The 115,070-nt window shown below is 39.0% G+C and overlaps 1 protein-coding gene across 5 annotated transcripts; it reads right to left on the bottom strand.

The window, feature by feature from the left end:
• Positions 1–793: 793 nt before the first annotated feature.
• On the bottom strand, positions 794–114,472 carry LOC124163273 (laccase-12-like). Of its 5 annotated transcripts, none has more exons than XM_046540063.1 (14): positions 114,111–114,468; positions 72,555–72,585; positions 21,026–21,198; positions 19,834–20,546; positions 17,039–17,249; positions 15,643–15,752; positions 14,668–14,913; positions 8,855–8,978; positions 6,679–6,842; positions 6,221–6,340; positions 5,933–6,134; positions 4,544–4,789; positions 3,162–3,386; positions 794–1,218 (listed from the first exon to the last, which is right to left on the bottom strand). In XM_046540063.1, the coding sequence occupies exons 1-14, from the start codon at positions 114,451–114,453 to the stop codon at positions 878–880; spliced, it is 3,249 nt and encodes a 1,082-aa protein (XP_046396019.1). In that variant the 5' UTR covers positions 114,454–114,468; the 3' UTR covers positions 794–877. The 5 variants fall into 5 exon arrangements, with proteins under 5 accessions (XP_046396019.1, XP_046396022.1, XP_046396021.1 ...); XM_046540066.1 differs by lacking the exon at positions 114,111–114,468 and adding an exon at positions 98,344–98,897; XM_046540065.1 differs by lacking the exon at positions 114,111–114,468 and adding an exon at positions 88,489–88,602.
• Positions 114,473–115,070: the final 598 nt, after the last annotated feature.

Below are 115,070 nucleotides of genomic sequence, written 5' to 3' on the forward strand. Positions count from 1 at the left end.
TAGGCATCACGACTCGAAAATTGTGCTGCTTTACTGAACTCAAAAGTTAATGACCAAGGTTTCCTATAATGCCGTGCTATGTTCCATGAAAAACGTTTGACTATCATCGGCTGAAAATGGATTACATCATAGTGAGCATTTGTCTGTTTAGGAGAGACGGGGAAAACTATTCTCTGGAGCTCACTGTACATATATGTACTTCACGGGATTGAAATGTTTTGGTCTTTAACTGTTTTTTTGACTCCGCTTGACCATTCAGTTGTAATCTCTATGGTCAATGGTCCCAAGTGAAGTGGTTTTTGGATTATTATTTGTACGTGGCATTACTTCTTGCTGTTATCTTCATATCGGGTGCCATAAGTTCCTATCAGAGGGCCGTATTTTTTTTATATTTTTTAATTGTTGTCAAGTTAAGTTGTCAAGGATAGGGCATTACCTAATTGATTTTCTTGAGTCACCTCTATTTTCCATAATTCACTACCTGAAAATTCTGTAAAATCTTAGAGTGAGTATTCTTTAGGCGGGGATACTTTCAGTAATATTTCCTGAAATGAATATTAGACCCTCTGGTCAATTTTATTTGCCGTGAATCAAATGTCTTGGTCATAGCTGATGTTCATTTGTGAAACTTGGTCACCAAAGAAATCAGTCTCTCCATTCACTGGTAGATCTTTAATGTAATTGATTCCCAGGAAATATGTATTGTTATGATTTGAAAATGAGTGCTTTGGTAATACCTCTTTGTTGGAAAAAGTTTTACCATAAATTTGTTACGTGAACAAAATAGTCTCACTTGTGAAAAAATGATTTAATGGCTGTGCAAAAAAATACAAATACATAATGGAAAGTAATTTTAAATATACACAAATAAGATCATTTAATGAGGTCGATGATTGGTGTTGAAAATATAAATTAGCAGGAGCAGGATGGGTGTCCAATGATGTGAAGACATTGTTGAGCTTGAGGAAGAAGTCGAACTCCTTTTTTCAGGCGTTAAATCAGGCTCTTCCACAAGATTTTTAAATTTGTTTGGAATTTTGGTGGTTTTTGGTGGCTCCTCATGAATGGGAAATTCATCTACATCTAAAGGTGCCCAATTGCCACATTTTGGGAAATTATGGGGGACAGGAGCAAACTCGCCGTGTTCACCAACTTTAAATATTAATGCCATACCCAGCTCTACATGGAAGCCAAGGTGACAGTGGAAAAGCCAGTAACCTGAAATCATTCCAAGTAAAATGAGTTGTTGAATTTTTGCTATTGTACATTTTCAGGATCGGCGAAAGAAATCTGTTCTTGTTAAAATTATGTTAGTAATGCACCCTAACTTCTAAGGTCATGATTATTTTAATAATTTGTATCTGAATTAAAAAATAATTCTTTTAGAGGATGCTGTCATTGTTAGTTGTAGGAAGCAGATTGTTCAAGTTTGTTTCTATATTTGTAATTAATTGATAATAATGCCAAGTTACATTCATTCAGACCATTCAAGACAAAATGAAAAAGTTAAAATAATTTATAACACCACTCTGTGTACTGTTTTGGCAGTGATTGCCAATCAACCATCCTTCGAAATAAGCACTTCACTTGAGAAGATAAAATCTGGCAGAGCAGTAAGTTATGTTCACAGATGAAATCGAGGTACAGATGGTTTGTTTTAAGAAAAGTTTTTAATTATTCAAAAGTTTTAATTTTATGTCATAGCTTAGCATGCTACTTTATGGTGTTATTTATTTGTAATCATTGAATTCCCTTTGTATCTACGTGTAGAAAAATTTATGGAATGCTGATTTTGACACAGTATGGGCCTATAGGTCTTGCAGTTTGGGCTTGCTGATGGCATGTTGCCTTTCCAAGTTTCACCTACTTAATTAATATTATCTAGATAAACCATAGGAAATCATTGCAAGTCTTAAGTTAAAGGCTGGCAGAGGAGTATAACCATAATCAAATTATATGGAAAAAAACTCTACACTCCATGATATATACCAAGTAACTGTGCTTTTAAAAGGAGGGTTTTTTATTCTCTGGAATTACATATGGCTATTTAGCAGCCATTTTTTTGGTTCTTGTTTCGTAATTGTTTACCAGCACTGTATATTCTAACATGTCAGACAACTTTTAACGCTGGGAAATCTTCTCAGACATCAGTGGTTATCTTTTATGTCGTGTCTGATTTCATAGCGCCGGTTTTCAGACTTTCCTACTGGACCGCTGAATCTATGGTCACCGCATTTGGTTGGAGAGCTCAATAACTGCCACAACTGGTTCTCTGCCAAATGCAGTGATTGTATGAAAGCAACAAGGGTAGTGGTGTTCAAAGTGATAGTAATTTAAAACTGGTATCTTAAGCATAGGCCTAAATCTTTATTAATTGGATAAATTGGGGGTTGTATTATAAGTCAGATGATATGGTAAATAAATTGACAACAGCATCAGTCAAGGAAAGTTGAAAAGCTGTTTATTTTTGTTCGTTTTTATGTACGATCATTAAGAATTTATTAGTTTTTATGCTCATTTTGGGCACTAAGATTTAAAACTTTAATTTTCTAGGTAATCAATCTACCCCAAACTGTGGGAAATTTGTACGTATACGACTTTTTGTGCATATTTCCTGATGGTTATACAGACCGCCAATCACATTAATATGTGCCGGTTGCATACTCTTAAAGGATATATATTTATATGTACATATATGAACGTACATACGTATATAGAACTGCGTGTCACTTCTAGTACCCCAAAATAATTAAATGTATGCATCATTTGAGGGCTTATTAGTTAATATGATCAGTTGATTTTGTTCTGCTGAAAATGGTCAATGGTTGATGTGAAGTTTTTATTTCAAGCTGTCGTATTAGCAATCTCTTATGATAAACTATACTTATGGCGGAATAAGTAGTACAAATCATGAAATGGAATGGAACGGTCTCTGTCTAATGTCATCTTTTTAACATTTAGGTTAACTAATGGTGATTTAAAAAATCAGTTTTATGTTTGAGTGGATGTATAAAAGTGTTATTGGAAAGCAATTCAAAAGTGAAGTTTGCTATAGGTCTTATAAAAAATATTAGTATTATGTTGTAGATTTGGCACATTCAAATTGTGGAGAGCTTTAAAGTTGAGATTTAGTATGAAATATGAAATCTCTAAATTCTGACCTGGGTTTGTAGCATGGAATCGCACAACAGTGTAGCCACCATCAGGAACTGTCACTGTGTCTTTCAAGGCTGGCTTGTAAGGCTTGGTGCGGCGATGAATGTAACCAAGAGAGTCCAAGGCCTTGATAGTTTCCACTGTTACGCTTTTGCCAACTCTTCCCATCCCTATCACTCGAAAAGCATGCCCATGTAGGTGGAAAGGGTGGTTGGCATCATATGCTACACCTAGAAATATAAAAATCAGAAGTATGAATTTATGAGAGCATGTAATTGATACAAATGATAGTGGAGATTTGCAAAACTATACATCAACGGTACTCAAACAATAAAAGCACTTGAAGATATAATTAAAATTACTGGCTACTTGCAAAATTGAATTACAAATTTTATCACTATTTTTAGTCCATCTACCGCTGAGTTATTATTATGGCCATGGGTACCAATCATAATGTAGCTGTAGGGACCTTTAGGTCATCATTTCATAGGTAAAGAAATCATTTGCGACTAATATTTATTAAAAAAAATGTAAGGGTGTGGACCATTAAGCTTTTATTTGAGAATTTTACTTTATTTCTCAATTTACATTATTTATGCTCAAATTAAACGGCCCTTATTCAATGCATGGATTATTTTATGAGTTTATACACTTTATACAGCCATTATTCACTGCCAAGAAAATTATCTAAATACCTAGGCATATATTTTCTGGAGTAAAGCAAGTTTCAAACATTCTGACTCAGGGAACCTACTCTGAATAGGACATTCTAGAGCATTCAATTGTTTGTAGTTTCCTATTTAATTGTCTTTTTGGGAATATTTTCCCCCAACTTTAAGCCATTACTTTTTAATGGAATGAAATACATATTCATTTTTATTTTTAATCATTTTATGCATTTGGGGTGAATGACATTGGGTTAGTAAGAAACTTTCTTTTCTATTCCTTGAATTTCTACTTCATCTCTGCCTTAAAATGTTAATCACAGAAATTCCCACAAACAGCTACTATGGTACCTCATTTTACTAGCTTGTTAAGGATTTTAGTTAACCATACATGTAGTAACTTCTATGTTAGTGGAGTAAGCCATCTGAAATTGGGAAGTTGATAAGTAGGAAACCAAAGGATACTTGAGCAGCAATGCTAGAAACGGAGACATGGAATTATGAATAGAAATGCTGGAATTCCAAGGAGAGACATCACTTGATCAATATCTTATGTAATTTTCTCATGGGCAGTTCTTGTAGAAAATTTGATATCTATGCCATCGTTTTTATGAAGCTGTTTGCCTACACAACGATGAATAACTGATTTATTGCTACAAATGGTCTGCAATATGTATCATTAAAAACAAAATTTTTATGTGATTATATGTGGCTAAAATTACCTTCATCGATGAGTATCAGCTCCACCACTGCTCCAGTTGGTACCCTGAGTAAGTGAGTGCAGTGGCAGAAGTCTTGTTTGGAACATTGTTTCCCTTCTGCAGCCATTGAGGTCGCATTGCAAAATTCAGGAGGATCGATGCTATCATCATCTAAGAGATTCCTTTGTGTCAGAAGTGGGAAATGGGGCATCTTCAATGAAATGTGGTTCAATTGGGGTGTCTGTAAGCGTTGTCGATCATCTAGAACTATGAGGAGGAAGAAGGAGAAGAGTATGCAACATCAGCTCTTGCCTTAATAAGTCCTCTGACTCACTTTAATGAAAATTAAACTGTTTATTTTAATTTTATTAGATCACTACTACGTTTTCAACGCTCCGTGTCATCAGGCAGGTCGAAACCATGGTAGTGATCCAATAAATATTTTATGCGGAAAAACAAAGTTAAATTTTCATTGAATATGAATAAATTCCATAAATTAATGTCTCAAACCTTCAACTCACCACAAATATTACCTTTTGAGGAGTGAATGAATGTAAAACAGGCAATAATATGCCATAATGGTATTCCATCAATACTCTCACGCACAATGGAAACTTTGGCAAAAAATATGATTCTAGTCTTAAAATTCTTAGATTTTTACAACTTTCTTTGGGCTCTTGAATTTACTAGTTCTCCTCTCAATCATGAATATTAGAACATAATTTTTTGCAAAGGCTTATTACCTTATAAGCACACAATAGGATGCTGATGCAGTAGTAAAATTACCAATGCCAGCAAAAATGGCAATTATAAGCTACAGGGAGAGAGTTCATTTGTTTAGAAATCACTCAGAAAGTCAGCTTATTCAGAAGCTAACGGAATGGATCCTCTTTATTCATACAACAAATACACCGTGCTTAGCACAGTGTATGAGGCAAATGTTTACTCCATTACCATGAGTTTATAGCTAATCACCTTTTCCATGTAAACATGTCATCTTTTAATTTTTCAATCACTCTAAAGTTTAACTAAATGATTGAAATAATAATTTTTTACTTCTCTACTTTAGTCTACAATAGGTTTTGGCCATTATCAATTAAGTGACTGATCAACAAGGCAGGAAACTGTTTGATTGCTCAAATATTACAAAGTTTATCTTCAATTGTAATTTTTTGATGACACAAACTAAACCTGTCCACCATTGAGTTCATTTTCTTTAAAAAAAAATCAGCTGTAATTTATGGAGCTTCTTTAAATGGTTAGTGGTAACATTACTGTCTTTGCGAAAGTAATGGGCCAGGGAAAAAAGACTGAAATTCTCAACTTGCAGAAGCCCTAAATGACGAAGAGTTCAATGAATCAATTACAAAAACAATGGAAATAAAGTATGAATTATCATGTATTAATTACCTTTGTGAAATCCGTATAGTTCTGGAATGTGGTAAATAGGATTGTCTTTTCCATAAAAATCATATCCAAGGTAGAAAGTGAAATCTGCTTTTGGCTTCAACAGAGGATCATCTGCCGTAGGTGTGGCCATCCCTATAGCTTCCAACTCCGCAGCACTGTGTGAGCCTTCTGCGCCAGCGCCAACATTAAGAGCATTTAAAGTCTGCGACCGTGAAACCAAAATTATTAATTTACTAATGGAACAACATATTTATTTTCAAAGTGAAGCAGTCGAAAGATTGTGCTTACCAGTCCTTTTCTATCTGCTGCTTCATAACTGACATCACCCAGAGGTTCAACATCTTTTAGCAATTTTACATCCACAGATTCACTAATCTCATGCTCATCTATGTATTCAATGATTGCCACCTGAAATAGAATAGTTATATCAGTAAAATTTTCTGACTTACAGAGTTTTTTATTGCTATCATTTAATGGGAAATAAAATGAAATTTGACTCTCCAAGACAAAATTTCATGTATTGAACCCCTATAAGATATTATTAAATTCCATTTTATAGCCAGTTAGGCAGATATTGTTGAAAAAATATTATTATAAAGCCAATATTAAAATCTCCAAAACCAGTTTTTCAGCTGTCATACTTGGAGACTTGTTTTTCCTAATTTCATTAGCTTTTGGATTGGATATAATAGTAGAGAATTAGCTTCTCACTTTAAATTATCTAATTATGGGACAGGGATTATTACCTGATGGGCCCTTGTGAATCGCTCATCGCAATCCATTAGGCCACGGAAACGTGCCCAGAACCTTTTGACTCCTATTTGTTCTTCATTTCCTCTCTGTTTGGTCTGCCATTCTGGTACTAGGATGAAATCAAACCTCTCTCCAGCGTATGATACAAGAGAATCAACTGCAATGAGAAGATGTTATCATTCAGGAGTGATTAAAAATGTAGTATGCTGGAATTAGTATTTTAGTATTCTCAAGATAAAAATAGTTGTACCTCTAAAAATCAAACTGAGTATGGTATAATTCATTACTTTTCTTCTCCTTCAAATATTACCCTGCGATCAAGAGCTATTTTTATCAATCATATGCATTTATTACCCTTTATCCTTTTGCATAGTGTTATTCCATTTCACAAATTTTATTGAAAACAAAATTTCACTATACCACAGTGTTATCACAAACCAGGTTTCAATGATGAATTGTAATCATCAGATGGTCAATCTGCATATCCTATCCTGAAAGCCTCCTTAAAAGTTGTGTGTTTGAATGTGTTAGGCCACAGGCCATTAATATGTATGAGAAACTAAAAAATTAAGATGAAAATTTAGAGAGATTTCACCAAGTACGAACTAAAATTTATTTAAGTCCTTTATTGGTCAAGGGAAAGACAATTCCTTACCTCTTCATTTTGCAAAATATCTCATACTTTATTTTTTCTGTGGAAAGAGGTGACATAGGTTGGTTCTATGATGATGCACGCTGTGTCACTCTGGAATATATCTTTTTGTAATTTTAAAAACAATCTAAGCCTAGCAGCTGCATAATTATAGGGGGATGGATCCCCCCCAAAAGCCTCAGAGAAGTAAAAAATTATTTGAAACCATGGTTTAGTTCTGACATGTAATAACTGCATCTGCTTAAAGTGAAAGATCATTTATTAATATTATGGCAGTGAGACGAGTCACTGAATATCTTCCTCAGAACCCCGTTGTTTGGGAGGGGGTCGGTCCCCAAATCTCCCCCATAGCATATTCCTATAGTTACGCCACTGATTATCCTTGCATATAACCTCTAAGTCTCTAGGGGCTTCCAACCTAATCCATGTAAAATTTGTGTAGTGATCTTTGTTCACTCCTGGCAGTTTTTTTTTTTGCAATTTACAATACTTTTGTGTGTATTAACTTCATTTCATGGCTTATACCTATTTTACTTTTTCATCAGAGGACTTTACTACAACAAGTTTGACAAATTCTAGATTCTTCGGGGCTCAGCCACAAATAAGAATTTCTTACATGTGTTCCCCATTATAAGTTTTAAGCTATCATAATTCCCAGCAATTAAACTTCATGTACTGAAAAAGGGCATATTCAGGCTGAAGTAGAGCATATGACCATGAATCTACAGTGATTTCAAATTTTATGCATGGAAATCAGTATCAGGTGCTAACTATGCATGCAATGTGCTTTGTTTGCATGTTATTCCTCATTGTCTCCAGCACTGCAATCAGGGAAAAGACAGTGCAGCAGAAAACACCAGGATACCACTTGTAGCTCTTTATACAGGAGATGTTCAATATACTCTCCAAGATAATTGATAAATGCATTAACGCTCTTTCATAGTGAATCTCGGATGCACTGATGTTTCCTAGGAACATCAAATATGGTTTTACCACCTTCTATTATACGGGCAAAGAGACTCTGAACATCTTGTATTGGGGTTTGATCATAAGACCTTTCAAATGTCCACCCAAATAAAAGAACAAATCGTTTAGGTCTAGAGAGCATAGAGGCCAAGCAATCGTTTCACCTATACCTATTCATCTATCAGTGTATCATTTAAATTGCTGTTCCATTATATCTCTCCGGAAAACGTTGACTTTTTCTTCAGTGAACTTCAGTGTATCTGCTATTGAGAAAGCTATCGAGATTAACACTAAAAGGCGGTGCTCCATCATGCATGATATATCAATGAGGTATAATTTGGAAACGAAGTGTTTCTGGACCCATCTTCATATGACATTGCATCTTCATCTTCCTATCATTAATGTCATTCAATTCGTGCCTCACATTTTTGTGACACTGTAGTTTGTGTCCCTTTCTAAAATCAGATATCTTCAATATTTGAAATATGAATTATTCATTTGTATGGGGCCAGTTTTGCCTTTTTTAATGATAGGAATATGTTGGTACTCACCCATGACTGGCTTCACATCTCCACCATCACTGCTCAGTACGAGTAGGGTATGATTATCAATGGAGAGCTGTATAGGGCAATTTAGGAATCCAGAATTGATTAATCTGAATCGATGCCTGATCCCCTGAAAAAGAGTTAATTATAAAAAGTTAAAAATTATTATTCCGTAAATGAAATAGGAAAATGTTTGTGTTTGATTAAATTTCCATTGAGAAAACATAGCATGTGAAGAAATTTTAGAATTAAAGTATATATGTACAGTTTTATTACTGAATCTTTCACAAAAAACATCACATACTTTGTGATACAGATCTCTTCTTTAGATCACATGCATGAATATACATATGTTCATGATCACATGAACAACAACTAAGACTCCCTCTCTTGGGAGGTTCATACATCAACCAAACAAAAGAACAATAATACAAAACAAGATAACACACTATACAACATCTTCCCCTTTAAAAAAGAAACTATTATATTACTACACACAACAATCAGCAGACAAAGTCTTTAAACTTACTTGGCCATTTGACTTGTCTGCCAGACCTCGTATTAACTACAGGATTACTCTCCTGAAGAGAGAATGGCTCTCCCCTTGCTGACACATTCAGATTACTCTTCTGAAGGGAGACTGGCTCTCCCCTTGCTGACACATTCACTTCATTTCTTTTGTACACTCCCCTTCCTTCCTCACCCTCAACCACATACGATCTGGGACTTTGACCCTTTTCCAAAATAGTTCCCGGTACCCAAATGGAGTTTGGTTTCTTTTGAAACATGACCTTTTGACCCACCCGGTACTGGGGATGGGATTTTGCAGACCGGTCATAATACTCCTTTGATTTATATTTATTCTCCTGAAGAATGGGACGATCTTTATCATATGTAATCTTTGGAATCAAAGCTTGGAAACTACACGGTATATTCGTGCGCAAATTTCTGCTCATTAGATTTGATGCAGGGGAGTGAACTTTGCCTCTAGGAGTGTTTCTGAAATTTAAAAGTGCTAAGTAGGGGTCTTCATTTGAATCCAATGCCTTCTTAAAAATCTTTTTAATAGACTTCACTCCGCTCTCAGCTAAACCGTTTGACTTTGGATAGTGGGGGCTGGAGAGAACATGAAGAAATTCCCACTCTTTAGCAAATTTCTTAAACATTTCAGAGTCAAAACATAATGCCCCATCTGTATACACAACCATGGGAATACCATGCCTAGCAAAGATCGATTTCATTTTCTCCACCACCGTAATAGTCCTTAAATTGTCCAAGGTAGTTACTTCAACAAAGTTAGACAGAGCATCAACCACTACCAAATAATATTTTTGATAGAGTTCAAATATATCACATCCTACTTCTGACCAAGGCAATTGGGGTAGTTTTTTGTACTTCAAAACATTTTTTGATTTGTTATCCTGAAATTTAAGACAAGTTGGACAAGACTTGACAAATTTCTTAATGTCTTGCCCACATCCTAACCAGAACATGGACATTTCAGCACGACTCATCATTCTGTTAATACCAGGGTGACCTGTATGTAATTTTTTCAGCATTTCAATTTTTAAAGAACAAGGAATTACAATTCTATCACCCCTAAAAACCATTCCTTTTACCAAAACCAGTTCATCCTTAAATTCAAAATAGGGCCTACAATCAGAATCAACATCTTTGAAGTACTGAGGCCATCCATTAGAAATGTAAGTCTTTAGTTTGCAATACACAGTATCATTGGAAGCATGCTTTGAGATCAGCTCCCAATTCTCCCTTGTCACCGGCAGATTTTCCAACAGCAGTGCTACCTGCATTTCCACATCATCATCAAATTGGGTATCAACATCACAACTTTCAGCACAAAAATCCCTTGACAAAGTATCAGCAATGAACAAGTATTTACCTGGAGTATGCACTACATTGAGACGGTATGGCTGCAGCTTTAGCATCATTCTTTGTAACCTTGATGGAATTCTGTGAAGTGGTTTGTTGAATAATCCAATTAATGGTTTATGATCAGTTTCCACCCTGACATAATCCTTTCCTAAAATATACTGATTGAATTTTTCTGCACCAAAGCAAATGGCTAATAATTCCTTCTCAATCTGGGAATATCTACTTTGAGTGTCAGTCAAAGCACGAGAAGCATAAGCTATAGGCCGACCCTCCTGAAGCAATGTTGCCCCAATCCCTATTGAACTTGCGTCAACACTCAATGTTAGGTCTAAATTAGGATCATAAAAACCCAATACTGGTGCCTTCGTTAATGCAGCCTTCAGATCACCAAATGCTTTATCCTGATGCTCACTCCAAACAAAATAAATATCATTTCTTAACAATTCCCTCAGCGGAGCACTCCTCACTGAAAAATTTGGTATAAATTTGGACACATAATTAAACATACCTAAAATTCTTTGCAATGACTTTTTATCAGTGGGAGGTTTCAAGGCATTAATTGCTTTTACTTTCTCTTTATCAATTGACATTCCCTGAGAATCAAATGTATGGCCTAAGAAAGTTATTTTTTCAGCCAAGAAAACACACTTTGTGCTATTGAATTTAATACCATTAGCCTTTGCTGCCTCCAGCACCTTAATTAAAACCTGCATAACTTCCTCTTTTGTATCTCCCCATATCAAAATATCATCCTGAAAAGAGACAACATGATCTATCTTATCAAAAGTTTGACAAATTATCCTATGAAAAATTTCAGGTGCACAGTTGAGACCAAATGGAAGTCTTTGAAAAGAATACCTTCCCCAGATGGTTTGAAATGTACACAATTTAGAGCTTTCCTCGTCTAGAGGAAGCATCCAGAATCCAGATTGAGCATCCAATTTACAGAAATATTTTGCCCCAGCCAGCCTTGTTGCTACCTCCTCAATCGTAGGAAATGGAAAATGAGCCCTCTTAATTGCCTTATTCAGTGGTCTAGGATCCAGACATATCCTTAACGACCCATCTTTCTTTTTAATTACTACCATTTGGCTGACCCAGTCTGTTGGTTCAACAATTGGTTTTATAATACCTGCTTTCTCCATGCGATCGAGCTCATTTTTAACTTTGGGCACTAATGAATAGGGTATCTTCCGTGCAGGGGAAACAACAGGTTTCACCTCAGAGTTAATGACAATTTTCACCTGTTGTGGGAGACAGCCCACTCGGCCATTGAACAATTCCTGATAATTAGCCAAAATAACCCCTTCAGGACTTAGTGATATTGTTTCGATTCTTGAAATTAATCCCAAAGCCTCTGAAGATTTTAACCCAAGAATATTGGCACACTTATGAGACACCACATAAAATTCTATTGGATAAAAAACCCCTTGAAATCTGCAGTGCAAAACACATTTACCAATAACCGGAAGTTTGTTGTTTGTGAACGAAGTAATTACCACTTTACATTTTTTTAATAAACCGGCATTCAATCCCAAAGCCGTGTACTGAAACAAACTAAGCACATTACACTGCGCACCGGTGTCCACCTTAACCTGAAACAGTTGCCGGTTCACTTCCAGACTAGCCGTGTACCAATCACCACCTTCCTGCATTTGTTGCTTCACTGAAGATACTACCACTGAAAGTTCGCTTATCTCTTGGTCACTATCACTTTCCTGAATGTCCGGGAGTCCATTGATAGAGTTTACTTGCTGCCTTCCGCCTGCGGCTCTACACATTCTAGCAAAATGATTATTTTTCTTACACCGAGAGCACTGTTTGCCGTATGCCGGACAACGGCCATACTCATGCACATACCCACAAAATTTGCATTTACTCTCAACACCCTTATGAGTATCCCGCAGTTCCTTTGGATGCTGCCTCTGCCGTGTTTTTTGTCGCGTTCCACCAACCCAGTTTCGATTAAGTACATCAACATTGGGCTCATCCTTAACTAACAGTTCTTTGTCCATGTCCTTTTCACTCTTAATATTATGTACCTGTTGAGATACTACTACGTGGGATCTACACAAAGCTAAAGCACCCTTAGCATCAATATTAGGAACGCTCAACAGCTTTTCTTGGAGTCTTTTGTCCTGTATCCCACTAATAAATATATCTTTTACTAAGCTATCTGTTAGTGCTCCAAATTCACACTGTAAACTCAGATTTTTTAGTGTCGACATAAAATGCTCAAACGATTCACCCATATCTTGGCGCCTGTTGAAAAATAAATACCTCTGGTAAGTCACGTTGGTGGCCGGAATATAGTGTTCGTCAAATTTCTGCAGTACGATATCTAGTTTTTTTTCATCTCCAGCATCCAGCTGGAAGGACTCGTATACTTCCTGAGCCTCTTCACCCGCTGAATGTAGCAATATCGCTACCTTCCTGGCCTCCGTTGCCTTGTCGTAATAGGCATCCACAAACGTAACGAATTGGCGCCGAAACTTCTTCCAATTCACTGCCATATCCCCAATAGTGCTTAACGCGGCCAACATTCCAACTGGCGAAGCCATCACCGCTGCCACCAAGTTTTATTACTGAATCTTTCACAAAAAACATCACATACTTTGTGATACAGATCTCTTCTTTAGATCACATGCATGAATATACATATGTTCATGATCACATGAACAACAACTAAGACTCCCTCTCTTGGGAGGTTCATACATCAACCAAACAAAAGAACAATAATACAAAACAAGATAACACACTATACAACATGTACTATTTGCTCAGACTCCTTTCCAACAATTATTTCTAAATATAGTAAACTCCCAATTTACGTTGGCAGATTATTTGCTGTGGTGAATTAGGTATTCACAATTATTATGGAATGGAACAAACTACTACTGCATTGGCTTTTTTTCAGGAAAAATGGGTTTGACTGTTTAAGACTGCAAACTGTTTCCGCTATTGATTCAATTAAGTCAAGTATTTGACCCACTGCTCACTAGTAACTTAAATTTATGTCTGAATGTAGGGAAAGTCAGACAGCCACACTGATCTAATGTCAAATGAATGTTTTGAGAGATTTGAGTTGTATTTATCATAGAGTGTATTACAGTAGATTCCGGTTCATTGGGACATATCGGGACTTGTGCACTTTGCCCCAATTAAGTGGCTGCCCCAATTAGGCGAACTATCCTGTATACGGGCATAAAAAAACTTTTAAACTGTAGAAAGAAGACTAAATAATGTTTATAATGCAACATAAGTTTATTAAACTATTAATTTGATTAATAAATAAGCTATACTAGTTATTTATTATCATTTTTATAAGAATTCAAGAATTATAACAATTTAGTTAAAATAATTTTTCACAGCCTCGGGCGACGCTGAACGAATGTCTTTTACTAAGCCCTATTAAAGAAAAGTCCTATCCTCTTGCGGATAGTATAACATCAAGATCTTTCAAAATGGGGCAAGAATAGGACTGGTTTCTGTTCTTCTCATTTGGGTTCTGTTCTCCAAGATCTGCCCCAATTAAGCGGCTGCCCCAAGTAACCGGTGGACCCATAAAACGGAATCTACTGTATTCCCTGCAAAAAATTTAACATGGGAGATCGTCCCTCTCTCCTAGTAAGATTTCCATACTCCCCTCACCTAGATCTCCCCCCCCCAAATTTGATGCTGGATCCACCCCTAAAACTTTTCCCTAGGTTTTTAGGAAAAACCCTCGAAACCCCCTAGGTTTCGAGGGTTTCCCCATTTCAAAAAAATGTTGACATGTGCCATTTGGTTGCAGTTTACTTACTGCCTACTCTGCTCTTCAGAACCCCAATTAGTTGGGAGTTCACGGTGGGGAAAAGAAACTTTTCATGTCACAAAATATAATTTTCATATTTATGATGGTTAAGGAAAAAATTGATGAGGCATACCCTTTGAACCTTGAAGACTGCGACTGGAGTGTAAGTGGTGTTAGGAACTTGATTTCTCACTCCTGCCTCTACAGGAAATGGTAGGAATGATGGCCCACTTCTTCTTCCAGTGGTGGCTGCAGATGATGGGAATGGCCGGAAACGTCCTTTCCCGTTAACTAGTATAGAAGGTGGCTTGTTATCTCCATCTCCATGGTGATGAGAAACAAATGTGACGACTCCTAAATGATGTGACCAGTCGGTTATCTGAAATTATGATTGATATCATTAAATTACTTCACTTTAAACTATGAGATGATGGATAATATGGAGAAATTGCATTGTTCTGTTTTGGGGCACTTATAAAAGATTCCTGTGGCAAAGATTTTGATATTATATATAGTAATATTTTCATTAGAAGACTTTGAAAATAGTTACATAAAATATTTTATTAAAATATCACTCACTCTACTCGCAGTAAAATTAGAGAAATTGAAATATCCCTCTCCATAAAAGTGGTTTACACAGTTAAATATTATATAAATATTTGAGTTTTATAGCAGAAGAAAATAATGAAATGGTAAATGAAGTTCGTGGTAATAAAATGCACGCCCGGAACTACAATGGGGCAGAGGGACAATGTGCCCTGGGCAGCAGATTTCAGGGAGTGGCAAGAAAAGTTTATAAAAAAGTCTTTTAATATTTCTAAATAAATTATTTTACAATAGTTATTAATTATTTAACAATTATTAAACCAGAGCTAAGTCTTTGCTGGTCTATGATCCGCTGGCATAACTATTGGGGCTCAACCAGTCCTGCCCCTCGTAATGTGATCTTCAATGTTGACCTTGAATTTAAAACATTAGCCTTGAGAATGGATAACAGGATGGAAGCAGAATAATTTCTCTGAACGGGCGCACAAACCCAAGAGGAATTCATTCATTTTGTTTACCAGGAAAGTGCTAAATGAAGTGTAAAAAAATTATGAATTAATACCTGCATAATATGATCCTCCAGGTCAGTGTCATAAAGGGCAGTATGAGGGTCTTGTTCCTTTGGAGTGCGAATGATTAGAGCTCCATAACTCCCATCTCCCCTCTGGAGCCCTGATAATAATAATTATGGAAATACATTTATTTATCACTTGTTTTAAAAGAGGAGAGACATAGGTGGTGAAATATACAACTGATCATTTCCTCACATCTTCTGCTTGAAAATCGAAAACTGTATAAAATTTAAAGTTTGTAAAAGCCTAATTAACGGTTTACACTGTTTAGAAGTTAAAATTTGTACATACATAGTTTTAAAATAATGGGTATCATTCACAATAATACTGTTAACACGTTGTGTACAGATGGCGAGAATTCTCGTCATTTTTTTCCCGAACGTTCCGGACGGATGACGAAGATTCTCGTCATTTAGGCGCATCAACCTAAACAATTTTAAAGGGTATCGCAAGCGAATACATTGTACGGGAAAAAATTATGAGAATTCTCGCCATCCGTACGCAACGTGTTAATATAAGATTTACCAAGTATAACATTGGGTCCATTATTCTCCAGTTTACTCTCCAAATCCAAATGCCCTGATTATTCCATTAGGTTTTTCTTTTCATTTCCAAATGTAAGTCATAGCACATTATGTCAACACCTTGAGATATTGGTTATAATTACTAACTATTAAAATTCAAGCCCAATTATTTCAAGGAATGAAACAGCTATAATACCTAAGTCTCCAAGTTCCACAAAAATATTATTGAAAAATATAACTCCTCAAAACCAGCTCTGTGGTAGGATGATCAGGATGATAAATCATATGAAATGTTACTGAAAAAATAATTTTAATTGAAGTGGAAATTGAAAAAAAATATCATTCACCACCACCAATTATCCACGTATAGTCAATATGGATTTAATGTTGGCTCAGCCCCTTAGCATCCACTACCAGGGGCGGATTCAGGATTTCTTTCTGGGTAGGGCACAAGCAAGACCATATCCAGGATTTTGTTCTGGGGGGCCTGGGGGTCCAGACCCCCCAAAATATCAAAACACAATTATTTTCCTTCATAAAAGAAAAACAAAATATTGAAAAATCATGAATTTACAGAATATTTCTTTAACAATTGAAGTTTTTTTGATTATGAAAAGTGTTAAAATTAGTTAATAACCCATTACTTATTGTTAGTACCCTGTCTTTCAAAAATTTTCGCCCCAGGTTTTGGACCCCCATGAACGAAAGTCCTGGCTACGTCACCGCACAACTGGCCTTCATATTGGCAACACCACAGAAGTCTTCACAGAAACTTGTAACACCAATAAAGCTTTCAATGCAAGTTGTGACACCACAATATGACTTAGAATTAGTTTTGAAATTTGGGATTGAGTAAACTTACCAGAATGAGAGTGCCAAAAGTGAGTTCCAGGCGAAGATGCATTGAAACGGTACACAAAAGAGGCACCAGGAGTGATTGGACACTGAGTCACAAATGGAACACCATCCATATGCGGGGAGCCTCGTTGATGTAAACCATGCCAATGGAGACTGGCGCCCTCTTCTGGCATGGCGTTCTCAAGGACCACCTCCACCTCATCACCCAAGCACACCTAAAGCAATAAAAAATCTAGTTAAACAGAGAGAAATGCGTACACTTTCTTTTCAACTCATCTACAGAAAAATATGTGGAATATATTTACTTATAGAATATTCTTCCATTTCTTAAGGAATAGTTAATCATGATTTTGCAAATAGTGGTACATGCAGCCCTCATGATGGCATTGGGATTTCCCTATCCTACTCTTTCCATTCCTATCTTTTCCCTGGAGTTGTTGCTGGGCTCTTGTCGCGGCGGCACCTTCTATCCTTTTCCCTTTCTCTGTCCTTCCCCTCCTTAGGTGGCAGGTGAAAAGTCTCAGACTTATAGACCTGGCCCTGGAGTGAAACTGTGAGCCCACCCTGGAAACTTGTTTCTGCTATTTTTTCTACTCGTCTACAGAAAAATGTGAAGAACATTCTTAGTAATAGAATATGTATACATATTCCATTTCTGTAGGAACAGGAAATCTGATTTTGCTAGAGGTACTCGTGTCGCCTTCATATGATGGCGTTGAGATTCTATCATCCCACACCTTTCCATCCTTACCCCTTCTAAAAGGGCGTCATTGGACTCTCATCATGGCGGCGCCTCCTATCCCTTTTTCCTTCCTCTCCTCCCCCTCGTGAAGTGACCAGGCAAATAAGTCATAACTTGGTCCCAGCCCTCAAGAGCGTATTCTCGTGAGGCCCACCCTGGGCACCCTAACCATTGTCTTTTCTATTATGGCTACTTTTATTTTCAACCTTATCAAATCTAACATCTTCATAAAGCTCATCAAACAGGGAGATATGCATAAATGAAGTAGTGACTATCCAAAGAGACCAGGGGCGCAGCTAGGAATTGAGGCTAAGGGGGGATTTATGCACAACTAATACCGGGATGTCTGGGGGTGTGGAATACCCACCAGGGTAAGCAGGAGGTGTGGGGGCACTCCTTCAGAAAATTTTCAAGATAAATGGTTCTAAATGGTGAGTTTTACGGCTTTCAGAGGGATATTTTAATAATATTTACACTATTCTGTAAGTAATATCAATCCAATTAAGTAAAATGGATTAGACTTTTAAAAATTTCTGAGCTCTTAGGGGGGTTTTATCCCCCAAAACCCCACCCTCGCTGCGCCACTGAAAGAGACGTTTGTGTGCTTCTCAGAAAGAATTTTACATTACTTATCACATCCAAAGCATGCGATATTATGGAAAAATGATTAGGAAATCAGAGTTACATCCTGAGAATTGAATCCAATACATATTTGGTTATTTATTGGAGAGAAAAGTTTAATTTTTGTGATGTATTAGATTAGAGAATCATAAGGTTCATTTATACAAACTTTAGCTAGAAGGTCTGGGCTAGAGTATGGAAATGGAATAGCAAGGCTTGGCTTCAGCTCATGTGGTCATAGGGAAATTCTCCAAATCTAATGAACTCAGGGGCAGATCCAAACTTCAGGTTTGAAGGAGAGAGGGCAGTCTCTGAGCCTTACCACCTTAACCCCTCACATGCAAGCATAATCTACTACTACATATGAATTAGTGAATACATTGCTCATTGGAAACAGGATATAAATAAATTGTAATGTCATTTTCTATTTATAGATCCAGTAAAAATATTTACTGCATAAAATATAGCATTTGAAAAGCTCTTTGTGGGAATCCAGTCCTATTTCCCTAGGATCTTTGTCTGTCCCCACCACACCCCCATGAAATTTCCACGACATGGAAGATGGAAAATAAAATCAGCTATTTCTGTCTGTCAATGGCATAATTTGATTGCAAGAATGACCTTTATTTCAAGAGGAAATTTGATTCCCTATTAAGAAGAGGCCAGTGTTCTAGAACTTGTTAGTAGTGGGTTTGTGTTTGTCTGCCAATGGGAGGATTTGATTTCCAGAATGGCCTTCCTTTTTTCAAGAGGAAATTTGATTCCGCAGGAAGAGGGAGAGGCCGATGTTCTAGATCTCATAAGTACAGGGGTTTTGCTTGTCTGTCAATGGCATAATTTAATTTCAAGAATGACTTCGTTTATTTCAAGAGGAAATTTGATTCCCCATGAAGAAGGAGAGGCCACTATTCTAGAAATCATTAGTATTGGGTTTGTGCTTGACTGTCAATTGCATAAGTTGGTTTTTAAGAATGGCTTTATTTATTTCAAGAGGAAATTTCATTCCGCATGAGAAAGGAGAGGTGCCTGCCCTGGAGTTCTAGAACTCAATACTGGGTCTGTGCTTGGACTAATATTTCCTTGAGCAAAGGATCAGAATGCATGAGGCAGTGGAGCAGCGAGGGGGGTTTTGGGGGATAAACCCCCCCCCCCCAGAGCTCAGAGAAATTTTCAAGTTTAATCCAATATATTTAATTTGATTGATATTACTAATAGAATAATGTGAGTATTAATAATATTTCCCTCAGAAATCCGTAAAAATCACCGTTTTGAACCATTTATCTTAAAATTCCGCAATTTTAAATCTCGCACCTGACGCTTATCCTGGTGGGTATTCCATACCCCCACACACCCCGGTATTAGTTGCACCTAAACCCCCCCTAGTCTTAATTCCTGGCTGCGCCCCTGGCATGAGGAACTAAACAGAGGCAACGCACCTGGATAGCGGGGCCGGGCATAGTCCTGTTGACCACCACAATCGTCCTCTGGACGCCATCGGCGGCGATACAGTGCTCGAGGTCGCAGTGAGACCGATCCAGTGGGCACGCGTAACACGCCTTGCTCATCGTCTCGTACCACTCCTGCACGAAAAAGTAGCGGCAAACCATCGGAGGTTCGCCGGCGATGCATTCGCGGTGGCAGGGGTGACGCCGCTCCTCTGACGGCCTCTCGGTCGTGACCCGCGGTGCGGTCGGCGGTGCCGCGGTACTACCGCCGGTCGCGTCTTTGGGAGGGTGATCGGTCGCCTTGACGGACACCTCGCCGTCGTTCTCCGTGTTGATGGAATTGTCCGGCTCCCGCGTCGGGTCGTGTATGGTCTGGTACACGGAGGAATTGGGATCCGGGACGTGCCCCAAGGTGAGGGAGAAGTTGAGGAAGAGGCCGGGGTCTAAAAGGTTCCCGTGACGGCGTTTCGATCTCGCCTCCTCCGTTTCTTTGCTCTCCTTGATGTCGGCGGAATGAGGCTGTTGGACGGTGTAGGGAAGCGATGAACTAGGTATTGCGGTGGGAGGAGTCGGCGGTATTGAAGGTGGTAGAGTGACCGGTGCTGTTTCCGAAGGCTTCATCGGGGGCGGAAGGGTAACTGCAGGCGAATCATCGGCGGAGGTTGGATAGATTTCTACCTCCAGAGGTGTCCCCTCTCGGCTATCTGCGTGATAAATTAAAATTATAATGATGATTATTTATTTATACAGGGGTTAACCCAATTTATAAAATTAGATTGAAATAAAATACAAGAAAATTACAGTTTCAAAAAAGTTACGAGACCGTATTACAATACAATTATATTAGAATTTACCTAAATTGGAAAATTATTTCTAATTATAATAATAAGGCAAATATTAATTATTGCAATCTGATAATTTTTGCTTTTATATACCTGTCAGAAAGCACATTTATTGGTTAGGTAAAATTTTGATATTATGTTGACCGCAAATATGTACATAATTATAATATCATATTACATCTAGTTTTTTTTTAACTAGGACATCGGCCTAACGGATTAGATTGAATATGACTTCGCACTGGGGCAAAGTCAGATTCGGTATAATGCAAAAATATTTTCCATGCATTCTCTTTACTTTTGAAAATATGATATAATTGCTTTATTTTGATCTGGGCCCTTACCATTCCACTCTGTACGATATTCCGCGGGGATAGGGTTTAGCCTCAGTTCCTCGTCTTGTGCTTTCAAGGTAACGGCACAGCAAAGCAGGACCACCAACGTAGTCCTCACCAGCAAGAAGAACACGCCATCTCCGCAGGCAATTCGCAAGTGGTGATGGACGGGTGCCATTGCACTGATGGAAAAAATTAAATTATTAATCGAGAGAAAACTTATCTATTAACAGATAAAATAAGTGCTTGCTTGAATTTTTGCACTGCGAATGGATAGGTTTTATTCTGCACTCAATAATTATAAATATTACTTGATCTTTTTAATTGGTTATGTATGCATCTTTGATGTGATTGGAATCAGGTCTCTAATGAAATATTTATCCACTTGCAAAGTTTCGCACATTATTTACGCATCGTAAGAAATTAAGACATTTTAAAAAATAAGACACAAACTAACACATTGAACACTTAATCGAAATTGAAATTGTAATAATGAAAGTACAAATTTCATTTACTACTTCTATAGAGTCTTTTGTTTTAACAGTTAACAATTATCAAGCACTAGAAATACATGTTAAAAATATAGGAAAAAGGATGATATTAGAGATTCAATTCCAATGACAACAGATTTTAACACATTAAATACATCATTCGGATACCTCCTCCAATATCTCCTACTATGGAGAAAGGTGTGAATTAGAAACTAAAATAGATAGTAGGCGGAATTAGCATGAAAATTCGTGGCAGCCATTTTAGCTGATTCGAGAGAGTTATTTCATTTTCCTATTAATAAAAATTTAGGGACTTAGAGTGGAAATCTTCCCCCAAATATGTATTTATTCATATTCAGATCACTGAACAAAGCTATTTTATCAATCGCCCCTGATATTTAAAATGTTTCACTCGCTCTATGTACTCTCTTGTCGTTTTAAAATTAACAATACTTTAGGGTATTATTTAAATATTTATCTATTAGCATTCATTCCATGTCCTATAAAAATTGTGCCAATAAATCACTGTATACATATTGTCAATTAATTGTTAATTGACAGTTTTTGTGCGGAGCATCGATTTCATTTTGATCAAATTTTTGATTCGGCCTTTTTCTAGAATCAGTTTCCTCGTAGGAATGCGACAGAGCACACTAAGATACTGCGCCATCGATTTTAGAATAAGGTGAGAGGGTGCAGAGACAGATGTCCCGAGGCAACAAATGTGAATAAGAAGGATTAGACTCTTTTCCGGTGAACGGTGACTCTGAATGTCTCTCGGGCTTCCCACCGGGTTAGGGACTCCATTTCTGCCGACGTTTCGACGATAGCTGCAAAGTGGGCTACTCAATCAGCAATGAGGACGATGATTAATTATTTCATCGAAACGTCGGCAGAAATGGAGTCCTAACGCGGTAAGAATCCCGTGAGATATGCAGAGGAAATAAATGTGAATTTTACCGCCTCTATTTTTATATTAAATACCCATTGTGCCAATAACAATTTCATGACATAATGTGTATAGAATATGTCTATAAAAATATTTTAATCACTAGTTTCTCATCACTTCAGTAAGCGATTCAGACACATGGTAATCAATCTCATATTCCGGCCAAAATCTATTTTGATTAAGGTGACCCAGCGTCGACGTTTCTAGTGGAAAACATATGGGCAGTTGCATTCCTATCCTCCTTTCACCGGTCACATGCACATGACGTGATATCCCTCACGTTCCGCGATGCTAGTCCGAGAAAGGCGCTATTAATTTTGATTGGCCGAGATGCAACGCTCATAGATCGAGGACTCGGAATAGAGCGGCGTAAAGTGTAATCTTCACCGCATCCACTTCCCCTATATTGCGGGAAATTACGCCACCTTACCGCAATAAATGTATATAGCCGATTTCCTTTCACTTTCCTCACCACTGGCCGAGCGTAAGAGATTCAGTACATTCCCTCACAGCATCCCTTCGCTTTGAACTGTGGACAGAAACAAGAATATTTCGTCTAAAATTAGCAATGTGACCAAGAGGTGGATTTAAGGGCACGTGCCTCCCCCTCAGACGCTTAAAAAATAGTCAAGATTTATAATACGGTTATTATTACGTTCGTTATGTGTACTACGGAGCCTCAAACATTTTAGCCTTGGGCCCAAGTCAAGAAGACAGATTTGCCAGTCATTGATCGTTCACTAATCAGCGCTCGAAAAAAAGCATCGCCCAAGTGGGGAATGGGCTCGAAAACCAATGTTATTATATACGTAACATATTAATATTTTCACATTAATAACTTTCATATTAAAACAAATAAAATATTTCGCACAATAATTGCCGTATGCTGTTTTTAATCTTAAATATGACGAGACCGTTTGCCTGTTAGACTCTTGTGCCCCCTGGAAAAAAATCCTGGATTCGCCCTTGATGCGACCGCATACATAGTGTACCACCAAGAAAAGATATGAGTTCATGAGCGAAACGAGCAACTTTGGAAGAACTATCTTCAAATCTAATTAACCTTGAATACATCATGTATTTCCCAGGTTATGGATGATACATTATGGAAATAATTCACGGTACGTGATACCATTCCATATGTAGCGGCAAAAAGTAGAAATTAATTTTCTACTTCCGATAATTCGCGAGCTCAATAAAGGTGGTTCCATTCTTTTAATATTACCTGTTTTTCGAAGTGTGAAGGCCTGTTTACACGGTAAATTAACTCGTACGTGTGAATGTCTTAATGTATGAACGCGTGAATGAACACGAAAATGCACCGTGTAACCACCCAACTTGCGCGAATGCATGTACAGAAAATAGACCCTGTTCTAATTGGGTTCATCCATTCGTGAATGTCCCATTACGGTCTACAAAAACCGCTCACGCAAACAGACTATAACTCGGACGTGTTAATTCATCGTGTAAACGGGCCTTAAGACAAATAATTGACAATCGCCTCATGGGCATAGGAAACCTTGAATAGATTTACGATATGAGTGATGATAATGGACCTTTTAAGGTGACCCGAAAGATGAGGTCATGCTGCATCATAAACTCCGATGATGGTGTTTATACAACATCGCAACAACCATTCTCGTGGCTGACTCTAGCCTTCTGATGTCCATAAAATATATGGCAGCAAATATCACCATGGTTCCCTACTTAGACGCACCTTCCTCTCATCATTACATACTGAGACTGATGCAAGCAGGGTTCATATTGTAAGCTAAAGAGTATTCATGCCCTTGAGCGGGATTCATACTGCTATATACATAGCAAGGACTAAAATCGACCGTCTTTTAAAATACGCTATAGTATATTTTACTATGCTATATCGTATTTTTATTTTGTCATTTTCTTCTTTTTGGCCGTTTATTAAGATGATTTATTTTTTTAAATAGTGATTAAATTAGAATAATTTTGTGGTGCAACAATTAGAATTAGAATTCACATGTTTTTATTTTTGTTCTAATTGTAATTACGAAACTTGGCAAATGAAATTTCCGTATTTTTATCAAACACTTGTCCTGCTGAATTGTTTAGTAGGTTTTTCTTAAAATAATTTCTGAATATCTAAAAGAACCGTGTCCACGCATATCGGACCCCAGATGCATTATCGCTGGGAGGTATTGCATGCAGCCAAGTCGCCGCGGAAGTTAATAAACGAACAATGACCTTTATCCGCCCCAGGCTGTTAAGGCGATACTTGTCTAAGCCTGAGAAAAATGTTGATTAAACCTAAATATATATCATTAAAAAACCTGATAAAACTATCGTTATAAAATAATGAACTTAGCAGAAATAAGATAGTAGAGATAAGTCACCCCCAACCGACTAGTTTTTGAGTGAACAGCGAATTGAAGCAGAATCACGTTAATCAAATGAAAATTTTAAATTGTCTTCAATTGATTGATGATCGAAAGATAGCTGGAATATCTCCAAAAAATCTCTATTCAAGCCGAGTTCGGGCTCTTGAGAAGGAAATTAACATGACCGAGATGCGAAGCAAGGTGCTTCCTACCGCTTGTCACGAGCATAATAAAACAATCTGGCACTTTTATTTTCAAGAGAAATGGAAGAAAGCAATTAATGTACGCGGAAATGGAAGTCGGGATTCAAACAGGCTAGTAGTCACTGCGGGGGTAATTATTAATTCCTTCCGCGAATTCATCATGTAAACTGATATTCCGAGACGTGGCCTGGTCAGTTTTTATTTTGAGCGCTCGTATGAGAGTTAAATTTAATACAAGTACATTCAATTTGTTTTATCACAGCGATCACAAAGTTGGTTAACCAAACATATATTTTCTGGTTTTAATGAACATTTTTTCTAATCTTAGATAAGTACCACCTTAACAGTCTGGAGTGGATAAGGTCATTGTTAGGGGGTGTTGGGAGTTCATTACTTTCCGCGGAGTTTCGGTTGCATGCCTTCCACCGATACTGAGTCTGAGGTCTGATATGCGTGGACAAGGTTCTTTTAGATATTTATCAAAACATTTAAACATAATTTGTCAACCTAGTGAAATAACCGGTTCAGTGATCTGTCAGTTAGATCCAAGGGTGAAACTGAAAGGTCACTGAACGGGTCGTCATGATAAACGGTCATACATTTAGGCTCCAACCGGTGGCTGATACATATGAGGGGCTGCTGGGGGCGCCCGTCCCCCTTGCGGGGCCACCCGAATTGTCGAACATTGCTATATCATAAAATGGCATTGTCTTGTGTAACTGTATAATCAGTTTAAATGAATCTTTCTTAAACTTTGCACGTGAGTTGATTATGTTTTTATTACGATAGAATTAAATGTAGGTAAAGATGTCTTTTGCACTCCCCCCCGAGAGGGTAGAGAATCAATGGGTTCAAATCAAACTCCCATTCCGCTGAAATGTTTGAGCGGCTCAGTCATATGTGAAACCTTCTCCGAAAATTATTTACTGGCTAAAGAATTTTGGACTCTATAACATATGCTAGTTACAAATAACATGTTTTTTCTTCAGAATCTAGGGGTGCAGTATGTACTTCTAATATTCTGTGTATGGCTTTAGTTCTACCTATCGGCTTTATTCAGTGCATAAACGTTTCTCCCTCGCCATACAACCAGGCATGAACCTTTCTGCAACCATGCGATAAGAAGGAATGAAAATATGTAGGACAAGCTTCCTTCCGGATGAGATAATTTGACCGTTCAAGATAACAGCCAGATTGTACGAGCAGGACATGAATTCATTTTCTTGTGACGATACCTCGAGATGAATTCGTTGACTCCATGCTTCACAATGTTAAGTTGTGAAAATAGATACTTTGAAGATTATGATTTTTTCATAATTATTTCTTTATGATCCAAAGCTATTGCCGTGATAAAACCTTTTTCTGACGATATAAGGATACACTGTGTGTTATAGAAACAAAGAATCTACTTAAATAATTTACTGGCCTTCGAACTAAAATTCAATTTATTGCGGTTATTAAGGGGAATAGGCCGAATCACATTTGTTGCCTATAGTAAATAAATAGATAAATATTTGGCCTATATTTTCTTGACTGAGGTGGGACAAAATTACTATAGCCGTCGACACAGCCATAACTTCCAATGCTATTGATACTAAAAGTAATATTTCGCAATTCCCAACGGTCCCAAGCGGTTGAAACCACACTTAATCCCTGATTCTACCATGACAGCCTGCTTACATCATCCATAATTACAGGAAAAAAAATCTTTTCAGATCCCTTTCTTCGGCGGTGAATATCTTCGCTACTACCTATATAGCGCAGGGGTGCAGCTAGGAATTAAAGCTGGGGGAGGTTTAGGTGCAACTAATACCGGGGTGTGTGGGGGTATGTAATACCGAGGAATACCAGCTCTGGTAATACCCACCAGGATAAGCGGTTGGTGCGAGATTAATAAATTGCGGAATTTTAAGATAAATGGTTCAAAATGGTGAGTTTTACGGCATTCTGAGGGATATTTTATTAATCCTTACACTATTCTATTAGGGATATTAATCCCATTAAGTAAAATGGATTAATGTTAAAAATTTCTCTGAGCTCTGGGGGGGGGGGGGGTTTATCCCCCAAACCCCCTCACACCCCAGTCACTGCTGCAGCGTAAATGTGAGCAAACATGTGCTTTCCTCTCGCCTCCGTAGTGAGATCACCCAGTTGGACTTCCCGGTAGGGAGGTAGGTAGTAAAACAATTGAGTCAACGCATTGACAAGCGATGCATATCGGCAGCCCCGAGGGGAAAACATTCTTATGGGTGCCCTGGAGCGACACAACACGTGCCCCCATCCACCGATCCAGGGAAGAAAGGGAAGGCGTGAGGTGAGGACAGGAGGATAAATAAGAGCGGAGAAGGCTCTGGCCTTGTTTCTTGGCACCTGGGGCGACCGCGTCGCCTCGCAATCACCGCCTGGAATGCGGATCACACGGAGCATTACGTGTTCGGGTGCGGAGGAGTAGGAGATGGTAACGCAATCTCTCAAGAAGGTGTAAAAAATGAGAGTGGTCGTGGATTGTTATACGAGTAGAACCTTGCTGATTCCGGAAAGAGAGAAAGAATTGTATTCTGCACTCCAAGGTTGACTCGAATCATGCATGGGAGCGGAACTAGGATTTTATGGAGGAGAGGGATGAGAACAGGAAACTGAAGTTACGAAGCAGGGTATCGAGCTGGTAACTGTGGAACCAAACAAAGGGGAGGCACCAGTCCGCCACGTTCAAGCTTGATTTTTGGTGCCACTTCGGGGAGGGGCGGTCTGGGGTTGATGGGGGCCCCTCGGCTGGGACTCACGATGGGGCCCTCCTTACAGGGGGATTCGGGGGTCTTCCCCCCCGAAAATTGTAAGAATTTGCACACCCGGAAATGGACTTTGCCGTAATTCCGGCTCTTTAAAACTGCATAAAAGTTAATAAAATTAACAATTTCGTAAGGAAAAATTACTATTAAAATTGATAATTTCACAGTTAATAAAATTAAAGAAATGTATTATGGTTCTTTTACCTATTTATTGAATTTGTCGCTTGAAACTGCACTGAAATCTATAAAAACCTCTAAAATAACCGTTTCTAATAACGCATTTGGTAAAAGTATCAGGTTCTCTTTTATTTTCTGACACTTCCATTTTTATTAGTTTTCATATTATCTTTTTACCCTGAGTATGTGGTAAATAAAGCAAATAATAACAACGTAGAACTCTATAATAGCAAAAACTTTGGTTCAGGTAATCCGAGTCTTTTTTTTATAACACCTTCCATTTACGCTTCACGATAAATACCCCCCCCCCCCTAATCTCGGGGCCCTCGGCGATCACCGACCAGCCAACGGTCAGACCGCCCCTGACTTGGGGCACATTTTAACCGATTACCGCCCACCGTAGCCTATGAAAAATAGACGAAACAAAACGAAAAATAGGCGCCCGAACGAATCATAAAGAACTTTCTCTAAACCGAAAAGAAATACTTTAAATTAAGTTTTCCTTTAATTTTCTTTAACTTTTTAAATACAAATAATGATGATAAACGTCTCGGAGTAAAGGTCTGAGAATGAAATGAAATAGTTTGCCATCTTATCGATATATTCCTTTAAGTAATAGCATAGAGTAAGTATATACTTACTCAATGGTAATAGTCTTCGGGGCTATGAATTATAATGGCAAACAATTTTGCTGAGGTCAAGAAAAATAAATCGATTTAATAAAAATAATGAAAATAGGGCAGGGGATTGAAATTTTGAAAAGCAATCACACAGTAAGAATGTCGCGATTTCATAACATTTAAAGAGATGTTGGTCTCTCAAAGTTAGACAAGCATAGACGCGTTGGGAGACGATGGAGCGTATACTCTCTCCTACGAGAAGAGTTTCCTCTCTCGAAACTCAGGTGACTGTACTCGACCTTGCTCTTCGTTCATAATTTTCATCGCCTCTGGTGACATCATCAGATATTTCCAAGGACTTTCTTTGATGCAAGCCAGCGAGGGAGCCTCACATAAGGTTTTGAATAGGTAATTGGAGATCCGCGATAAAGGCCATCACTGTGACAGCGATCTCCATAATATATGCAACTCTGATTGGTTTCCGAGGAAATTTCACGTGATTCCTCTCGACGAGGCAGTAGCTCAGAATTCCAGCCTACTTCCTGATGGATGGCATGCATGTGATATAGTAATATTATGAATCATAGAAGTGAGCTACGGTAAAAGACCATGCTTAATTTAAAAGGAAGTGGTTATCGAAATAATGAGTTGTTGATTGTGATTGATTCGGAGCAGAAAGCCATGTAACATTTAACAAGTATGAATCCTGTCTTTGGTAAGGGTATTGCGTTTAAAATATGAATGAATGTTTTTACTCAAATTGAGTATGTCTTAGCTTGGAAGTTTGTTTTAGCTGACATATAATCAAGCATATTCGTGGCATAAGAAGCTTTTCAATGATCTAGTTAATTGTGAAAGAGAAATACTGTATTTGCGAATTTATTTGCGTTAAAACTTCTCAATGAGACAATGTTTTTAGATTTTCGGCTCGAATAACTGCGAGGAAAATGGTGGCTTTCGTTTGAATTTTTTAAACTAATTTGAAACGTTGATACCTAATAGAATAATCGTTGTCTCCACTATGGTTCGATACTTTGCTTTCCTTAATTTAACCAGAAAAAATTATTAACAAATAAATAGCATTTTTGGGAAGGTGCATGGAATCGCAGTTGTGATATGATTTTCAAATAGATCTTAATGAACTGAAGTTAATAATTAAATTGACAATTAAAGTGATTGACTTTGGCATGAGCCGATATTCACTGCAAGTCGAATGTAATTTTATTTATAATTTGACCAATGATTCGTGCAACCCTTATTTATGCCTAAAAATGATCCGCCGTTATAATAAGAATTATTTGCGTCAAAAACAGCTATGATGCAAATTAAGTCATACGCATTTTAATTTTTCCGAAATCACTCAATTGAACGTAAAAAATTGATACCGAAACTGTTATTTATTCTAGATCGTGATTAAGTACAAGAATTTAGAAAAAGCTTAGATTATTTCTCCCAAAATTATTCCATAGAATCAGTTCTTTAGCTCTTAAGGCCGTTTTACACGGGGTACGTACTAGCAAAATCTGACGTGTGTACGAAGGCGCAGTCAAAATTGCATCGTTTAAACCGGTGAATTGCTAGAACACATGCGAGAATGCGTGGACGTGAGATGGCAAAATAGCCCCTGTTCTAATTTCGTTCATGCATTCGCGCAGTTCCACGCCATTTTAGAAATTAATACAGCTCTAACCTGCGCAATTCCGTGCCCCGTGTAAAACGACCTTTAGAAACTAAAAGCCGTTCTTCTACATCTGGATTCGTGCCTTTTCGCAACATATTTCATTGGATTTCCCCTTTGTTTAGGTCGTTGATGAAATAAATTCGGTTAATGCTGTAGTCAAAGCTAGGAATTGTTGTTGAATATCCAGTCTCAGGGATTTTGATTTTAGATGTGACGATTTCATCTTTTGACAAGCCCATAAACTCGAGCTATTTGAATTGAAAATGCTTCTGAATTTGAATCGAGTCACTTTAATGCAGTGCACGTGGGAAAATGTGAAAGTAGAAAATCCTACTTTGGCTCAGAATTTACGTCATACTTTCTCAGCTTCCAGAATTCTGTGGAATAGCCTTCTGTTCCAGGAATACTCCTTTCACGATGGTTGATCTCTCTCGCTTTCTCCATCCTGGTCATCAGACTAGTCTTCCGTAAACAAGGTGCAAGTTTTCGGACTGGTATGCCGGAACATAATTGCCTCCTCATACCTTATGCTGATGGCTATGAACCCGGATCCGATGTAAGAACGGAAAGAAGCAGTAAGGGGTTCATCGATCGGAAGGAATAGAGAAATTACCCCACGCATTTTATATGCTGGAATGTTTCCTTCACGCACATTTAAAATATGATGCACTTATTTCGATATTGTTTTATCTTATCACACTGGACCCATAACTGTTCAAAAGGGTATTGGGATTTTCATCAGATAGGTGCATATGAAATCACCGGATGTCAATTAATGCCGTGTGTTACGAAAACGGCAATTAAGAATCTATTTAATTTTCAAATGACAAAACAAAATCGAAATATGTATATCACATTTAAAATGAGCATGAACTCATTATCCGACTCCTTCCCTCTTTCAAAAATACTGCACGTGTTACTTAAAAAAACATAAATTGAAAATCCCAATTCTCATTCTGATATTCTGAGTAATTCAGCGAGGATTTATCCTCAAAAACGAATGATCAACGGCCTTAAGACATTATCAGGCTGCAGGGAATAGAATGGTTCCATGAAGCTAAATGCTGAGCTCTTGCGGTTCATGATGCACGTAAACTGGACTTCAAGGAAGACTAGTGAAATTCGACCCGTGAAGCTTATACATCGAGCTCATCGATACACGTAGTGCTTTACCATCGGTATACATTTATCACTACGAATCTATAAATCTGCAACAGCGAGAAGAACGCACAGAATTATGATCGTACCGCGGAAATAAGGCTTAATCTGTCTGATCACGTGCCTTTCAAAATGCATTTAACCAGTTAAAATCCTGAGGAGGTATAATCGATAACCGAAGTAGGTATCTCACAAAAAGCCTCATCATCGATAAGAGGATGATTTGGCTAGGAATGCATTTATGGGTGAAAAAGAGGGTGGTTATGAAGCCAAGGGACCCTTGCTATTAACCGAAGGAAGTGGAGAGATGGCGGAACTAGAGGTGGGCGACCTGTAAGGCTGAACCAAAGACAGAGCTACCAATTACGATCCCAGTCAACACAGCAATTATGGCCACAATGAGGCCGAATTGTGGTTTAACTGTGGCAACTATGGCTACGGCTAGCCACAGCTTGCCGAATTATGGCTCGACTGTGGTTGCCATGCGGCAAGCCATAGTTTGGCTCGCGAAACATGCGCAACTAAGGCCACACTGTGGATCGTCTGAGGAAAGCCACAGATTGGCAAACCAAATTGTAAATATAAGTATATTACGGTTGCAATTGATACAGGTTAGTTGGTAAGGTATTAAAATGGAAGGTGGTTGATTTAATTGATACAAAGAAAGTGTAATATCCATACTTAAGCCAAATTATCCACTTAAACCAAGTGGCGGGCCACAATATGGCCGGGGCTCAAAACAATTATGGGGCCATAATGGCAACTCACTATGACCACAGTGCGGCCACATTGTGGCCACAATTTTTGTGTTGACTGGGATTTTTATCAGGGAATGGGGCTCATTATGGTAAGTGCGTAGTAGGGCTCAGCAGGATGCCCATTTCTCCTGCACTGATGGTGCAGTACCATCTAAAAGCAACAATTAATTAACCCCTTCCCTTGCCGTTATCTACGGCTCATCCGTACTCCGCACATTTTACCTGCCTCGTTAGATTAGCCAGTTAGAACGTCACGTTACCAGGTTAGAACGTACGTTTTCCGCACAGTGCCTAATGCTGTCTTGTCCGTGAGTGTTCGTATTCCGCACATTACCCCTAACCCAACTTTCTTGACAGCGAGCGTCCAAACTTCGCATATCGCTGCTATGCCAACGGCAATAGGTCGTCTCTCGTACCTTCAGTAGGTATATCGTTGTACATCTCTGGTACCAAAAGGAAGGAAAGCCTTGATTTGTCGTGAAAAAATGATGATTGTTGTTCCAAGTATATAATAGATTAACAACCCAAATTAAAATTCCACTTTCAAGTTCCAGTGAAGTTTTAATCAGCAGAACATACAGGCCATGATGCTTAAGAGTTATGCATGCATAGAGGTTTTACAAGGTGAATTTTCATTCGAATGATCTTGGGAATGACCATCATTAACCGTGAAAAACGGAAATTTCCTTCATTCGAATGATCATTCGAATGCATTTTCAAACATGTTATACATGCTCTCCATGCACTACAAAATCATAACTTTACCATATGGCGTAAAACTAGCTTGCATTGCACCAAGCAGGAATATCCCACGTACATCCCCCAACCCGTTCGGAACAACCATCTATTGGTCATTTGCGTAATACCTACAGATAAACGGATTATTGGACCTTTTTCGACCCTTGTTGACGGTCATAAAATGTCCGGAATATGAATGCGACGGTATCAAGCCGCCCATTGAATCAGATCTAAGCAGTTTTCCACCGAACGTGAAGTTTTCCTTGAAGCACGGATAACCACCGCGGATCCGCTAATGGGTATTTTGCCCGAGGCCGTTCACTTGACGTGTCACCCGGGGTCGTCGAGGGGAGAGGGGGGCGTGGTGGTTGGTGTGAGGGAGGGGGAATCCCGACTCACGCGCCGCAGTAATTGGATTTGTGAGCAGCGAGCGAAACGTGCCGTGTCGCGTGCACCGGGCGATAGTGAGTGGGGAGGAGGGGGGACCACGGATATCCCTCGCGCGCCCCAAGTTCAAGTTCAAGGCGGGTCGGGAGGAAAGCGAAGGCGCGGAAAACAAAACACGCGCGAATGATAGTAGCTTTTAGTGCCGTTGGAATGGGCGTACCCAGCGAGGGGAAGAGGGGTAGAGGCAGTTGGCCCCCCGTAGAAGCAAAAATCGCAAAAGTCTTAAAGCAAAATCGGCACTGAATTGAAACGAAAGTGTTCAACTTTTCTTTAAAGCCACAAAAAAAATATGTATTAGTATAAGATATGTAACTAGAATAAAACTGTTTTTTCAAGGAAATAATCTAATAAACTAATAGAGCGCTGTTATAATTTTCTTAAAATGTTGGTTTCATTCCTCTTTTCCATGCTAAAATGTTACAACTTTGCTTGCTCCCCCCCCCCCCTAGACCATGGCATGCCCCTCCCTAGACCATGGCTTGCCCCCCTCCCCCCCCGATTATGATCCTAGGTACGCCCTTGGCCGTCGGGGGGTGATTTCGTTTCCTTTCAAGGTGTCTAAAGGCCGTTTTACACGGGACACGCACTTTCGCAGGTTAGAGCTACATTTCTTCCTCAATCTGGCTCGAGAGAAATTAGAACGGTCTATTTTGCCGCCTTGCATCCATGCATTGTCGCATGCGTTCTAGCAATTCGCCGCTTTACCAGACGAAATTTTGACTGCGCCTTCTTTCATGCGTCAGATAGTGCAATTACTCAATCTTTTAACCCTACTTCAATACCCGAAACATATTTCTTATGCGAAGGATGGTTCTGACAAATATCCAATCATCTTCACTCGAGTAATGCGTTAAATGGTCAATTTGATCGATTCATAATCTTGGTAATATCCCCGGTATAGTTTTTTGGTCAATACTGACTAAGTACCGTGCATCAAATGACGGTTTTCAAGAATAAAGTTTCGTTAAACTTAAAAAAGTGACCGCAGCTACCGAACTTCAGGACCCCGCGTGTGTAGCTCAGCCTTGACGCGCGATCGAAATATCGCTTTCATATCCTTGGTCGCAAACTCTTTCCAAGATTTCTTATTAACATACTTAAGAAATCTCTAACTTATACTGTTATGCAAATTTGCTCAGATGCATATTTCGTAAACGAAATTCTACTTTATGTCAGATTTCACGTGAAATACGGGTGCGCCATTTTGCGTTGCAAATCTTCATCAAGCCGTGGTCAAAATCTGCAAAAGCCATGGAAAGCATAAACAAAGGAAAAGGTCAAAGGAATATTGCGTATTTTATTCCATACAAATCATAAAAACGCATATAAATCTATAATGTGTAATCATTTATGAGTATTTACGCTAAGTTTAAGTCTCTATCTCAGAAAAAGCCATTTTGGACTTTTATCCTGCTTTTTCCAATTTCGGACCATTGTGCGCCGCCGTGTCTTCAATAAATTTGCGTTGTTTCAGAATTTTGAGAATATATTAATAAATGTTTCCTTGTTATTTCTCATGGAAGGGATAAACTCGAAACGTGCTCTTCAATAACGCGATTGATTAAATGATTAGCAATAAATTAATGAGACTTATTCAGTCAATATAAATTTAGCAGAAAATCGACTTTTCGCATTTAGTTTAAAAATAAAATTAATCATGCAAATTTAGTTTATCAATGAATATGATGAAAAGCAGCATTAGATGCGATGCGAAAAGTATTCATTGATATTTATGTCCAAAATACTAATTTTACCCTAAAATGAGCGCATTGTAAGGTTCAGTATATCGATAGCATCAGGGAAAGGCAGGATTAGTTTAAAGGAAAAACTCCATTACTCAAGCAGGTTTATTGGGCACATCCGCACTCTACAGCCGCCAAACACACTCTCCGCTCTTCGTGGACGCAACTCCGATGGCCGTTCTCATAGCACGCCTCTCCGCGTGATATCTCCTCTATCTTCTCACTCGTGGCCACCCAAGAGGCTGCCTTCTGCTGACGCTGCACGGTTCTCACGCATAAGGCGATGGGGAGTGGGGTACGTGACAGGAAGGGTGATAAGACGAGACGCAAACCGCCAATGCAGCGGCCCGTGGGCGGTGGGTGGCGAGAGGTGGAAATAGGAGGTCACGTCCCATCTTCGTGATGCTTACATCACCCTCCCTCCAAACAACATTTAAACCCCCGAATAAATGGGGATGGCCGGAAACTGAAAAAATGCTTAATAAGTGACAACATATACCAAAGAACCAAAAACATCCAAGCAATTGGGATTACCCACACGATACAAAAGAAAAAAAAAATTAACACTCAGTAATGGTAAATCATGTCCCCAAAATAAAAGAAAAAAAACATAGCATTCAAGGAATAATGTTTACACAAAAATAAATTCTGAGAGACAATAAAAAATAAACGTGATCAAAACCATCGTGGAATAATAATTACACTTCTACCATTACACAAATCAACAAATTCAGTACATCAACAATAAAAGCACAAACCAAACTATGAAAGTACACTACAAACGCCACCGTGAAAGAAAGAATTGGGAAGAAAACAAATCATTCAAATATTTCACGCGCCTTTCTCTCTCTCACTTCACTTCTCCTCACTTTCATTTACTCTACGCGATACACAATAAAAATTTCTTCACTTTTCTCAGGATCTCTGACAGCCACGAAAAAGCTCTTCGGGGCAAGGGGGTTGGGAAGGGCAAACAGTTTTATTTTAAATCAGTCACACACTCTGAACATTTCACGCTACAATCACTGGCCTTTGAATTACTTTTCTCGTCTCGGCCGTAAGTCGTAGACACGGGGACCACTCACACCCACTGGGACCTCGTCGGGGGGGGGCAGGGGAGGGTAAGGGCGTCTTCTCGTCAATGACGTCTTCTTCAGCTGGCGGCGAGACGTCCTGCCGTCGCGGTCGAGGGCGGAGATGATATGGGGGTCTCCGCGGAAGTGCCGGCGTGTCGACCTTCGCAGGAATGCAGCCTATCTCACGCTCACCGCCCAGATGATGCCGCACTGTTTGTTGACACTCTTCTTCGCCGGCCGCCGAGTTAACACTCGATTCTTCGTTACACTCCGTATTCAAGTCTGGGCTTGATGCTTCCTCTCGAGAGACAGTGGACTCAGGGGGGGAAACTTGAGGGATTTCACCAACACTAGGGGTGGGGGAGGGCTCACTTTGGGAAGGGGGGGCTTCAATTCGCGTATTCGGCGATTCTTGAGGAGGACATGTGGAATTAGTCATATAAGGTAAATTTTTCCTTGGTCTTCCCCTCCCCCTTCTAAACACCTCAGGGCGGAAAATACAGTCAGCTTCTCGCTTTTGTTTTTTGCACGCTCGATCAGCACACGCAAACGGAATTTCGCCAATGCATTCCTCCCATTCACTATCGGATACGGCCTTTCTCGGTCTGCCACGCCGTCTTTCTCCGTGGGGTGGGGGAGGAATCGAAAGATGACTAGGGTGGGGTTTCACTCGATCCTTATGTACGATCACAGTCCTATGCTGAAGCTGCAATTTTAAATTGGAGGGGGAAAGTACTTCTATCACCCTATACGGTCCTTTCCAGGGGCTGTGAAACTTTCGCACTTTGCCCGGTTTAAGAACTGGGTCCGTCAAGTACACATACTCACCCGCGACATAATTTATCCCCCTTTTAGTGTTTTTTAATCCTTTAGCTTGTTCCTCATGGGCTCTGCGATTATTCCGTTTACAATCTTTCCAAATCACTTGCAGTCTATTTTGTAGCTGGGACACAAAATCGTCCACGGAAACAGGGGCGTTTTTCACGCACTCAAAGGGGGTCTTTAGCCTTTCCCCGAATATCACTTCATGAGGGGAACGACGTACGCTTCTATGCCAGCTTGAATTGTATGCACAGACTGCATAACCTACCCATAAATCCCAGTCATTGTTTTTGCAATTAACATAGTGGGAGATGATCTGAGCTATTGTACGGTGTACTCTCTCGACCCTGCCGTTACATTGGGGGTGGAATGGGGAGGTTTGTAACTTCTCTATGCCCAACAACCGACACACATTCTGGAAGAGTTCCGAGGTAAAATTACTACCCTGATCGGAAAGTATTTTTTCCGGGACACCGAACTTAAGTATCCAATCGCGCACCAGAGTAACGGACACAGATTCCGCGGTTTGATCCCCCAAGGGCGCCATCACCAAATACCGTGAAAAATGATCTATGATGGATAATACGTAACGATTTCCGCGTTCCGTTTTTGGGAGCGGCCCCACGATGTCTAGTGCAATGAATTGGAATGGTCGGTCCGCCTCCGGCAGCGGCTGCAATGGCGCCTTTGTCTTCCCATATGGCGACCTACGTAGACATGACACGCACCCCCTGACGTAATCAGTACAGTCTTTCTTCCATCCCGGCCACCAATACTGACCGCCCACGCGATACTTCGTGGAATTTACACCCATGTGCCCAGCGAGCCTATGGTCATGACACTGCGTTAGTATTTGCCTCCTCAAACCAGCAGGAACAACTACTTTGTGCACCCCTTCCTCAATTCGACACAGCAAGCCATCCGCAAATTCAAACTTATTCTTCCCGATCCATCCGATGCACTCTGCGTCTGCTTCTTGCGCCTCCTTTAGATTCAGTTCCTCCTCTGCAGCGACTTTTCTTACCTTGCGGCTCAACCCATCGGCATTCCCATGCAATTTCCCCGGCTTATGACACACCTCGTAATCGTATTCCGACAATTTTAATGTCCAACGAATCAACCGGCTATTAGGATCCTTCAGACTAAATAACCATTTAAGAGCCGCATGATCAGTGATAATGTTAAATTTTCGCCCATATAAGTAACACCTGAAATACCCTACGGCCCAAACGACGGCGAGTAATTCTCGTTCAGTGGCAGAATAATTTTGCTCCGCTTGATTAAGCCTACGAGATGCAAAGGCGACGGGATGTTCTTCTCCACCAATCTCTTGTGATAACACGGCGCCGAGGGCGTGATTACTAGCATCGGTAGACAACATGAACGGTTTCCGAAAATCAGGATATGCCAGCACAGGGGTGGAAGTTAGAGAGTATTTCAATTGACTCAAAGCAGCCTCGCATTCAGCGTCCCACTCGAATGCCCTCCCCTTTTTAAGAAGATTTGTGAGCGGCTTTGCAATCGACGCGAATCCCTTTACAAATCGCCGATAGTAGTTAGCCAGGCCGAGAAATGACTGCAGCTCTCGGACGTTCGTAGGTGTTGGAAAATCTCGCACCGCTTGAATTTTTTCTGATTCCGGTCGCACCCCTTCACCACTTATCACATGACCCAAATACTTCACGCTGCTTTCCGCAAAATTGCATTTCTCCATTTTTAACGACAACCCAGCGTCACTTAGCCGCTGGAAAACAGAGCGTAACCGGACAACATGATCATCCACCGTGTCACTGAATACGATAATATCGTCTAAATAGACGAGACAACGTTCCGGCTTAAGGCCTCTAAGTACGCCGTCCATCATCCGCTGAAAACTTCCCGGCGCGTTCCTAAGGCCGAAGGGCATGCGTTTATACTCATACAGGCCACTATCGACAATAAACGCGGTTTTCTCCTGCGAGTCTTTAGCCATGGGTATCTGGTGATAACCACTCGTCATATCCAAAGTAGTGAAATAGCGACACCCCCCTAAATAATCCAAAGTTTCTACTATGTTAGGTAGCGGGTACACGTCAGGAATTGTGACAGCATTAAGTGCCCTAAAGTCTACACAAAAACGGTACGCCGGCTTTCCATCGGTAGACTTTTTTGGAACAATAACAATTGGGCTCGCCCAAGGACTGGAACTAGGGGATATTACCCCAGTTTTTAACTGCTCTTGGACGAATTGTTCAACCAAGGGCTTCTGGTGAAAAGGAATCCGATACGGACGTCGGTATATTGGACGAGCGTCACCAGTAGGAATATGATGTTCGACGAGATTAGTAACAGGGATGGATTCCTTTTCACTAAATAGTCCCCGAAAACTTTCTATTAGTTCCTGAAGAGGTTTCCTTTCCGACTCTGAAAGGTGTGCAAGTTTTTCCGTGAGATCCCACCCCGACTTGTCCTTCTCCGCGCGTCTAATTGCTCTTTCCGGAACTTCACTAATTTCCACACCGTTTGCCGCGGCAATCGTCGTACCTCGACGTATTCTAATTCCCTCGTCACTCCAATTAGACATCATTACTATTACCCGGTTTTCCTCATCCACCCTACTCAGGGTCCGGGCAACGGCGCACCCTTCCACTTCGATCAATCTGGGTTCTATCACAACCATTTCTGCGCCCCCTACCGCCGCGCGTGGTACAGTCACTAGAAACCTTTTTTCCGACCGCGGCGGTATGTACTCCTCATCTGAAAGAATTACCGCATGGTCCTTGTCCGTAGTGATCCGGAACGCACTAAATGTCTTTTCCGAACGATCATTCTCTACCCCATCAGCCCCGTGCAGCGGAATTACACGCCCGTCTAGTTTCATTGCCCTTTCTGGAAGGTTGATTACACATCCGTATTTACATAGAAAATCTAACCCCAAAATCCCTTCAAAACCGCCCAATGTTTCAACTACTTGCACATTGATTGGATAAACATAACCGCCTATTTCTAAAGACACCGGCTTCTCACCATAACTTTTCAGCACCCGCCCCGCGACGCCTCGGATGCGATATTGTGACGGCTTCATCCCGCTCCCTCTACACGATCCCCGCACTAATAATGACACTTGGGCCCCAGTGTCTAACAGAAACGAGCACATTTTCCCTTCAACCACCGCTCGCACGACTAAGTCCTTCACTCCCGCACTCACCTGGACGGCTGGAATCAGCACTTCCTTTACCAGGGGTCGGCGCCGGCGGGACGGTCGACCCCTTTGCCGTTTAAATTGGCCGCCCGGCTCGATGACCCCTTCCTGCACTCACGAGCAAAATGGCCCTCCACGCCGCAGCTGTAGCACTTCCCACGGCGTTGGCTGCGACACTCACGGGCGAAATGGCCAGTGCGCCCGCAATTGTAGCACTCACGAGCCGTCACCTGGAACGCTCGACGACTGGGCGATGGATTACGCGGCGTCCTCTCAGCCTCCCGGATTCTCACTGCCGTCGCGACGGCGGCGTCGAAACTCTCGGGCATAGCGAGTCGGCATAGCCTGCCCAATTCGCCCGAAAGGCCTCTCAAGAAGGCATCCAAGGCTCGCTGATCAGCCTCGTATCTCATTGCCTCCATCCGCTCCGGAGTTCCGCCGATTTCCGCCGTCCGCGCGTTGATCCGCCTGACTCGATCCGCGAACTCTTCGATGTCCTCCTTCGGCTCCATGTGAATGACTGCTAGGAGCTCTCGGTAGAAACGAGCGGTCTTTTTCGAGTGATAGCGGTCGAGAATGATGTTCTTCCATGCCGAGTAAGTGGCCGCCGTCTTACATTCTAGTCTCGTGCGCTCGTACACCGCGGCTTCCCCACCCAGACGTAGCCGCGCGGCGGCGAGCGTTTCCCCATCGCTCCATCCGCTCAGGGACGCCACCTGCTGGACTCGCTCGAGGTAGGCATCGACGTCATCGCCGGGGCGACCATGGAAGGGTTCTATGGAATTTAGGAGGGTGAATTTTGCACTCGCGGGTGAAGCGACCTCCTGCCCTTCTCCCCTGGCGACGACGGCTCTCAAACGCTCGTTCTCAGCACCCAGCTGCTCAAGTTTGTCTGAAAAGTCGTCGATCACCCGTTGGAGGTCCACCTCTTGCCCGCCAAAACTAACCCGACTCGCCATCTCGCCTTAGGTCGTCTCGTGTACTGCCCCTTGATACATATCGATCCCCACTTCGGACACCAGATGTAAGGTTCAGTATATCGATAGCATCAGGGAAAGGCAGGATTAGTTTAAAGGAAAAACTCCATTACTCAAGCAGGTTTATTGGGCACATCCGCACTCTACAGCCGCCAAACACACTCTCCGCTCTTCGTGGACGCAACTCCGATGGCCGTTCTCATAGCACGCCTCTCCGCGTGATATCTCCTCTATCTTCTCACTCGTGGCCACCCAAGAGGCTGCCTTCTGCTGACGCTGCACGGTTCTCACGCATAAGGCGATGGGGAGTGGGGTACGTGACAGGAAGGGTGATAAGACGAGACGCAAACCGCCAATGCAGCGGCCCGTGGGCGGTGGGTGGCGAGAGGTGGAAATAGGAGGTCACGTCCCATCTTCGTGATGCTTACAGCATCCATAATTAATTATACGCATTAATTAATTAAATTCAGTCCCAAAACAGCATGGGGCCAATTACGAAGGACAGAGAATAACAAGAGAATAATTTACTAATATTAAGCAAAACTTGAATTAATTTCTTTAAAATTTTATACTGAAATTAATTACACAAAATAAAAAAATTAATCAGAATAAGATTTACTCTAATAATTTAAGGAAGTTTAGAAGTGGAATATTTGGAGTATAGCATAAATAGAGGTACTATAGAATCATTGAATGAGGAAATAAATCATAATACAATAAACAAATCGCTTCTGTTCCGTATTTACGCGCATTTTACCGTTATCATTGGAGACGCCATGTGACTTCTGTGTAAGTGACCGATTCAGGCCGATTCTAGTCGCTTTATAGATCTGCAAGTATATTAATTTTACCTGCTCAGGATCACCTATGGATTGGTACAATACATACATGTCATAGGGATAATATTTTTTAATTTCAAAACCCTACATTTAATTGAATACCCGTTGAGCAGGATTCCTACGGAATGAATAAATCTGAGGTAGAACAAGAAATCCATTAATGCTCGTGACTTTATCGAAAACGCATGCTAGCTCTATTTACCAAGATCATTAATAGTGGCATTTCATGTAAAAAAAACTTCATCATTTTTTTGGGGATATTATAAGTGGCCAATAAAAACGCTTTTATTAGTAAGGTACAGGAACTTAAAACCATGTAGAATAGAGTACATATTGCTTGACGATTCTTAAATTTTGTTAATTCATTCCTCGTAGTACTTCACCAGAAAATTAACTTGAAATATTTTTTCAAAAATTAGAATACTCTCCGTTTCAAACAAATCTACCAGCAAACTATAAGTAAAAAATGCGGCAATGTTAACTCTTTTCAAGTTAGTATTTTTTCAGTGACTATTCTGTGCGATTATTCATCGGGTAATTTCAGTCATTTCTGTACAGTTCATGGTCAGAGGGGTGAGAGGATAAAAGCATTATCTATCACATCCTTGCTCTATTTGGAGTTATACCAGCATTTTTCACATTAAAAAAGGATTACTCTAACATAGCTAGCGTGCATTAAGTCGAAAGAATGGACCTTCAAGGATGAAAAAAAACGTACAAAATTGAGCACATCATTGTAATAGAACAGAATATACGCAATACAATTGTTTTCGTAACTTAATATGTATACTTCCGCGATGTTGTTGCGTACATGGGTGCCCATTTTCGATTAAACCGTGCTTCCGGTGGCACTTCCGTAAAAGATGCTTCTTTTTTCCCCTGTTATGATGCTGCCATTCAAGGCAAATGACCTTCATATTTTTCGGAAAGTCATCTTCCACGCCATGCCGGAAACTGAATGCGAAATGTCAAGGCCACTACTAGGCCCGTTGGATGCTCCTCCTTGGAATGCTTGCCGTTTCGCACCAAATCTTCAAGTGAATTACTAAAACTTTAAAGCGACACACGTATGCCATCTAGGGTCGGATTGTATGACCAGCTATGGGAATACCCTGCAACGCGGAGGGCATGAGTTCAAATTCCGAAATTGGCAGAAATGTTTCCGAAGCAATGCCATGTTTACTTCGGGGTTTTGTCTATATGCACATGACCACAGCATCTCCCTTTCCCATCACATCGTTATCGTAATGTCTTTTTCCAAATGCGGTATTTTGAGCAGGATAACGATGGTGTCTGGCTTATCACCGCTTCTTCCTCTTCCACTACTATCCTGATATCTTCCCGGGCTGAATCGCAGGTTTTTGCGGGACGGTTTTGAACTATATGATGATAATACAATTACAGGAGCTTTGGAAGTAACTAGAAAAATATTTTTTTATTTTGTAAAGTAAACCTTTCTTATGAAAACAACCCTCATTAATGGGAATTTTAGTGCAATTTCCGCAGAGAAAGTTTTTAGTTGAAAGTAGGAAAATATACACGCGACACCAAGTCCATTGCTGCTGAAATCGAACCCCAGTCAATAGCTAATTGTGGTCGAGCCAAATCTTTTTGCGTCTATCTATCATGGCATCAGCGTCATAGACATTGGCGCGGCTTCCCCCTACCCAATTCTACCCGATAGGACAGGTAATAACAGGCCTCATGTCGCTTAAAGCTCGGGGGATTTTTTTTCGGAACGCTTGATATTATTCTGAGCGAGAAAAACTCGATAATCGACTCAACTACTGTATGAAGTGCTTTAAAAAATCTCAATTTCCACTGTTTAGACCCCGTTGACTTAGATTTCTTTTTCTTTCTCGGATTTATCTCGAGAGAATCAAACACTACTCAAGTGGCATGGTACACTTGTCCTTTAAACATGACGTATAGCGGTCAGCGATAATCACATCAGACTGAAATTAGATTTTAATACAAGCTCATAAAATTTTATAAAACATTTGGAAGAAATATCACTTCCGTCGTCTGTTTTCCGAAACGGATGAATTTTAGCTGAATGGCCCTTAATATATTCCGTAATATTGCATTAATATTGGAAAATAAGGTCAAGGAATGAAAGTCATGTATACCTTATTGTTCAAGTTCCCCATTTAACTGAATTGAAAAATTAAATTTTAATCAATTCAAAAGTGAACTAAAATAGAAATTTTGGCTATTTTTTGCAATTATTTAATTTTTATTTTTATTTATTTCCATTTCTCCGAAAACGGCATACTTAGGACTTCACACTGGGGTTTTTGATAACATTTAACAATCACATCCATGCTCAGGATAAGGGTAAATTACCCAGGCGTGACTTGCCGCCACCAAGGCCGACATAAACGCCTAGACTTGTGTTGTCCTTTCGACATAATCGCCTCGGCGGTTGAGGAACTGGTCCTGCCTGTGGACAAAATTTACTATACCTTCTTCTTAGAATATGGCTGCCAATGACTTCCAATGAATGTTGCCTTTGTCCTGAAGCTAATCGCCCGTTTGAAAACGCTTGCCATCTAGCCACATCACATCTTCATTTCAGCGGGAGAATAAATTGAGGTAGTGTAGTTTATGGGATCGCTACTAACCTCAAATAACAACTTACGGTCAGAAATGACTTGAGCGTGTGGTGCGGAGGACGTGCAGTCGCCCTATCCGCGCAGTACCCGCCTGTCGTTTGCATGGTATATTTGCTGAGCGGTGGGAGGTTGAAAAAAACGGCCCTCGTATTTGTATTACATTTATTTTTACGAAATATTTTTATTTCAAAGAGGTGGTGAACATGAAGAGACTACATTATTACTGAGTTCACTCGCGTGGCTGTTGAAGATATGAATGTGTTCCTCTTTCTCTAGAAATGAGCTACGGCCTCTGAAGCTATCAGCACAGAACTACTCCGGATTAATTTATCTACTACGAGTAGCACTTCCGGCTCACTGTATTGCAGTAACAACAATCTGGCCTTCCAGTGCGCGGGATACTTAGTGGCTGAAGCATTTTCACCATTGGATTCTATTGAAATTTTATTGAAATCTATTGAAAGCGGTACATCAACCTTACCTGCATGCGCACTACTGCATCGGCTCAGCGATTATCGACCTATCTAAGTCAGTCTGAAGGTATGTTGGTTTATTAAAACTCCGGGATTTTTTAATTCCATATTTCAATCATATCAATTTTGTTATGGGTCCAATAGGGTGATTTCCTATGTTTTTAATTGCCTAAATCGAAAGATTATTTATTACTCCTGGAGTACGTATTTCACGCTTGATATCTATTTTTCGCGATTAAATGAAAATTGAAAATTTTCAAGCACGCGAAAACGCGACGGCTAAGTATGAATGCTGGGAAAAGCCCGTGCGAGGTCATTCTGGTTCCGGCTGCTGCCTTGTGAGGCCACCTTGGTGCGAGGCTTTGAGCGGCGCCACGATGCAGGATGCTAGCAGGTAGCAGAGTACCCTGCTAGCAGGTAGCGCTTGGCTTAAATAAGGATTATTAATACCTTAGCAAACGAGGGAAACTTTCCAACCTTAGGCATTTTTAATAGGTGATTATCAAGAAATGTTTCCCTGAGCTCTGTGCCTCATTCATGCATTGGTAATCTCAGATAATGTAAAAATACTAACTACTCGTATAGAAACTAGGTCCCTGTGACGTCACGTGTAGTAGCATCGCATGGGCTCCAATCTGGCCTTTTTCATATGAGGTTAAAATTGACCATTAACATTCGTCTAAACTGGGATTTCTATAACCAAATAATTTGTATATTGTGAATACACTATTGTCGGGTAACGAATCACAATCAATGTATTTCGTTTTCTTTGATGAAGGAAACTACCCTATTAAAAATATAATTGATAGAACGGTAGAAGATTAAAATCAACTTATGTATCCACCCTAACTGAATTTGTTTACCTCTGCGATATTTGTATTCTGTGACCCATCCTCTCTTTTACGTAACCGCTGAGTAAGAGATCAATCCCTATTATCGGAAGAAAACCTTTCTTAAATTCGGTGGTTTTTATTCTCGTTAAAGAAATCGAAGAGCTGATTCTAGATTTTAGAGAATTATATGATCTGACTGAGTCAGAACTAATTCCATATAGCGTTCATGAAATGAAAAATGGTGTCTAAAACAGACATTCTTAATGCTGGATTTTTTTTCGTAATCACTAATTATTTATTATATTAATCACTCATTATTATATTTGTCTAAGCTTCGAGACTCACGTTCCGGGAGTTAGCGCTTTGTGTGTTCTTAAAATTTCAAAATGTTGCTGATGCATTTTCGGGAAAAAACGGGGCTGGCCGACAAAAGTGAAAACTGAGATAATTATTATCCATTTATCTTTTATATAGATTAAATATTTAAAGAACTAATTTTTCCAGTGATACTCATTTTTCAAGAAAAATTGAAATTATTTTTTTTCAGCAAACTGTTTATTATTAAATATATATTAAAAATACGATGTGTACGAATAGAAAGTAACATCATTTATATATTAAAATGTAATATGCTTTTATTTCTTTTATTTAATATGCTTTAAACCTATGATTGTTCACTATGCACATAAGAGAAACTGCCTTAAAATGTACTGACCTGTATTTTTATAGCGAGTACTCTTCTGCACGTTCATGCACGAGCTCTTTATATTTAATGAACTTATACAATTTATACTATAGATTTTCATTTTCAATTTTAATATTTTTAAAACAAACAGACTTTAACAGTGTATATATTAGCAAAGTTTATTTACAATACCTAGTCAGCCTGCGTAGTTGAAATATCAATTGTAAAATTTTTTTAATTGTATGAGATTGAGAAAAAAATCCTCCCCGGTGGGGAATCGAACCCCGGTCTCCTGCGTGAAGGCGGGAATACTGACCACTATTCTACCGAAGATGTGATACTGAGAGACGAATTTTAAGACGGATATGTATATCTCGCTGTAGCGATCGCGGTGTCGGGTCGGTGACGCTCACGCGAATTCTATGCTTTTTCCCCATCCCGCAAAAGTGCTTAACGCCGCTAAAGAAGTTTTCACTTCAAAAATAATTCCCACCCGGGTACACTCGTGAGGAGGCATGCGTGGCCTATTCACGAGTGTACCCGGTACTGTATCTCCGTACGATGTACGACTGTACCTCCAAACAGAGAGGTAGAATGTACGCTAAACACGGAAATCTATTCAGCTACTCGATCCTCTGGATCAATCTTGTCCTTTTTTCAAATGATATTTCATTTTCCGCCTTCTCCCAAGTCGGAAAAGCTGAAAAGTATGGGACGGAGCTGGAGCGGTGCAGTTCACACCGGATTTAGGTCTCGGTTCTTTAAACGCGTTGATCATGTGCCTTGGCTCCAACTTAATTTTCCCTCCGAGAAAGGTTAAAAGCAATGGCATGGGCTTTACGAGAACACCCCATGTTTCTTGCTTCAACTGGTTTGATGAGGTCTGGTCACAGATAACTATTTTAAGGAAGGTAATAAAATGGTTTAAAAGAATGAAGAGCCCGTAAATGACCGACATGAAAATCAGACACGTACATTACCTTGAATTACTTCATTTAGAGAACGAAGTACCTGTATATCTGGTTATTTATAGAATGAGGTAACTTTTATGTGGAATCAAACTTCCTCTTCGCACGTTCCTACTTCAACGAGGTTTCATTTCCTTTTTAGTCAGAGTTTAATGAATTAAATTTTAAGGTAGTACCTCGGGTTACAGTTCATAAATAGATAAAAAATTAAATTTTTGGGGAAAAAGTATTTGACTTTACTTTGCCGTAAAGTATTCATAAATTAGAATGCATATAAATAAATCAATTCAACGTAAAACCCAGATGAATAAGAATGAAAAAAACAAAGTCATATTCTTTCCCTGACCTCGAATTAACTCGGCTAGCAGCCCATGTAGACCAACCGTCAGAGTGAGCTAAAAACTGCATTGCTTCGATTGATGTTGATTATTTCATTAGAAAAGTAATTGAAAATGTCCGTTACTTCGAGTATGGATTTACCCACTGTCACTAGAGAGCCACAACCTGTACCTGAGAAATTAAAAAAGGCTATCAATCAAAAAGAAAATATAGCAAAAAAGGCTTGGGAGGCAAGGATGCTAGTAGGGAGTCATGTGGAGTAAAAGCGCTCTTTCAACGTAATCGATAACGAGGCCTGTTGAAAGCATTATTTTATTTTACCGAGAAACTTTATAAAGCTAAAATTGCGAGCAGTGTCTGCTCCAAGATTGGACCAACTGTACATTTGAAAAGACAAGGCCGGCATTACTGACACCGGGTGACCGAAGGCTGCTGGTTTGAGTCTTGCCTGGGTCGGTTACCCCTGTCCAAGGCATGGGTGACTTTGATTGTATAGTGCTAGATAGTATAGTGAATACCTCGTGTAAACGGCCGTATCGTGCTATTTTTGTGGAAGTGCCGGAAATGAATAAAAACTTGAAATTTTTTCTCGCCGCTGAATAATGTCCATAAAGTGGCGTTTTAATTCACTGGAAAAGTTTATGGGTTGCACCAGTTTCTGGTTAGAGGAAATTCATTTTTCGGCATTTCCTTCGCCTTGAATTTTGTTTACGCGGGTTTTTCCTGAGCGGATTAGACAACAGATCCAGTCACGAAACGGATAACGTCGTCAGATCACTTAGGTCCTAACTACGCCAACTGTGACGTAGGCGCACCTGTTGTTACAAAATAAGCGACGCAAAAGAAAGCCGAGTAAACTAGATACTGCAAATATCTCGTATGATTTGCGGCGCGATGCGGTTGAAGTTCTCAATATTAGGTAGTCAAATGAGACATTGCAATATTTCCATTGGGTTTATTTGAACGCGACGTATTTCGTTGTTACAACAATACCCCAGGCAAAATAGACATTGACCCATGCATAAAGTCCCAACAAGCTGAAAATTTACAGGAACGCCAGGAATAACAGTCTTATTTGAAATCCTGGAAAGTCCAAATCGATCCTGTAGGTGCAAAAATTTCATTCCAGGTCAAAGGTCACAAAAATGTTATTTTGTTGCATTTTTTGGCCAAAAGGATAGTTATACGATTAAAATTGCTCAGATAAAAAATACTACATGATTATCATTTTACTTTGTTCACTTAATTTATTTACCATTATTATTATTTCTCTTCATAAATTTACCATTCCTGAGAAAAAGCCATTCGAAAGTTAGCTGGAGCTGTGCAGTTATGTTCGGAGAGCGCAACAATATAGCCATTCATATTAGAATACAGCTCCAGCTAGAGCGGTATTCCTAACATTCCTGTAAGTTTTTAACTTTTGGGAATATATGCAAGTCCACACCAATTTTTTGTTCTAATTTTACCGGACTAAATGGTAATGTTGGCACTTGATGTGGTCGAATGCCGTAAAATACAGCTGCGTGCTAAAACCGGTCCATAAACCCTTACATGAATGTTCTACTAAAATGCAACTGTGAAGTTTTCATTAATTCATAGTTAACTATTAACGGCACTTGATAATATTGCTGTGATAACAAAACGCGTCGTGTTCAAATAAATCCTGTGAACATACTGCAATGCCCCATTTAACTAATAGAATCTGAATTTTCACGGCTAAATTCTTCTTGCCATTTCATTCCACTGGAGGAAAAAAAACCACTTTGATTCTCCTTAATTGCATTCGGCTCCAGAATTTTTTTTCTGACCTTCGCCAAGAAAACATCGCCACGTTTCGAAGGACGGGAGCAAGTTTAAAGGAAGGACGAGGAAGGGGAGGCCTCCTGATTTTCAACTTGAACCTATGGGCCGGACTCAGCGTGCAAAAATGGTAATGACTTGCACATTCCCGACGTCGCTTCTCGGTTCGAAAGGATGATGGGATCCACGGCTAAATCTCGTTGCTAAGAGACGGCTGGAAAATAGGATTTGTACCTAGGGTCTTCAACTCGCGGCCCGCCGGCAAATGTCTTGCGGCTCCTAGAGGCTAAAGAAAATACAGGGTGTTTCAAAATGAACAGCTGAGTTTTAACGCTTTCTAATATTTATTGAACTAAACTCAAAGCTATAAATAATGCATCAAATGAAAGAGCAACTCAAACAGTTTTGAATATAAACGTACAAATATTCAATGTGTGCATCACTCGTTACACAATACACGTGATGATGGTATGCGATTTATTCCCAAACGTTGATTAGTGTCTCTCGAAAATTGTTGCCACAGCCGTTTCAATCCTGTTTCTTAATACGTAAAAATCAGCCGGTAGAGTAGAAAAGGATGTTATTATCACCTAGAGGATCACTATCGAATTTAACACAGAACACATGTCGCACAGTAACTACAGATTCCGTTTCGGCAAGCAGTGAAACACAGTTTTCTGTTTTCAAGTCGCCATATTTGCTACTAGCGCTCTCTAACGGATGGAGACGGAAATATTTGGTTCACATGCGCATTGTTGCCAACAAACAAAACTGTGTTAGTTGCTCTTTCATCTAATGCACCATTTATCGTTGTAATTTAAATATAATAAATGTTGTAAAGCGTTAAAACTCCGATATTAATTTGGAAACACCCGGCATTATATCGCCACATCCAAAATAAAATATATATCGACATACTCGTCAAAAATTAACATAGTCAAGAATCGCATTGATCGATTGAAGTTTTTAACCAATATAGATTATTGCACTTTGAAATTTTATGTTTTTTTATTTTATTAATCTGGTGGTAAAGTGACACGGAGCATTTTGGACCTCTGGACGATTCAATTTTTGGCCATTGCATAAAAAGTTCGAAGGCCCCTGATTTATACCATGCCGCGAAGAGAGAAAAAATCCGCAAAAACCCTTCAGGAACTTTTCCGAAGAATTCAAGTAAAGAAAGTTTCTCTGGCGATATCATCCCATGGTTCATGAAGACCGTAACAACACATTGAAAGGTAGCGAGTCAAATCGCAAGGCTTTTAATAGGACATCATCATTGACACATCAATTCAAAGGTTTCCGAGAGGTTTCATTGTTGCAGAAGGTTCGTGTTTACAGTGCAGAGAACTGAAATTAGGCATGATAAGGAGGATTTCGGAATGCTATCGCATTTGCTGTCTCATTCACCTTCAATTAATTTTTTTCCTACATCCATGGAACGCTCTAGGCTTCATTGAGATTGATGCAATTTCACCCTAAAGAGCTACAGATAGCCGAACATGTGTTAGAGAAACAAAACGATGACTTCGCGAAATCAAGTGGTCGAATCTTTTAGCACACAGCTGCGTACTAAAAAAGGTCTGTGAACCCTTACCTGAATGTTCTACTGAAAAGCAATTGTGAATATTTAATCATTCGTAGTAATCGATATACTCAAGGATTATATCGCTAATCGATATACTCGGTGATGAAATAAATCCTTTGTATCTCCTGAATTGTACTCGGAATTTTTAGCTCGGATGAAAATATTAATTCAACTCATCATTTCCAAATATGTAGTTGTTTAAGATAGTTTTAAGCGTTGCGTGAGGCTTAAGTAATTGAGAAGAAGAAGAAAGACTTGGATGAAACATCTTACAGCGGAGCAGTCAGGAGTAAAACATTAAAACAGATTCCATAAGAGGGGAGCAGAGTTTTAGCCACAGTTTAAGTAACCACTTGACGAAAAAACCTTGTATCTACGTTGCTGACGAATCATTACTTGTGATTCCACATGCTGCTTTTAAATACCTTTTAGTTATGTTGGCATTGGTGCGCATGGTTATATTAGCAAAATTCTCTTTTTTTGATAGATGTAAAATACATTAAACATTTTTTGTAGTGCTAAAAAAATGCTTGACACTATTTTAAGTAGTAGTAGCATTGAGTGTTCGGGTGCGTCGACGGCTAGGTCATTCTGCACAACTGCTCAGTCATTTGATTCAAATCGTTTACTCAAAGGGTCGTATATGCGTAATTTATTTACAAAAAATAAGTAGGAACTTTTATATTTTACTAAACAGACCATTTTTCTACTATTTAAATCTCAGCAAAGTTACTGCACTAATTTTGATCACTTAATACCTTTTTGATGTAATTGCGTCGACCGTTGTGTCGGATGGAATGTTAAACATTGCTTAAATAGCCAGCTAAATCTGACGCGTCGCGACCGTGGGTGGTGTAAAATTTCATTGACTTGGAGGATATACTTTGGGAATTATAATCAACCATTTCCACTGAAAAAAACTAAAACTCAGCGCAAAATAATGAGCCCTCGACCATAAAATCCCTATTTATCATCCGATTCTCTATCACTCATTCTTCCCCTATGTGGCCCAAATATCCTGAATATTTCAAAACTATCTCAAATAAATCGACTTAAATATTGAAGGTGATAGAATCTTAAGCCATACAGCGGAAAATAAATGCACATTTAGGTAAAGCGATCGCTGGAATGCGGAATTTTTCTGGAGCGTGTCTCTTTTAAAAGAAAGGTTATAAGGAAATTATATCATATAAAATGCGAAGTGTGGAAAATTTTTACGAGATAAAAATTGTGAACAGGTGAGTTATAAAAGTAGTTGGCAATGGATATGCAAATAAAACACCCGTAGAGGGTATAATCTATGGAAATTACGACTTTGGTGGAGAGACAAATGTTATGAAGGTAATTTAAAAACGTGGTATTGATACGTTGATGACTTTCACATATTGTACAAATGTTTTTTTACATACGATGAATTGTATTATGCTTACAGATTAGAAAAAAATTCTAATCGCCTATTATCTACGAAAAAAGAGGCTAATTACATTTACGTAGATAATGAAAAAAGTAAATAGAGAAACTTCCTCATTTCCAAATGCAAAGCAAATTCCAAATTATACTGTATGAAGATGTTTATTATCCATCCCACTAGCCTCAGAAAGAGATGAGTGCTCATGTTATACGCCATTGGAAAAAATGAGTGCTTACATAAACCAAATTTAAACTATTTAACTTTTTAACGTTTTGTGTAAAAAAAATTCGAAATTTCAAGACAAAATGGCGAGCAGAAGATATTAACCGATTTTGAAAAAAAAATCATATCTGTAATACCCCCCTGGGTATGCAATTTTTTCGGTGTATTACGATTCGCTCATAAAAAAAGTGGCAAAACGAAGCAGCCTAGTGCACAATGATATCAAATACCTTTAAAAATAACCATCCTTAGTGTAATTATAATGATATTTGTTGGGTAATATTTTCTAGCTATAAATATAAAAAGTGAAATCAATAATTTGAAAGAATTAATGTTCTCACATATTATACTCTTTCAATAAATAATATGACGAGAGAAACTCAGATAAAAGGGGATGGTATTCATATTCGTGGTATTTGTGGATGACTTGACTTTCTTTGCCTGCAATAGTCAATCCTTAGTTTTCCTCCTTACAGCTCTTTACATATTACCAAATATAAACGATGCTCATGCATACCTAACAAGCCTATCAAGTTCCGTACTGTGCGAATTTACTTGCTTCTTCAGTCATATAAGAGGTAAAGAAGTCGTGAGAGAGCTATTGAACAACTCGGAGGTGCAGTATTTGATTTCAGTCAACGCCGGGTAGATTGTGAAATGCATTGGAATTGTATCGGGGTGAATAGTTAAGTTCAACAATCATCTATGGAAAGCGAGAAATCCACAATCCTGGATATAAAATGTTAGGAGCATTGCTAAACGTTCTATACTCACGCCGAAAAACTGAAATTACAAGACCATAATCCTACCGGAAGTCATCTGCCTACTACTACTAGTACCTAGCTACTAATACTACTACCTAGTAGTCATATATGTGAAAAATATGATATATGAGAAAAAAAAGGATCGTTATTTAAATGATAAAATACCATTGCACTAGAAGATCACACAAAGATTTTTTAGAACATTGTTACACTGACAAAAATTCTTGGCGAGCCAAAACATAATTTCATAGTTAATGGTAAAAAATATAAGTTTGAATAAAAGTAGTCAGCTAAACTTTGATGAAACGATTTTCAAGGTAAAGTAGCGCATTTGGGTTAGATTGATTTTGCGTCTGACCCATTTACTTAAGCTTTCAACTCCGTAAAAAAATACGCCCAGCCTATAGATAAGAGTGTTACGTAGTTGCTAGCGTAAAGAAACCTTGAAACTTCTAAAATAACCTGGCGAGAAGCAAAGGCAACTGTAATATTTTGTAAAAATTTAGCCAAAATGAAATTTCTGATGGAAAGAAAGGTTTAGTAATAACTGAAAGGTCGTAATATAGCTAGAAAATGTCGATGTTGTTGAAGCCAATTACTCAAGGGCAGTTGTCTTGCCACTAAGGGTCAGCCGAATGTTGCGGCAGAATCAGAATAAAATCGGAACATTTTACAGGAATCGGAAAAACAGTCGCAGCGAAAGCCGTACTCGCTATCTCGAGTTAGCAACCAAAAATAACACCCATTTCAATCTTAAGCTCAAAGACTATCTCGACGAACTAATCTAACTCATTTTCCTGCCGGTGGACTGGATTTACGTGACAGTGTGACACACATGTCCCCGAAATATGCTGTTAAAAAAAAGAAATCTTGGCATTAATAGTGATGAAATTCTCCATTATGAATAAAATTTTTCTTTTTTTGTGCAGTCCGAGCAGTAGGAGAATTTGGAGGTGAGGGCAGAGCAGTTCTCAAATAGGAAAAAAAACTACTTGCAGTGTGTAGTGAATTTGAACAGCGATCGGAGTCTCTGGAATCAAAAGAAGGCAGAGTCACAGGACTCGCCTAAAATCCTGGCGATAGTTCACGGATAAAATGTCGCTTTTTTTGCTTGGATATCTATAATTGGGATACGTGCAATGTAAATCAAAGTACTGAGAAAAATTAACTGGACTCAATCATAGTTGCTTCATAAAAAATAATCAATTACGAGTGCAAATGACTGATTTTAAAAAGCCAATAGTAAAAATACAGTTACAATTGCATTTACTTTTTGTAAGATTTCCCACCAAAGAGAACAACAGGCAACGATCAAATATTGCTGTAAAAATGCAGAATAATTGAGCTATAGAAATTGCTGAGGCAGTAATTTCACTTGCGATTCATACAAATATAACTGCTGTAACAACACAGGGGGTCCCATATTTTCTACCCATCGCAAGTAGGCGATAACATAAGCATTGGCGAATTTTAGGAGGGGCACTGGGGTACGTGCCACCCCCCCAGATGCTTAAAAATAGACAAGATTTTTGAAACGGTTTTCATTAAGTTCGTTTTATTTTGTGTATTACGTAGCCTCAATCGTTTGAGTTAATATTAATAAATTTCGCATCAAAATTAAGAGAATATTTTATACAGTAATAGTTGTATTTTGTTTTTAATCTCAAGCATGAGAAGACCTATCAGATCCTTGTGCCCCCTATCAGAAAATAATCCTGGATTTACTCCTGAACATAAAGGTGACTGAAAATAAATATGCAAATTATGGTACTCAACATCGGTGAAGTGACCGTCGATTACGGAAAAGCAACTATTTCAAGGAAAGAAACGGTTCCTCTTTCACCGCAAGGAGTAAGATAGAAATAAAAATTTCATTTCGTAAAAGTTATCGTTACAAGTACAAATTACTGCAAAAGTAATCATTAAAAGAAATCCGATTACTTTGACTGTATGTATGTTAACTGTCTATATTTAATGGTGATATTATTCAATAGAAATTTTATAAAATGATAAATTCCTTAATAATGATCTTGTCTACGATATGGCCTCAAAATTAGTGGCATGAGCAACGCACTGGGTGTTAAGCGACCTCACCTTGCCGCCATGTCCTCAGCGGTGGAATACAATAGAGCTATCTGTCTATTCACCCCAGCGTTGATAACGAAGCTAATTATAACACTGTCTCTTATTAATGGAAGACCAGAGAGATAGCTGGGTCATTTATCAAGATCTACTGATTGCCTGGAGATTTCAAAATAGGTCATTTCTTCTGTACTTAACATTACACGCTTTTTTCTCTTAAATCGACAATATTACCCAGAAAGGGAAAGATGTCCGAGTCCATCTACCTTCTGAATAGTGGGTTGGGTAACTTCGTCACTGAAGAAGACAAGGGGAGAGGAAGAGCTTGAAGAAAAGGAAAGCGTATGGGTCCAAAGAAGAGACCATCATAGCAGAGAACTTGGCGTCGATTATTTCTGCTACGACGATTTCTGTTTCCTAATGCCTTCTGGGATGGCCACCTTTTTTGCATTTGTTAAGAGAACAAAATATGAATGGTATACTACACTACTTTTAGACGCTGTAACCTAGTATTTCAATGAACAAAGTAAATTCATAGGTTAAGGATGAATTCATAGTATACATCTTCAGCTCTCTGCAGTTATCAGCGTCTTCCAATAATAGGGTTTAAAAATGTAATGGCTGTAATCAGGGAGAAGTAAAAAATCTACGGACAAATGTTTTCCATGGAGATTCTCGAAACCAGAAATTTATAAAATTTTAAGGGAGAATAAATTATACAATAGTTGTCGGAGGTAGTCACTCAGAAAATAAATAAGATATCTTTTTGTTTATCTTTGAAATGAAAATTTGAGCGGTGCATAGAATGATGATATAAATTAACTAGAGAATCATTTTTAACCCAATACACTGGCATTTTTACAGTTTTTAACAGTTCTTGGATATACACATAAATGTTTACGAAAAATATGAGAAAATTAGCCGTTTTAAAAATTTCGATCGTTTAATGCGATTGGAAGATATTATCCAATCGATAAGTTTTTATTTGTTTTTAGTACATTAACGAATAGAATATTTTGCGAACCTGGAAATATAATTATGATTCATTTCGTACTACCCCCGTGATCATTGGAACCATGTGATTTTCGCGGACACTTCCTCAGTTCTGACGTCAATGTTGTCATATCTAGAAAGTTATCACCATGACTCAAACCAACGGCGTTGGAACTTATCGCATATCTTGGCGATGGAATCAGAAATATATCTACAAAACGTTCCGAATTTCCTCACAATGGTCACTTTCCTCAACAACTCCATCTTCGCCAAATTTCGAAAGTGCTGCTAGCAGGCTTATCATCTCCGAGTTAAAAATAATTTATACGCTCATAGGAGCTGTTTCCGAGACATTTTTAAGCCATACTATGGATTTGGGAGGAAAAAGTCATCAGTGGCTAATTAAGGACATGTTTTGGAGTACAAAAATGGCACTCGAAAAAATACATTATTAATATCAACTCACGAAAAATATGAAAATCGAAATCATTTACCGAATATTGTTACTGCGCAACACGTGGGAGCTATTGAATAAACATGCGCCCACCTATTACCCAAATGCATAGGTAGCTCTGGACGATTCTCGGAGAAACTTTAAGTGGAGCAAAAGATCTCTATTTTCCTAAGCATACGCTAAACGCGACTGCGTATGCATGGTGTAATCAGTAAGCATTGATACATACACATTGCACAGCTTTCCTTGAGTTCCAAGCCGACGGGGTCCAAATAGAAATTCTGTATTGACGACTTTATCGATCGAAAAATCTTTTTTGTTTGTTCACAAAACAATCATTCATAATGAAAGGAAAATTTAATACCCGTGTCATTGCCCTGCATCGTGAAAATAAAATGAGACGCATATGTGCCTTTCACTGCAAGAAAACAATAATATAACTGCTCATAGAATTATATAAATTTTAAATTTTAGTGTTACAGATAAGTTCGGGCTTAACAATATGAAAGCTTTCCATTTTGGAAAATATAACAATAAAACTTGGTTGGGTTCACTTTTGTATTTAAATCGGGACGATCCGGAGTTCATAATATAGACCGGAAGATGTAACTACGTTACGAAACCCGGGTCGAGTATATTCAAATATACAAGTGGGCCTAACAAAGTTTTATTCTTTTATTTTCCATTAACATTTTTAAATAAATAATTTTACCGAGGCATCTTAAATGACGGCAAGGAACCATACATGCTAAAAATGAGTGAGAGAGCTTACGTCCTTCTGGATTTTCCATTGTCTACTACGTTCGGTATGTGCTCTTAAGAATCACACGGAGAGGTTCGCATTGCATTTGGGGTAAGACGAGAGAAGGAAAAATTCACTATCGCTAAGTACCCGAAAAAATATATTCAAGTCAGTTATCATTTTCAAGCAATTCTCAACCAATAGTACGTGAAGATACTATAAAATGGACATTAAAAATTAAAGAAACGTGAAATTATGCTAGGTATAAAATATAGACATATGCACAGCTCTCCCGGTCAAAGCTTTTCTTCTAAATATATCCATATAACGAAGTAAGAGCAATTTTGTTGCGCACGAATGAAAGGTAAAGAACTTCTGGTAGATAAATTATACGAAGTTACAGCTTTTTTCAAGCCGTTTACCAGCGGTAAGATGACCCTGATTGACCAATTCACTCGGCTTAACTCGTGGTGCTTCAAGATGGTAGATAGCACACACTCATGGCTTACTTTCCGGGGGTTGCATTGTTCCACTTGCAATTAATATTTTGGAGGACCAACTTTCTACTCTGCCCTGTGAACCATGAGGAAAAGCGATGAACGCCGACTTTCTAATGAAAAATTACGGGATATAAATTGAAGGATAAAAAAATCGCCGTATCACGTCTTGCTCAGAGATTGCCATTATTTTCGGCGATTCGATGTCAGGATTGTCTTATGTCACAATGGCGGGGAAAAGTCTTCTCGCAATATTTCTTCATTTTGAACGTACGATAGAATCTGTAAAATAAATTTACGAGGAGGCCTAAAATATAAGTTGACTTATGCCCTGTGAAGCACTGTCATTCGCTAAATTTTACTTTTAGCGCCCATCTAGTATTCCCTTGATTCGATCATCTTGCATCTTATCTCATTAATTCCTCGTTTCATCTACGGACGAATTTAAGTAGACAAAGCAGTACAGAGTAGCAGTGGCGCAGCGAGGGGGGGTTTGGGGGATAAACCCCCCCCCCCCGGAGCTCAGAGAAATATTTACGTTTAATCCATTTTACTTAATTGGATTAGTATTACTTATAGAATAGTGTCAGGATGAATGAAATATTCCTCAGAAAGCCGTAAAACTCGCTATTTTGAACCATTAATTTTAAAAATTTCTGGAGGAGGGCCCCCGCAACGCCCGCTTACCCTGGTGGGTATGCAATACCCCACACTCCTAAGTACTAGTTGCGCCTAACCCCCCTAGCCTTTATTCTTAGCTGCGCCCCTGCAGAGTAGTGTAAGAGAGGTACTATCCTGGACATAAGCAGGTCACACACATTGGCAAACAAATTCTTAAAAAAATAAAACAGAAATGCTCACAAGAAGGACCAAGAAAAAATTATACGAGTTATTATCTTCACCTAAAGCCTAAAATTTGTCTCTCACAGACGTGTAGCGTTTACATTGCTGCTCTCTAGAATTTCACTGCTAATTTCGAATTTAATATCCTCCGAAAATCCCACTCTAGACCTTCCTCCACTTTTTTCAACACTTCCCTCGGACTACACAGTCCAGCATTTATATGAGAACTTCTCTTCGTTGCTCTACTTCTCAGTTCATCTCACTTGTTTCTTTTTTTCTACCAATACTACGTTAAAATCGCTTTTAAATAAAAAATTGCAAAGTATTTATTTTAAATTTTAAATAAATAGAATTTATCAAGTTCAGTGGCAAAACTAGGAATATGATTTCGGGAGGGTTGGGGGGGGGGGGGCAGCCCCTCACCAAGCAAGGAGGGGTCCGGGGGTTAGTCACCGGTCAGTATTCAATGACTCGTCTCACTGCCATGATATTAATAAGCGACCTTCAACTTCAAACAGATGCAGTTATTATGGGTCAAAACTAGAGATATTTTTTAATAATTTCTTATTTCTCTGAGGCATTTTTCGGGGGATATATCCCCTCATCCCCGCCACTGATCAAGTTGATAAAAATAAACATTATTCATCTAGGAATACCTCATACTACTATTACGTAATTCTTCACTAATGTCCACCAACTTTTCTGTGCAGAAATAGTATATTTACGTCCTTCTTCCCCTCTCACTCAACATTCCTCCATCTAACACAGTTTTTAACTCTTGGAGCTCGCTTCGTCTAAACCCTTGTCACCTCTGTTTCTCGTCTAGACTTTGACTCCCCCCGCCCATCATGTCACTGCCGATGTCACTTCGTTCTTCCTTTCCCTTTCCGTCACCTTCTCTCCACACTGAACAATTTTTCTTCCCTACAACCAGTTATATGGGGATTTAGGGGATGGGCACGGGGGCACGTGCTCCCCCCAGGCACTTAAAAAATAGGAAATATATTTAATACAGTTATCATTTCGTTTTTCGTTACCTTTTTTTATGTATTATATATATATATATATATATATTTTATGTATTGTATATTTTATCATTTAATTTCATATTAATAACTTTCATATTAAAATAAAGTGAATATTGCGTACAGCAATTATTTTATGTTCTTTTTAAATCTCATATATTAGAAGACCGAATGCTTGTCAGACCCTTGCGCCCCGCCCCCCCCCAGAAAAAAATCCTGGATCCGCCCTTGTCCACAACTATGAGAGACTGAAAGAAAGCTTAAGTTTTAATTACACTCGCTTGCAATCTATTGTCATCAGAAGAAATCAAGTGTTCAAAAATGCAAAATTTCAAGCCGATCCGACGAAAGGCAGTGAGTTAAAAGGCCATTACAATAATCCATCGATGGGACAGACAAACAGGCGAGGAAGGTTAGGAAAAAGAGTGTAAAAATGATCTTTCCTTGAACTGTTTCGTTACCTAGTTAATTTATTTATTCTGTAATACGAAGAAATATGAGAGATATACTAGGAGAATTAAAAATTATACTTGCTTGTGGCAAAAAGTTCTAATTAAAAATAAATTAAAAAAGACTAAAAAACACGCTTTAAAAAAACAGTATATAATGCACTTAAAAGTAAAAAATTAGCTTATCATCACTCAGAAATTGTAGCGTGAGTGATGATTAGGTTTTCCAGAAATGAATGTGTTAGTATTAGCACAAGCGCAGGGATTGGCTTGTAATATTACCCTCTAAACCTAATGATCACCCACTCGTAATTCTCTGAATGGTGAAGAGCTTATTTTTACTTTTTAGTGCATTTTATATTGTGAATCGTGCATTCGATTAAACAAGAGCTGTTAAAGAAATTTATGCCAAAACATTTATAACTGACATCAACTATTGAGACATTTTTAATCTATTTTTCCATATGGAAATTTAGCCAATTAATTAGAGCACAAATGCCCGAAATTTCAAATGACTGATTATTGAATATTGTATTGTCATCAGAAAAAATCAATGTTCAAAATTCGAAAGTGTTCAAGCCTTTCCGGCAAAGTAATTGGGTTAAAAATCCATTACCATATTCCATCGATCGAACAGACAAACAGGCGAAGCAAGTTAGGATAAATTGTGTGAAAATGATCTTTCGTCGAGGCATTTAATTACTTGGTTAATTTATTTACTCCATAATACGAAGTGATATGACCAATATCACTAACAGGCCGATTAGCTCATAGCTCTCGCTGCTCGGCTATAGTTTGGATGAGACCTGCCTTTACACCTTTCTCGTTGACGACGTCCTCGTGATGACCCATCTGGTCGCTTCGGGAATGTTACGCGTAGCAACAAAGTCGGCGCCAGCGCCACCAACCCAACCAGTCGGACAACACCTCTCCTTTCCCTCTCCCGCCCCTTACCCACCCCGGGGGGCTTCTTCCTCCCCCCGCAACAACCCCATCTAAAGTCTCACCGTTCTTCACCAGCACGGAGGGGATTCCCCGGTCAGCCAGCCAAGCGGCCTGAGGCTCGGAGATTCTTCGGGAGAACACCGCGGCCGGATACGGTGGTGAAGAGTATTGACCTGCGCGGTGACGCCATGTATGACGTTCGAACGTTTGACGTAGGATACAGTCGAAGCTTAGTTCAATTAGTGGAAAGACGTAGGAATCGCTGGAGTTGAGGTTAAGATAAGAGGACATTCCATAGCGGGTTTCTCCTGACTGAAATCCTCGTTTTTGATACAATTTGCATTTATTGAAGGCCGTTTTACACGGCGCACGTAATTGCGCAGGTTAAAAATGCATTAATTTCTCATTATCGCGTGCAATTGCGGGAGTGCACGAACGAAATTAGCACAGGGGCTATTTTGCCATCCCCGCACTTTCGCATGCGTTCTAGCAAATCACCACTTTACACGATACAATTTTCACTGCGTCTTCGTACGCACATCAGATTGTGCAATTACGTGCCCCGTATTAAACGGCCCTAACGCTTGCTCTCAAACTTGCGAATATTGATCTTTCCAGCGCGTTGTCGCCATATCTATTGGTCACGTCAATTTTCATGCGATTGATTGGTTTTCGGGTTTCAATCACGTTCTAAAATACCCGAAACCCTAAATAAATCCTGTGGTTCACTACAACGCCGCTAAAACCTTCTTCACAAAGTTAACTTCTAGTGTTACTTACCAAATATAATATTTCTAAACTTATTCCCAATCGGCACTTGTGGATCAATGACCGCATTTATATCTTTAACAAGGGGAATTTGTCTTCCTATTTTATCTATTTCATACAAACTGCATTCCGTACAAATATCCATTTAATAGTTTATCCTCCATTGTTTCCGAAGGCGCTCTTATCAGCCTAACGTAGTAATGCAATAACGAAGATTTCTTGTAGCAAAACCGACCCGATATTTCTTTAGATTGAAAGCGTCTATTAGTTATTTAATAGTGGTGATTTTACCATACATCTCCGAAGAGGGTGCTATGTTTATAAATGATCTCTAGTGTTATTCGATACCTCCACTACATAAACGCTCAACAATCGCCCACCGAATCAAATCCGCTCATCTAGATAGCCCTTATAGCACTAAATGAGCGGGTTTGATTCAGTGGTCGATTGTTGAGCATTTATGCAGTGGAGGTATCGTATTTCCTGAAAACCTCAACCCAAATAAATCGTTTCTTCGTACTAAGTAGCTTTAACACATGTATGAAAAAGATGTTGGACATAATTCTCGAACAGGGTTTCATCAGACTATGCGTGCCATACTTAGGTTCATTTATTTCGGATGATGGCATAACTTGCTGAGATTCAGGTCGGGAATTCGAATCAAAGTGAAATCTGCTTGGTTTTCCTTGTCTCTTAATCGAAAATGTTTTCATCACAAACCCTGCAAACGGCCGATTTGTAATTCAATTGTTTGAAAAGCGGCCGGAGCGCATCCTATGTATCACACGTTACGGCCTTATGTCCTCCCTGTATCCTGACTCTGTGATTGCGACATGTAATATGTAAGCCGAGTTTTTTCCTCCTATCCGATAAGTCATCGCCCTCGCTAAAAATTCCATTACACTTAAGGGAGTATATAAATAGAGGTTTTGTTGCGGAAGGCGCCAATGTTATGGGCGTGAGAGGGCGAATTTTTGTCATCTCATCGACCTCGCCCGAGTTTCTTTTCTCCGGTAATTACTAGTGAAATGATGTAAGAAGAATGACAGGTTGCCGATTATGGGACTGGTCCGGCCAGAAACACGGACGGGGTTCCACGAAAAATACGATACTTGATTTTGGTCGGAAAAAGTCAGCTTCACCAAACGTCTTAAATAAAAAAAATCACACGTATAGACAGTATCGATCTTCTTTTATGTCTGCATTATATGCAATTTATCATCGTCATGTATCATGCATATTTCTATGCATTTTGATTCGTTTTTCGTCTCTCATGTATCTTGCATCATCTCCATCGTAATTTGCCGTATACTCCTCTCTCAACCCGTTTACTTTACTACCATTATTTGAATTAATTATTATTATTATTAATGAATACTACCATTATTTGTTAATTTGATAATATTGTTGAATTCTGTTTTGTTCATTGTTGTCTACGTTTCGTTTACTATCTGTCATTTTTTAAATTTTTATGAATACTTTTTAATTGGCCTTGCACTGTTTTTTGAGGGTTAAATAAATAAATAACGTCTTTTCACATTCCAATTGGTAAATACTCACTAAAAGTTAAAAATAATTTGAATTCCCTGCGCTCAGCATAAGTTACATCATAAGGCCTCTTACAGTACACTTGCTGATAGGAATAAATATCAATTGCCACAGATAAAAATGATTTTATAAATTGATCATCAACGGAGATAACCAATCTGAGGAGGTTAAATTGTATCGATACCCACCAATGAACAACAACTGATAAATTTTCCGTTTTCAAAAATTTATTTCTTCTTGCGACTTATGTACAGTATTACATTACATTCGATCAGATTAGCATTAATTTCACTATTCTCTCTCTACATCCATGGTCCATGGAAGGTAGAGCGGAGACCCAACAGATTTGTAACTCGTAATAAATCTTTACGACGAAAAAATATCCGTTTCTCATCGAAATGAAAATGAATGTGCACAGTGAAGGTCACGTGTAAATAAAAATGAAGAAAACTAAACATATGAATGAATACAAGTTTATTTTAGATATGTGAAGACATAATTAGTGAATGTACAAATGATTCAGTCTTCTCATCCATTGCAACTAACAACACTCGCTTCGCAGCAATAGAGCTCTAATGGAGAAGTTGGGAATTTTCATTTATTAATCTCGCAACATTGCCATTTGAGCCTCAAATACTGAATGGCTTTCATCTGTAAAAGATGATTTAACTCAGGCTGGCCGACAAGTTCATGATAAAGTTGTGGCCACTACTTCGATGTAAAATGTAAAAAACAGGTAATTAGGTGGATTTCGAGGAAGATAGAGGGAGACTTAGTAGCTCTGATGGTAGGAAAGGCTTGTCATTACGAATATTTGGAAAATGCTGGAGAATTGAAACTAGTTGGTGCTTGAATATGAGAATGCTTAAGGCAATAAGCGTAAAGCTCTAGGAAAACGACTAGCGAGGTCTTGAAATTCGTTGTAATAGCATTGAAGACACTTGAAAATAGTGATGAAAGAAAGAATATGAAGCGGATAAAAAGTTAAATTCTCAAGTTGAGATTAGGATAAATAGTGATGTGAGAAGTAAGAAAGAAATTATCAGCAGAATAGCCTAAGTGAAGAGAGCATTCTTCCGAAAGAAAAATACACATTCAGTAGGAAGTGATAGCATAGAAGTAAGGAAACAGTATATAAGAACTTACATTAGGAGTATGCTTCTCTATACGATGATAATGAGAAGGATCACAATCATCGTAAAACGGTCATCGCAATCCATAAGATTGATGACCGAATTTGAAATTTAACGCGTATTAATCCCAGAATATCAACATAAGTATTTGATGTTTTTGAAGCAGGTTTTATTGCAAAACTTATGCGAATGGCAGTGAACATGAAAAATTTCATTAATACCGATAGAAAATCAGAATAAGCGTAGCGCCCGAATATTCACGATCGAAAGTTCTGATGATAAGAGAAGCTATTGAGAAGTCGTAGTACGCTTGAATGAATTTCGTCCACTTGTTGTAATAAACGATGCTAATCAGTATTTCATTCCCATCGTGGAAAGTCTGCAAAGTTACGTGTTCAGTATGCTGAATTAATAACCACCTCGACCCAGTTTGACAATGCCAAGGCTTAGAAAAACATTTGAAATATTCATTCAAGAGCGTTCAGCATCCTATTTTTTTCACGTATAAGGGACCGGATTAGCTTTTCCTTCTTAGTACGAATTGAAAGAAACGTAGCCACAATCTTCTTATATTTTGAGGTTAGTGCCGTCTCGTGGCGTGAGAAAGCGTTCATTAAATGGCTTATAAGTCATGACAAGAAGACGCACAATTTCAGCTACACTGATCTCTTTTCACGATTGATTTTTCTTGTTGGAATCGGAATGGTTTGGAGGGTTGGCTTCGTACCCCGTAGGCCTGGGTTCAAATCCTGGCGGTGGCCGAGATTTTTCAGGGACTCCCTGATCCCTGCTTGAGTATTTTTTGGAGGCACTTCAAGCACAACACTCCGTATCACAAATAAAATATTTTACGATTCTTGGGCCTCTCTAGTCATCGCGCTGATATGAACGGAATGTAACTTAAAATATGGTATACAGGTTTCTATCTCTATATTATTTCTACTGCATAGATACCTTTTTCTCAACTTATACGCAACCAAACTCTACAAATGAGGTACCAAAATACACAGAATTTATCAGAGAACATGGGACGGCATAACTTACTTCCCAAATATTGCTATTGTTCCCTAAAATTGGTTTTTAAATAATAAAAAAAAACAAAAAAAACAAAAACCGGTATATATTCCTGACGTTAACGGCGCACAAACTTATACATCTGTTCATTTGCAACAATATCTCGCATTCTTTAAATAACTTTTATCAAAATGCGGCTGATTCCACATTCAAGTCTCCTGTTGATACGTAAGTAAGAGTCATCATGTGCGTTTGCGAGGATAGTGTAATTACTTCCAATGTTGTGTTTAAAGAGGTCCTCTGACCTCAATTTGTACATGAACATTCCAATTAAATTGGTACATAAGACCCTGCCTTTTTTTTCTACATTTTAAAATTAGAAACGCGCCTATCCCTCTGTGGACCTGCATTGAAAAGAGCGGGGGAAGCCCGCTGGGAGCGGGCGTAGCACGCTCGTTTTCAAGTTAATTATGTCATTAGTTTTCTAGTTAAAGTTATTTGGTATGTACCAATCAACGGAAATTTATACATACACTACATGAGATTAAAAAGTACAAGTAAAATACATAATTGAATTTTTGGCTACGCTAATATAAGTGCGAGTTCTAAAATTGGGATGCTCGTCCGAAGAAGGTGCTGAAATGTACTCCGTATTGGTAGTTACTAATTGATAGAACGGCGCGGATTTAACTGCCTCGGTCATAACGTCCAGTCTATCAATGGACATCATGAACAATGTCTCCAAGGCGGTGGCTTTCCCCTGCTCTCTCTCCTCTAGGCCACTGCTTAGTGATTGAATGAGACCCGAAAATATAGCTTCCTGATTATAAATAGCCTCGAAAACAAATATTATATAACATTATGAATTGATTACATTTATAAAACATAATACCATTTTTATGTAACTTTTTCGCATTGTAATCATGTTTCTATCTTTTTTCCAGCTTTTCGCACATTTTTTTGCACTTCCTTAGAGTAATAATATTGGAACTATTGAACAGCATGATTTTAACAAGAAACAGACCATTATTAATGAACTTGGTTATACTTCGGATTTCTTCCTCCGAATTGAACATCAATAATTATCCAAAGATTATTTAATAATTCAAACTCCTAACTCATCAAAATTAAAATAATAGCAATGGAAGTGAGAGCTTAAATATAATACGCAATTAAACAAAAATTTGTGCTCGGAAGGTGCGCAAAAAATCACGAAATATTGTGAAGAGAATTTATTTAATCATTAATTTAATTCCAGTCGCAGCAAATTTACATTATTAATTTATAATATAACTATATTAAACTAAATGTACACTAAAATTTCAAGAAAATTTTACATAATTATTATTATTTACGATAATTTACAATTACCTGTAACATTTGGGAACGATTTGAGTCTTATTCACATTCCATCAGGTCATGAGAGATGCCATAATGGCCTTTACTCCTGATCCCTCGGCCTCGGGAAAATGCAGTATGCGGCCGTTACCTACGTTGGAATCGCGCGTGGGAAAGGCGCGGCACGTCAATAGAAATCCTGGCTGCGAGCCAGTAAGAACTCCTGCAGCCCTGGCCTATTTCTCTTGGGACACCAAAATCACCCGCTCATCAAATAGCCCTTCGCTCGGCCATTATCTCGCGTCGAGATTCAAACAACGGAAAGGCTAAAGGGATGTCTGGGGATACTCGCCGCAATGAGATCGCAATCACAACTTCAACTGTTTCTCCGAGTCGCCGGTTGCATCACCAGGGAGAAGGCCAAACACCGCGGCGTGGCGTTTGGCATGAAAGGCGGCACACGGCACAACGGTCGAGGCTCTGCAGTGGCTCCTCTTGCTCACTGAGAGAGGCGATTGTGACCGTCATCCGGAACGTTTTAAGGCGTGCGAAAAAAAGTGCACGAAAAGCTTACTGCTTACTGCTCTGAAGGCCGTTTTACACGGAGTTCGTTATTGTGCAGGTTAGAACTGCATTAATATGTCTTCATGGCATGAAATTGCGTAAATGAACGTGCCAAATTTGGACGAGCTATTTTACCGTCTCACGTCAAGGGCGTACCATAAGTACCAAGGACCAAAAGTACCATCAGGGGGCATGCCATAGTTGTTCAAGTTATAGGTAAGATTTAAGCATGGGAGAGGTGAATGAAACCAACATTTTAACGAAAACGTAACGGCTCTTTATTAGTTTTTAAAATTATCTGCTTCAAAAATATTGTTTTCCTTAAAGACATTTGCGATTTTTGCTTCTATAGGGGGGGGGGGGGGGGGGGGCAGCTGTCTCCTCTCGCTCCTCGCTGGGTACGCTGGCTCGCTCGCGCATGTCTCACGTCCATGCATTCTCACATGTGTTCTACCGATTGACCGTTTTACAAGATGCTTTTGACTGCGCCGTCGTACACACGTCAGATTGTGCAAATACGTGCCCCGTGTAAATCGACCTTGAGAGTTAGGGGTGGAGTTATATTATTATTAGGTATTAATCAGCCGTTTTACACGGGGTAGTCTGGCATGTGCACGAAGACGCAGTCAAAATTGCGTCGTATAAAGCGGTGAATTGCAAGATCGCATGCAAGAATGCATGGAATTGCAAGCAATAAAGCGGTGAATTGCAAGAACGCATGGAACAGGCGCGAAATAGCTCCTGTTCTAATTTCGTTCGCGCTTTTGCGTAGTTGCACGCCGTGTTGAGAAATTGATGCAGTTCTAACCTGCGCATTGCGTGCCCCGTGTAAAACGGCCTTACCGGTTGGAGCGGGTTCCCGTGGAGCATTTTGCGAATCACAGCTCCCAAAATTGAACCTACCTCATCAATTCCCATTGGGCCTATTCCGTTTTATTCTATTTATTATCCTATTCTATTCCTTCCCCTTCCTGCTAACGGTACTGGTACCTTCTTGGTACTGAATCCGCCCCAGTTAGAATGTTTCCACCTCGAGAATCAAATCATTCACGGATCGAGCAGGTAAATCCTAGTTTTTTCCCTTTTCTGGTGCAGTGTCGTCCAAGTTTATTGAGGGTATGTTGCTCAGCTTTAATGATGGAGGAGGTTCAACTAAAAGTTCAAATTCATAGGTGATGGTATAAAAAAAACGGGGCAGTCGTGGGACTGGCCGACAGAAGTGAAAACTGAAATAATTATTACCCATTTATTTTTTATATAGATTTAATATTATTAAAGAACTAATTTTTCCAGTAATACTCTTTTTTCAACAAAAATTGAAATTATTTTTTTCAGCAAACTGTTTCTTATTAAATATATATTAAAAATACGATGTGTATGAATAGAAAGTAACATCATTTATATATTAAAATATAATATGCTTTTATTTCTTTTATTTAATATGCTTTAAACCTATAATTGTTCACTATGCACATAAAAGAAACTGCCTTAAATTGTACTGACCTGTATTTTTATAGCGTGTACACTCTTCTGCACGTTCATGCACGAGCTCTTTATATTTAATGAACTTATACAATATACATTATAGATTTTTATTTTCAATTTTAATACTTTTAAAGCAAAAAGACTTTAACATTCTATATATTAACAATATATTAACAAAGTGTATATATTAATCTCTATTAACAGTCTACAAAATAATACGCACTGTATAGAAAAAGTGCACATGTACAGTATAGAACTAGAAGTAGACAGATACCAGTATTCAGTATGTAAAAGTATGGCGGTGACGCAACCTATACCATTGTATACACTATACACACTATGCATATGTATATCTCGCTGTAGCGATCGCGGTGTCGGGTCGGAGACGCTCACGCGAATTCTATGCTTTTTCCCCATCCCGCAAAAGTGCTTAACGCCGCTAAAGAAGTTTTCACTTCAAAAAGTTCATATTGCAATATTTTAAACAAAGTTCTAATTACATTTCAAATTTGAAAGCAGAAAGAATACGCGCACGATTCACGAAAAAGATTCATCTTTTTCGTGAATCGTGCGCGTATTCTACGTACTTCTGCACGTTCATGCACGAGCTCTTTATATTTAATGAACTTATACAATATACACCTTAGGTTTTTATTTTCAATTTTAATATTTTTAAAACAAAAAGACTTTAACAGTCTATATATTAACAATATATTAACAAAGTTTATTTACTACACCTAGTCAGCCTGCGTAGTTGAAATATCCATTGTAAATTTTTTTAAATTGTATGAGATTGAGAAAAAAATCCTCCCCGGCGGGGAATTGAACCCCGGTCTCCCGCGTGACAGGCGGGGTACTGACCACTACACAATCGAAAATGAGATATCAAGAGACGAATTTTAAGACGGAAATGTAGATCTCGCTGTAGCGTTCGCGGTGTCGGGTCGGTCACTCTCACGCGAATTCTATGCTTTTTCCCCATCCCGTAAAAGTGCTTAACGTCGCTAAAGAAGTTTTCACTTAAAAAAGATTGCAGGATTGAAGTCGAAAAGGTAGTTATACGATCTGAAATAGCTTGGTAGTGCAATTTCATCATACCAGGGGAAAGAGTACGGCATTAGGAGATCATTCTGAAATACAAGAAAGCAGTCAATCAGGACCATCACTTCGAGACAGTTAGAGGAAAGAATGGCTTGAAATATTCTTCGTTACTTAGCATGACTGTTGAAGGAAGAAGTTGCCATATTTTACCAACGGCACAATGGCGCCCACTCCATGGGGCCAAAGGGGGCCGGAGCCCCCTCAAAAATTCGTTATGGGGGGGAGGAAAATACGTGCCAAGCTTGTTAATTTTCCCCGGAGTATCGAGTTATCGAGAGTCGAGTTTAGAGGGTTCAGTTGTTGACGATGTGACTCTTCTAAAATGCTTAAAAAAAACTTAAAAACTCACTATTCATAAAATTTCCTGGGGCGAGACCCAGTATGGGCCTCCCAATATTTTTTATGAGTCGGCAGCCCTACAACGGCAACACATTACCGTAGATCAGATCATAAAATAAAACAAGAGACATAGACTGTAAAACAAATAGTTTTAGACTACCGTTTTTTCCGCGATCGATGGGAGATTATAACGTCAGCGTTAGGACTTTGAAATACTCAGCTTATTAAAACCACATGTCTGTTTCCACACACTTTTATTTACACCGACCATGGTTTCGGCAACTTGTACCATTATCAAGGTGATAATGGTGCAAGGTGCCGAAACCATGGTCGGTGTAAATAAAAGTGTGTGGAAACAGACAAGTGGTTTTAATAAGCTGAATATCAAATATTTCCGCCGTATCACGCCGGACACTGTATCTTTTACTTTGAAATAGGTTAGTTAACTGGTAGTGTAGCTTACTAACTCATGTATTCCTCAATCCATACTTCTGAATTTTCCTAATATTTCTAGCAGCATGTTTGGCATGTTTTTAGCTTCACAAGTAGATTGCCCTCTTAAGTTGGATTAATCCTACGGATTAATCCAATAGCTTATGTGTCACGTATGCATGTCCTATGTTCTTGGTACACATATTCGTGGAAGTAAACTTTCCCCATGGATGGTGTCGCGCATGCTGGATTTTGGTAATGGTTGCATGTTGGCAATGGTTCTCGCCCACAAAACACCTCTGTAGGTGACTTACAGGGTGATATTTAGGTCTAGACACAATTAATAGATTTCCCATTCAGGTAAACCGTTTTGCAAAGAGGAGGCTTATACTGGTAATGGCTTGTTAAATAACTTGCATCTTTGTTATTCGACCCGGTGGAGATACCGAGAAGAATTTATTCAGCAAGTTCCTCAGGGGGCACTATGATATTGATTTAGGTTCTCTCTAGCTGATTGAACCTTCGCTCATATGAATGACTTCGCGCAGTTTTTATTCAAGTTTAAAGTAGTAGTGTAACTGAAGCAAGACATTCAGTAATGGAATATGAAGACGCGGAGTTGATTACTAATTTTATGCGCTCCTTTCACTTAAATAACCGTTAGAGTGATTGCAATATTTATAAATAAGAACGTATTCATCGCATTTGCCGTTTATGCCATTCAGAATAATAAATATTAAAAATTTTATAATTACACAAAGTCAGGAGTGCACAAATAGGTTGGCTTTAAGGATGAAATGACAAAATGAATAAATATACGCTCCAATATTGCTGATGTTATGATATGGTTTTCTTTACTGACTGAATTCCATTGTGAAATTTTGGCGATACGCAACCTCTTACTATTGGTGCTTTTATGGGTAGCCTTGTGATAGCAGAAAGCTAGTCACTAAAATGGAATTCATAACAATCACCTCCTTAGATTCATTATTTTTAGGAATAAATGGCATTCTTTCAGTGATGTATTAATTCAAATTTTATTTTTCGCGCGAATTTACATTAGTAAAGGCAAAATCTACATACCTCAAACAGAGTTTTACTGGCTTTCTGAGATCTGAAAGGAAAAAGATAACCGGTGTAAACGACTTTCAGTTAACAAAAAAAACATGAAATTGAACTCCTTAGCATTAAACTCAATTTTTTCTGCCATTTTAGGCTATATAAATCCCTCTGGCGTCTTATACTTTTCACTCAGCCAAGAGAAAGGAGTTTTTTGGTGGCATAATTCATTTTTATTTTGTATGATTTTGGCGACATTCAGACCTTCCTTCAGATTATGAACCAACATATTCCTTCTAACCGAAATAAGAAAGGAAGATGGCTTGATGATATAGGCCTTCAACTTTCCGTACTCATGAAGTATTATCTAGAGATTGGCATCTATTTTTAAAATTATGCATAAAAATTACTTTTATGAATTTGAATCTCAGAATTAATGGTAGATATCAAACATATAGTCTAAAAATAACAACAAGATTAATTTTTGTCCTCGTATAAATTAACTATTTCTCATAGTATACAAACATATAGATAAGAAGCCTCGTAGGCAATATATCTGTATGAAATAAAATCTTAGTACTTTGCAGAGAACGAAAATCAAAATAACGTTAATGTAGGTTATTAACAAACGAAAACAACGCGGAAAATTTTAAAACTTGGACTAAATGAAATAAATTTATTAAAACTTTTTTGACCATTACTTACATAATATTCTATAATTCACTTTCCTTTTAATGATTCGAGCGCTGCCATCGGATTTTGGTGGCCATTTTTAAAACTAATCCCCATATTCAACTTGTAGAATAGATTAGAAGAAAAGATAGATAGACAATGGAAAATTTAGAGTTTTGACACTTTTTTCTAGGGTTTCAGACGATTTTTGAGGGGTTGATTAAATGAAATTTATTCCTATCTCGTCTCGTTCACCCCAAACATTTATACGAGTGAGTGAGTGGTCGGAAATGGGCTTTAAAGTATATAAATTCCTTTCAATATCAATTTTAGAGATTCAGTGGCCGATATATATGTACGAAACCAACTTAAAGTATTCATTACTGATGAAAGTATCTCCAGGAAATCACAAAATAATTGTAAATAGGTTTCTCCATGATAATATGCATGAACTTCGCAGTTGCAGGCAGGCGGTCGTAATTTAGAAGTAATTTTCTTAGGCCTTGTCCAAAAGGCACATCTACTGTGAGGGATGTAATCATGGACCACAAAATAAGCCAATCATATGGATAGCTCACTTGAACACCTGAGGAATCTCGAGGGTGAAGCAAGACGCTATCGTTTTGATCGCTTGCTTCACAGCGTACATTGAACCAATGGGAGAAAGGAAAAAAAAGCCATCTCCGAGCTGCCCCAGGTGCATCATCGAGGGAAAATGAGAATACTTCACTCCGTGCTGTGCGAGCGAGCGAGGTTTGACCCCGCAATGAATTAACGTCGGACATCGCTCAACCACGAAAGCGGTCATGTAGACGAACAGCGAAAGGATTTGGCCGCATCGCACCTCAAGCTCTCGCGGGCAATAATGGCGCCCTCCTGATAGCGCCCCCCTCCGGCACCGACGTGAATGGGAAGGAGGTGGGGATTTGTCGGTAGTCACGAGGGCAAAACGTGACGGCTCAGCCTCTTGGCTGCGGACTCCAATAACCAGTGCATTGCACGAGATCTTGGATACGGCGATACTCACAACATTGCCGAGGGCAAAGGTTAACGAATCGGCATGCCCACGATCTCCAACTGAGGATTGTGAAATGACAAAATCGGCTGCGAAACGCTGACCTTCCGTGGAATGAGTCATCCGCTTTGCGCAATTCGGCGATATCGAATGGGTGAATCGTTGACAAAACTCGAGAAGTGTCCATAAATTTTAACAGTCCGAAGTTCTTGTATCTACTAGAAAGGCACTATCTATTTCCCATCTTATTCACAGTCTTCATCATAAATTCGATATTCAACAATATTAAAATGACAGAAAATAAAACGAAGGTATTTACATCTGCTGGTTGGTTTTTCAAAGCATGTAGGTGACTAGTTTATTTACCACATTCTTTGAATCATTATAGTACATTCAATTTAACATTCTGCTGGCTTAAATACAAAATTACAAAGACTGCAAGATGTAGCGATTGCCATACTATTTCTTATGGATGAAAAATACTTCTTGAGCAATAATTTCTAATTGTTTCACCTTTCGCACATTGTTGGAGAGCGCTTAAACTACATATCTGTCGTTTTTAGAGTCACTCATGGTACATATAAGTTCTTAAAACACTGTAATTATACTCCATAAACTGGATACTTCAGATCACTATACAGTAGAACTATGTTAACAAAAAAAGTCATTAAGAGATAGGTATGCTATTTTCTATTTTTTCATACCGCACTACTGGCCTGTGGAGTAACATAAGCAACGTTTTTTGCTTGCGGATTCGCGTGGAGAGTTCTATCATAATCTCTTTACTGTAATGACTTTTACAAATAACTCTATTGTACACTGCTACCATAGGCAAAGTTAATAAATTGGACACGGTAATCATTACGTTTAACGTGGCATGGATTTACCGAGTAGCCTTATGAAGCTGAAAAATAAATCTTCCCTGTGTAGTGAATGCCTCAATTAAAGGGATTCGATCATATTTAGTGCTCAACATAAATTTGTTTCAATTCGTGCGAAATTTTCAAAATTATTGATGTTTTCATGAAAATTAAGTCAAAATACTCTTCCTTATGGCATTGAGCAACACATATGATTATACCTAATTACTGAAGGAAATGAGGTTTTGAGATCGCCTGTGAAGAAGTGGTTTGATGATGTAATTGGTGTTGCATACCGGTAATAGGGAGATTCCAGTTTGAATACCAGCCAAACCAAACTATTTATTCATGGCGAATTTCATCGCTGATATATAAGTGATTATACTTATTAAAAAATAAAGCCATGGAAAATGTGTTGCAGTAAATTGTAGCAAGTAATGTGTTGCATAGTAAAATAAGTACAAAATATTCCGTTCACATTGGGACAATTAGCATTACTTGTTTTAGGGATGAGTTAAATGGAAGTCGTCGTACGATAGACTTTCTTCTGGTTAGGGGATTTGCTTTCCGTTCATTTGATTCTGCTGTCCCGAAAAAAATCTCCATCAGTGGATGTGAGAATAATAATGGACATTTCCATTCACAATGACGGGGGCAGATGCGTTGATGCCTTTTCTCTGTCCATTACGGTCCTGTCATCGCCCAGCTATCGAGTACATTGACCCTTTATCAAAAGTAGGACATGATGAGGAAGATAAGCAGATCTGAAGATATTTTGAAAGCGAGCATAATAGTAAATTTAGTACCGCTAATCGACATTTGCGAATTTAGTCACGCAAAAGATCATTAAATCTTTTCAGGCACCAAAATAATCATGACATTTCGAGTTTCACCTTATCATAACCCGGATATAGATGATCAATGGGCCCAACTGGGGAATTGCAGACTCATGTCCACACCGAAAATGAGTGTGGGAAAATTATTTTGCGTATGGTGAAGTGGTTTGAGCTGTGTCACGCACCAATTCGCAGATCATAGTCAGTGGCGGATCTATTGGGGAGGGGGGGCTAAGGAGGATAAAGCCCCCCCCTTGGATATCCAATTTACTCTGGATAGATCGGTAATTTTTTCCGACCCCCCACTAATGCTAGAATTTTCACCCCCACTTGCGCGTAAGGGCAGATCCAGAATTTTTTTACAAGGGTCTGACAGGCATACGGCACGCATTTGACATTATAAGCAACATACAAGGGGGGATCGGGTCGGTGTGGTGGCTTCCCACCCGGCGGGCCCGGGTTCAAATCCCGGCAGCGGCAGAGAATTTTCAGAGACTGCCCGATCCCTGCTGGAGTGTTGTGTGGAGGACATTTCAAGCGTAAAACTCCGTCTGTCGGATGGGACGTTAAGCCGTGGTACCCTTGGCGCCTTTCGTTAAGAGCAGGCAAATCCGACGCCGGGTTTCTCTCCACCCTTCCTTCCATACCCTTCCCCCATGGTGCAAATGACCTCAGCTGTCGGTCGCCTCCTCCAAGTACCATACCAGCAACATAAAACAATCAATGTACGAAATATTCTCTTTATATTTATTTTGAAAGCTATTAATATGAAAATGTTAATAAGTTAAATATATAACAACAACAATTTTGAAACCCCTTTGCCACTTGGGTGATGCTATTTTCCAGCGGTGACTAAAGAATGACCCCTCCCCCCCTTGTCCCTATCATGGATCCGCTGTTGATCATAGTCAGCACAGAAAATATGTGCGAAAAATCCACCGAGATAAAATCTTTCGCCTTGACCAGAATACGAACCCGTATCCCCCGGTTTCCGGTAGAGTGCTTTAGCCAGTCAAGCTACCGAGTCGTCATTCTTCTCTGTAGAAATTTGAGGACTATATCGGACGAGGTAGTATGGGCTGCTGAGCATATTATGCGACTAGCAGTCCAAATCGTGCGCATAGCACCATTAGGATTAAGGATAAGATATATCGTAATTATATCATGTTTTGAAATTTGCTATGGTACATGGTTGGAACGGAACTCATCAAAGTAGTAAGCACAAGGATAGGCGGGTTTAAAGGGCCCTCCCCCCCAGACCCTTAAAAAATAGACAAGATTTTTTATGCAGTTATCATTACGATGTTTTGTTTTGTGTATCACAGAGCCTCGATTATTTAAGCCTTGAGCCCAAGTCTAAAAGACAGATTTGCTGGTCATTGGTCATTCGCTAGTCAACGCTCCAAAATAGCATCACACAAGAGGCAAAGTGGCTCGAAAACTGTCGTTATTTTATATTTAACATATTAATATTTTCATCTGAATAACTTTTTAAAAAATAAAGGGAATAATTCGTACCTTGATTGTTGTATGTTACTTATACTGTCAAATGTGTACCGTATGCCTGTGAGACCCTTATGCCCCCCCAGAAAAAAATCCTTGATCCTCCCTTACGCGCAAATTTATCCATAACGACGCTAAAACATTGCCCGAACAATCCCATGGACGGCAAAGAAAACATAAGATGGAGTTGGTAGCACTCGCCTGGGCAACATTTTGGTTACAAGAGTATGGGTTCGGAGGAAAACCATGGTCGTAATCAGTGCTGTAGTCGGAAAAACATTTAGGCGGTACTCACCAAAAATTCCAACAGCCGAACATGTATTATACATCCGGACGCGAAGGTATTTTAACCGGTACGCTTATAACGAGTTTGGATTTTAGGGGGTACGCCGTACCGGCCCAATTACAGCACTGGTCGCAATATTAAACCTCGGAACGATATTCGATCAGGACGATTGCAAAATGGAAAAAAATAAGCGGGGATAGATTGGAATTCATGCGAGAAACGCATGGCGCCTTATGAAACAGGCACGAAAGCGATGGAACACAGCAATCCCTTTAATTCAGCCGAAATAAAATTTAAGGCCGAGGAAAAGCCAAAACAAACATTTCGAAGTCGCGCGTCCCAGTCGCTTGTTTACGATCGTGACTTTTTCATCCATCTCAAAACCTCGACGCATCAGTTGGCGAAGACGGCAAAACTATACGGAATTGGGTCCGAGAGAAAGAGACCTTATTTGGAACGAAAATTATGACGCAACATTGAGCTTTTTCCAACTGCTAGCATAGTCTGCTGACATATATTGTCCCTTCAAGAAGTAAAATTCTCCCATGCTGGAAAGGCCAAATGGATAGTTCTAGCCGTCTTGTCAGGACGATGAATTAACGACTAGGTTTGAGAACTAGTATAGTACTACATATACTTTGACAATGATGTTTTGACTTTTGCCGAAACTATAGGCTTTCCCCTTCCTACTTCGTTGTTTACTTTCAGGATAAAACTCGAAATGTAAATTCTGAACAACAAATCAAAAACTTTAAAAAAATCTTGCCGAGGAACGAAAAATAAATCATATAAAACATAAAGAGAAAAAAGTAACCAGCAAAATTCGAAGGGAATTTAGATCTACGGAAGCAGAGATCATTTTCATATTTCATCTTGAGATTATTTTCCGTTTTCCTTTCTATTTTTTATCCTTAATTTAATCCACTGTATTCCATTTCAAGATGAATTTTATATTATATTATTTTTATGTTTACTTTAGGACTATAAGTCCAATTCTCTGAGACCAGAAGAGTCTACAGTAGAAAGCTTTCGGCTTATGGATTTGCTAAATTTATCTGTACTTTTTACGCTACATAGCACACTTACCTACCTCAAAAAATAAAAAGGTGTGCACACAATTTTTGGCTTAAGTTATTTTTTCCGCCTTAAACTAGTTATTCCATCAAGCTCATTTTCCCTTATAAAGGGTCGCATTCCATGCTATATTCAAGTTATTCTGGGTCTGATGTTCTACGTAAAGTTTTAAAATGCGGAAGAGCGCATTTTTAGGGAAGGATAATGACACTTGAGTCATTGAAACGGCGCTCGGTTAATAGTAAAATGAAGTATAACATTGGGTTTTAATTCACTAAATTTGGATTTGATCCAAGAATTTGCCTTAATCTTCCATCTATGACAGTGGTGAATTTAGAGAGGTAGTCAAAGGGGGCAACACCCCCCTAAATTTACCAAAAAAATATTATTTTAAAAGTTTTTGATTCCTTAAACCTATAAAATTGTTCTTAATTTTCTCGGTTGCTAAGAATATAAATTAAATTTTAGGCTCCATAATGCGTAAAATATTTTACACGGGAGAACGCTCCTCTCTCTCGAAGGGTATTCCATTCTCCCCCGATCAAGGCCATGAACTCAACCTCTAATTTGATGCTGAATCCACCCCTGGTCTGCGGTACGTTATAAGAATCCTCGATGGCAAGCATAAATTCTTACGTGGTGGAGAGATTTTAATTATCTGCCGAGGTCCTATCATTGAACAGTAGTATCATGGAGCATCTCTTCCGTAGGCTACAATAGTTCTGCTTAGCTTACTATCTTGTCTAGCATAAAAAATTACTTGCATGCTGCACAATTTTTACGGAGCTGATATCAGTATTTTATATATAGACGAAAGAATGTGGGTATGAATAAAAAATTGAGCCGTGCAATATTTACGTTAACTCTTATGAACAGTGACTACACGTTTCAAGTTCCTAATCATTTTGTCTCTCTCGAGTCGGCTTTGCGGGTTGCGCAAAATCAAGAAATCCAATCAAGATATTAATCGAAAGCTTCTCCTCAATGTATGGAGGCAAAATATACTAAATTAATGGCAGCTCCTGGTTTTTTTTATTCATCCCATAGTCGCATACTTCGTTCAGAAAAAATCCTTACTTTCGAAATCGGTTTTGTTTGAATCATAAACGCGAATGTTATGCAAAAATCTATGTTATCCTCAATTTATTTCACGCACGTGCCAGAACTCGGATAGCGATACAGGGACATTATACATGAGGAAAGAGTGGGTGATGTCACACCCATGGTAGGATGATTGTCGGCGCCATAAAATATGCCAGTGGATATTTACGAAAGAGGACTTGTTACTGCCTCGACAGACAGATGTGTACCTTCATCACATGCTGGTATCCGCATCAAGGATCAGATTCCGAATTCTAAATTGAGATCACGCGTACCCTACATGGAAAATTCTGTGAGTTCGTGACTATCCTTGAAGCAGCCATAAAAGATTCCTCTCCGACTTATTCCTACCTAACCCAGGGCTAATTCTGGGAGAACTTATATTTCATGACTTCTTATTTTAAGAATGTAATAAAATTTCTCCTTAATCATAACTACTGTGCAAGCTTCATATTTCGGCATTAAACTTTAAGCACAAAAGAGGAAGTAGTCTAAATCATTCATGAATAGAGTTGAAAATGTATAAATATTTGATATTACTTAGAAGCAACTTTGGGTTAAAATGGTTTAAGAAGGTTCGTAGGCTCGTGACTGCGCGATTCGAAGCAAATAATTTTCGTATAGGATACTTAAAAACATTTTTACCATCACAAACAATATACCACTAAATTAACGTGATTTTAAGTTACTACTTTTCATTATCACTTGAATTTAGAGTAAAGTACATCTGAGACACTCCATATTAAGAATAAAGCAGCCTTAAACTAAACCAGTGTATTGCCTGAAATTATTTTTCTTATGATTCCGCCAATTTATTCATATTTTACAAACGTGGCTCGGGAATTTGCCATCTGGAATATCTTGGATTCTGTATGTTTCTGGACAAAAATTCAAGGTGGTGGTTAATGTTAAGGCTTTTTTTAAATTTATTTACTTGTGGACAGTTGATTCTTCCGATTTTTTAAATGTAGATTTGAAGGAAAAGTTTCCCTTATTTTAATAAAATCCATCTTGAAGCATTTCATTCGTTAAAATTTTCCCGTTCTAATAGTAATACTAATGGCTGCTTTTGGCTAATGCAACGCCACCTTGTTGATATTCTCTTCTTAATACCCTCGATTAATAATAATTCTTAATTCTCGCTAACATTTACTCTTGAATTTTGGGTGCGATATTTATTTACCGGGTTCCTCCGTAAAGCGCTTGACCAGCTGAAATGAATACGAAATAGAAGGTCACGCTACCAAAGGCTACCGAAGGCAAGAGAAGGTTCCAGAAACATCCAGCTGACTCTTAGAGAGCAGCCTTTTGAAAAATATGTTCCGGAGACCTCTACGGGATCTCGATGATAAACTTAGAGGTCCGATGTATTAATATTAGTTGAAAATATTACAACTCTAAAATTTAAGGAAAGTGAATCGATTGAACCATAATTTTGTTGAGCCTCACGAATAATTAATAATCGTCTCGCTTAGGGCCAGTAACGGATACAGAAAAAACTCAAGGGGGAGGGGGACGCAATAGATATTTTGAGCAACCTGTACTTTTATCGTAATGAAAAATAATTAAGTTACATGCAAAATTTAAGATAGTTTTATTTAAAATGATTATACGCAAATACAAGACAATGCTATCTTATGATATAAAAGAGTTACAATTGTGGTTCTGCAACGTTTCGGCAATGCGGGCAGCCCCGCAAGGAGGGGGGCGCGCCCCCTGCGCTCCCCCGTATGTATCCGACACTGCCTTCGGCAATGTTGCAAAAGAAATTTTTGTTCATTTAATTCACAGAAGCAACCTCCAAGAGAAATCCTAAGGTGGACGCGGAATGGAGGTTCCAGAACGAGAGAGTGTGCAATAAGGTTGTTTCCTATTATTTTTTTATTGCCTGAATCGAAAGATTATTACTCCTGGAGTACGTATTTCACGCTTTTAGATTTTTAAATGACGATATCTATTTTTCGCGATTAAATGAAAAGTGAAAAATTTCAAGCGCGCGAAAACGCGACGGGTAAGGAAATCTCTCCGTGTGACGTATTTCTGGTTCCCCCTCCCGCCTTGTGAGGTGACCTTGATCGAGGCTCTGAGCGCTGATAGGACGCAGGATGCTAGAGGGTAGCTGAGTACCTTGCTGTCTGGTGGCGCTTGCTTTAAAAAGGTTTATTAATACCTTATCAAATGAAGAAAACTTTCCGACCTTAGCCAGTTTTAATAGGTGATTATTAAGACATGTTTCCCTGAGCTCTGCGCCTCATGCATGCATTGGTAATCTCAGACGATGTATAACTCCTATCTTCTCCTATAGAAACTAGGTCCCTGTGACGTCACGTGGAGTGGCATCGCATAGGCGCCAATCTGGCCCTTTTCAAATGAGGATAAAAATGGACCATTGCCATTCGTCTAAACCGGTATTTCTAAAACGAAATAATTTGTATATTATGAATACAGTAATGGTGGGTAACGAATCGCAATCAATGCCTTTCGTTTTCTTTGATAAAGGAAACTACCCTATTCCCAGATTCCAGACGCGTAAGAGAGTCCATCATAGTCTTCCATGAGAAAAAATCCATCAGATAAGATGGACTTTCTCAGAAGGCTGGAAACCCGCATAGCATTGATGCTTTAAAAATAAGTCAACAAGGAAAGGATATAAACAAGGCACTCGAAAGTCAAAAACTCTGAAATGAATAACTGGTCTGCCTTACGTAAGATTGCTATCGCCCAAGTCTAAATAGTTAAGGGGAAACTATGATTTTTTGGTATGAATTAGAATTTATTTCAAAATAAAAAGAACACAATCTCGATTGCTCGTTTAGCTCATCGTCATTTTTTTAACTACATCGATTCATTCAAGAAAATTGGGTCTACTTATAAACCAAGAAGACACTTCATGCAGTTGAGATAGAATTAACGCTAAGCTAAATTCTTACGAAATCCTTAATATACGAGGCATTCAATTAAAAAGGAAGTACTGAAAAGCGACACGATGATGAGGAGACGTTTTCATTGAGAAATATGACAAGCAAATTAATTCAGGGGCAACTAAGAGAGTATGCTTCGAGGAAATGTTCGCTGATGACATAATCTCAGGTGTTTACTCGACTCTTGACCAAAGGCCTCCGTCATTGCCATTTTCATAACCGATGCCGGATTTGGAAAAAGTGCGTCTTAAACAAATTGGAAGTTTGAAGAAAGCTCGTGAACGCCTTGTAGCTACAAAAACTACCATCAAATTTATTGTCCGCTATTTTCTAAGTTAAGGAGCAAGTTTGTTAATATTAAATAAAACAATCACCATGAAAATAAATATAATAATCCCTAAATGATATAGTATCCTGCGATCCGTAGCTACTCTACTCAACAAAGTACTCTATTCAATGGGCATCCACGAGTCCCAATCGAATAGCACTATGTACTAAATGTGAATGAATGGCACCAAAACATTTTTTATGAGGAGGTTAAAGTTTTTCGAGAAACAGCCTCCTCAACAAACCATTATGAAATTGAGAATCGGATTGGTACAGAGGATAGAGTGCTGGCTTCCTATGCTAGACCAGGTTTCAATCCGAGGCGGTGGCGGAGAATTTTCAGAAGGGCCCATAACATTCGGCTGCCCGAAGAAGACGTCACCGTCAAATGGGACGAGTGGTCTTTTTGGCAGCCTACAGCAAGAGTAGGCTAATGCCGACACCGGGTTTCTCTCCACCTTGTCATCCTTCCCCCCTTCTCTTTCCTCAAGGTGCAAAAGATCCAAGCAGCCAATTGCCTCCTATAAATAACATTGCGTAATTTTATTGAGCTTCACGAATAATTACCGTCACGCCTTGGTAAATGATGCATATTTTTTTTTTCAGTAAGTACGAGTATTCGTTATACGTTATTACGAGTACACGATATTAAAAATTGTAGAAAGTATCAATTAATTATTTACAGATTTTCCCGAGCCCTTGAATCGAGAGAAATAATGAAAGCTAATCGCGCACCTTTTTGCATCAGGAAGGCAGAGTTAAAGAATATTAATAAGGAAGGGGGAGCATCAATACCAGTACCAATAGGAAGCCAATAAGGAAGAGCATCAATACGAAAAGGAACGAGGATTTATTACTATTCACAGATTTTCTCGATCCCTTGTATCTAGAACAAGAACAAAAGCCAACCACGTACTTTTTTGCACTAGGAAGTAAGAGTTAAAGAAGATGTAAGGAAGAACATCATTATGACCAGGAACGAGGAAAATTTCCAATTTTAAGATACTGACGTTCTTACACCTCTTCGAGCCATCGAGGAAATTAGACGCGGAGATGTCACTGGCCCGGTGGGGATCCATCACGCCCGTGCCCTACGGCAACTTTCCTACAGAGAAGCACCTTTCAAGGGCAAGTGACGAGCCATGAAGTATACTTCCTCTCTATGCCAATCAAGGAGAATGATGCGTCAAAACTGAGACATCGGATGCACGACCTCTCACTTGATTAAACATTGAATTCGATGTCAACCCTAAAGCAATTACCTGCGCCATTCGAATCGGTTAAGTCACGAAAACATTTCGCCTCCTAATGATTCTGCGTAATAGTAGCGACGCAGTTGAAAGGGGAAATTTATGCTCCCCCATGAACATTCCACAGGTTTTGCGGATGAAATTTAAGTCACAATTTCCTACAGGATTGGCTCTCACCCTCAGAAGCAAGGGGACTCCATTAAAGGAGCCCCAAGAACATGGCGCTTAGGCGTAATCTTAGTTGGCATTTCGCGCGCATTTCATTCGGCGGCGCGACAAGGCAGCAGTATCTCGTTCAGAGTGACTTTCGCCATTAACCGTAGTGGAATTGGTCTTTTTTAGTTTTTCAATCGTCCCGCATGCGTTAAATGTGTGATTTATATTATTTATTGACTCAGATACGCATTACTGCCGTGTATTTCCTCGTGAAAAGTGGATATCAATGGCTAGCAGCGCCGCTGGTGCGATTTTGCAATTTGATCTGATCGTGCGGAGCGAAAACTCTAGCGGCGGACTTGATAAACCTCTAATGTAATATTTTCGTGCTTAGAAGCCTGCGGGCGATGTTTACCTCGACGGTAAAACTTGGATGGATGCGGCGCGGCACCCGGCTGCATTTTTAGTGGTATGCGGCGCGCGACGGCGTCCATGAAACAGCAGTGGTATTTTCCACACTTTTTTCTGTCTCGACCGGTTCTAATGCTTACGCATTATTATCAAGAGCTGTCTGAATATAAAAATTTTTAAGTAATTATGTTTTCATTTGAACCGTTTTCAAAATCACACCATTATGTTATGTTAACCCTGTATATACTTTGATATAAATTCTCTTTGCAATTAGTAACTACCCAACTTAAAGTATTGATCATGATTTGAGAACTTACCCTAATGTGAAGGTATTCGCCTCCATCAACTTGAGGTTACAAAAAATATTTTCACCGGGAATACAGTCACTATTTCCTAAATTGTCACTTTATTGGTTTGCACTTGTTCTTCAATAATTCGATATGTTGCGTGGAAGAGATGAAGCATACACAGGGCAACATATGCTTAGAGAGATAACACACTCACCAACTTTCGATTTCAGAACTAATATATGTGTCAGGTAGCACTCTGCAGCTATCAAGTTTGATAGTCATCGCCTCCTGGCGCCAACTTTCTCCTTCACTTCCGTAGCCGGACTACACTTAACTATTCCTAAACTTCGCTAAAAAATTCCTAAATTCCATCAATGATGCTAACACTACCGTTTGCACGAAGCCACCACTTTCTTCCAATTGTCTTCCATTATGAACACTAGAACGGACACTTCGCCCACTTGTTCCCCCAGGAGCAGTGTAAGCCGTAAGTCGTGTGATCTCGGGGTGATGAAGGTATGAGAAATACTGAGCATCTAATCACTGGGAGGCCTCTTTTATAAAGTTATAACCGACCTTTAGCGTCCAAATCGGACTTGGTCACGGTGCACCCTTGAACAGGTGCCAAAGTCCCGCACATGCAGAGGTTACGGCTAGCAGTGTTCCAGATATTAAATCGCTTCCTTTTTCATAAAGCGCTCTTCCATGGCTGCAGCGGCATCCGAAGGTAAACGTAAGCAGATGGACACGGAAGGAAGGTTCCGGAAACTAGAGAATGTGCAATAACGGTGTCGACTATTTCCGATTTAACCATCTCCTTGATAAACTTCGGGTCTAAGGACCATCTCCCATTATTCTCCGTCCATGTCCCTTCCCGTAAAACACGACAATCATCTGTTTTCAATGTACCTCACCACAGTTTATCTGTGATTCGCAGATCCTTTTACCTACCGGCAATCTCTTACCTTTAATTCCGTCGAAGCTCCTTCTGTTGATATAGCATCATCAATTTCATCATTTACCACCGCCATGAGTAGACTACCTCCTCAGATCCCTCTACTTTTTCCCCTCCCTCTAAGAGCGGGTGAAGCGGTCATGAGGTATAAATGATACGTTATTTCTGAGTTTATTTAATGAGTGTTTCTTTTTTGTTAACTTAATTATTTAACCCTTTCTTTATAGATCTGACGTAAAAAGTCTTCTCGAATGGTTTTGTATTTGATGCAAGAATATAAATAGACAAATAAAAATTAAATTCTCAAGAATATAAATAGACAAATAAAAATTAAATTCTCTGGGGTTTCCAGACGCTTTAGAGATTCCATCGTGGTATTGCATGAGAGAAAATCCATCAGGCTTTGATGGATTCTCTCACAAGGCTGGAGAAGCGAAATAACTGTATCCACCAATTCTGTCGGTAAAGCGCGAGCTCTTTCTTAACCACTTTATCCCATTCTCATGGGTTTATATACAATTTCAACGTCTTTTAGAGATTTCCTCCAGACATATTTCCCAATTTCCTCAAACAGTAATTTCCTCACCCTAAATTGTACATGTATGTAGCGAGGGTCGAGACAGTCAACTTCTATATTAACTAATGAGATACGGCAGTTGTTTTGAGTCTTAACTACTACTTTAAGCATCAGACTATTTGAACATAAGGAGAATATACATTAAAAGGTTTAAATAAACTGTAGGTTACAAACTTTAAGCGCAGTATATGGTTTTATAGTGACACCAAATCCTTGATACACCACCGTTGGGAAACCAACAAAACATCAAGTTCCCAAAATTACCACCAGCCATAGAAAATTATCAAGAGCCAAGCATTTTATATTCACCAATGCAAATAATTTTAGACAAAGAGAGTCTACTTTGTTTTATCTCGTGATAGATAACTCGTGAAATATCCGAAAGGCACTCATCAAAGTAAATATGTGTAGATTTGTGGTGGGAGATCGTGTGTATAATTCTTCCATCGAGAAACATTCCAATCATTCCTCTAAAACAGATGACATAGCATTAAAATATGGATTTTTATTAGCTTAAATACAATGATCTAATAATTGAAAGCATGATTAAAGTGATTTTACCCGAGGCTCATCAAAATGCATTTTGTTAGGTAATTGTGCTGCCCGACGAATATGAGAAAAAATCGGAGCAGTGGCTATTTCGTTTTCTCATTCGTTTGCGGAATTAAATATAATACTCTATGACATATTTACTGGGTATTTCAGCATACGCGTTCAAATAATAAAACTGCTCGTGTAAAATGACTCGTGAGATATTCCCTGAGCCAGAAACGGGCGCAATGAATGTCATAACTTTAGAACATCAACACTGAAGTTCGTATTGTTAATTTAAAACCATAGAATTAAGGAAATAAAATCGATTTGATAATGACACTTATTAGCACAGAGGCTATTATCTTAAGTACATTAATATAATAATTGGAAGCAGTTGAAAGGCGTTGACGCTATTTTACCCGAGGCTCATCAAAATAAATTTTGTTGGGTAACAGCCATATTTTTATGCTATGCCGTCTCATTTAGAGGAATAATTGGAATGTTTCTTGATGGAAGAATTATAAAAATATATAATGAAGTGATCTCCTATTACAGGGGCTATTTCGAAGTAGGCGGTGATCTCTACGGCGCAAATTGGTCGATAACGATAAAAATTGAGTATTACGAATTGAGAAGTGCAATACTACGATTAAATATCGTGAAGTACTGTAATTGGGGAAATAAAATTAGGCGGTACTCAACAAAATTTCCAACAGCTGAATATGTGTTATATATTCGTGCGCGACTGAAATGTCAAACTCCAACTCTTATATTAGTTCCAAGTTGTGCCACGAGATAACTCTGAACAAGTAAATAATCATTTCCGATTTTTCTTTTTGAAATCCATTGGACAATTTACAGTAAGGCTATTTTTTTTACAGATTTAGAAAGGTACTTTAACCGGTACGCTTATAACGAGTTTGGATTTTAGGGGGTACGCCGTACCGGCCTAACTACAGCACTGTGTATGAATCTCAGTACTTAGTACTCTCTGGGAAATTCATGATCTTATTTTCAGCATAATCTTCATCAGCCCCGTAGAGTGGACAATTTTTCGTTGTTGGCAGCGCGGTGCACACCTCCAGATCAGAACAAGACGAAGAACTTATAAAATCGTCTACGTAACACGCTAAATGGATACAATTGTTTAAAATACTGGCATGAGTGTTAATCAAACAATATTTACTTACGTATAAAGTGACCATAGGCCTCGTTGTAAAAGTGGCAGTTGAAGTGAAATGTTGGGAAGGTGAATTGATTTTTTCTCAGCATAGAATCTTCCGCTCGAAGAGCAACTGATGCTAAGAAATTAACTCTCTGAATATCATTAGAAACTTGGATTCCTCACGTATTTATACTCCGAACCAACATACGAGCTGATAACACAAAACTGGAAGAGTGTTACTCAATGCATCCACCTTCCATTTTTTCTGCATTCATTTTATCATCTTTTCGGAACAACTACTCGAAATCCAAAATTTTCAATGACATTTTCTTAATCTCCAAAATATATACTCGGCAACCACTGAAACCAGAACAGTTTTTACCTGTCCTATAACTAATATTTTGAAATATTTTTACGAAAGCGCAAGGGCGTACCCAGGACTATAACTAGGGGGGGACAATTAATGGTTGTTCAATTTGTAGGTAAGATTTAAGTATGGAAAAGGTGAATGTAATAAACATTTTATGGAAACTGTAACAGCTCTTTGGTAGTTTATAAGCATCTGCTTGAAAAAATATTATTTTCCTTAAAGACATTTGCGATTTTTGCTTCTAGGGGGGGCAGCTGCCCCCTCCTGCCCCTCGCTGGGTACGCCCATGCCAAAGCGGGCTCTTTAATCTTCAAACTGATAATAAGTAAATGTTTCGTAATCTAAATACAGGGTTATCATAAAACTGTGGTGCGCTTTTATAACATGGTTTAAAATGAAAACAGAATTCATTACAGTTTATGCTTATTATTTTTCGAATCTGTCGTCTCCAACTGTTTTTTTTCATAATTAATAAATTTCAATGTGTGCGCCCTTAGTAGAGAGCTACCCGGCGCACAGTGGGCTAGAATCGAAAAAAGCTGGCCAAAAGTCGCTAGAGTCTAAAGAATTGGTAAATTAACGAAACTTTTTACAAATTGTGTATTGTAAAAATACAATTGAACTTATTTAGGATTATGTAGGCCACAATATTGTTTAGAAGGGCGATAACAATTAAAATAGGCGAATGTGATGCGGGAAGCAAACTCTACAGGGGCATGCCTACCTTCTGCTATGGAAATATCAAGGGAAAAATAGAATTTTTCTGCCGTTGAAGCTGTCAAATAGTTGTGCATAAGGTAAATTTTGAGTCCAAAAACAAACTTTTTCTGGTATGTTTTTCCCGATATGTTCTGATCTTCTAACTTCCTCGTGTCGGGCTCCCATTGTCTCCTCGGAAAGCTGTCCAATAGGAAGAATGTCATGTTTCACAATTCCCGCTCCATATATTAAAATTTTGTGAATAGTCCCCTCTCTATTTGCCAAGACCACATTATGTAAATCTTGACTAGTCACTTTCGTTGTATCCATAACTGAGCAACTACTCTGTGAACGTCATTCGGCAATTCGACTAGGAATACTGAAAGGAGACTGACTCGGCTAGAAATGAGCGAGCCAATCGCATAGACGGCTTATTTCGGGAAAACTAAATTTCTATATTGGAAATATTTGCACGTTTTCAAAGTAAAAGAACAAATTTGGGTACACAAATGGGCAGCCGACGAGTGAAAAGGGCTTGGGGAGCGCGCGAACCGTTAGGTTTATTACCGTCTGCACGCGGCCTCCGCGCGAAGGCTCAAGGGTAAAACCGTCATAAAAGGGTACATACCATAAAGGCACCGCATATAATTAGCAGTTGAGTGCAATGCAACATAAATTTAAGCCAGTGACAGAGACCATGATAATTTATAATTTCAATATTGAAGAAATATTAGCCAATAATTTCATTGTCAAAAACTTGAATCGATATTTTTAATCAATTAATACATAAAATAAAAGTGGTCACTCATCCTCTGATGACTCGTCATCACTCTCATCTTCATATTCATCATTCCCGTAGTCAATAAGTTTTTTCACTTCTGGATCTAAATCTTCCTTCAATTTACTATTGCGAAATGAAATCGAAGATATCAAGGGATCAGAGGTGAGCAGCAACCTCCGAAATAAATCTTCATTAGTCGCCTCTCTTGATATCTTCCGCGTATTGTGTTGCCGGAATTTCCTAATATCTTTATTTCTCGATTCCAAGGCATCTTCTGAAAGCTGCCCGATGGGTAGAATAGCTTCCTTGGATATATCTGCACCATGAATTAAAAGCTTGTGCACCGTTGGCGGCATATAATACCAAGGGTATTTTTTCACATACAATTTTGCTGTCGCTAGACAGTATTTTCTGAACTCACTGAGTTTGAGTGCTCGACAGCTTGAGATTGCTTTCAAAATATTTAAAAGCCCTGAAATCAGTTGTTCATGGAGTCCTGAATAATATTTAATTGACTAAAACATCTCTCTTAATTTCAGCAGCGAAGATTTTTAAATTTTGTAACAGTCGTCAAACTCTCTTACCGGTAATTTTTGCTGATAATTTTGGGTTCGAAAAGAAGCGTCTAGCTGTGTTACCATCGTTTGTGGTGTCGTATCCTGGTTTTGGTACATCTATTATCAGGCCCATTTTCTTTTTGAATAACCTCTGAATCCTTTCTCTCCTAGCCTGCATTTTCTGTTTACTCCCATCACTAACCTTTGCCTTAAATATGAAGTTTCAAAATGAAATCAAAATTAAAATACACGGACAGACACATTACAATCACAATGTATTACAAGCAATAAAAGCTTCACGTAGCTTTAAAATACACTCACCTTCCACTGCTTTATGTCCAAGCGATAGGATATGCGTAACCAGCATTGTCGGGCCAGTAAGTACGGAGGGTCGCAAATCCTCAACCAGCCGGCGCGGGCGCCTGTCGCTGCACGTGCATGACCTTCCCTAAACCCCTCGACCGCAGCCTGCCCATGATGCTTGAGGGAAATCCGAAATTCTGGAAAAATCTTTTCAAAGGTTTTAGCCCATAACTCTGCTGAGAAACCTCCCAATGACCTCCTAATCGTAGAATTGCCAGTCACCAATTTAGCAAGAAACTGTTATCTGCGCCAAGATGTACGTTGAATTTAGCCATTTATAGTATAATATGCAAAAATCAAGGTTATCATTATTCATAAAATATGTATTCAAGTGACTTATGTCATTGAACAGGCATTCCGTCGTCTTTATGCACGGATATCATATCCTTTCCTCGCTTAGTCCCGCCGCGGCGCCGCGTCGGCATCAGCCGAAAGGCGGCAAGGGGACCACTGCGCGAAGTGTTACACTTGAAGTGCCCTCCTCAAGCCGGGATTGGGCAACCTCTGAAAAACCTCTGCCCCTGTACACCTTCTATTTTCCAATGAATTACCAAAGCTGCTACATTCTTTCATGATGATACTTGCTCCGTTTTTAATTTCACTTTGTTGTTAAGAAGGTATTTTCAAATGAAATCTCAGGTAATTTACGCCGCACTATATCCACTGATGAAATCTACATCTCCATTGGGTCTGAAAACCAAATTACTTCTTTATAATTCATCAATAAAACCACTGTTGACTTACGCCTCGCCAGCATGGTTGTACGCTGCCGCGACTCATCTTAAACGTATCTAAACTGGCCAAAATAAATTATTTAGAAAAATATTAGGTGCCCCCTGGTTTATTAGCGACAAAAAAATCCGTAATGATCTAAAAACCACTCCCATTTTAACTTCTCTGAAGGCCGCTCTGTTTAAATTCCAATATTCCTTAGAAAAAACAAACAATAAATTATTAATGAATCTTTGGGACTACGCTATTACTGTAAACCCAAAACATAGAACCACTATATGTGCCCTAATCCCTTCCCACATTCCCTTCCCCACCAAACCCTTGCAACGCCTGGACAGAAACTTCAAGAAAAAAAGTCAAATGTAGAAAAAGAATCAACCCTGTTCCCGCAACGCTGAGAAAACAGCTGATTGGCTGGGAGTTCAAGCGCATGTATATAAGAAAGTTCCGCTTGGCTTGGCGGCTAATTCAAATATTTTTTAAAGGCGAACTTCATCTCTGGTGTGTTAAACTTGGCACCCGTTCACGTGACTGCTTACAAATTCACTTGTTTCATGCAGCGTTTTGAAAATAAGGTCGGTTTTGTGGGAGTGATGTCTTCTTAATATCAACGCTTTCCAAGGTGATCGCCACTCATGCACTAGCGGGCTACTCAGGCAGCCCACCGTGAGGCTTGGTTTATCTCACTCGTCCCGGAATGCAGCGGGAGCGACATGATGGGGAGTTTTCCGCACGGAAAGGTTTCAAGGCTCCTGCTGGTTCGAAAGCACAGTGTTTGTTTACTGTGAGCGCTATCTTGCTATCGGGCTCGGGGAGAGAGTGGCGGGAATGAAGGAACGCGTGGGAGTGGAGGAAGGGGCAAAGAGGACAGCGTAATGGAGAACGGTTCGACAGAAGACCCGACCTCTCCGCTCCAAAATGTGAACTAAAAGGGGACTGCATGGAGGTGGCCCAATCACAATCCCTTACAAGCAGGGATGGCAAGTGAAACTAAACGAAAGTCAAAACCAGTAAATTTTCAATATTTTTGAAATGACACATTGCAATATTTCCACTTATAGATTTATTTTACACTACGCGTTTCGTCGTTACAGCGACATTTTCAAGTGTGAAAAAAGTCTTAAAGATTTTCCTTATATATCCAACCCCCCCCCCCCCCCCACAGCCCTCAATATGCTCACTTCTCGTCACCCAAACCCCATTCTCCATCTTACTCCCCCCCTTCAAGCACCGTGATATATAAGGAAAATCTTTAAGACTTTTTTCACACTTGAAAATGTCGCTGTAACGACGAAACGCGTAGTGTAAAATAAATCTATAAGTGGAAATATTGCAATGTGTCATTTCAACAATATTACGAACTTCCACCACATCGTGCCTAACATCATACAAAATTTTCAATAGTTTATTTCAGGGGTGCCGACTTATAAAAAATATTGGGAGGCCCATACCAAGGGTCTTGCCACGTGAAATTTTATAAGTAGTGAGTGTAGGTCAACGTATGTTATGCAAAAAAGTTATAGCCAACGTTTCTGTATATTTTAAACCATCATCGCTGCTTAACTTTGTACATATTTAATGATATTATGTACGTATTTATATTTTTTATTGTACATATTTATTTACATAATATCAATAAATATGTAAAACGTTAAGCCCTCATGATGATTTAAAATAAACAGAAACGTTGGCTATAACTTTTTTGCATAACATACGTTGACCTACACTCCAAGAAATATTTTAACATGAATTAAACGAGGTCAAGATAAGTGAAAAAATAATTATAAATAGTGAGTTTTAAAGCATTTAAGAGAGTTATATGTTCAAAATTAGAACCCTGAAAAATCGAATCTTTATAACTGAAGACTCTTGAGAAAATCTGCAAGCCTGACACATTTTTACCTCACCCCCCATAAAGAATTTATTGGGGGCTCGGGCCCCCTCAAGCCCCATGGAGTCTACGCCACTGGTTTCGTTCCCGGGTAGCGAAATTGATTTAAGCCTGGGGAGCTAAAGTCAGGATCGAAACGAAATCGGAGTCAAAACTACTTCGGGTCGAAACTAAACTAAAACTCTTGGACGAAACGGAACGCAGATAATGTTTCGCACCAGAGGGACCACGTGATTCATTTTAGATCGGTTTAATTTCAACCCAAATTCGACCGAATACGAAGTATGGTAAGTAGAGGTTCGTCCTACCGACATTAGATGCACGGAGCACTGATACGTTTACCTCTAACAGGAGAACGGTGAACGCAAACTGGCAAAAGGGTAGGTATCAAAAAAGTTTTTCAAGATGAAACAATATTTCTAAAATTGGACTCTCGCCAAATAGTAATATTAATTCATCGTTAACTGCGACTTGGCGCACCTTGGGATCCATTAACCTGAGCTTTTCGTGCTTTATAAGAAAGAAACTGCAGATGAAGCCTGAAAAAGACATTGTTTCCTTGACATGTGATATCAGCACAAAAAAATTAGCTCCTCTCGCATTATACGCTATGGCGGCTTAATGAAATAAGCCCCGATCGTATGCAATTCCTGCAGGGTGGCGGGAAGAAGTATTTAATTATCTAGCGCCAGTATTTGCTTCCTATACCTAAAGATGGCTAGGGAATCACCGTTCATCGTCCTTTCCGTTCGACAGGAACTACAATGAAGTTTCCTCCTATAAGTACTGCAGTAGAGGTGGAATTATTAGGAAAAAAAGCTTCTTTCATCAATGAAATAAGAACCTAAGCCATCCTCGTGGTACGCAAATATCATAGCCCCTTCACCAATCTAATGCGAATTTCAAACTACATAAATATGTATCAAGTCGAGATGGCGAAATGACCTGGATTTCCTATTCGATTACGCAAGCTCTATCATGAAAGATTTCGATGACATTGATGACAGGATCAATGTTCGTTAATATCTAAAAACTGTGTCTTACCTATAAAAAGCGTTGATTATATATAGCGAACACCTATAATAGGGTAGTTTCCTATTTTTTTAATAGCTTAAATCGAAAGATACGTATTTCAAGCGTGAAATACGTATTTCACGCTTTTAGATTTTTAAATGACGATATATATTTTTCGCGATTGAATGAAAAGTGAAAATTTTTAAGCGCGCTAAAACGTGACGGCTATGAATTTGAATATTATTATGAATTTTGCGAAAAGCCCATTTGACGTCATTCTGGTTCCAGCTGCCGCCGTATGAGGCCACCTTGATGCGAGGCTATGAGCGCCGATACGATGCTAAAAGTTAAGAAATGTTTCCCTGAGCTCTGTGCCACATGCAAGCATTGGTAATCTCAGACGATGTAAAACTCCTGACTACTCGTATAGAATCTAGGTCCCTATGAGGTCGCGTGGAGTATCTTCGCATGGGCGCCAATCTGGCCTTTTTCAAATGCAGTTAAAATTGAACATTGCCATTCCTCTAAACTGGGATTTCTAAAACCAAAAAATTTGTATATTAGGAATACACTGATGTTGAGTAACGAATCGCAATCAACGCCTTTCGTTGTCTTTGATGAAGGAAACTACCCTATTGTTATCTTAGAATCTTAGAGGAATTAGATAATTAAAAACCGTTTCGAGATAATATTTTAATGCGAGAATAGAATATATTTGGGGGATGAAAAATTTCCACTCAGACGTATGTTTCGAAAAAAAGGAAGATAGGAAGCAATGGAAAAGGCATTGCCATGAAAAATTCACGTGTGGAAAATAAAAATGAAAGTGAGTGAACATATGTATATTCAAGTATTCATGAAGATTCCACTGATTGAATAAGCGGCGAGAATAAAAAGGCAAACATCCTACCATTGCAAAGGAATACCTTGAGAAGGAAATAGAGAATTGAATCCATTATGTTGACTTCCTATCCCAAGAAGAGTTCAGATTTAAACGATGATAGAGATTTCACAACATTCCACCCCTATTTGGAAATGAGTTGGTCGCATGCGAGAGCAGCCCTTGACGTAAAGGGGATGAACAGAGACTAGGATAATAACTTTTAAAAAATATTAGGAGAGAAGATGGAATACCACGGGATAAAAGGGCTGAAGTTCATGAAGAGAATGATCAGACACATCAGCGTGTAAAATCATGAAAGAATTAAGAGGCTTTAATGATATCTTCCCCATTCCACAGATTTGATATTATATAAAGAGGTGAGCATCTGGAAGACAGAATAGCAATTATGAATGAATTCTTAATAAACGAACGATATAAATTTCAACGATAAGTAGTGACAATTATTGCCAGTAAATGAATGACAGCTGTTGGATATATTACGATCGATCTAATAACTGCTCTCGATTTCTATCTCAATCGTCGAACAAATGTCGTCCAGTTACATAATAAAAATAACTTAAATGGTTAAGATCAAGCCCTGGATGATTACATGAATTTATTGCAATCAATTATACATAATTAGCCACGATGAAAACCTGATCTCCGTCCACCAATCGCTAACTGACTTCATCTCTATTGGTGTATTCAGCAATGTTAAGGACGTCCTTTTCAAACATCGCTGCTGTGAATGGAAATCCACTCCCTCAAGTAAGCGCAATCAAACACTTAATGATGGATCTGCCCATGTGGCGGCGACTTTTACTCCTTGAATAGCACTTACCGCAGTGACTCGCGTTTTTTTTCACGGAAACACTTTTGTATTCAAAGAGAATTATTGACTATGTTCCAGCATGACAAACGGTTTACTTTAGCCCATGAATATTGGTTGTTGGAAAACGGAAGCTCAATCGCCAATAATCAACGCAGCTATAAGGATTCCTTCTCCATTATAGACGTAATAAATCAACTCAAGCACAACGGATCAGATACAAATAAATAACGAATGAAAACAAACATTTTTCGTTCCAACTTATGTCAATAATACAATATGAACAAGAAAGTTCATTTTTAGTGGAATACAGGTACCCAAAAGGAAAAATTGTGATTGATTTACCGATTATATATCGCAGTTCTCTCTTGTTTGACTGATAAAAAGTTATCTTAGCTTAGGGTGCCTTCGCAAAAACATAGGTTACAAGCGCCTGAAAACAAGCACCTTGTTTCCGGCGTTATCTAATAATTTTGAGCTATTATTATTCACATTTAGAGAAAAAAGGTTGGAGGTTTCATAGTACCTCATTTTATTTTCAATGCCTCATTGAATATCCTTGGAAATGACAACTTCTGCCTCAAAACCTGGTTCAGCAAAAAAAAAACACGTGGAATGCTTGTGGATGGATGTTCGCAGTGGCGTAGCTGCGGGGGTATGGGGGGAATAGATCCCCCCCTAAGCCTTAGAGATATAAAAAAAAGTATTTAACGCTATTGTCTAGTTTTGAAACATAAAAACTGCATCTGTTTTTAGTTAAATTTTAAGTGACAAAATGATGTAAAATGTACTTCCAGGCATGTCATATTTTAAAAAGTTTCCCTAAGGGGGGGGGGGGGGGGTCACCCTCCCAGGCTCCCCATCCCCCCAAAGCATATTTCTAGTTACGCCACTGAATGTTCGTATGCGATTATTTGGTATATGTTATGAAAACCCCGCTGTAAATGAATAAAAGAAATTTACTTAACCTGGGATTCACACCTGGGTCTTACGATTGCCAGTAAGTTATACTACCAATCAAACGACCAAGCCTGCGGGCTATTCGTATTCCAATTCCCGCTTAGCCAAATGAATTTTCCTACCGAAATTCATCCTTGGCGCACATACGAAACACACACACACACACACACAATACCCAGCGTGGTCGCGCTGCCCAATAATTTTTGTCCTTCACCACGGGTCTCTAAATGCTCAAGGAGCAGTAAAGCATTCACGAAGGGCTGGACTAAGGCAACACGTCTCCTACCTTGAAACTAGAGGGAGAAGCGTTACAAAATAGTACGGAGCGAGGCCCCCAGCCTTAATTCATAGTATAATATATAATACATCCTGGAAAGGAATAAATAAGTAAAATAGATATACTTAACCTTGTATTCGCACCTCAGAAAAGCGCTACAAATTATCGGGGGGCGAGGCGCCCACCCTTAATTCATAATATAATAAATAATAAATCCTTGACATAAATAAATAAATAAAATAAATTTACTTAACCTGGTATTCGCACCTGGTTTTTGCGACTGCCAGTCAGGTGCACTACCAGTGTCTTGACCGAGCCTAATATAACCTGCGGGATATTAACCAAATTATTTTTCTTGCGGAATCTCATCTTTCGCGCACATCTGAAAATCACACTCAATGCCCAGCGTGGGTGCGGTGACCAATAGTTTTCGTCCTTCATTGCGAGCCCCTAGATGCTCAAGGAACAGCGAAGCATTCACGGAGGCCGGACTGTGTGCAATACGGACGCAATACGACTCCTACCTTGAAACTCGAGGAAGAAGCGCTACAAATTAGCACGGAGAATAGGCCTCCATCCTTGACTGCACGGGAGATGGATCCACGAGATCCTTCCGTCGGAAGATTTGTCACCGGAGACGGGACCTCCTTCTCCTCCCGATGCGCCGTCGTTTTATTTCGCCGCGGGCGGAGATGGCCTCAGCTGTGCGATAGGTCAGCTACCTGCGCACGTGAAAAAAGAGAAAACGCTGCGAAAGAGGCGCAAAGATACGTGCGATCGTCGACCTTGACTCCCGTAACGAACCGAACGCGGTAGAAAGAGAGAGTTTCCCGGATTGCGTAAGTCGGGGCACGTTTTATTATTTTCGGAATTGGAAGTGTAATCACGGAAAGAAACGGGACCTCACGCGTGCGCGAGCTAGCTTGGGTCTCAACGAGAGAACGGGACACGCACTGGAGCGATTGGTTGTTCTGGGTCCCGATTATCCAGGTGGGAACACGCAGGTTTATGTGAATGCTTAGCGAGGGAAGATGTTTCATGACGGTTCCAGAAACGTCGTTCGGTCTTCATCGAGAGAGAGAGATAAAACACGGTAGAAGAATAATAACCGGTGTAAGTTGGACTCGTACGGGGTCACATCGCGACGCTACACGCAGTCTGGAGCGAATGCGATGATGAGGAAATGCAATTGCGACTCAAAAAGGTGATTCCTGGATCTGATAAGTGTCTCCTAGCTCAAAGATGAAAGCGTTATCAGAAAACTCTCCGAGCGAAGACACTCGGCTGAAATCTATCCAAAATATTCGCAGGTTTGTGGCCAGGGAAATAACCGATTTGTGAAACCCTAAAACATAGTTTTGAGATCTGCAAAGAAAGGATCTATTATGGTTGATTAATAATGATTCACGAATTATCCTCATTGATTCGTGCATTGATAAGATATCTGTAAGAAATAAAGCTTAAATTGGCCAATATCTTGGAGAAATTTGTGCTGATGTGCGTATAGCATGCATACCTTTGAATAGGGCTGTAAAGTCTAATTTAAGGTTTGGTTGAAGACAATAACAGTATGTGCCTGGTGCAGCGTTGTCTGGCGGCTTGGTTAACAGCCTTGATAATTCAAAAGTGAATAAAATGAATCACTCCACAAAATTTGTTCCATAACTTTGAAGCACAGTGTTCTGTTACGACACATTTTATTGTTGAAAAATATTTAAGAATATTGACTTGAGGAAAGTATTTGAGATATATGTTAAATGTGAGGCACAAAAAATGAAACAACTGATTAAGGTTGCTCGAATGGGCTCATTTCATGGCGTAGATTGCGCCGTTGGAAATTTGAAGGGTAGCTTTTGAAATTGAATTTTAGGTGAGAGTTTGGGCCGAGTTTTACTAAAATTATTTCGAAGAAATTTCACCATATGAACAAAAGAAGATATGCAATCATTGTTTACGTTGCCGGCCTCGGTAGCAGCGGGGTAAATTCCTCGCCCGCTGAAAAAGAGGTCGCGGATTCGAGTCTCACCTGGGTAGGTTGCCCCTATTCTGTGCATGGATGTTCATATGCATTTGATTGTTGGGTTAAAAACCCCTGTATAAAAAGCAAATATAGTTGGTTTGGTGGTATAGTAATAATAAAATAATAAAAACGCTAGCGAACGAATCTAAGGTGAAGTGTGTGAGTCCCAGATAAGCTTGTAATTAATATTGAGAAGGCTGATTCAAAGGAGATTTTAAATTCAAAGATATTGAACAGATTAAAAGAGTAGAATTAACGTATCAGATTGGGTTGGGCATTAGGCTTCATTGATAGCCGGCGGAAGTGAAATTCGTCCGAAGACACATCACGAGGGTCTTGGGAATACACAGTCTGCAGCGGTGTACGTGATGACGAAATGCTATTGCGGCAAAGACCGTGACACGCTGAGTACCCTCTAACTCAAAAGATGAAAGCGTGGTCACGATACTCCCCGTCTGAGTATACTCGACTTTAATTCATTAAAAATATTTAAGGAATCGAGCTGATCGACATTCCGGTTCATGAAAGCTAGACGGAAAATCTGGTTGAGCCTTAAGAAGAACAAGAGATGGTATGAATCTATCTTGAGTCAAAAAAAAAAACAAAACTAGGCAAAATTAAATATATCCAGAACAGTTTCGATTGAACTTTGAGTCTCGTACTTCTAAGATATGCTGTGCTATCACAAGTCCTAAAAGTCTTATGAAGAATTCACGTTGCTAGATTTCTAAATATTAAAAAAAAATGCAATGGATAAGTACAAGTAATCCAAGTTGTATACAAGTAATTAATTTTAAGAGATTGGGTGATAATTTGGAGGACATTTTAAAATTAATTTAAAAAAATAATTAATGGAGTAAAATATACTCAACAGGAGCTGAAAAATGGTCAACTTTAGAATATTTTGATAACGTACTCCAAATGTATGAAGAAAACCTATAAATCCATATTATAACTTGAACTACTAATTATACTTAAAATGCGATTTAAGCACCCTGGTATACTATACGACTGTATGTTATAAGACATATGAAAGGAAATGAGATTACAAGCTCTCATCTCATAATTAACAAAAAATTTGGGGGTATAGTTGCATTTGTTTCAAGGAGATTCAACCAAATAGTCAACTCGACCATTCTTACGTGAGGCAAGGAAACGTTCACTAATGGCTTATTAACCACAAAGAGGAAAACCGCAGATACTTGGAGCCATGCGCTGAAGTAGCCGGTTTATTAGTCTCTAACTAGTCACCTTGAAACGACCAATACCGAGGAATATCTTCGTCACTGCATTCTACGGATGACCGCACTTATGGTTTCATTTTAGCATCCGATAGAAGTATCCAGTATATAATGTGCAGCAGGAAAGTAAATAATCGCAACGTTAAGAGCTTACAGTACAATCATTCATTTATCACTTTCCTTTAAATATTTCGATGAGAATGCCAGAAATAAATCGGCAGACAGACTGATCTCTTCGAATTAATTATGGAAAGAGATTGACGGTTGCCAAATGAAAAATGGGGAATGAATCAGCAGAATTAACGATGAGAAAATGACGGTCAAATGACAGATGAAATGAGCGAGGTGAAAGCGTAAAAAAATATAAAAGTCTTTTTCATATGGATTCGAAAGCATTAAATAATTACCAGAGAGAATTCGCACTGTCAGGTTCAGAGTCAATATAACATACCTCGAAATATTTAGAACGAATCGAACCCTCTTCTTTAGCACTCAACAAAAACGCAGCTAACGGAAAAAAGTAATCAACATTTTTCCGAGGCATGCAAAAAGCCGACAGGTAACACTCGATTGGCATGCTCTTTAAATCGAGCACCGTTACGAAACGTTCAAGTTACGCCAGATGCCGTAAATCTGAGATGTTCATATTTTTTATCTTCAACAGGAAAACATGCTCCTTGATAAATTTTTACTGCTTCAATTTGCCATAATTAGACGGAAGAAAAAAATTAGTATGCACGTTGAAAAGTCATGCTCTCAGGAATCCTCAATGCCGTTTTTAGGTATTAGAAACCTAAAGCCTGAGCATACACGTTTACGACTCCGACGGGAGCGCCAATAATCCTGAAGTTCATTGTTTTACGATGCTGAAAAAAAATGTCGTCTTTCGTATTGAAGATAATCATCCGAGCGGAGAGTTTTCTAAGGTCTCTGTCGGCACTGTGTAGCGGAAACGTTGTGAAACGGTTTCACGTAACATCCCCTCGTTTCCATGCGAGGGAGAAAAGAAGTTTCGGGAGAAGGCTGATGACGCATTCATCCAGCTCGACATGCCGTATTCCATCTTTTTTAATGACATACTACTCATTTAAAACTTACGCTAATATCTAGAAAAATTTAGGCAACACAAGAGTACACGCCTCTGATAAGGTTTGCCTGTATCTCAGATGCAAAAGTTTTACATTTGAGAAAATAATAGGGTAAAATTTGTAAATTGTATATCCAGACAAATACTCGGTATGGTCCACTCTATAAATTCTGATAATATCAAGATGATAGGGAAAGTGCGGATATTAAAATGGCACACCAACGTCTTCGGAGGCTGCGGGTCATCGCCTTCCATACAAAAAGTCGCTGGTTCGAGGCCCGCCTGGGTAGGTTGCCCCTATCAAGGGCATGGATGTTCGTGCATATGTAATTTTTAATTTGTTAAACATCCTGATAGAAAATTAAGTGTGCTGTTTTCGGTGGTATGGAAAAAAATTAGCAATACTCCGTATCAATAATAAATGAACTGCCACCCTGCATGCATTTTAATACGTCTTATGGCCACCACTCGAATTGATACATTTACAATGCAATTCTGCCCGAGTTATTTTATACAGCATTATCATAAAAGAATTGTGTGGATTTGAGCATGGTTAAAATTAAAACAGAGTTACCTACAGTTTACGTTTTTTTCGCATTTGTCATGTCAAAAAGTTTTTTTTTACATAATTAATGCACTTCAATGTCTGCGCCCCCAAGTTCCTACACAAGACATTAGACTACTCCTAACATTACGCGCCTGCGGACTACGGCAAGTAGGGATCCGACAATGTTGGTTAATTATCTGCCGCCGCCTGTATTTGAACCCGGTAGGACGATATGGGACAGCCAATTTTTGGGATCGATTTCTCAATTCGAAGGAAGTTATTTATTGAATTGGAAGTAAGTAATAGTACATAGTGAAATTTATTAATCATGTAAAAAAACTATTTGAGACGACAAATTCGAAAAAATAAAAATATATTAACTGCAATTGATTCCGTTTTCACTGAAACCATGTTCAAAACGGCACCATTCCATTTTGATAACCCTGGACTATACTGAAAATATTGATAATAAATGGATCGCCCTGCTATCATAGCGGCATTGCGGACATTTTTGAACTCCAATTAATAAAGACCCAAAAAGGCAGCAAGAGAAAAATTTCAATGAGGCCTCCTCTGTATAGGGTCCTTGGCGTACGTATTGAGTAAGGGGGGTTTAGGGCTTTTTAGGTTTAGGTGTAGGGGACACCATTAATGGAGGCCCAAAAACATGGCGTTTAAGCGTAATATCTGTTGCCATTCCGCGCGCGTTCTATTCAGCGGCGCCACTAGGCAGCTATATCTCGTTTGGTGTTACTTTCGCCATTATTCGTTGTGGAAGTGGTCTTTTTTTAGTTGAAAATCGTCTCGCATGCGTAAAATGTGTGGTTTTTATGATTTGTTGGCTCAGTTACATTTTAATTCCGTACATACCTTTGTTAAAAGTGGATATAGATACCTGGAATCGCCGCGAGTAGCGATTTCAAAATCTGATTTTAGTGCGCGCGGAGCGACAACAATTGTAGCGGCGGACTTGAGAATCTTCTAATGTAATACTCGTGGTCAAGAAGACTGTACAGAAGAGGCCCAATTCCATCCCGTAGAAGGTTGAATTCCCCTGACTCTTCGGTGGCATTTTAATCGGTTTTCAAATATACCCGCGGCGCGGTGATGAGTATAATGCGATCCGCTTTTTTTCCCAATATTTTGCTGTATAACGCTTGGAGTTGCAAGAAATGGCATTGAAAATTTATTAATTTGGTAGATAACGTCATCATGTGTATAAATTTCCGTTGAAACCCCTAATTGTACTTTTTTCCCCCGTGAACCTCGGGACAACTTGTCCGGCAGCGACGCGCGTGGCGACTTTTGTGAACCCATTTAAATGCACGGTGGGTGACGACACATTTGGAGGCCGACTTGAGAATCCTCTAATGTAATATTCGCGGTGCATATTGAGACAGAAATACGTCACGAAAAAAAGACCGGTCAAGCGAGAGTGAAGCGAAGGAAGGAATCTCTTCTGTAAGGTGGGAGGGGGCCAGTGCCAGCTAGCGGAGAGATGGAAGCAGGTCTGTGTGTTACTAACCTGCGCAAATTCCCATCTTGCGCATCGAACGCCGGTCGAGCCCAGCGAAGAAAGTAAACGGGAGAGGGAAGTGGAACGAGGAAATAAATTCGCAGTACAGACACCGTTGCGTGGTGGACACGCCGCCCGCGGAAGGACGATAATCCGTGAGCGTAATTGTTACGTGTGCCGAGTGAAAGTCTGTGAAAACAAACACGCTCGTAGGGAATTCTAGTACAGGATTCCGCTTCCCAGCTGCATTCCCAGCCATGTAAAGCGGTCAGTCTCAATACATCACGTCACAACCTCTCGACCAATCGAATTTCGTGATTCTTCGTTCGCATAGTCATCACCATCATTAGTCAACCATCCTAAGATTGGATTGACGCAGCTCTCCATTCCTCTCTCCTATCCTCTATCCTTTTCATAGCGACGTATTTCTTCTCTTTTACATCCTTTATAACCCTTCCTATGTAACTCATCCGGAGCCGTCCCTTGCCCTTCTTCCCTTCCACCTGTCCTTCTTCTATTGTTTTCATCAGGCCATCATGTCTCACAACTTGGCTAACTAAGTTGTCCCTCTTCCGCTTAAGGTTCTTAGAAGACTTCTCTTTTCTCGCACTCGTCACACTTCTTCATTAATTACTCGGCCGATTCATTTCATCTTCATCATTATTCGGTAGCACAGCATTTCGAATGCTTGAAATCTTGACTTCTCTGCTGCCGTCAGCGCCCAGTTAGCATTGTAAATACTAGTCCAAAGGTTCCGTTTGCATATTGAACGTTTCGGGGGCAATAGAGTTCAACTTCGTTAATCCATTTCCGTCCACCGTAGTCATATGGATACATCATACCTTTCTGAACATATAACGGTGCTCCCAGCTTGAAGGTAAATCCGCACTCATTTTTGTTGTCGAATTGTCACAAATATATCCTTGAAGGTTGCAATAATTTAATGAACGTATTATTGCATTTTTGAAGTCGGGCAAAATAAGCCCACTATCGGAAAGAGAAGGGTGTCACACAATTCCGCTTTACACATTGTATTTTTTAAATACTAGCGTAGGCTATAAGAATAAAAATACAGTTGAAAATGGCCTTAAAACTTGTATTTTTACTGCTATATTATTGCGATAAATGTCCGATAGCTAATCGATGTTTTACACGGTCTATTTTTGTTTCGAGCACATAAGTTCCATAAACATAAGCTTTATTCCTCGCGATATCCATGTTTCCACTTCAAACTTGTTTGCCGTGAAGCAAAGTTTACGAATATTAAACAAAAGCTAAGGAAGTGCACACAAGGTACCACAGAGTAACGTTTACAACCGCAACATTTTATTGGTAATATTTCGGTAGAATTTCTTCAAACATCCGAGGACTTCGGCTCGAATCTCGTCAGCAACTTCAATTCTTTGCGATAACCACTTTAAGCGTCAAAGATTAAGTTCACCAAAACTTGTATATTAATCTTCGATAAGATACAAATCTTTGGTGGAATCCCAATCATACTGAATCAGCAAGGCACTAAAAGGTGCGTTACTAATCCGGATAGTAGGAATTCCCTCTACGGAAAACCTTTCGATTGCTCATATTTTAATTAAAATATTGCGTCAATTTTTGCCACAGGAAACTTAGTACGACTGGTACCTTGGAAAAAGAGAGCACATTAATAATGGCATGATGCACAACAAATTTCAACTAATCCAGTCAAAAATTCTTTTAGCCTTTTTTAAGATGAACTAAAATCTATTCAATATCCGAATTTAGGATTTTATTTTCTACATCGAATTGGCTTTATAAAACCACAGAATTAAGACCTTAACATCTACAAATGTTGCATTTAAGTAATTTGGTATTCAAAATTGTACTAGAACTTCATCAAACCGAGCAGTTCTTCGTTACGCTTTATTTTAGAATTCAAATAGGTATTGATTGCCGTTAACATTTACCGAGATGGCGAGTTATTAATGATCTAGTTTGCTTAATTAGTAACCTGGAGAAATCTGAACCATTTCAAAAGGCTTGCATTCTTTGAATCATTCGGAAAGACGAGAAATCCATGCCCATTACTCTGATTAGTTCCATCGTAAGTGATTATCATTGAGTGAAATTTGAAATTAAAAATAACATAAGGGTGGATATTGGGACATCCGCGTTCCAATCCTTTACTTTGCGAATGATTATTTTCGGCGGCTTTAATCTCTTCCAAAGGAGCAATCAATATCCCTACAACATCCAGACAACATTGTCGGTGTTTACATATGACATCCGTGCAATATCCATGTTAAGCCAGTTAACGTTTTATGGATATCTCTCACATATCCAAAGGATGGGCCAAAAAACGTTGCAGTGATGTCCAACAGTGGGCATCGAGGTCCATATTACATCTCTTAGATATCATCACATCGTCCAATGAGTCGATAATGGCTATGCTTATTATGGTTTCCGAAAATCCCGAGACATACATGAAAAGAATTTTTGCTCTTCAACTCTATACAGAACAAATGTTACCCATGAATATCGTTTGGAATAAAATTTTTTAAGGAAATAAGTGCTACCTCTTGAATTGATGGTAACGGTGAAAAAATAAGTGTGTTAACTTTTTCCGCAGTAAATTTTTTAGTAACCCTTATTGTATTTACACGTAGTATTCTCCTTCCTGTCCATATAGTTTAATGCGTATGGACTGTAACTACTTAATGTCAATTGGGAATATCACGGATATTACAACTTGGATATCTGTCTAACATTATTTTTGCAACTTATCATGGACGTTACAAATAGGATATCTATGTAACGTTCTCAAAATAACCATCGTCTAATAATAACGTGTTTCGGATATATCAGCCTTATTATAGATATCCGATGGATGTCGTCTGCTGCATGGGTTGGTATGTGTGATCGCATGACCTCCCATTCCCTTAAATACGCATTTTACATCAACCCACATTTCTCTCTCCGAATAGAAAATCTTTCTATTACATTGGCGAGAGCCTCTATGAAACCCGCTGGCAAGCTGATGCTCGCTATGGTACATTTTGGCGTGCATGCTCCTTTAGTGATCGCTCAGAGAAAGGAGGGTTCACTTCCTACGTGCCTCCCCCAACTGCATCACCTTTATAGGAGGATAGTGAATGAACGAAAAGGTAGAAAGAGCTTTCACAGGGTAGTTTCCTTCATCAAAGAAAATGAAAGGCATTGATTGCGATTCTTTACCCACAATTTATTCATAATATACTAATTATTTGGTTTTATAAATCCCAGTTTAGACGAATGGCAATGGTCAATTTTAACCGCATTTGAAAAAGGCCAGATTGGCGCCCATGCCATGCCACTCCACGAGACGTCACAGGGACCTAGTTTTTATACGAGTAAATAGGAGTTTTACATCGTCTGAGATTAGCAATGCATGCGTGAGGCACAGAGCTCAGGGAAACAATCTTAATAATCACCTATTAAAACTGCTTAAGGTCGGAAAGTTTCCTTCGTTTGATAGGGTATTAATAATCCTTATTTAAGCCAAGCGCAACCAGCTAGCAGGGTACTCTGCTACCTGCTGGCAGCCTGCGTCGCAGCGGCGTACATATCCTCGCCCCTAGGTCACCTCACACGGCGACAGCACAGCGGGAACCAGAATGACGTCACGCGGGATTTTCCTAGCATTCATTTTCGCGCGCTTGAAAATGTTCACTTTTCATTTAATCGCGAAAAATAGATATCGTCATTTAAAAAATCTAACAGCGAATTATGTACTCCAGGAGTAATAATATTTCGATTTAGGAAAAAAAATAATAGGAAACCACCCTATAGCTTCAGCACCAAGACGCGAAGTAAATTTCTCAATAGCAGACCATCCGCCGTGCTCGGTAAGGATGATAGCCAAAGAAGAGGGAATATGGAACTTGGATTTTATGATCACATATGATTTTTATGTTTTCTCATAGATCGTGTGAAGTGGTGTGCCTATCCGTCGGGATGTCCGACTGCAGAGGTTGTACGACGTGACGTAACAAACGTTAATGAGAAAAAGACGCTAATGATGCGTCGGACGCAACCAAAAGTAGCAATATGGGATTTGGGACCATAATATCCACCTGCGTACAAACTTTGGTTGTAATCCGTGCAGCCGCATGGAAACGTATAGCGGAGAGATAAACAGATATCCTCTTTTATATGAATATAGCTGTAGATTTCTCGAATATCATCATCACAACCGGCACTTTTCTTTTAAGAAAACAGTAATACCACCACACTATTCGAATAATTCGAGCAGGCTGTTAGTCCAGTGAATAATTGGTTCTATAGCCCCGTAACCAGCAATATTATTTGTCGTGACTAGGCTTATTGTGAAGTATATTAATCATCAAAATCCACCAATTACAGCTCAGACCGAGCAGGTATGGATTGAGGTTTTCCCCAATATGCACTGAGCTACGATTACATATATAATACATATATTATACATACTAAGCCTTAACCCGCATCAATAGGTGTGTGGCGGTGTTAGGGCACCAGCCGGTTACAAATAAAAAGGAAATGCTCTAAGGAAATTACGCCTAGCATTTATTAAAGTCCTTTATTGTTCGGGGGAAAAACGTATTCCTATTCCTATTCGTTCGGAAAAATATCTCCCTCAACCCTTAACCAGTGATGTGAAATATTTATTACACTACCAGTGGTTTGGAAGACCGCAATAAATCAAATATTCATAAAATGCTGCGACGGCATTTTCATCGCTTGAGTTTATGTTTCTTTATATTCTAAACTATTTCAAACTTTATATTTTATGCGTTACCAATACGAATCAATTTTTTGCCAAAAAAAAAGTAATTTAAAACAGAATTCAAAAACTGATCAAAAACACATCAGTTATTATTAACGTTTTTAAGCGTCAATATCTCGCCATAATTCAAAATAAGGGCTTAAATGTGAAAGAAAGATGGCTAACTAATATGAAACAATTGAATTTATCTCGTTTATTCATTTTCTAGATGCATTCTGCAGGCGTGACGTGAGGTCTCACAGACCGTTAATCGAATTAATTTGTAAATTTACAGAATTAAATAATAAAAACGTTTAATTTTAATACTGTTAAATCCTTATTACACAAAAATATGAAGCTAACGATGATTTTAGATATTTAAATAGCCAATTTGAAAATATTCATAATTTTTAAAACGCAGAGGTCTCTCAGACCATACGTCACCGGGTGAGGATTAATTTATCTTCTCTGTACAATGTCAATTGCACTCACGTGGCAGGGCCAAATTACTACCAAGCATGCACCATTCATTCTGCTACCTACGATAGTATTTAGGCCCAGATTGAAATGCATCACAAATGTAGGGTATGCAGGAAGAGCTAAATTGTTGGCTTGGGATGCTAAAATATTGATGATGCATCTGAGGATGAGGATTTTAATTGTGCAGCACATTTTCCAATATACTTTCTGCGTTTATTGACATTCCATGACTTTCAGCACCCAGCTTGCTTCCGGGTTTCCTGAGAGAAGAATGGCCTCCCTGGTAGAGGTAAGGTGTCTAGTTCAAGATGTAAATGGTTAACTGTGTGACATTTCATTTTATCCAAGCAAAGTAAAATTGATGGCTACATATTGTTTGGTAGAGATGGCAAGAGCTTGCTCAAAACAAAAATTTCCCTTACAGTTTTCGGGCACAGTCGATGTACCAGAAGTGTGTAGAGAGCATATTAAAATGCATAAAATACGAGCAAAAACATTTTTCCTCGCATTCCCGCCCTTTTAAACCTTGCAATCTATTTAATGGCTTTCTCTGCGTGGGAGTATTTGAAAAATGCTGACCTGCCTAAAGCGACCGGAAAATGTATTTCACTGCAGTTAATACGTGTAACAAAACTTTAATGCTCGCATTTCTACACTCCGTAGACATGAATAACCTTGAAATTTAATTAATGCTGCTGGTCGGAAGTTCTAAAGCCTTCGGAAGAAACAAAGAGAGGCTTGCTTGAAAAACGGCGTCTTCAATAGAGCACCCAACTATTCTTGACTTACTGCTTCGTCATTAATATTCTTCCATTTCTCGCAGCAATGAATGCTGCGTCGAAATACGACTCTGTGTACCGTTTAGTTCTCTCAAACAATGAGCGTAGTGATGCCGCGGGCTCATCCAACCGTGTGAACAGTAGCCGAAGGCCAGCCACCATTTTCAGGATTTTTCTTCAGAAAACCTGTTTTTTCAAACACCCATTTGTTTTCTTCCTCCCCCAGATATTTTACCTTGACGACAAATAACTTTTGGGGCAGTTTATTAGCGGAAACTTAAAGGTCGACAAAATTAGAGCGTTGGTATACAGTTATTAGCGTTAGGAGGCGATTTACTGCTAAGATAATTTGCGTTATTGTGGAAAAGATAGGGTGGAGAGATACCCGGCGTTTGAATAAACTAGCATTAAGAAATCCAAAGCCTACAAATATCACGGTTTTTTGCTATCTGACGAACTGAATGTTGAACTAGAAGTTACATCCACATAAAATCCAGGAAGGCATTGATATTTTTCGGGAATAACATCGAGATTTCAATCAGAAACATAAATATTGGAAGCAAACACCAAAGATAACATAATAGTCATTCCCGGTCAAGTGAAAACAAAAATTAATAATTCCAATCCTACCCTCTTTGATTCCTTTCAAATTTGGAATATTTTGTGATACCTTTTATGAATGAAATAAATACCAATCCGAAGAGATTTTACAACAATATATGAGAAACTTAACATAAACCATATTCGGGAAATTTTGTGAAATTTGAGCACGTTTATTTATGAATAAACGACTGAAAATCTAATTAATGTAGAAAATGCATTTTAAAATTGGTAATTGGAAAGGAGATATTTAGATTTAAACTTTTATTGAGATCGGCCAGATTACATGGCTTGTCAGTCCAAATATGATCCAATAGAGAGATTTATTGACGAAAATTGTAAGTGCTTCGTTTATTTTCCGTGAAAATTGTTTACGACGGGGTTTGATGAAGGTTACTTGCTATAAAATGTTGATTTTACTAAAACAAAGTAAATAATAGAAAATGCTGATGACGCGCAGAAATGAAATTTTGGTTTTTCGTACAAAGGATTATGTACAAAATCCCTTCATCTTTTTCAAATATATGAGAAGCCTTTCATGCATAACTGCTACTTTCACAAACAATATCAAAATGTAGGCAGTACTTTGAGTAACTCAAAGTGCCAACACCCTTTTCCCTTAAAAACCCTCGTGAGATCGCTCTTGAACATGGCGTAAAACTGCTGAAGCGGCACAACATTTTTTCACACGTACAAAATAATTGTCAGAGCATAAAATTAGGGACATTCAATCTAAGATGAACGATGGAGAAGTAAATTTCAACACAGAAATGAATCATTCACAAATTCAGTAATTCATTCCGAAATTTGTTTAGTACAGGTGAGGGTACAGCTCACCCCAGTATAAGCCACAGGCGTGTGACATAAAATATTGATTTAAGATGGGAAATTTCCTTTCCCTGGGGCACCTCGCACTTAGAGGATTTTTTAATTGGAGGTGTCCCAAGGAATAGTCCCAAGGAAAGGTGTTCCGGGACCCTAAGATCAGTGGCTCTTACGTTCTACCCACTACTTACACGGGGAAAGACACGAATACGTCAAAATGGAAATCTTTACGACTGAAACAGCAAAAATAGCGAAGGATAGTTCGTAGGGAAATATCAAAACAAGCTCCAGACTCTTTTGGCTGCACGGACGAACTATAATATTCGTAGAATAGTATTATCTCGTGTATCCACGCACAATCAATTTTTTAAGTGAAACGACTGCTGTGCCCTATCGACCAAAACGACATTTGCCTCATCATGATGATAGCCTTCCTATTGAAAATCCTCACAATAATAAATGCGTACTAATTTCCGGATTATTATAAAGGTCTGAAAGCCTCTGTCGTGGATTTTACACTTGAGTTCAAATGTGAAAGCTAGAAGCAAAAATCGCATAAGTCTTTAAGCAAAATCAGTACTGAATTGAAACGAAAGAATCCAAGAAATTTTCTTTAAACCCCTGAAAAATGATATGTTTTAGTATAAGATATGTAACTAAAATAAAACTATTTTTTCAAGGAAATAATCTTATAAACTAATAAAGCGCTGTTATAATTTTCTTAAAATGTTAGTTTCATTCACCTTTTCCGTGCTAAAATGTCACAACTTAGCTTACCCTCCCTAGACTATGGCTAGCCCCCCCTATTTATGATCCTGGGTACGCCCTTGCGTTTCAGTCTAGTTGGCGAATCCATAAGTATTATCTCCTCAGCCAATCATAAATTACTCACTCATTCTCCCACGCTATCCTTTCGTCGTTTGCGATAGAAAATTGTATTACCCCTATAAATTTCAAGTTGATCCTAGAAATTTCTCAATGCACCACATGGCGCACAACATCGAATCATCAGGGAATTCATGCCATCTAATTTTAAAATGTTTACGATAAAATAAGTATTTACTTGGATCCTTCAATTAAAATCCTGCTCTTGAGGATGCAAAAATCATGCTTATGGTTATGAAAGAAAATTTTTTCCGGCAGTTCTAAAAGAAAAAAGTGAGGTATGATAATCCTAATGCTGATGATAATACTTGAAGGCCTGAAAATGAGAATTATCAAGAAAGAGAAACAATTGCATCAATTCAATACGCCAAGAGAGGCCTAAAATTGGAAGCTTCGTTTAGGCCATGAATGTATTTGATTGAATGCGCCCTAATGTCGTAGTGCAATGATTCGGTTCAAAAACTGGATACAGAGCTGCTTCTTTAAATCTAAACAGATTCTGGGGAGAGTAAAGGAGATAAAAATATCACAGCTCATGCGCTGTGAGGAGTCGGTTTGCGGGGAGCTGCAGCAAACCCATCTTCGGAACAATAGCCACTGATAAGGGGTACACTTTGAGGAAACTCCGATCAACAGCATCACAATGGTCTCAGCGCAAGCCATTCGCGCCGATGATTGCCGTGATTCCTAAATAAGCTCATGGTGTCAGGTAATAACTGTAACATCACGCAGTTCCGATTTACACTCGAGGCAACCGTACCTTATGGGGCATACTTGGCAGGGTTTTTGGAAATGTTTACACTTTTGCAGTAGGTTTCACATTTTTAATAATAGTGCTGTTTCCTTTATTCCCCTACGCCTACACAATTATGTCATTATCCAATTTAATTCCAATCCGCAAGAAACCACACGTTGTTGACCCAGACCCTTAGCACATTAAATTGATATGCTTTAAAAGTAATATTTTCACTACTCCATTCTTTCTTGAAAATGACTTTCAGGGGTTAAAACCGGTCGGATAAAATAATATAGCTAAATATCCATTTATTTTAAATCACGAAATCCCACAAAGTGACGCCCGAATCGAAGTAATTCTTCACTGTGTAAAACCTTACAACAATATCCTAAATTCGCTTGAGAAAATAAGAAGAAATAATAATAATAACCTTAAAATGAACAAAGTTTGGGCATAGAAACAAATTGTCCGGTCAGCTCACCAATTGGTATCCCTTAGCACCACATGCATGGCCTAGAATGTTGGAAATTTGGAGATAAAGACAAATAAATTTTTCTAAAAATTCTTCCTTTAAACAATGTAAATTTAAAACCTGTCGGCTAAAATAACGAAGCTAAATATTCATTTATTTTAAACACAAAATTCTACAAACTGATGGCCTAATAGAAGTAAATCTTCACTGTATCTAACCTTAAATGATCGAAGTTTGGGCATAGAAACAAATTGCCCTTTCTGCTCACCAATCGGACACCATTTGCACCATATGCATGGCTTGGAATGTGGGAAGCTTGGAAATGAAAACAATTAAATTTTTCCACTCACCAATCGGTTCTCTCGGCAAGATCCTCCAAACTTCCCACTGCAAATCTCCGGCAGCGAATCCGGTGAGTTCGACGCCCGAATAGGCTACCACACCGAATGCTTCTGCGAGACACGCGGCGGCTACTCCCTTCGGATCTGGAGGCGAAGTGAAAGCCGAAGAAGGGCCCGACTCGCCGACGTCGAGGCAAAGAAGTCGCTGGCGCCAGAGACCTTCGGCACTCCACCGGTGTGGCACCGCGGCGTTCGCACGGCCGCGCCGGTAACGGAGTTGGTCCGCCTGCTGAGGACGTCCTAACCAGAGGGTCCTTGGAGGGAGAGTGCTTGTCTGGCGTTGTCCGTCCATTCATTTCTCGCGTTGGGACAGTCCTCATCCCCTCTCCCGCTGCCCCATGCGTCCATGGGAAAGGGATGGGAGGTCTGAGGGGGCGGAGGGGAGTTCCCCAGAAAACCCCCTCGCCATTTGCTCCCTTCCGCCGACCTAGCCCTCGGCGGAGGCCGGCCGGCGATGACGACGGTCCGTGATGCTATTGGGGGAAAACCTTTCCCCGAACCGCGAGGGCGGTGTCGTGTGCATCCACGGCAGTTCTTCCCTGCGGAAAAAAGGAAAGGAAAAAGTACGCAAGTAATCTTCGTTTTTGGTGTCAGGTGAAGATGGTTTTCCTCCTCGTTTTCTCCCGCACTCGCCGATTCGAGGAAGTGAAAAAGCGACTATTAATACGGATGGTGATATTATTTTCTCGTTTTCAATATCAAGGTCTCCACTCTATTCTTCCGGGTTGCTTTGCGCGATGTTATTCCAGCAGTTAATTCACCAGGAGGAAAGTCTTCAAATTATTTTTTTTCTCACAAATGAGGAAAATTGCGATGATTTTTATTAGGTTGAGCAATTGAGTGCATGAAATGGCAATGGAATTTACTGCTGCAAAAGAGAAATTAAATCGCAGTATTTTTGTGACCTTG

Source organism: Ischnura elegans, chromosome 8 (assembly GCF_921293095.1).
Source record: "Ischnura elegans chromosome 8, ioIscEleg1.1, whole genome shotgun sequence".
Lineage (NCBI taxonomy): Eukaryota > Metazoa > Arthropoda > Insecta > Odonata > Coenagrionidae > Ischnura > Ischnura elegans.

Bases quoted from the DNA above. Each gene is read 5' to 3' on its own strand.
- LOC124163273 (XM_046540063.1), bottom strand. From the start codon at position 114,453: ATGGACGGACAACGCCAGACAAGCACTCTCCCTCCAAGGACCCTCTGG. The intron at 21,199-72,554 runs GTATGTAGATTT...TTTTTCCATCAG, and splicing joins CCAGTAAAACTCTGTTTGAG to TGCAATGGCACCCGTCCATC. The intron at 14,914-15,642 runs GTATTAATTCAT...TCATAATTTCAG, and splicing joins TGGAGGATCATATTATGCAG to ATAACCGACTGGTCACATCA.